General features: G+C 42.5%; 6 protein-coding genes across 15 annotated transcripts; all 6 read right to left on the bottom strand.

Annotated features, from left to right (window-relative positions):
• Window positions 1–3,307: 3,307 nt before the first annotated feature.
• LOC106605579 (zinc finger protein 135-like) lies at window positions 3,308–6,089 on the bottom strand. 2 transcript variants are annotated; one of them, XM_014201389.2, is made up of 4 exons: window positions 5,738–6,089; window positions 5,245–5,421; window positions 4,457–5,063; window positions 3,308–4,183 (listed from the first exon to the last, which is right to left on the bottom strand). In XM_014201389.2, exons 3-4 carry the CDS (start codon window positions 4,947–4,949, stop codon window positions 4,017–4,019), a joined length of 660 nt encoding a protein of 219 aa, XP_014056864.1. In that variant the 5' UTR covers window positions 4,950–5,063; window positions 5,245–5,421; window positions 5,738–6,089; the 3' UTR covers window positions 3,308–4,016. The 2 variants fall into 2 exon arrangements, with proteins under 2 accessions (XP_014056864.1, XP_045574630.1); XM_045718674.1 differs by having other exon boundaries at window positions 5,245–6,089.
• Window positions 6,090–6,411: 322 nt separating this feature from the next.
• Window positions 6,412–18,652, bottom strand: LOC106605597 (uncharacterized). Of its 5 annotated transcripts, none has more exons than XM_014201414.2 (5): window positions 18,151–18,652; window positions 12,254–12,397; window positions 11,724–11,898; window positions 11,448–11,580; window positions 6,412–11,226 (listed from the first exon to the last, which is right to left on the bottom strand). In XM_014201414.2, exons 4-5 carry the CDS (start codon window positions 11,526–11,528, stop codon window positions 7,255–7,257), a joined length of 4,053 nt encoding a protein of 1,350 aa, XP_014056889.2. In that variant the 5' UTR covers window positions 11,529–11,580; window positions 11,724–11,898; window positions 12,254–12,397; window positions 18,151–18,652; the 3' UTR covers window positions 6,412–7,254. The 5 variants fall into 5 exon arrangements, with proteins under 5 accessions (XP_014056889.2, XP_014056891.2, XP_014056890.2 ...); XM_014201416.2 differs by having other exon boundaries at window positions 12,254–12,374; XM_014201415.2 differs by lacking the exon at window positions 11,448–11,580 and having other exon boundaries at window positions 12,254–12,374.
• Window positions 18,653–18,875: 223 nt separating this feature from the next.
• LOC123723734 (zinc finger protein 135) lies at window positions 18,876–21,437 on the bottom strand. Of its 2 annotated transcripts, none has more exons than XM_014201418.2 (2): window positions 21,338–21,437; window positions 18,876–20,682 (listed from the first exon to the last, which is right to left on the bottom strand). In XM_014201418.2, the coding sequence occupies exon 2, from the start codon at window positions 20,626–20,628 to the stop codon at window positions 19,477–19,479; it is 1,152 nt and encodes a 383-aa protein (XP_014056893.1). In that variant the 5' UTR covers window positions 20,629–20,682; window positions 21,338–21,437; the 3' UTR covers window positions 18,876–19,476. The 2 variants fall into 2 exon arrangements, with proteins under 2 accessions (XP_014056893.1, XP_014056892.1); XM_014201417.2 differs by having other exon boundaries at window positions 21,167–21,379.
• A 2,159-nt stretch (window positions 21,438–23,596) lies between these two features.
• Window positions 23,597–87,993, bottom strand: LOC106605599 (zinc finger protein 1035). Of its 3 annotated transcripts, XM_014201419.2 has the most exons (3): window positions 87,702–87,993; window positions 54,940–55,005; window positions 45,459–54,727 (listed from the first exon to the last, which is right to left on the bottom strand). In XM_014201419.2, exon 3 carries the CDS (start codon window positions 54,676–54,678, stop codon window positions 46,453–46,455), a length of 8,226 nt encoding a protein of 2,741 aa, XP_014056894.2. In that variant the 5' UTR covers window positions 54,679–54,727; window positions 54,940–55,005; window positions 87,702–87,993; the 3' UTR covers window positions 45,459–46,452. The 3 variants fall into 3 exon arrangements, with proteins under 3 accessions (XP_014056898.1, XP_014056896.1, XP_014056894.2); XM_014201423.2 differs by lacking the exons at window positions 45,459–54,727; window positions 54,940–55,005 and adding an exon at window positions 23,597–27,378 and having other exon boundaries at window positions 87,702–87,927; XM_014201421.2 differs by lacking the exons at window positions 45,459–54,727; window positions 54,940–55,005; window positions 87,702–87,993 and adding exons at window positions 23,597–27,378; window positions 36,970–37,185.
• A 3,767-nt stretch (window positions 87,994–91,760) lies between these two features.
• LOC106605600 (zinc finger protein Xfin) lies at window positions 91,761–102,862 on the bottom strand. The gene is made up of 2 exons (XM_014201424.2): window positions 102,699–102,862; window positions 91,761–95,186 (listed from the first exon to the last, which is right to left on the bottom strand). Exon 2 carries the CDS (start codon window positions 95,091–95,093, stop codon window positions 93,054–93,056), a length of 2,040 nt encoding a protein of 679 aa, XP_014056899.1. The 5' UTR covers window positions 95,094–95,186; window positions 102,699–102,862; the 3' UTR covers window positions 91,761–93,053.
• A 2,946-nt stretch (window positions 102,863–105,808) lies between these two features.
• LOC106605601 (chemerin-like receptor 1) lies at window positions 105,809–109,378 on the bottom strand. 2 transcript variants are annotated; one of them, XM_014201427.2, is made up of 3 exons: window positions 109,119–109,378; window positions 108,805–108,965; window positions 105,809–107,635 (listed from the first exon to the last, which is right to left on the bottom strand). In XM_014201427.2, the coding sequence occupies exon 3, from the start codon at window positions 107,620–107,622 to the stop codon at window positions 106,477–106,479; it is 1,146 nt and encodes a 381-aa protein (XP_014056902.1). In that variant the 5' UTR covers window positions 107,623–107,635; window positions 108,805–108,965; window positions 109,119–109,378; the 3' UTR covers window positions 105,809–106,476. The 2 variants fall into 2 exon arrangements, with proteins under 2 accessions (XP_014056902.1, XP_014056900.1); XM_014201425.2 differs by having other exon boundaries at window positions 109,115–109,308.
• Between the last annotated feature and the right edge of the window lie 20,992 nt (window positions 109,379–130,370).

Genomic DNA, 130,370 nt, shown 5'->3' with positions numbered 1-130,370 from the left:
CCAGCAATGAGCAAACAGCAAAAGGCAATAAGCACAAATGTTCCCTTAGCAGGAAAGCACCATTCTCAAAAGTGACCACAAATGAAAATATGCATACAATGCTTTTATTATGAAGGTGCATTTTTTATGGTGAAAATTACCTTCCCCAAACTGGAAACTCACGCGCTGCATATGTATGCCAGTTAGGCTCTACACCCGTAGTAAAGCGGATTAATGTGCTTCATTTTAAGAAGTTATTTGGCCACTTTAGTTGTGATACAAACCTTATCAAAGCATATAGGCCAGGCTACATGAGGTGTGCAACTATGATTTGAAAAAGTTGCAAAATAAGCATGCGCTGTTTGCGTTAAACTGGGCATCATTCACAAGCGCTAAGATTTCACTCAAAAGTGATAGGCTGATATTGTCACCAATCACACTATTCTTGATTTAATCTTGTCTTTACATACAGTGGCTTCGGAAAGTATTCAGACCCCTTGACTTTTTCCACATTTTGTTACATTACAGCCTTATTTTAAAAAGGATTAAATAGTTTTTTTCCTCATCCACACACAATACCCCATAATGACAAACAAAAACAGGTTTTTAGAAATGTTTGCTAATTTATACAAAATTAAAAAACTGAAATATCACATTGACATAAGTATTCAGACCCTTTACTCAGTACTTTGTTGAAGCACCTTTGGCAGCGATTACAGCATTGATTCTTCTTGGGTATGATGCTACAAAAGCTTGGCACACCTGTATTTGGGGAGTTTCTCCCATTCTTCTCTGCAGATCCTCTTAAGCTCTGTCAGGTTGGATGGCTAGGATTGCGGCACAGCTATTTTCAGGTCTCTCCAAAGATGTTTGATCGGGTTCACGTCTGGGCTCTGGCTGGGCCATTCAAGGACATTCAGAGACTTGACCCGAAGCCACTCCTGTGTTGTCTTGCCTGTGTGCTTAGGGTCGTTGTCCTGTTGGAAGGTGAACCTTTGCCCCAGTCTGAGGTCCTGAGCGCTCTGGAGCAGGTTTTCATCAAGGATCTCTCTGTACTTTGCTCCGTTCATCTTTGCCTCGATCCTGACTAGTCTCCCAGTCTCTGCCACTGAAAAACATCCCCACAGCATGATGCAGCCACCACCATGCTTCACCGTAGGGATGGTGCCAGGTTTCCTCCAGACGTGACGCTCGGCATTCCTACCAAAGAGCTCAATCTTGGTTTCATCAGACCAGAGAATCTTGTTTCTCATGGTCTGAGAGTCTTTAGCTGCCTTTTGGAAAACTCCAAGCGGGCTGTCATGTGCCTTTTACTGGGGAGTGGCTTCTGTCTGGCCACTCTACCATAAAGGCCTGATTGGTGGAGTGCTGCAGAGATGGTTGTCCTTCTGGAAGATTCTCCGATCTCCACAGAGGAACTCTAGAGCTCTTGTCAGAGTGACCATCAGGTTCTTGGTCACCTCCCTGACCAAGGCCCTTCTCCCCCGATTGCTCAGTTTGGCCAGGTGGCCAGCTCTAGGAAGTCTTGGTGGTTCCAATCTTCCTTTTAAGAATGATAGAGGCCACTGTGTTCTTGGGGACCTTCAATGCTGCAGACATTTTTTGGTACCCTTCCCCATGTCTGTGCCTCGACACAAACCTGTCTCAATTCCTTCGACCTCATGTCTTGGTTTTTGCTCTGACATGCACTGTCAACAGTGGGACATTATAAAGACAGGTGTGTGCCTTTCAAAATCATGTCCAATCAACTGAATTGACCCCAGGTGGATTCCAAAATAAGTTGTAGAAACATCTCAAGGATGATCAATGGAAACAGGATGCACTCAAGCTCAATTTCGAGTCTCATAGCAAAGGATCTGAATACTTATGTAAATAAGGTATTTCTGTTTTTATTTTTATTACATTTGCAAAAATTCTAAAAACCTGCTTTCACTTTATCATTTTGGGGTATTCTGTGTAGATTGCTGAGGAGCATTTTTTAAAATCCATTTTAGAATAAGGTTGTAACATTACAAAATGTGGGAAAAGTCAAGGGGTCTGAATACTTTCCTGAAGGAACTGTATACTAAATAACATATGTGTGAAGTGTGTTTTGATTTATAATGGACCATTATCATGCAACTGTCTCGAAACAAGGTTTGCAGAAAAAAATACATGTCATCTATGCACTTAAATAGTGAATGGAGGACGCTTTTCTCGTGGTTCATTTTCATTCCAGCCAGATAGGCTATACTCCTGTTTTAAAGAGAAGCAATGTGCTTAATATTAGGAAAGTTGAGAAATAGATAGTAGGCCTAGCCTATTGAAAGCTGATGGGATCCTCCTCTTTTTAAGAGGCCATCACTCTGTTTTCTCAATTGCATAGCCTATAGAAATGTTGCACAACATGAGCTAATGGGCTCTCATTAAGTGTTTGATAAAATTTTTGATTACATTTGCATTGATGTCAGAGTGATAGAAGGACAATAGAGTGCCAGGCAGTTAGCAAGTTTGGTATGCTACTAATGACCATCAGCAGCATGAGAGCTTGGAGAAGCCTAATTACCATGACTAAATGGTCACGTGGAATTTGACTGCCCTCATGACACGTGACTGCCAGTGTGCCGGTAATATAGTCACCGTAACAGAACTAGTTGCAAAACTCACTACCGAGTTCCAAACTTCCTCTGGAAGCAACGTCAGCACAAGAACTGTTCATTGAGAGCTTCATGACATGGGTTTCCATGGCCGAGCAGCCGTACACAAGCCTAAGATCACAATGCACAATGCCAAGCATCAACTGGAGTGGTGTAAAGCTCGCCGCCATTGGATTTGGAGCAGTGGAAACACATTCTCTGGAGTGATGAATCACGCTTCACCATCTGGCAGTCCGATGGATGAATCTGTGTTTCGCGGATGCCAGGAGAACGCTACCTGCCCCAATGCATAGTGCCAAAGGTAAAGTTTGGTGGAGGGGGAATAATGGTTGTTCATGGTTCGGGCTAGGCCCCTTAATACAAGTGAAGGAAAATCTTAACGCTACAGCATACAATGACATTCTTGACGATTCAGTGCTTCCAACTTTGTGGCAACAGTTTGGGGAAGGCCCTTTCCTGTTTCAGCATTACAATGCCACCGTCCACAAAGCGAGGTCCATACAGAAATGGTTTGTTGAGATCGGTGTGGAAGAACTTGACAGGCCTGCATAGAGCCCTGACCTCGACCACATCGAACACTTTTAGGATGAATTGGAACTCAGACTGCGAGCCAGGCCTAATCGCCCAACATCAGTGCCCGACCTCACTAATGCTCGTGGCTGAATGGAAGTACCCACAGTAATGTTCCAACATCTAATGGAAAGCCTTCCCAAAAGAGTGGAGGCTGTTATAGCAGCAAAGGGGGGACCAATTCCATATTAATACTCATGATTTTGGAGTGAGATGTTCGATGAGCAGGTGTTCACATACTTTTGTTCATGTAGTTTACATGTCGTAGTACAGACATTATTGCTATCAAAATGATCAAAAGATGGTTTGGTCTGTTTTCATCTTTAATCATGGTACAGGAGAAACACTTTTTTTTCTGTGAATCTCTAATAAATATGGTCAGGCTTTTATTTTGAAAACTACTCCATTTTGATACCAGTATCATGGCAAGGAAACAAAACACGAAGTGGATTTAACTTCTTTGGGGAAACAGCCTTGAAGTTGGAAACAAACATTATGTTTTTATCCAGAATCACGTATTTATTTTCAAAGCTTATAGCTTGGATAATAAAAGGACCAAAGAGTCCGGTCTGCTTCATGTTTTCATTTTTGCCATGGAAAAAAATATTGCGATACTGGTATCATCACAGCCCTAGAAGAGGTATTAATTCAAAATATATTTTGTGAAGATTCTGTTGGTGTTGGAGAAAGTTGGCATAAGGGTTGACACTAAGGCCTACAATGAAATGATATTTGATTTATCCTAAGTGACACGTAATTTCTTCATTAAACAACTTTGTAAATAGTTAGTCAAGGCCCTCTTTCCTATATATATATATATATATATATATATCACTCCAACTTGCCTCTTGTCCTCTTCATCTTGGTATCTATGCTCCCAGAACCATCAGTGCAGTGTTTGGTCAGGGTGCTTTCCTGTATGAATCTCTCTCCACAGGAGGAGCAGCGATAGGGTCGTAGTTGACCCCTGGCAGGTCTAGAAGTCAGGTAGGCATTCCCTGGTGAAGTAGGTGTCGGGAAGAGAAAGCAATTAGACAGGGTCAGGAGAACCAGTGGATACACAAGTGATGTGATTTGCTGCAAAGAGGAAACATTGTCAAATACAGGTAAATACTGAGTCATTGAAAAGAGAAAATAACAAGATGCATATCATATCTAGAACAGAATAATCAGATTCAAGACACAAGTTCACAGAATTCCAAGTACCCTGCAAATGAGAGGTGAATCCATAGCCTAAACAAGAGGAAATATTAATAAAGAACCAGCCTTACCTGAAACTCTGGTTGAATCATTAGAGATTACTGCAGTGCTTCCCTCTTCTTCCTCTCTCACCGCCCTGTCCTCCTCATCCTCCCAGATCCTCTCCTCTCCGTGCTGTCTCTCCCGGTGGCTTCTGAGTGCTGTCAGGTTGCAGAAGCTCTGGCTGCAGTCATGGCACTGCTGTCGTTCAGCCACAGTCCTGCGGCGGCAGGAGTGTGAGCGCTTGTGGGAGGCCAGCTTGCGCAGGCTCTTGAGCGTCCGTCCACAGACCCCACAGACGTTCTGGGACTGGCCCATGTGTCTGCGCTTGTGCATGATGAAGGCAGTGGGGCGGAGGAAGCGGTCGCCACACACTGGGCACTGGAACTCCAGTTTGACCTTGTGGCCGTGGGCGACCCCGTCCTCCCCCGCCATGCCAGTACAACAGTGTCCCGTTAGCTGCCAGGAGGAACTGAAGCAGCGCTGACACAGTCTGCAGCACCAACTGGAGTCTGACCCAGACATCCTCAGTCTCAACAGCAGACCAGCACCTCTCCTCTGTCTTTCCCTTCCTCCTCTTTTTCTCCTCCTCTGCTTCTTCCAGGGTGTCTGTTTCCTCAGGGAGTTGGTCGTCGGGAGCTGGAGTTGAAGCGCGACCGTGATTTAGTGGGATAGCAAGAGTGAAGGAAGAGAATGTGTTGAGAATCAAGGTTGAAAATAAGATTAATATATTGTATCGTGTTGTAAAATGATCAATACTACAATTCCGTTTCTGTGCAAGTGTTGGCTTGCAGGCTCCTAAACACTTATTTGGACCCACCTGTAGTGTCTTGTTCTAGGCCCTCTTCTTGCTCCTGTTTGATGAGCGTGTCAGATGACAGTGGACCATTGGACATCTGCTCCATTTGGTCTTCTTCCTCTTGTTTAACAATGACCATCAGCATGTCACCATCCAATGTCCCTCCTTTACCACATACTGTCTTCATCCTATTGTATTCTTTGAGATTAGTAGGCACATCAATAGGGTATGATCAAAAAGAAATGGCCTGAACATTTGGTCCTTATTGCTAAGGCTTATTATAAACAGTCTGTCAGCTGTAGAACCATACTCTGGTCACCGATCAGACTACTTTTCCTGCATGGTTAAATAACATGTGTGTAATTTCTTCAGTTTATAGCCTTCGCAGTAAAGATAACATATTTTGGTCAAAACAGAACACCTTCACGCAGGACACCTCGGTGACTAATTGGTGCAAGGTTTCATGGATAGAATATGGCTGAGACCGTCAATAACCTCAAATTCTGTCGCCTACCTTGCTTGCTCCTCAATATTCAATGGGTCCTCTGTCCCTTGCGGTTTATTGCAAGGGTGTCAAATATTTCAAAGATACCGGTAAACTACATCTCTTTCTTGCAGTAGAATACACATATTTGCATTATAACTAAATGATATGCATCTTTTTCATGTTTGATGTCAACCCGTGCGCATCCGATGATAGGATTGTGAAGAACATTTTTTTCACCCCAACGCTTTGACGGTGGCGTGACTGATTTACTGCCGCCCATTTGGATCACACCCCATTGTCGTCTGTAACCGTAATAAACTATTAGCGGCGCCTCACCCTTATAATAATGCTTTGTTACAATTTTACACAATACATAAGGGCGCAAAAAAAGGAATTCCTGAATAGTAATTACATTTAGTAACAATTGAAATGAGTTAAAATGTAGTCCATAACACATCAATCTGAATTCAAAGTTAGTCTTGTTGAACCTTTCATTGACTCCCTATCATCTGGGGAAGTTAGCTTGTTCTCCAAAGTGAGCAAACTACAAAACCATTCAATAGTTCTATGAGAGTAGTGCCTTCAAAAGGGCATTCGACAACAAAATCATTCGAACCAGCAAGTGAATCCCACGACGTGTCCTGTATGCCTACATATGTACTTGTGCTAGGCTATATGTCTGCAATTAAATAAGCACAACATTAGAAAGGTGGCTTTTATTTTTGTCTGACACATTAATAACTGAGTGAAACTAGAAAGTAAAATATACAGTATGTAAACAGCTGTCAGTTCATCAGCAACAGAACAAGAACTGCTTTTCTAAACAAAATAACTTTCTGTAAACATGAGGGAATGTAGGCCTATTAGGTAAAAAGACTAGAGTACTGGCAGTGAAAATATTATTTTTGCATAAATTACAAATGAACACAACCACAGAATAAATGACTAACATGCAAAACATGAGGTTTATCATTTTCTTTTAAATAAATGGACAAAATTAAAATAGATGTTAATCACTTGTATTGGTAGGCTAAATGACATAAATCATCAGTTGAGAATCAGAGTCTGACAGGAAGAGGTTAACAATGACATTAAGAGGTATGACAATGTTCCATGATCAAGCATTGTAATTTACACTCAAACTACCATTGAAAAATATATTGCAGGCCATGATCTGTCCTCGTCTCAAAACCTGCTACAACTACTGAAATATATAAAAGCACTGACCATCTTTTCAGATTAAGGGACACCCGCCAATGAAAAATAAAATACTGTCAATTTAAAATTGATCATAGTGTAAGTAATTCAAATAACAACCAAAAGTAATCAGCTTCCCTAATGACCAACAAGCAACCAGAATAACAATCTCCATTCAACAGAATATTCACTCAAACACATCAATACAACAACCCCTTATGTGTTAAAAATGCCACTTTTGTTGGTTGACATATGAGTCATTTCTAAACTGATAGAGGTAAACCTCTGAGAAAGAGATGGGGGATAATGTGGCTTTGTGATAGAAAAAGGTCCCTCATTTTCACTTCTTACACCTCTCCCCTGGCATGCTGCAAATAATGCTCATAAAGTTGTGAGACAGCAGGAAACTGAACACCACACTCCGCACAATCCAAACCTCTCATTGTCGCCTTGTCCTCCTTGGATCTAGCTGCACGTTTAGTCGCATTCCCATAAATTCTACTCCGCTTCCTGTTTACATTCCCATCTTTTCTGTCAGGGTATGGAACGGTCTCTACCTGTGAGTACAGTGGTGATAGAGGGCTTGCGAGCGGCTGGGTGGAGGCATATGACCGGAGGCCTGGTTGGAAACCTGGGTGTTGCATTGGGGGAGGCACGGGTATAAGGGGTGACAGTGAATGTAGTAGGTCTGAATGATTGGAAAAGTAATGAAGGAGATGTGAACCTTGTGGGTGGTTTGCTTGAAGAGGCGGAGAAGGGTAGTAGGTATGGTGGAGTTCCTGATGGGAGTGTGTTACGCCACTGTTCATGTGAGGGTCAAATCCATTCATGTTGGAAGGTACATCATGTTCATGTGTCGAGGGAGAATAATCATAGCAGTCGTCCTGTATCCACATACTGTGGTCAACTGGTGAGGAATGGCAAAGCTGATGATTGAAAAGCAAATCTAGTGTCCTGAAGCTGGCGTTGCACTCCTCACATTGATAAGGCAGGCACTGCTGCTGGTCAAGTCCTTGGAGAGTTTTGTTTGGTCTCTCATCGATCCACTGGTACTCCGGGTGTTCTCGCAGCATGTGCTGCTTGTAGGGCCCAACGAAGCGGAAACCTTGGCGACACTTTGGACATGAGAACCGTCCTAGTTTCTGTCTGTGGACTCGCTGGTGAAGCCAAAGCTTTTTCCAGCTTTCCAGGGTCTTTCCACAGCAGTCACAGGTGTAGCTCTGACTGTGGGCATGAGTTAGCATGTGGGCTCGGAGTCTCCCTGTGTGTCTGAAAAGTCTTCCACAACGTGGGCATAAGTACTTCCTCGGGTCAGATTTACGATCTAGACTATTCAACTTTGATACAAGGGGGGTGAGATTATTTGTGGGTATAATGCATGTTTGGAAGGGGCGCAGAGTTGTAGCAATGGCTTTATTGGCATGTGTTTGTGAAGACTGATGCCCACTTGGTTTTTGCTGTGGGGTAGGTTCACAGTTCAGCAACGAGACAGAGGAAGCTGAACTCTGTCCAAGGTTCTGAAATGGTTGACTATCAGCAGCTGCAGGAAATACTAATTGGGTGACTGGTGAATGACTCTTGACTGGTGAATGACTCTTGACTGGTGAATGACTCTTGACACTTGGTTGCTGCGATCTTTGCTGATTAGGGGCTCTAGGTTTCCAAATCCTAACTTCAGATGTCATCTTCTCCCCCCTAACTTTGTTGCAATATTGGTGGTGCTCTTCAAATTCTGACATCACACTAAACAGCTGGTCACAGAATAAACAGCGAAAGAGCTTCACACCAGCATGGGTTTTCAGGTGGGTTTTGTAATGACGCCTCTGAACAAATCTCTCTTCGCAGATGTGGCATGTAAAAGATATGAAAGGCTTCTTCCGGCTCTCTCTGTCATTACTCTCCCTCAGACCCTTGCAGGGATGTTTTTTTGCAGATGACAACTGAGTGAAACTCTTCCCACACCGTGTGCAGTTGTAAGGCTTAATGGACCAGTGGGTCACCTCGTGAATACGAATTGATGAGCGATTACTAAAGGCTTTCCCACATACTTTACAGATATATGGTTTTTCCCCAGTGTGCATACGTATATGAACCTGCAGACCAGACCAAAAGGGAAATACTTTCCCACAAATGTGGCATTTGAGTATCCCCCCCTTTCCCCTTTTTCTCCTTTCTTTCAGAGAAACAAGGGGTGTATGATTGGCCTCATTTCTGTTATCCTTCATTTTACTCCCAGACTCAGAGTCCTGGTTCGGGTTCTGCGAGTGCCACCTGCAATGAGCAAGCAATTCCTTTGAATTACTGAACTTCATTTTGCAATAAGGACACTTCAGAGGCCGACAGCGCTTGTTATGTTTCTTGATATGACTTTTTAAGTTAGATAGCTGGGCAAAGTCTTGGTTACAATCAATGCACTTATAGGGCCTTTCGCCTGTATGAGTGCGTAGATGGACGGTATATACAGACACAAAATCAAAATGGCGACCGCAGTACTCACACGTTTTCCCTGTGCCTTTTGGTCTCCCTTTTGGTCGACCCCTAGCCTTCAGGCCACAACTGCTTGTTGGGTTATATTCAGTTTCATCGCCTACACCATCTCTCTCTTTCTTGATTTCTTTACTTGTGAATTCTTCACCTTGTACGACATCTGATTTTAAAAAGGACTCATGAGACATAGTTTCTAACATGTTTACATCAGTGATGATAGGATTTTGGTGACTTTCAGGCAAATCTTTAAATCCTTCATCTGTTGACTTACTTCCATTTGAAAAGCTGTCATTTGTGTTACCCTCATACTCCCAAGCTAACTCGCCACAGTCCATCTCCTCTCCAACATCACCATTGCCTTCATCGGCCTGCTTTGACATGGTGTCTGGATCTCCCTGTGAGGTCACACGTTGGAGTCTACCTCGATCATCAATGGACCTTTTCCTCTTTCCTTTTTTGTATTTAGTTTTTCCAAAAACAAACCGGGACCGCTTTCTAGGAGCAGTGCCAGCAGTTTCTCTGCGTTTGTCGACTTTGAGTGGCTTTTTGAACTCAGTGCCATCACAACTAGTATTACAGGGCTCAACCTTCACACTGCTGTCAGTGTGGCATTGAAAAGACATGAGACAATTTGACTGTGCCAGGGAATTAAAATCACCCAGCTCTATTTCAATATCCTCACACTTCACATTAGAGATCATGTCAGCAGTCCCACCTCTCTGAGAATCAATGCGACTAAGTGACACAGACACATGCCTTGGAATATAATCTGAACGCTCAGTCTCAATATTCTGATGTGGTGGAATGTCCTGGGAATTCACAGATGCTGTAATAGAACGTGATTTTCTCTGTGATTTTCTCTGTGCTAATGCAAACTGCCTCACGAGTGTTGTTTTCATTGGTGTTCGTCCTACTCTGTGTTTAGGCTCAACAGGAGCTTCCTCAGGCTGAGGACCAATGTTTCCTCTCTTTTCCTTTTCAGATAGCATCTCATCAGGTTCCTTTTTAATGACCATTTTTTCTTCTGTTACATGGGATTGTTGCACTGAAATAGTGTTCATGGTTTTTCCTGGTCGTTTCTTGGTCGACCCCTTTGGTCGTCCCCTTTTCCTTTTTGGTTCCAAGGGTGAGATAGCCACAGGGCTGGATTCAGCTGGTTGATGGTCTTGGGGGGACGAGTCAAGAACAGACACCACTGTATTGCTTGGTTCACAGTTTAGAGGTATTGCTTTTGTTTCAATAGCTCTGAGAGACGTGTCATCCATGTTTTCTACACAGTTTGTAGTAAAAGAAATGTCATTCGCTCTGTCAGACATTGTTTCACTCCAATCCTTTGATTCTGCAGTGCTCAGATGAGAACTCTTCTCTGTTTGTAGCACAGTATGCAGCATCTTTGCCTTCTTGTGAGGGCGACCACGTTTCCTAACAACGTCTACCGCTGCTGGCCTTGTTACACCCACCAGCTCTTTTGTGATACAGTTCAATGTTTGCTCACTCCCAGTAAGTGATAAATGCACTTCAGGATTGGCACTTTCACATTGAAAGTTAGCATGACCAGTAGCATGTGAATTAACATGCATTTTCTCCATGTTTGCCTGCATCTTTGTGTTCTTTCTTCTGTGATTAATGCCACCAGAGTTTACCTCTCCGGGATTAGGAAGGACAGGCAAAACAGGGGTACCTGGTAGTGACTGTGTATCAGAGGGTTCAGCTACCACTTTGTTCTGTTGGCTTCTACTTTCCCTCTGTAGTTGGGGTCTTTGTAAGGGCTCCTTCATAGGGCGCATGTTATGGCAGTTGTCTACCTCCTTGCTGATCTTCTCTTGAGATGGCTGTAAAATATATATATTTAAAAAGAGGATATAACACGTTAATGCTTTCATTTTGCGCCGGTCTTAGTTTTCATAATCAAATATAGAGAAACAGGCAAACACAGCACATATCACACAAATATATGGGTATATTGTATCAGATACACAGTTCTAGACATGAAAATACCCTGAAGGGGGACACATAGAACAGTAGCGTCTCCATTGCCAGTATCAGCAGTTACCGGTTTCTCGTTAGTCAGGGCAGGCAAGGGTTCAGGAGGGTTGCTATGGGCAGCAGATAATGCTGACTGTTTCCTCATCATTGACTCCTCTACTGAAGGAAATTTTACTTCCCATGTCAGTCAGTCTCTTGCTCTGTATTTTCACATAGGGAAGAGGTGAATTCTCATTAAAACTAGATTCAGGATGGAGTTTTTCTAGCCTCTGTGATACTAGTAACAAGATGCTACTATTTCCAACATACACGAGTGACTTTCTTATGCTATTTTAATACTTACTGTCTTTATTTTTAGGCAGGCTCTCTGGCAGGACTGATGAGGAAAATGTAAATGTTCAACATAGATCCTCCAATAACAGCCCAGGCAAGAACGATCATCCAGCTTTTGTTCAAACCACGCGTCTCCTCTTCCACTACAATCTAGCCAGGTAACCCCCACTACCGTCTCCAGGTACCTTAACAAAAGAAACAGTGCTTTGAGCCATGTGATTCTACATCATAACATCGAAAACTGTCTTGGTTTATCGAACTAAAAGTCATGTTATATTTTCAGATAACTTCCCCTTTGCACGCAGAAATGTTAGTCAGTCTTTCTGGGGCCCCTGGAACAATAGCCAAGAACACCCCTTCTATAGATTGGACAAGACAGGGCTGGGGCTGTGCTACTGACTTTAAATCATAAATAAAAAATGTAAATTTTGCATCTGTATTCCTCACGCCAGATTTAGCAGCCTGTGCAACATTTTATCCCCATGCTGTCATTCAAATTTTCTCACCAAAAAACAGCCCACATGCATCTCACATACTCACACACTGATGTAGTGTTGTTCTGTTGGGTTTGAATGTTCCAACTTGTGTCTTCCATGCCTTGAATCAAATTGATAGGTTGTAGGCACCACAACCCATAGAGGCTGTCTGACATCCAGATGATCTAATCGAAGTGAAAAGAACAAGCTACGAGAATTCCCAAATCTATTCCTCTTGTCACTGTAAGCAGCTAGCTACAGTGCCTTCAGAAAGTATTTATACCCCTTGACTTTCACATTTTGTACTATTAGTCAGAATTCAAAATATATTTTTTTCTCACCCTTCTACACACAATACCCCATAATGACAAAGTGAAAACATATTTATTGAAAATGAAATACTGAAATATCTAATAATTTACATAAGTATTTACACGCCTGAGTCAATACATATTAGAATCACCTTTGGAAGCGATTACAGCAGTGAGTCTTTCTGGGTAAGTCTCTGAGACATGTGACAAAGTCATTCTATGGAGGGCCAAGTGTCTGCAGGTTTTCACTCTTTCCTTGATTGATGAATTAAGGTCACAGATTTGTAAGGAGCTCCCCTCACCTGGTTGTCTAGTCTTTAACTGATAGTAAAAAACAAAAACCAGCAGGCACTTGGACCTCCATGTGAATGAGCTTGACTCACCTGCTCGAAGAACTTTGCACAGCTGGATTGTACAATATTTACATTCTTTAAAAAAAAATCTTCAAGCTCTGATAAGTTGACTGTTGATCATTGTTAGACAGTCATTTTAAAAAGTATTGCCATACATTTTGAAGCTGATATAAGTCAAAACTTTAACTAGGCCACTCAGGAACATTCAATGTCATCTTAGTAAGCAACTCCTGTGTATATTTTGCCTTGTGTTTTAGGTTATTGTCCTGCTGAAAGATTAATTTGTCTCCCAGTGTCTGTTGGAAAGCAGAGTGAACCAGGTTTTCCTCTAGAATTTTGCCTGTGCTTAGCTCTATTCCGTTTATTTTTATTAACAAAAAAAAACTATAGTCCTTGCCGGTGACAAGCATACACATAACATGATACAGTTACCGCCATGTTTGAAAATATGAACAGTGGTACTCTGTGATGTGTTGGATTTGCCCCAAACATAACACATTGTTCAGGACATAAAGTTAATTTATTTTCCAAATTTTTTGCAGTTTTACTTTAGTGTCTTATTGCAAACAGGATTCATGTTTGGAATATATTCTGTACAAGCTTCCTTCTTTTCACTGTCATTTATGTTAGTATCGTGGAGTAATTTACAATGTTGATCGATCCTCAGTTTTCTCCAATCACAGCCATTATACTCTAATTGTTTTAATGTCACCATTGGCCTCATGTTGAAATCTCTGAGCAGTTTCCTTCCTCTCTGGCAACTGAGTTAGGAAGGACACCTATATCTTTGTAGTGACTAGGTGTTTTGATACACCATCCAGTGTAATTTGTTCTGAAAGAGCGGCAAAATCTGGACACCGACAAATCAGCTGGGCTAGACAATCTGGACCCTCTCTAAAATTATCCGCCACAATTGTTGCAACCCCTATTACTAGCTTGTTCAACCTCTTTCGTATCGTCTGAGATCCCTAAAGATTGGAAAGCTGCCGCGGTCATCCCCCTCTTCAAAGGGTTTGACGCTCTAGACCCAAGCTGTTACAGACCTATATCCATCCTGCCCTGCCTTTCTAAGGTCTTCGAAAGCAAAGTTAACAAACAGATCACCGACCATTTCGAATACCACCGTACCTTCTCTGCTATGCAATCTGGTTTCCGAGCGGGTCATGGGTGCACCTCAGCCACACTCAAGGTCCTAAACGATATCATAACCGCCATCGATAAAAGACAATACTGTCCAGCAGTCTTCATTGACCTGGCCAAGGCTTTCGACTCTGTCAATCACCGCATTCTTATCAGCAGACTCAATAGCTTTGGTTTCTCAAATGACTGGCTCGCCTGGTTCACCAACTACTTCTCAGATAGAGTTCAGTGTGTCAAATCAGAGTGCCTGTTATCCGGACCTCTGGCAGTCTCTATGGGGGTTCAATTCTCGGGCCGACTCTTTTGTCTGTATACATCAATGATGTCGCTCTTGCTGCTGGTGATTCTCTGATCCTCCTCTATGCATTCTGTATACTTCTGGCCCTTCTTTGGACACTATGTTAAGAAACCTCCAGACAAGCTTCAATGCCATACAACACTCCTTCCGTGGCCTCCAACTGCTCTTAAATGCAAGTAAAACTAAATGCATGCTCTTCAACCAATCGCTGCCCGCACCTGCCCGCCCGTCTAGCATCACTACTCTGGACGGTTCTGACTTAAAATATGTGGACTAGAGGTCGACCGATTATGATTTTTCAACACCGATACCGATTATTGGAAGACCCCCCCCAAAAAAACCCGATACCGATTAATCGGCCGATTGTTTTATTTATTTATTTGTAACAATGACAATTACAACAATACTGAATGAACACTTATTTTAACTTAATATAATACATCAATAAAATCAATTTAGCCTCAAATAAATAATGAAACATGTTCAATTTGGTTTAAATAATGCAAAAACAAAGTGTTGGAGAAGAAAGTAAAAGTGCAATATGTGCCATGTAAAAAAGCTAACGTTTAAGTTCCTTGCTCAGAACATGAGAACATATGAAAGCTGGTGGTTCCTTTTAACATGAGTCTTTAATATTCCCAGGTAAGATGTTTTAGGTTGTAGTTATTATAGGACTATTTCTCTCTATACGATTTGTATTTCATATACCTTTGACTATTGGATGTTCTTATAGGCACTTCAGTATTGCCAGTGTAACAGTATAGCTTCCGTCCCTCTCCTCGCTCCTACCTGGGCTTGAACCAGGAACACATCGACAACAGCGTTACCGATGTAGAGGAAGGGGAAACAACTACTCCAAGTCTCAGAGCGAGTGACGTTTGAAACGCTATTCGCGCGCACCCGGCTAACTAGCTATCCATTCCACATCGGTTACACCAGCCTCATCTTGGGAGTTGACACGCTTGAAGTCATAAACAGCGCAATGCATTGCGAAGGACTGCTGGCAAAACGCACTAAAGTGCTATTTTGAATGAATGCTTACGAGCCTGCTGCTGCCTACCACTGCTCAGTCAGACTGCTCTATCAAATCATAGACTTAATTATAACATAATAACAAACAGAAACACAAGCCTTAGGTCATTAATATGGTCGAATCCGGAAACTATCATCTCGAAAACAAAACGTTATTCCTGTTACATTGCACAACCCTCAATGTTATGTCATAATTACATAGAATTCTGGCAAATTAGCTCGCAACGAGCCAGGCGGCCCAAACTGTTGCATATACCCTGACTGCGTGCAATGAACGCAAAATTACACAATTTCACCTGGTTAATATTGCCTGCTAACCTGGATTTCTTTTAGCTAAATATGCAGGTTTAAAAATATATACTTCTGTGTATTGATTTTAAGAAAGGCATTGATGTTTATGGTTAGGTACAGACGTGCAATGACAGACGTGCAAATGCGCTTTCGTTAAATCATCCCCTGTTTGGCGAAGTCGGCTGTCTTTGTTAGGAAGAAATAGTCTTCGCAGTTCGCAACGAGCCAGGCGGCCCAAACTGCTGCATATACCCTGACTCTGTTTGCAAGAGAAGTGACACATTTTCCCTAGTTAAAAGAAATTCATGTTAGCAGGCAATATGAACTAAATATGCAGGTTTAAAAATATATACTTGTGTATTGATTTTAAGAAAGGCATTGATGTTTATGGTTGGAGCAACGTGTACCTAAGCGATTATATGCAACACAGGGCAGGCTAGATAAACTAGTAATATCATCAACCATGTGTAGTTAACTAGTGATTATGATTGATTGATTGTTTTTTATAAGATAAGTTTAATGCTAGCTAGCAACTTACCTTGGCTTCTTACTGCATTCGCGTAACCTCGTGGAGTGCAATGTAAAGCAGGTGGTTAGAGCGTTGGACTAGTTAACCGTAAGGTTGCACGATTGAATCCCTGAGCTGACAAGGTAAAAATCTGTTGTTCTGCCCCTGAACAAGGCAGTTAACCCAACGTTCCTAGGCCGTCATTGAAAATAAGAATGTGTTCTTAACTGACTTGCCTAGTTAAATAAAGGTGTAAAAAAAAAAAATGTACAAAAGTTTTTTTAAAAACGGTCAAATCGGCAGCCAAAAATACCGATTTCCGATTGTTATAAAAACGTGAAACCGGCCCTAATTAAATCGGCCATTCCGATTAATCGGTCGACCTCTAATGTGGACAACTGCAAATACCTAGGTGTCTGGTTAGACTGCAAACTCTCCTTCCAGACTCACATTCAGCATCTCATATCCAAAATTAAATCTAGAATCGGCTTCCTATTCCGCAACAAAGCATCCTTCACTTATGCTGCCAAACATACCCTCGTAAAACTGACTATCCTACCAATCCTTGACTTCTGCGATGTCATTTACAAAATAGCCTCCAACACTCTACTCATCAAATTGGATGTAGTCTATCACAGTGCCATCTGTTTTATCACCAAAGCCCCATATACTACCCACCACTGCGACCTGTACGCTCCTGTTGGCTGGCCCTCGCTTCATATTCGTCGCCAAACCCACTGGCTTCAGGTCATCGATTAGTCTTTGCTAGGTAACTCCCAGCCTTTTCTCAGATCACTGGTCACCATAGCAGCACCCACCCGTAGCACGCGCTCCAGAAGGTATAGATCACTGGTCATCCCCAAAGCCAAGTCCTCCTTTGGCCGCCTAACTTTCCAGTTCTCTGCTGCCAATGACTGGAACGAATTGCAAAAATCCCTGAAGCTGGAGACTCATATCTCCCTCTCTAACTTTAAGCATCAGCTGTCAGAGCCGCTTACCGATCATTGCACCTGTACAAAGCCCATCTGTAAATAGCCCACCCAACTCCCTCATCCCCAAATTGTTATTTATCTTTTTGCTCCTTTGCACCCCAGTATCTCTACTTAGTCATCTTCTGCACAATCCATCACTCCAGTGTTTAATTGCTAAAGTGTAATTATTTTGCCACTATGGCCTATTTATTGCCTTACCTCCCTAATCTTACATTTGCACACACTGTATATAGATTTTTCTATTGTGTTATTGACTGTACATTAGTTTAACCCATGTGTAACTCTGTGTTGTTTGTGTTGTACTGCTTTGCTTTATCTTGGCCAGGTCACAGTTGTAAATGAGAACTTGTTCTCAACTGGCCTACCTGGTGAAATAAAATAAAAGTAATTAATAACTTCACCATGTTCTAAAGGATATTAAATGTCTGCTTTTTTATTTTTTACCCATCTACCAATAGCTGCCCTTATTTGCTTAGCATTGGAAAACCTCCCTGGTCTTTGTGGTTGAATCGGTGTTTGTAAATCACAACTCGACTGAGGGACCTTACAGATAATTTTGTGTGTGGAGTACAGATGCGGTAGTCATTCAAAAATTAAGTTAAACATTATTTCACTGGTGCCCATGCAACTTATGTGACTTAGGCACATTTTAACTCTTGAACCTATTTAGGCTTTCTATAACGAGGTTGAATACTTGACTCAAGACATTTCAGCTTTTCATTTTGAATTCATTTGTAATCATTTCTAAGAACATCATTTCACTTTGACAGTATGGGGTATTGTGCATAGGTCTGTGACAAAATCTCAATGTAATCAATTTGAAAAGTAGGCCATAACATAACAAAATGTGGGAAAAGTCAGGGGTGTGAATACTTTCTGAAGGCACTGTATGTAGCTGTGTCAACTAATGTTAGCTATAGCGAAATTCTGCAGGTAGGCCGACATGTTGGAAAACATGCTCTAACTCCAGTTAGTTAGCTAAAGAAACATGCACGCAATAGCAAGATAGGTTAATGTAAGACTCGCAGTTACTCACCCAAAAATGTCTTACTGCAAACTTGTCCTCGAACCACCAGTTAGATAGCTGTCGACATGATAAGCGCTACTAGCTAGCTAACGTCAACATACCGTGTTGTAGACCAAACCCGACAAATATCAATATTTATAAATGATGCATTGCACATAACATTTATGTTTTCGCCAACGTTCAGCTACATTGGCGAGTGCCATAATTTTAAATGTTAGCTTATTGTATTCGTGATTCAATTGTTTTTTCTTCTCACTCAACATCCGGTAGGCCGGAAATGGCGTCGCGGTGCCTGCCTACCTCATCAATGGTGGACAACCGGTGTAAAATAAAAAGTTTCCCCAAAAAATTCTCATGATAGCAAAATATTATAAAGACAACCCCTATTTTTGTGTGCTATGTGCATTCACAAGTGACAAACTATGTCTGAGAGCTATCCCAAGCAATCAGTGAATACATGATCTGCATTTCCATCAAGCTCTCTTGGCAGAAGCTATAAAACAGACCCTGAGTTGTAAAACAACTAACCAAAATCTAAAACTGTCTCTTACCTTAACCCTACCTCTAACCGTAACCCAATTTTAAGTAACTCTGGAGAAAACAATTTTTTTGCAGGTCAGGAGTGTCCATATAGGCTTTTCCAGCTATCACTTATGGCTGCAGCTATTGCTTTGGTCCCTGAAATACGAAAAACACAGATTATTACACCTTAGTTGCTACAAAGGAAAGGGAGAGAGCGGAAACAAAATATTTTATTCCAAGACCAAGGAAATGGCTAAAAAGCACCAACATGTTCTTGTGATATGGCCAATGCTGCTTATACCAAATTTTAAGTAAAGTTACTGTACAAAAAACAAACAGCATTTTCAAAAGACAAACTTTCATACAATGTTTGTGGTTATCTGAACTATACAGACTGATTTGATACTGCATATGTAACATTTCCAATATCATTTGACACACATCTGATCTTTTTTGTTGTTGAAAAAACCTAGGCTACTGACAGATTAGTTGTAAATTGAGTAGTTAGATTAGAGTTAAACTGGTACCTGACAAAAAGGACCCATACCCATAGAAGATGTTTGTCTGTTGCAAATGCAGAGGGTTCACATTGGGAATGCTTTTTGCACTGTTCATGTCTGTAGTACTGGGAGGGAAGAGGTTAATTGTTGGTATGACAGCTGACTTGGGTTTGGTGAAGGAGCTTTTATGCCGCATTCACGTACTAGTCAGAACTAGGAAACACGGACATTTCCGACTTACTAACCGGTTGTTATACATGTGCCGTGTTCAACCAGTCAGCAAGTCGGAAATTTCAGAGTTTCCTAGTTCCGACTAGCACGAAAACGCATCCTCAATCACAAAACAGTCATCATCTGAAACCTCAGTTTTTACAGAAATGGCAGACAACCCGGTGCCCCTATCCGGGCCTACTGCCTTGTGGTCGTATATAGTTACATTCGCTGAAGTTTGAATGTTGAACGCCAGGTCCTTGTCACCATTCCTTTGAGGAAAGGAGTATGGGCTGGTCCCCTCCTTCCCTTTTCTGTGACCATTGAGCTGTTTGCCAGACGTCAGACCCAGTTCCTGCGCAAAAAAGGATGCTGCCATTGTGCAACGGTGCCTCTCGAGCAGCTTGACAGTTTGGAAGGGCTCCTGACAAACTCTACACTTCAAGTATTTTGTTCCAGAAGTCCCTGGAACGGGCTGCTGTGAGACCATATGCATCCCTAGCTGCAGCTCCCCATTGAACGGGTCAGGACAGTGCTGACGCTGGACAACCTTAGCATACCCCACGGGCTGTTTCCTGTTACTCAGCACTGTGGCAGTGGTAAATCTGGTTTCAGGAGTTGCCCGATATGAGCCACACTGGTGGTGGCCAGGCTGTGGTGACTTGTTGTTGCTGAGCAGAAGAACCCCGCACCGCAGGCAGCCATGGACTTTATTTCTTGCATGAGTGTTGTGGTGCCATACGAGTAAGTCTTTTGTTGCAAAGCCCAGTTCACAGTAGGCACACCTGTAGGGCTTTGTCCTTCCAAACTTGCGCAAGGTCTCCACCAACACCACTGGCTGGAATTGGTGCCAGAGGTCCGTTGTTGGGGCACTTGGACCAGGTGGAGGCTTTGTGGCTCGTGGCATAGGGGCCGATAGCATCGGAGTCGGTCCAGGCTGAGCCCAGCTTCCCTGCCCCGCCGTCAATACCAGCCTCGAAAGCTGCTCCTTGTACTCTCTCTCCCTCTGATATTGTTCCTTCTTTATGGTGCTATAATTAATTACAGTGTGGCCTGGTTCATGTAACCCACTGTGGTCCATCATGTCAACATACATGGAGAACTCTGTTCCACAGGAGCAGATGTAACCAGCCGCAGGACAAAAGTGGTCATGAAATGAGGTTTGGTCTGGAAAGATCATTTCACAACTAAAGCAAAAAGGGGGTCCACCATCACCAAGCTCCCTTTCACCTCTCACATTGTTCTGCTTTTGCATCTTGACCGGTCCTCGATGCGATGATTCATGTAGAATAGGGTCTCTCTGGAGTGTCTGAGGTAACGAAAGGATAATCGTTTAGAAAGCCTGTTCAACTTTACTGTTCACAAATTATATATCAACAGGGAAGTATTGCATAAAAACCGGGGCACATATTTCAGCAACACAACATTAGGTAGCTGTAGGGCGTGCTAGCCTTTAGACTTAAATAACTTGTTAAGTAGTGTGATATTGATAATTTCACTATGTAGCTAGCTAACACATTGGTCGTGAATCACTATGAAACGTCGTCACCCCAAGCCCGGCGCTGGCCCACATTTGGGGGTCTTTGTTTCTTGGACCAGCGGGGTGTTCAAAAGCTTAAACCCAATTTGCAAACTAAAGCTTAATAATACATCGACACAAGTAATTTATATACCAAGCTATGTTGCTAGTTAGCTATCCAGCCTAGGAAATGTTTTTGTTAGTATAGCTAGCTAGCTAAAGTCAGCTATGCATCCCAAAACATAGCTAGCCTAGCTAACGTTAGCAGCATTACCTTACACCGGGGAGTCACTGCTGTCCACGTTCATATTACTGCCATTGATATAAAATTCGGACATTTGTAACTTTGCTATAATATTGCTACGTAGCTTTATTCATATTTCATAACCTTATAGGCTGAATTTTGGAACGCATCCGCGGCAGCGAGGTGGAAAATACAACTTACTTCGTTTCGTTGGCGGGTAAACTTCCAAATGCAATGTGACACTGCCGCCTGTCGGGTTGGAGTATGCAAGTGACTAGTTGAGTCAGAGATGAAGAGGCGAAGCGAGAGGGTTTACTCAGCCCAAAATCTGTCCACAGAACATTAATTATAAAGCAAGGGAGGAGTTTTTGTATGGGATCACTGTGTTGAATTTAGTCAAGATAAAATGAATAGCTGTTTTGATACGTGAGGTTTACTTGATCTAATAGAAGATTCGTAATGCTTAGGTTGTAAAAAGTGTAACTACATAAGTGAGAGGCACGGGACATCCCGGCAACTGTGAAGTTATCCCTAGTGAAATTTGAGACTGTCTATGTATATGAGGCCAGCATAACATCTCAATCTCCACTGAAGACAGACGGTTGACGTCAACAAATATATATATCAAAATGACGAGTTGTATCCACCAATCCAAAGAGAATAGGCGGGAGCTTGAATGCCCGCTGTTCCACTCTGTGGACAACGAATCTCATTGTTAGGGCAGAGACAAGCATCGTGTAATTATTTCCTAAATCCCCATCAAAAGTCTAGTTTAAACTTGAGATGTTTTTTTTGCATTGGATGTATCTCAATCCACCGCATCCCCCAGTGTCGCACTTCCGCATCTGCAGTGAAAGAGCTTGAGTGCCGTTTGTCAGACCATAAGACAAGTCTTCTAAAAAACTTCTGTAGAGTGAACGGTTTGACCGAAACAACTATTATGACCACTTTTTGGAAAGGGGATACTCTCACAAACACCACAAGTGTCAAGACTCGTCTGAAGTTGGTAAGGTCGACGTGTACACTCTGTATGGTAGCGTTCAAACTGTTTGGGTGCTTTTTAAGTTATGTACCAAATACATTTAACAGGTTTCCATTGCATTAACTTGTGTGGCATTTTACCAAGACATTTGCTGTTTCCATCAGGCCTGTCGTGAGTATATATCTGCATCAGGTAATTCATACACAAAATGGTTGGAAACCTGGTTAGTGACAACAATCAACTCAAATCTTTCATCTCTAAATGGGGCTTTATTAAAACAAGGAGCAACACACACTACATGCTATTTCCTATACATTTCTGTTTTGATGGAAGTGTTCAAATATATACACACAAAAGTATGTGGACAGCCCTTCAAATGAGTGGATTCAGCCATTTCAGCCACACCCGCTGCTGACAAGCGTATAAAACCAAGCACACAGCCATGCAATCTCCATAGACAAACACTGCCAGTAGAATGGCCTTACTGAACAGCTCAGTGACTCAAAGTAGTACGTCATAAGATGCCACCTTTCCAACAAGTCAGTTCGTCAAATGTCTGCCGTTAGAGCCACCCTGGTCAACTGTAAGTGCTTTTATTGTGAAGTGGAAACATCTAGCTCACAGAACGGAATTGCCAAGTGCTGAAGCGTGAAAAAATAATCTGTCCTCGGTTGCAACACTCACTACCAAGCTTCCAGAGGCAGTTTGGAACAACATCAGCACAAGAACTGTTAGTCGGGAGCTTCATGAAATGGGTTTCCATGGCCGAGCAGCCACACACAACCCTAAGATCACCATGCGCAATGCCAAGCGTCGGCTGAAGTGGTGTAAAGCTCGCCGCCATTGAAGCAGTGGAAACGCGCTCTCTGGAGTGTTGAATCACACTTCACCATCTGGCAGTCCGAAAGACAAATCGGGGTTTGGTGGATGCCAGGAGATTGCTACGTGCCCCAATGCATAGTGCCAACTGTAAAGTTTGGTGGAGGAGGAATAATGGTCTGGGGCTGTTTTTCCATGGTTGGGGTTAGGTCCCTTAGTTCCAGTGAAGGGAAATCATAATGCTACAGCATACAAAGACGTTCTAGACGATTCTGTGCTTTAACTTTGTGGCAACAGCTTGGGGAAGGCCCTTTCCTGTTTCAGCATGACAATTCCCCTGTGCACAAAGCGAGGTCCATACAGAAATGGTTTGTCAAGATCGGTGTAGAAGAACTTGACTGCACAGAGCCCTGACCTCAACCCCATCGACCACCTTTGGGATAAATGGGAACGCCGACTGCGAGCCAGGCCTCATCACCCAACATCAGTGCCCGACCTCACTAATGCTTGTGGCTGAATGGAAGCAAGTCCCCTCAGCAATGTTCCAACATCTACATGAAAGCCTTCCCAGAAGGGTGGATTCTGTTGTAGCAGCAAAGGGGGGGGACCAACTCCATATTAATGCCCATGATTTGGGAATGAGGAGTTCGACGAGCAGGTGTGCACATACTTTGTAGTGTATATTCACAAATTGTTTTCTCCAAAATGCACTGATAGCAACCACACTAAGATATAACCATCAATGTTTTTTCACAACCTAAAATAGCACTTGAACAATAAGTGGTACATTTTAATAATGGCTGAAGAGGAGTTAACAGTATACTTCAGGATTTTGGCAATGAAGCCCTTAAATTTACTTCCCAGAGTCAGATTAACATGTCGATACCATTTTTATGTCTCTGCATGCAGTTTGAAGGAAGTTGCTAACTAGCATTAGCGCAATGACGAAGTCTACGGTAACTACCTCGAACTTCCTTCATAGTGGGGATGTAGATAAAGGGCTTCATTGCCAAAATCCCAAAGTATCCCTATAAGAACAAGCTAAGAACATCATTGCATTTTACAGCACAATACAACAGTTTACAACTATGGCCATGAAAATAGTTCAAGTGAGCAAGAAAAGTCTACTGATAGACAGTGAAAATAGAATCAAAGTAGAATACTACAATAATGATTATATATGGTTACACAAGACAATTAATCCCTCAAATCAATAACAGATTTAGCTAAAACCATTGTTCATATGTTCTGTTGGATTATAATTTTCAGAGTATTCATTCTCATTGTGTAACCTGCACTGTGTCTCCAGACAAAATGCAATGGACCTTTCTGCGGTGGTCTTTCAGTGACCGTAGGCTGGGATAGAGGCGCTGGCAGATGAGGCAGCGAAACGAGTTGGTCTGGTCGTGTGTTTGCAGGTGTTTCTGGAGTCCCTCCACAGTGCCAAACCAGCGCACGCACACAGGGCAACGCATGGGCTTGAAGGCAGGCTTGCACATTCCATTTAGCTGGTGAAACTTGAGGCTGAGGCCATTGGGGAAGTCCATGCTGCAGCGGGAACAGTGGTTTGCCTTCGCTAAAACAGCTCCTTTGTCACCTTTACACCGATTCCAGGAGAGGTGCTTTAGCAGCGCGCCCCGACTGCAAAAGGTGTTGCTGCATCGTATGCACACACAGCGCGGCTGTGGCTTCCTAGGCTTCCGCAGAGGTTGTTGATTTGGCTGAGGGCGCTGTGCTGGCAGAGAGTGTTGCGGAGGCGTATGTCGCTGCTTTGGCAGGGGCTGCCGACGTTGACGTGGCTGCTGTGGAAACCTCAGCAGTAGAGGTGGAGAGCGCTGCTGTTGCATTCCCCCATACATCTGGTGCCGAGGCTGCATGTGCACTTGTAGGTGGACTTCATAGTCTGCCCAGGAACTCAGTGTCTCACCGCATGTGGGGCAGGTATAGGACTCCTGTGCATGCTTTTGCAAATGCTCTAGGAGGAGCCGTGGGGAAGTGAAGCCTGCCCCACACTCACACGTCACTCTCCTGGGAAGAACATTGGGCAATGACATAATACCCCAATTTGCCCCATTATCCTCCAGATTTTTACTACTTTGTGCCACGAGACGTTGCGGTGCCTGGGCTGCTGATATGCCCTGTTGTAAAAGCCCATTATCATTCTTGGCCACGGTTCTACTTAACTGGCACTTCTTCCTATGAATCAGCATGTTATCTTTGCGGTTAAAGCCCCTCCCACAGACATAGCAATCGAATTGGAATTGACCCTTGTTGATTTTCTGTGCTACCGCCCGGAAGGTAGATTGTGGCAGAAATGACCTATTTCCACACAACCTTTGATGCTTTTTTAATGTGCACCCTCGACTGTACGTTTTCTGACATCTATAGCAGGGAAAACGTCTAGCACCATCTTTTATGAAATAAGGCACGCCATCCTTTGTGGACTTGACATGACCCTGAGAAATAGGTTCTTGTAGCATTAAATCATCGTCGTCTTCTGCATCTACTGCCTCAATCAGCACGTCGATCTCAGAATCATCTAAAGGCATTGTCCATTCTCCATCTCTCCCTTCTTGTTTAAAACTACTTGCTGCATTGTCCCCTTCACCTACTCCATCTCCTTGCTGTAGTGTTGCAGATCCTGAATCAATTTCTCCTGGTGTTACTTGCTTGGAAACTTTGGGATAGAAGGATGAGAAGCTTTTAGGTGAACCGGACCAGAGCAAATCAGGAAACTGTGGATATGACCTTGATTCTGCAGAAATCACTTCCTCCTTTATCTGACGAGTGCTGTCAGTGCCCACACTGATGTTTTTGGAGATTAGAGGGCTCTGGTTGACGCCTGTGACAGGCTCCCTTGCTTTAATGTTTTCCCCAAATGCAGTATTTTGGTACAGGGCAGAGTTGGGGGCATGCTGAGGAGGATGGGGTGGCCCCTGACACTTGTGCACATTGAGATTATACCTACGGGCATAGCTGTGCTTGCACACTTGACAAAAGTAAGGCGTCCTAGCTTTAACACTTTGGAAGCTTCTTTGCGGTTGTTGCTTCTTTTGCTTCAGGAATGATGCAGTCTTTTTGATAGAGTAGCATTTACTCCCCACTGAGCTAAGGTGGTGGGGAGCCAGGGGACAGATGTGGTTGTCTGGAAGGGGTGGTTTTCCAATCATCAGTTGTTTACAGTGACGACAACACTTCACTATCTCTTTCCTGTGTAAGGCATGGTGCACTGTCAAGCTGTCCAAGTCCTGAAAAACACTTCGGCAGCGGCCACATTGATATCTCCCCTGTGTGGCCCTATTTCTAGAATCAATAAGCTTTTGGCGGGTCTCAAGAACTACTACAGGGCAGAAGGTCTGAGTCAAAGATATGATACCACTACTGCCAGATGGACGGGCTATTGTCTTTGCACCAGACTTTGTAAACAGGTGTCTTAACTGGCCAATAGAGGGCCCTGGTGTGGAAGCTGCTGTTTCTATGGATTGTGACGTCACCTCCACTGGTATAAGCTCTCTTTTGGGGACCACAAGTCTCTTGTGCCTTAATGGGTAGTGTTGAGCAGGTTGATAACGTTTCATGTAGGCATTTGCGATCATCTTCATTATTGTCTCATTCTTAGGTGCGCCAGCATCTTCTGAAGATGCGCCGCTCGTAACGGGACAGTCTGCATCCTCAGGAGTCTCATCCTGGACGGATTGTGGCGAGGGTTTATGTGCAGTCGAGATGTTCTCAGGTTGGTCAAGCTCATCAGGCTGTAATTCTTGCTCACTTGCGCCTGGAGGGAGGTTGTTCAGCTCTGGAGGTCTGGTTAGGGCAATAAACCCCTTATTTGTATAGACTTCAGGAACGGTGGATGTGCTATTAAGCTGTGGGAGAATTGAACTAGGAATGACAGGAGATAGTGGTGAGAGATGAGAGGGGGGACTGAGGCCCAAAATGGTTTGGCTAAGGGTTGGCTGAGGGGAGACTGGTTGGGCAGGTTCAACCAGACTGCATTCTTCTTGGCTCGAATATCTGGCATCAGTTGTCTGGGTCTGCTGCTGGGGGGTTGAGACATGAGATCTTTTATGCTCCAGCATTTCATTAAAGTTCTGAAACTCATCCCCACAATCACAGATAAAAAGAGAAGGAGCCGGAGTCTCAGGTAGTGCCTTGCAGCAGTGCTGGTCTTGGAGCTCCTTGTTTGAAAACACTTCACCACAGTGAGTGCAGAGAGGCTGCTTCTCAGAATGTGGTGGTTGCTTGTCATATTGAACTGCATGAGAAGCTTGGTGCACCAACAAGGATGCCAATCCAGTAAAGGTGGCTGAACAAGCCACACAGCGATACATTTTAGGGGATGAGGTACTTCCCTGAAGGCCAAGCATTGTGGTACAAGACAGTCACAGTACAAAGGGGGGCTCAGGTGTCCTCAACTGGCTGATCTTGGGTTGTCAGTTTCCTGAAAAATAAAGAAAACACATTTGTCAGGAATATCTGACCTAAGTATCTCCTCAAACGATGAATGTGGTAAATGAGTGAATCTCAACTCTCAACAATATAATATATATATATATATATATATATATATATATATATATATATATATATATATGTATGTATGTATATACTGCTCAAAAAAATAAAGGGAACATTTAAACACATCCTAGATCTGAATGAAAAATAATCTTATTAAATACTTCTTTCTTTACATAGTTGAATGTGCTGACAACAAAATCACACAAATAATCAATGGAAATCCAATTTATCAACCCATGGAGGTCTGGATTTGGAGTCACACTCAAAATTAAAGTGGAAAACCACACTACAGGCTGATCCAACTTTGATGTAATGTCCTTAAAACAAGTCAAAATGAGGCTCAGTAGTGTGTGTGTGGCCTCCACGTGCCTGTATGACCTCCCTACAACGCCTGGGCATGCTCCTGATGAGGTGGCGTATGGTCTCCTGAGGGATGTCCTCCCAGACCTGGACTAAAGCATCCGCCAACTCCTGGACAGTCTGTGGTGCAACGTGGCATTGGTGGATGGAGCGAGACATGATGTCCCAGATGTGCTCAATTGGATTCAGGTCTGGGGAACGGGCGGGTCAGTCAGTCCATAGCATCAATGCCTTCCTCTTGCAGGAACTGCTGACACACTCCAGCCACATGAGGTCTAGCATTGTCTTGCATTAGGAGGAACCCAGGGCCAACCGCACCAGCATATGGTCTCACAAGGGGTCTGAGGATCTCATCTCGGTACCTAATGGCAGTCAGGCTACCTCTGGCGAGCACAGAGGGCTGTGTGGCCCCCCAAAGAAATGCCACCCCACACCATGACTGACCCACTGCCAAACCGGTCATGCTGGAGGATGTTGCAGGCAGCAGAACGTTCTCCACGGCGTCTCCAGACTCTGTCACATGTACTCCGTGTGAACCTGCTTTCATCTGTGAAGAGCACAGGGCGCCAGTGGCGAATTTGCCAATCTTGGTGTTCTCTGGCAAATGCCAAACGTCCTGCACGGTGTTGGGCTGTAAGCACAACCCCCACCTGTGGACGTCGGGCCCTCAAACCACCCTCATGGAGTCTGTTTCTGACCGTTTGAGCAGACACATGCACATTTGTGGCCTGCTAGAGGTCATTTTGCAGGGCTCTGGCAGTGCTTCTCCTGCTCCTCCTTACACAAAGGCGGAGGTAGCGGTCCTGCTGCTGGGTTGTTGCCCTCCTACGGCCTCCTCCACGTCTCCTGATGTACTGGCCTGTCTCCTGGTAGCGCCTCCATGCTCTGGACACTACGCTGACAGACACAGCAAACCTTCTTGCCACAGCTCGCATTGATGTGCCATCCTGGATGAGCTGCACTACCTGAGCCACTTGTGTGGGTTGTAGACTCCGTCTCATGCTACCACTAGAGTGAAAGCACCGCCAGCATTCAAAAGTGACCAAAACATCAGCCAGGAAGCATAGGAACTGAGAAGTGGTCTGTGGTCACCACCTGCAGAACCACTCCTTAATTGGGGGTGTCTTGCTAATTGCCTATAATTTCCACCTGTTGTCTATTCCATTTGCACAACAGCATGTGAAATTTATTGTCAATCAGTGTTGCTTCCTAAGTGGACAGTTTGATTTCACAGAAGTGTGATTGACTTGGAGTTACATTGTGTTGTTTAAGTGTTCCCTTTATTTTTTTGAGCAGTATATTTTGTCAACGTTTATGATGAGTATTTTTGTAAATTGATGTGCACATTCACCGATCGTTTTGACGGGAATACATTTTCTGAACATCACACGCCAATGTAAAATGCTGTTTTTGGATATAAATATGAACTTTATCGAACAAAACATACATGTATTGTAACATAATGTCATAGGAGTGTCATCTGATGAAGATCAAAGGTCAGTGCTTCATTTAGCTGTGTTTTGGGTTTTATTGACACGTCCTTGCTTAGAAAATGGCTGTGTGATTATTTTTGTCTATGTACTCTCCTAACATAATCTAATGTTTTGCTTTCGCTGTAAAGCCTTTTTGAAATCGGACAATGTGGTTAGATTAACGAGAAGTTTCTTTAAAATGGTGTAAAATAGTTGTATGTTTGAGAAAGTTGAATGACATTTTGTTGTTTTTCAATTTGCCGCCCTGATATTTCACTGGCTGTGTCCCGCAGGTAGGACGCTAGCCCATAGACGTTAACTATACACTCATGTACATATTACCTCAATTGGGCCGACCAACCAGTGCTCCCGCACATTGGCTAACCGGGATATCTGCATTGTGTCCCACCCACCAACCCCTCTTCTACACTACTGCTACTCTCTGTTCATCATATATGCAGTCACTTTAATCATATCTACATGTACATACTACCTCAATCAGCCTGACTAACCGGTGTCTGTATGTAGCCTCGCTACTTTTATAGCCTCGCTACTGTATATAGCCTGTCTTTTTACTGTTTTAGTTCTTTACCTACCTATTGTTCACCTAATACATTTTTTGCACTATTGGTTAGAGCCTGTAAGTAAGCATTTCACTGTAAGGTGTAGACCTGTTGTATTCAGCGCACGTGACAAACTTTGATTTAATATGAGGAATTTCAAAAATATTTACACCTTTACTTTTGATACTTAAGTATATTTCAAACCAAATACTTTCAAACTTTTACTCAAGTAGGATTTTATTGGGTGACTTTTACTTGAGTCCTTTTCTATTACAGTATCTTTACTTTTCCACAATTATGACAATTGGATACTTTTTCCACCACTGGTTAAAAGATCCTGAGGCCCATTGTTGTGCCATTAATCCACCACTTTTGCCTCAAGTTTCTGCATGATAAAGTACGGCCCCATGACGCAAGGATCTGTGCACAATTCTTGGAAGCTGAAAATGTCCCAGTTCTTACATACTGATAGGGTTGCAAAGGTTCGGAAACTTTCTGGAAATTTTAATTGGCAAGTTAAGCCCGGGAATTTGTAATTTTGCTTAAATGCACCAACAACAAAAAAAGAGCTCATAACAGTGAACCTTTTTTGTGCGATACATAAGGCAATTCTAGGTCTTGTGGCATATTTGCAAACACTGTGCCAAATCATGTGAGGAATGCAACGAAGATGCAGAATCATCTGGCCAAGTGCATAAAGTTCCCTCAACTCTCACAACCTCTGACAAAAGACCCTCTACTTCTATGCGAGGTGAAAATGACGACTCGGACACCTTATCGATAGCAACAGCTCGTGGTCCTCCTGGAATCAGAAGTTTCTTTGACTCAATGGAGGAACGTAGCCTGAGAAATGCTGATGAATGTCTTGCTCGAGCTGTGTTTGCAACTGATTCACCTCTGATGCTCACAGGCAATGTGTATTGGAAGAAATTTCTGAATGTTCTTCGCCCAGCATACACCCCTCCAACCAGACATGCTTTATCTACTCATTTGCTGGATGCAGAGTTCAAGTGAAGGTCAAGCAAATCAGAGAAAGCAGACTATTGCAATCATCTGATGGGTGGTCGAATGTTCGTGGGCAAGGAATAATTCATTACATCATCTCCACCCCTCAACCAGTATTCTACAGGAGGACAGACACCAGACACACTGGTCTCTATATTGCAGATGAGCTGAAGGCAGTCATCACTGACCTTGGACGATAGAAGGTATTTGCACTGGTGACAGACAATGCTGCGAACATGAAGGCTGCTTGGTCTAAAGTGGAGGAGTCCTACCCTCACATCACACCAATTGGCTGTGCTGCTCATGGATTGAATCTACTCCTCAAGGACATCATGGCACTGAAAACAATGAATACACTCTACAAGAGAGCCAAGGAGATGTTTAGGTATGTGAAGGGTCATCAAGTTATAGCAGCAATAAACCTCACCAAGCAAAGTGAGAAGAATAAGAGCACCACATTGAAGCTGCCCAGCAATACCTGTTGGGGTGGTGTTGTCATCATGTTTGACAGTCTCCTGGAGGGAAAGGAGTCTTTCCAAGAAATGGCCATATCACAGTCTGCCGATATGGATAGCCCCATCAAGAGGATCCTCCTGGAGGATGTATTTTGGGAGAGTGGTAAGCAGCCCGAAACTCCTGAAACCTATAGCAGTAGCCATTGCACAGATTGAGGGAGACAATGCCATTCTGTCTGATGTTCAGACTCTGCTTGCAGATGTAAGAGAAGAAATCCATACTGCCCTGCCCACTTCACTGTTGCTCCAAGCAGAGGAAACTGCAGTTCTGAAATGCATCAAAAAGCATGAAGACTTCTGCCTCAACCTGTTATGGCTAGGGGGCAGTTTTTTCACGGCTGGATAAAAAAAGTACCCGATTTAATCTGGTTACTACTCCTGCCCAGTAACTAGAATATGCATATAATTATTGGCTTTGGATAGAAAACACTCCAAAGTTTCTAAAACTGTTTGAATGGTGTCTGTGAGTATAACAGAACTCAGATGGCAGGCAAAAACCTCAGAAGATTTCATGCAGGAAGTGGCCTGTCTGACAAGGTGTCGTTCTTCTTGTCTCTGTTTATTGAAGAGTGAGGATCTTAGCTGTCCCGTGACACTTCCTACGGCTGCCATAGGGTCTCAGAAGGCGGTAAAAAGCGGAATCCTGGCTTTGCAGGCTCTGGCTGAAAAAAAGTAGCGCGTTTGGGTAGTGGCTGGTTACAGTACTGTGAGACTCAGGCTCGTGCCCGCGTCGACCGAAAGCTTTGTTTACTTTCCTCTGTTTAGCTAAATGGACATTCCCGGTCGGAATATTATCGCTTATTTACGAGAAAAAATCAATTTTTATGCAATTTAAACAGCGGTTGACATGCTTCGAAGTACGGTAATGGAATATTTAGATTTTTTTTGTCACGAATTGCGCCATGCGCACGACCCTTATTTACCCTTTCAGATAGTGTCTGGAACGCACGAACAAAACGCCGCAATTTGGATATAACGATGGATTATTTTGGACCAAACCAACATTTGTTATTGAAGTAGCAGTCCTGGGAGTGCATTCTGACGAAGACAACAAAAGGTAATCAAACTTTTATAATAGTAAATCTGATATTGGTGAGTGCTAAACTTGCCGGGTGTCTAAATAGCTAGCCCTGTGATGCCGGGCTATGTACTTAGAATTTTGCAAAATGTGCTTTCACCAAAAAGCTATTTTAAAATCGGACATAGCGAGTGCATAGAGGAGTTCTGTATCTATAATTCTTAAAATAATTGTTATGCTTTTTGTGAACGTTTATCGTAAGTAATTTAGTAAATTGTTAGCAAATTCCTCCGGAAGTTTGCGGGGGGTATGCTAGTTCTGAACGTCACATGCTAATGTAAAAAGCTGTTTTTTGATATAAATATGAACTTGATTGAACAAAACATGCATGTATTGTATAACATAATGTCCTAGGTGTGTCATCTGATGAAGATCATCAAAGGTTAGTGCTGCATTTAGCTGTCTTCTGGGTTTTTGTGACATTATATGCTAGCTTGAAAAATGGGTGTCTGATTATTTCTGGCTTGGTACTCTGCTGACATAATCTAATGTTTTGCTTTCGCTGTAAAGCCTTTTTGAAATCGGACAGTGTGGTTAGATAAAGGAGAGTCTCGTCTTTAAAATGCTGTGAAATAGTCATATGTTTGAAAAATTGAAGTTTTTGTATTTTTGAGGAATTTGTAATTCGCGCCACGCCTATCATTGGATATTGGAGCAGGTGTTCCGCTAGCGGAACGTCTAGATGTAAGTTAAGCCCCAAGTATGTTAGACCCCAAGTATGCTGGCAAGAGCATCCTGTTTGGTGCAGAGATCAACAAGGCCTATGGTGTCATCACTACTGTGTCTCTCCACCTTGGCAGTCTGGCAAAGTACACTTCCAAGCAAGGGCTTTGGGATGGAGATGCAATATGGCAGTCGTGCCAACATATCTCATCAGCCACCTGGTGGAAGGGACTGTGGATCTGAGGCTCTTTCCCCTGTTGCCTCCATCACCCCCCAAATCCCACCAACATCAGCCGCCTCAGAGCGCAACTGATCTTGTTCGGGAACAGACAAAAGCAGGCAACAGGCTGACCAATACAAGGGTTGAAAACTTTGGCGGCCACCCGGGCAAATTTTGACGCTTTTTAAGCCTGACAACGAGCCATCCTCAACAAGGTTGGAAAGTGACAGTGAAGATGAGGCCTTAGAGTCTGATGTTCAAGAGGTGGACATTGAGGAGGTCCAGGGAGAAGACATGGAAGCCTGGGAGGAAGACAACTAAAGCTTAAGTTTCTAGACTATCATTTTACAGATTTGTTAAACGTTTTTGAAGATGCGATGATCATTCAAAATTCCCTTTTGTTGTTCAGTGAAATCATCCCATGTGAAGAGTCAACTAATTTAATTAAAGTTCAATTCGGAACAATTGTCTTTTATATTTCTATTGGAAGGATTTAATCATTTGCAATTATGTCTACTTATAGTAAAAGGTTTATGTTTCCGTCTCCATATGATATGGTAAATATATCCAATGCAGAAAACATCTACATTTAAACGGTATTAATATTAATTTGTATATCTGTTAATTCCCATATTCCCCACGTTAAGTTTCCACCTCTGAATATTCCCCAAAATGTGCAACCCCACACACTGACCAGACATGTCACGCATTGAGCATGTTTGGGATGTCCTGGATCGACGTGCATGACAGCATGTGCCAGTTGCCACCAATATCCAGCATTTCGCACAGCCATTGAGGAGAGGGACAGCATTCCACAATCAACAGCCTGATCAACCCTATGCCAAAGAGATGTCTCTCTGCATAAGGCACAACAGACACTGACTGGTTTTCTGATCCATGGCCTATTTTTTTTTTATTTTATCTGTGACTAACCGATGCATATCTATATTCCCAGTCATGTGAAATCCGTAGATTAGGGCGGTAGGGTCTAATGAATTTATTTCAATTGACTGATCCTTTTATATACTGCAACCCAGTAAAATCTTTGAAATTGTTGCGCTTATATTTTTGTTCAGTGTACTCTTTTTACAGTTCCACTGGATGATGTAAATATTGTTTGTTGAAACGTTAACTATCAACGTGACTTGTGTCATGTGATAGGTGGCTTATTGTTAACGGTTTCCTATATACTATTGGCTGCCTAGTGATCGCAACATTGTATAGTGAATAGTTGGCAATGATGTTTCGTTTCCAAGTGCTACTGAAAAAGCTTTAGTGAAATGCACTAATTTCGTGTGATACACATTATTACTCTACTGTAGTCTATCAATACATTCCAAATCTTTACACTATACGTAACCCTGAGGGCAGCATATGTGAGGTGGTTACTGGACAAACTAGCTATGAGTTGAACATATTTGGCTGAAAAACTAGTAGCCAGTTGTTTCCCATGGTAGAAACCAGAGGCTGGTGGGAGGAGCTATAGGAGGACAGGCTCATTGTATTGGCTGGAATGGAATTAATGGTACAGTTTCAAACATCAAACATATGGAAACCGCATGTTTGACTCCATTCCATTAATTAATTCCAGCCAATACAATGGGCCTGTTCTCCTATAGCTCCTCCCACCAGCCAACACTGGTGGAAACACATCTGACCCGCTGGCTGCTGAAGCTCCTGTCCCCATGAAGCCAACACTGGTGGAAATGCATCTGACCCGCTGGCTCCTGAAGCCCCTGTCCCCATGAAGCCAACACTGGTGGAAACGCATCTGACCCGCTGGCTCCTGAAGCCCCTGTCCCAATGAGCTCCCGAGTCTAGCTAACTGGCGTCGCAAATTAGCACTTTGCTAGCTAAACTGAGCTGTTTTAGAAGAAAACAGATGATATGAATCAAACACTGGGGCTAGCTAGCATGCCCTTCACGTTATTGGGGCGTGGGAAGGTCAGATTCCTATTTACATTTTATGCTAACATTCATTGAAATTGGTGGTTACAACTGATTTCAGATCCGCCATATTTTCTGTTTTGGTAAGAGCTCAAAGTGATGTCACGCACTGTCGATAGTCATGAATATTCATGAAATTTTCTCGCGCATCTGCAGTAACGCACCCCCACCCGTGCATCCCATTGGTTCCTGCATTCGAGAAAGACATCTTCATGCTTGTGACACTTTTGAATGTGGCTAAAAAAATGGAAATAAAAATTCCGATAATACTTTTCATTCCAGACTGCTATGTACCGGAGTCCTCCTTAATAGCTGCCCTCACCGTCGTTAAAAACATAACTGTGCCTCGGTCGTGTGCTAGGTAGCTTCCTGCTGTGTACCGGAGTCCTCCTTACTAGCTAACACAGTGTCCTTTGCTTCCGCGTGCCAAATACACGCCCTCGTTGTAGTTAACATAACTGTGGAAAAAATAGTGCCCGACAGGCGGGGTCGAAGGACACGGTCTACCGTTGTAATCCAACGTTATTATGCATTATGACCACCTACTGTACTGGAGCGCCCACCTTTCCCGCCCGTCCTATCTTAAAATGTTCCCAATATTAGTATAAAGAGGGATTCCTGCAGATAGAGAAATGCCAACATGCAGGACCTCCCCCAAGTGCGCAGCCCTTCGTGGACATTTCGCTAACGTTCCTGGCCACTTAGCTTTCATTTAAAATGAATGGGGCTCTTGTTTTATCGCCCCCAACATGCTATGTGGATTTCAGGTGTTACGGGGTTAGATGGTATAGGCTACATGGAGCAATGGTGTAGGGCAAAATCATTATTTTAGGATATTTATGCACAAGTCAAGAAAAACGCTGGGCCCTGAAAGAAAGAAATATATGCATCTGATTTACTGCACATAAACACGTTCCTTGCATAACACAATCTAGTAAAATGTATCGACTTTCCTAGATTTATGAACTTTGCACCTGACGAGCGCGCTAAAATAAAAATAAAAACATGCATGATTGCAATGACATTTGTTTTTGTAGCAAAACACCACTTCACGCCATATTGGTGGGATATCTATAGCTTTATAATAATCCATTACATGTCTAATGAAAGTTCGCAAATTAGCTAATTGTTTGAAAAAGTACATATAGTACCGAACAATCAAACTAAGCAGCTATATCGTTACTAGTTTAGAAATGCCACGAGCTTTTGGTAGCGCAATTCAATTCGACGATGGCAGACGTAACGTTAGCCACACAATCAACCATTGCATTAGCTAACTAGGTCCAGAAATGAGTGACCTAACTACTGTTTTTAAACTACAGTTAGCTAACAAAAACATACGTATGTGCCGTGTGTAGTTTAGAACAAAATTACCTAGCAAAAAAAAAAACATGCATTGATGATGTCCAAGAAAGCGTTAGTGTAGTGAACAAAAGCCAGCTAGCTTGCCAACTAGCTAGCCTTGCTAACAACACACCATAATGTGATTAGGTAACGTTAATGTTACCCGACATCTTTCAATACAATTCTTACAGATGGTTGTGAAAGTTTCGCTTATTACGCATAACAGGTCAAATTAACATATTGACAAGTTGTGGGAAAATGCTAACGTTAGAAAGCACAATTTAGGTATGTCATTCTGAAATGTCCTCGTCGTTCAATGACAAAGACAATATATTTAGTAAACTTACCATCAGTAATTTAATTTATTACAGTATGTTGTGTCATCCACTGCTACTTTCGTTCAATACCGATTAATTTGCATATTTTAGAAATATTATTTGTAGCCACGCTGCTGTTCAGGTCGTGTATTCGGTTGATGTGTGCTGCTGCACAGCTGTAGCAAAAAGGGATGCGTTCCAGGTTGTATTCATCACCAGTAGCGCGCACTTGTATGGTCTTTGTGGCTCATGGACTTGGCAAATCTGATCAACTGCGCAGCGTGGCTACGTTATAAACGGACTGGAACGTAACCAGTCGCTCTGGGGGAGTTTTTTTCCCCTTCTAAATCCTCCCAACGAACTGGGCAACAGACTGCAGAAATCTTAGAACATTCTGCTAACTATAGACTCGGAGTCAGAGGGTTAAACCCAAACTCATAATGTCATACTGACGATAACTGTAAATAATTATTCAGGCCAAAAACGTCGTTTAATGTAAGTTTCTATATTATAACTTTGTTCTGTAGCCTACTTTTTTGTACTTCAATTTGATGGCGACTCACTGCACTGACAAATGTAACACATCCCTGCACATTATACCATTGGAACTGTGGCTCTTTATATTTACTATTGAGATGTGTTTTTACTGCCATTTAAAATAGACAAAGATGTTAAGGATATTGTTCTCTGCTCAATGTAGGCCTGAATGGTTATGGCTAAAGATTGCCAACGCAATGGAAGTTGTATCCCACCTGTTAAGCAAATGGGGTCTTCTTTTCTGGTCTTTATTTGATTATGATTTACATTACATTACATTACATTTAAGTCATTTAGCAGACGCTCTTATCCAGAGCGACTTACAAATTGGTGCATTCACCTTATGATATCCAGTGGAACAACCACTTTACAATAGTGCATCTAAATCTTTTACTCTCCAGTCAGAATACATGTATACAATACAGGAATACAGTACCAGTCAAATGTTCAGACACACCTACTCATTCAAGGGGTTTTCTTTATTTTATATATTGTAGAATAATAGTGAAGACATCAAAACTATGAAATAGCCCATATGGAATCATGTAGTAACCAAGAAAATGTTTAACAAATCAAAATATATTTTATATTTGAGATTCTTCAAAGTAGCCACCCTTTGCCTTGATGACAGCTTTGCATACGATGGCATTCTCTCAACCAGCTTCATGAGGTAATGCATTTGAATTAACAGGTGTGCCTTGTTAAACCTGTTGGGGCTAGGGGGCAGTATTTTCACAGCCGGATAAAAAACGTACCCGATTTAAACTGGTTACTACTCTTGCCCAGAAATGAGAATATGCATATAATTAGTAGATTTGGATAGAAAACACTCTAAAGTTTCTAAAAGTGTTTGAATGGTGTCTGTGAGTATAATAGAACTCATATGGCAGGCCAAAACCTGAGAAGATTCCATACAGGAAGTGCCCTGTCTGACAATTTGTCGTCCTTCTGTTGCATCTCTATCGAAAATACAGCATCTGTGCTGTAACGTGACATTTTCTAAGGCTTCCATTGGCTCTCAGAAGGCGCCAGAAAGTGGAATGGGGTGTCTGCTGTCTCTGGGCGAAGAACAGCAGGAGAATTTGTGAGTGGTCAGCCTGGGGACAGTGAGACTGAGAGGCGCGTTCACGAGAATTCTAAATTTTTTTCTTTCAGCCTTTGAATGAATACAACGTCGCCCGGTTGGAATATTATCGCTATTTTACGAGAAAAATAGCATAAAAATGGATTTTAAACAGCATTTGACATGCTTCGAAGTACGGTAATGGAATATTTTGACATTTTTTGTCACGAAATGCGCCCGCGTGTCACCCTTCGGATTGTGACCTCAACGCACGAACAAAACGGAGCTATTTCAATATAACTATGGATTATTTCGAACCAAAACAACATTTGTTGTTGAAGTAGAAGTCCTGGGAGTGCATTCTGACGAAGAACAGCAAAGGTAATCCAATTTTTCTAAAGTAATTCTGAGTTTGGTGAGTCCCAAACTTGGTGGGTGTCAAAATAGCTAGCTGTGATGGCCGAGCTATGTACTCAGAATATTGCAAAATGTGCTTTCGCCGAAAAGCTATTTTAAAATCTGACACCGCGATTGCATAAAGGAGTTCTGTATCTATAATTCTTAAAATAATTGTTATGTATTTTGTGAACGTTTATCATGAGTAATTTAGTAAATTCACCGGAAGTTTTCACTGGGTTTGCTAGTTCTGAACGTCACATGCTAATGTAAAAAAGCTGGTTTTTGATATAAATATGAACTTGATTGAACAAAACATGCATGTATTCTATAACATAATGTCCTAGGAGTGTCATCTGATGAAGATCATCAAAGATTAGTGCTGCATTTAGCTGTGGTTTTGGTTTTTGTGACATATATGCTTGCTTTGAAAATGGCTGTGTGATTATTTTTGGCAGGGTACTCTCCTGACATAATCTAATATTTTGCTTTCGCTGTAAAGCCTTTTTGAAATCGGACAATGTGGTTAGATTAACGAGAGTCTTGTCTTTAAAATGGTGTAAAATAGTCATATGTTTGAGAAATTGAAGTTATAGCATTTTTGAGGTATTTGTATTTCGCGCCACGCGATTCCACTGGCTGTTGACTAGGGTGGGACCTCGCCCAGACAGGTTAAAAGTTCATTTGTGAAATTTCTTTAATTCTTAATGCGTTTGAGCCAATCAGTTGTGTTGTGACAACAAGGTAGGATTGGTATACATAAGATAGCCCTATTTGGTAAAAGACCAAGTCCATATTATGGCAAGAACAGCTGAAATAAGCAAAGAGAAACGACAGTCCATCATTACTTTAACACATGAAGGTCAGTCAATCTGGAAAATGTAAAGTACTTTGAAAGTTTCTTCAAGTGCAGTTGCAAAAACCATCAAGCGTTATGATGAAACTGGTTTGCATGAGGACCGCCACAGGAAAGGAAGACCCAGAGTTACCTCTGCTGCAGAGGATAAGTTCATTAGAGTTAACTGCACCTCAGATTGCAGCCCAAATAAATGCTTCACAGAGTTCAAGTAACAGACACATCTCAACATCAACTGTTCAGAGGAGACTACGTGAATCAGGCCTTCATGGTCAAATTGCTGCAAAGAAACCACTACTAAAGGACACCAATAAGAAGAGACTTGCTTGGGCCAAGAAACACAAGCAATGGACATTAGACCCGTGTAAATCTGTCCTTCGGTCTGATGAGTCCTTTTTTGAGATTTTTGAATCCAACCACCGTGTCTTTGTGAGACGCAGAGTAGGTGAACGGATGATCTCCTCGTGTGGTTCCCAACGTGAAGCATGGAGGAGGTGTGATGGTGCTTGCTGGTGACACGGTCAGTGATTTATTTAGAATTCAATGCACACTTAACCAGCTTGGCTACCACAGCATTCTGCAGCGGTACACCATCCCATCTGGTTTGCGCTTAGTGGGACTATCATTTGTTTTTCAACAGGACAATGACGGAAAACACACCTCCAGGCTGTGTAAGGGCTATTTGACCAAGAAAAAGAGTGATGGATTTGTTGAACACTTTTTGGGTTACTACATGATTCCATATATTATTTCATAGTTTTGATGTCTTCACTATTATTTTACAATGTAGAAAATAGTAAAAATAAAGAAAAATGCTGGAATGAGTAGGTGTCCAAACTTTTGACTGGTACTGTATATAGATAAATACTGAACAAAAATACAAATGCAACATGCAACAATTTTACAGAGTTACAGTTCATATAAGGAAATCAGTCAATTGAAATAAATAAATTAGGCCCTACCCTATAGATTTCACATGACTGGGCTGGGGCACAGCCATGGGTGGACATAGGCTCACCAACTGGGGAGCTAGGCCAAGCCAATCATAATGAGTTTTTCCCAACTAAAGGGCTTTATTACAGACAGAAATACTGTGCTCTTCAGTTTCATCAGTTGTCCGGTTGGCTGGTCTCCCACAATCCCGCAGCTGAAGAAGCCGGATGTGAAGGTCCTGGGTGGATGTGGAGGTCCAAATTTTCTATAATGATGTTGGAGGCAGCTTATGGTAGAGAAATTAACATTCAATTATCTCTGGTGGACATTCCTGCAGTCAGCAGGCCAATTGCACACTCCCTCAAAACTTGAGACATCTTTGGCATTGTGTTGTGTGACACAACTGCACATTTTAGAGAGTGGCCTTTTATTGTCCCCAGCACAAGGGGCACCTGTGTAATGATTATGCTGTTTAATCAGCTTCTTGATATACCACACCTGTCAGATGGATGGATTATCTTGGCAAAGGAGAAATGCTCACTAACAGGGATGTAAACTAATTTGTACACAAAATGAGAGAAATAACATTTCTGGGATAATTTATTTCAGCTCATGAAACACGGGACCAACATTTCACATGTTGCTTTTATATTTTTTGTTAAGTGTAAGTTGAATGGACTCACTGTGTGCAATAGTGTTTAACATGATTTTTCAATGACTACCTCATCTCTGTACCCCACACAGAATTATCTTTAAGGTATCTCAGTCGAGAAGTGAATTTCAAACACAGATTCAACCACCAAGACTATGGAGGCTTTCCATTGTCTCGCAAAAGCCACCTATTGGTAGATGGGGGAAATGCACATTGAATATCCCTTTGAGCATCGTGAAGTTATTACACTTTTGGAGGTGTATCAATTCACCCAGTCACTACAACGATACAGGCGTCCTTCCTAACTCAGTTGCCGGAGAGGAAGAAAACCGCTTAGGGATTTCACCATGAGGCCAATGGTGACGTTAAAACAGAGTTTAATGTCTGTGATCATTTTCTCCTAAGGATGGATCAACAACATTGTAGTTACTCCACTATACTAAACTTAGAGTGAAAAGAAGGAAGCCTGTACAGAATAAAAATATTCCAAAGCATGCTGGTTGCAACAAGGCACTAAAGTAATACTGCAAAAAATGTGGCAAAGCAAATTCACTTTTTGTCCCGAGTACAAAATGTTGTTTGGGATAAATCCAATAGAACACGACCAGTACGGAGAAAAAATGTATGAAATGTATGCATTCACTACTGTAAGTCGCTCTGGATAAGAGCATCTGTTAAATGACTAAAATGTAAAATGAGTACCAATCTCCATATTTTCAAACATAGTAGTGGCTGCATCATGTTATGCGTATGCTTGTAATTGTTAATAGACTGGGGAGTTTTTCCAGGATAAAAAAAATGAATTAAATAGAGCTAAGCACATGCAAAATCCTGGAGAAAAACCTGGTTCAATCTGCTTTCTACCAGACACTGGAAGATGAATTCCCCTTTCCCCGTACTGGTCCCCCGTGGGAATCGAACCCACAACCCTGGCGTTGCAAACACCATGCTCTACCAACTGAGACACACGGGACCTTAATGTCCCTGAGTGGCCTACTTACAGTGTTGACTTAAATCTACTTGAAAATCTTTGGAAAGACCTGAAAATGGTTGTCGGGCAATGATAAACAACCAATTTGACAGAGCTTAAGAATAGTGGGAAAACGTTGCACAATTTCGTTGAGTAAATCTCTTAGACATACCCAGAAAAACTCAGCGGTAATCGCTGCCAAAAGGTGCTTCTACAAAGTATTGACTCAGGGCTGTGAATACATACAGTTGAAGTCGGAAGTTTACATACATTTAGGTTGGATTCATTAAAACTCGTTTTACAACCACCACAAATTTCTTGTTAACAAACTATAGTTTGTTAAGTCTGTTAGGACATCTACTTTATGCATGACACAAGTATTTTTCCCAACAATTGTTTACAGACATATTATTTCACTTAATCACAATTCCAGTGGGTCAGAAGTTTACATACACTAAGCTGACTGTGCCTTTTAAACAACTTCGAAAATTCCAGAAAATGATGTCATGGCTTTAGAAGTTTCTGATAGGCTAATTGACATCATTTGAGTCAATTGGAGGTGTACCTGTGGATGAATTTCAAGGCCTACCTTCAAACTCAGTGCCTCTTTGCTTGACATCATGGGAAAATCAAAATAAATCAGCCAAGACCTAAAAAAAAAAAAATTGTAGACCTCCACAAGTCTGGTTCATCCTTGGGAGCAATTTCCAAACGCCTGAAGGTACCACGTTCATCTGTACAAACAATAGTACGCAAGTATAAACACCATGGGACCACGCAGCCGTCATACCGCTCAGGAAGAAGACGCGTTCTGTCTCCTAGAGATGAATGTACTTTGGTGCGAAATGCGCAAATCAATCCCAGAACAACAGCAAAGGACCTTGTGAAGATGCTGAAGGAAACGGGTACAAAAATCTATAGCCACAGTAAAACGAGTCCTATATTGACAAAATCTGAAAGGCCGCTCAGCAAGGAAAGAGCCACTGCTCCAAAACCGCCATAAAAAAGACAGACTACGGTTTGCAACTGCACATGGGGACGAAGATTGTACTTTTTGGAGAAATGTCCTCTGGTCTGATGAAACAAAAATAGAACTGTTTGGCCATAATGACCATCGTTACGTTTGGAAGAAAAAGGGGGAGGCTTGCAAGCCAGAGAACACCATCCCAACCGTGAAGCACGGGGGTGGCAGCATCATGTTGTAAGGGTGCTTTCCTGCAGGAGGGACTGGTGCACTTCACAAAATAGATGGCATCATGAGGAAAGAAAATTATGTGGATATATTGAGGTAACATCTCAAGACATCAGTTAGGAAGTTAAAGCTTGGTCGCAAATGGGTCTTCCAAATGGACAATGACCCCAAGCATACTTCCAAAGTTGTGGCAAAATGGCTTAAGGACAACAAAGTCAAGGTATTGGAGTTTCCATCACAAAGCCCTGACCTCAATCCCATAGAAAATTTGTGGGCAGAACTGAAAAAGCGTGTGCGAGCAAGGAGGCCAACAAACCTGACTCAGTTACACCAGCTCTGTCAGGAGGAATGGGCCAAAATTCACCCAACTTATTGTGGGAAGCTTGTGGAAGGCTACCTGAAAAGTTTGACCCAAGTTAAACAATTTAAAGGCAACGCTACCAAATACTAATTGAGTGTATGTAAACTTCTGACCCACTGGGAATGATGAAAGAAATAAAAGCTGAAATCATTCTCTCTACTATTATTCTGACATTTCTCATTCTTAAAATAAAGTGGTGATGCTAACTGACCTAAGACAGGGAATGTTTACTAGGATTAAATGTCAGGAATTGTGAAGAACTGAGTTTAAATGTAGTTGGCTAAGGTGTATGTAAACTTCCGACTTCAACTGTATGTAAATGAGATCTGCATTTCATTTTCAATAAATTGCCAAACATTTCTAAAAACATGTTTTCACTGTCATTATGGGTGAGAAAATGTATACATTTAATCAATTCTGAATTCAGGCTGTAACAACAAAATGTGGAATAAGTCAAGGAGTATAAATACTTTGAGGGCACTGTATCATTAATCCAAAAATGGATGTCGCAACTGCCAATTGCCCCATTAACGGTTTGAATATGTTAAACACAATCTTTGTCACAATCACTGATTAGACATGGATGGATAATAAATCTACAATGTACAAAAGATTAGGAACACCTGCTCTTTCCATGACAGACTGACCAGGTGAAAGCTATGAGCCTTTATTGATGTCACTTGTTAAATACACTTCCAATCAGTGTAGATGAAGGAGAGGAGACAGGTTAAAGGATTTTAAGCCCAGATACAATTCAGACATGGATTGTGCATGTGTGCCATTCAGAGGGTGAATGGGCAAGACAAAATATTTAAGTGCCACTGAACGGGGTATGGTAGATTTGAGTGTGTCAAGAACTGCAATGTTGCTGAGTTTTTCCACTCAACAGTTTCCTGTGTGTGTCACTCAGTCTCCCGAGTGGTGCAGCGGTCTAAGGCACTGCATCTCAGTGCAAGAGGCGTCACCTTGTTAGAATCCAGGCTGTGTCACATCCAGCTATTATTAGGATTCCCATAGGGTGGCGCACAATTGGCCCAGCATAGTCCGGGTTTGGCCAGAGTAGGCCGTCATTGTAAATAAGAATTTTTCTTAACTGACTTGCCTAGTTAAATAAAGGTTAAATTAAATAAAAAACATTTAAATGGTCCACCACCCAAAGGACATCCTGACAACTATGGGAAGAAGCATTAACAGAAACATTCGCCAGGATCCCTGTGGAACGCTTTTGACACCTTGTAGTCCATGCCCCGACAAATTGAGGCTGTTCTTAGGGCAAAGGGGTGCAACGTAATATTAGGAAGGTGTTCCTTATGGTTTTGTACACTGAGTGTATGTAGCATGGGCATGGCACAATTGATTTTACCCATTCAAATTTCCAAAAGATGTAGTGTAAAATCTTATTAAGTCAACATAAAAAAATATATATAAACAATGCATGAGCAAACATTACTTTGCTTGTGACAACTACAGTTTCAAGATCCTCTTACTTTATAATCAAAAAGACAAATCATACACTCAGTTAAAATAAAGTTATCAATAAGAATCCAACAGATGACCAGTTGACTGGTTTATTTTGTTTATTAATGTATTTTGATTGAAATACCATTCATACAAAAGTAACACCCAATAAGGAAAAAATGTCAACAAATGTTGCCCTTGAACTACTACATCCAAAACACATATTTAAGGCATTTGAATGAATGATAGAATGTTTAACACAGGGAAAATTAAAAGCTTACAACAATGGTCAGTTTCATGTCAAATACTTAAATGGTTTACGATCATGTAATATTTACATAATATACAATGCTGTGGTTTCTAGATTTGGAAAGTTTTCAAATGTTTAGAAGGGCTACATGGATCACACATGGCTAAAGGTATCCCATGTTATTATTAAAGTCTAAGTGATAATATGTTTAGAAGGTTAGGCAGAGTAATGGATTAGCAAGCAGAAGAAAAAAGAGAAGAAAAAAAACGGGTCAATATGGATTCCTAAAACTGTCAATGACAGCCCATTCCACTTCTTCAGAGTCAGGAATTTATTCCATTGTCAAAAGCTTACATTTCACTTTGTAACATGAACTGAAACTTTTGTAATTGCATTCAGGGCACATAAGACATTTAAACAACTATATACAATTGAACATGGAGGCTATTACAAATTAGTGCTCTACGGAAAGGAGCTCATCTCTAATAGTATCAATGAACTGCAGTTCTGACCAGATATAAAATGTTAAAATAGGAGGAAATCTGTAAATATAATCTAAACCTTTTCACGAACCAGGTTGTAGGCCAAACATTTCTGAGAAGACATGGGGTAAAAACACAGTTAAGCATCTTGTGAGCCAATCAAAAACTTTAAACGATTAAGATGGAACACACAATTGCTTGATGACTGCAAACAGCACCAGAAAAAAAACATTTCTATGACATTACTGAGTTCATTGGACAATTGAACACAATCAGTGAGGCAGGAGGTATTTTCTATGTCCATTGTCAAACTTGTCTTTTTACATTTAGTTAGTGTGAGGATTTTGAGGGTGGGAAAAATACTTATGGTCCAGCAGCATGAGACTTTTGATGTTCCTCTAGAAGATGTGGGAAAGCAAATGCTTTGTCACACTCTGTGCATTCATATACAACTTGTCCAACATGACTTTCTTGATGCTGCCTGAGAAGAGACAGTCGACTGAATGATTTGTAGCACATGTCACAACGGTGGTCTCCTCCAGATTCCTGTTCGGTGTGCACTTTCATATGCAATGACAGGTCGTGTGCCGAGGTTAATGTTTTGGGGCAAACTGAGCACTTGTACTGGCTCTCACTGTCCGTGGCTTTGTATGTCGGGTGGGCTCGTTCAGTGCCAAACTTATGTTGTCTTCGCTCATGGTCTCTGAGATATCTCTTCAGAGCAAAGGTCTTTCCACAAGACTGGCACTTGAATGGCCGTTCATTGTGATGCTCTTTGTTTAGATGCTGCTGGAGACTACCGCGAGAAGAGAATCGCATTAAGCAGACAGTACAATTAAAGAAGTCCTCCCCAACATCCACCTCGTCCTCCATTGACTGTCTATTAGACAGATGTGGGCGTTCATGGTCTGTAACAGCATGTTGCCGACGTGCACAGTGATGCTGGGGGAAATCACTGCCCAAGAAGCTCTGACCACACTCAGTGCACTCGTATTGTGTTGCAGCAGTCAGATGGCTCCGCTCATGTTCAGCAAGCTTGCTTTTGGTGGGAAATGTCAACTTGCAAACACTGCAATCAAACGTGTTCTCAGAGTGTATTGAAAGGTGACTTGCCAATTCTATGGCATGAGCAAACCTGTGAGGGCAAATTGGGCATTTGTAAATTGTTCTCTTCTCTGAAACAGTTTCCCAAGCATTTGTCACCGAGCCTCCTTTCAGAGCTTCTACGGCAGCCTCATCGTCACCGTGTTTATTTAAATGACTGACAAAATTGTGACGGTAGTTGAAACTCATGTGGCATTGATTGCACCGATACACGTATGATTGTGGTATTTGGTAGTGACTGAGCCCGTGCTTATTTAAGTGAGACGCTTGCAAGAAATGCTTATTACATTCATGGCATGAATAAGGTCGCTCTCTGGCAGCCATGCACCCATGCTCAGACAGTTGCTCTGGTTCTTTGAAACGTTCATTACAAACCCCACAACGATATTGAAGGTGCTTCATTGTAGAGGAAGAGGCAGTAGGAGAGGGGGATGCAGTCCTCTCTGGTGGAACATCCTCTGTCTCAGTGTGGATTTTCCGGTGCTCTGCCCGACTCATCTTGCAGGAGAATGTGCGATCACATATATCACAAGGGAAATTGTCATCGCGGTGGGTGCCCATGTGCTCTGCCAGCTGCGAGGGCCCTGTGAAGCTGAGCGGGCACTTGGAGCAACGGTGTTGACGGCTCTTTCCATGAGTATGCTTGTGTTTGCGTAAGGCAAAGAGTGAGACAAAGCCTCTGCCACATATTTGACACTGATACTCAGACTTGTGGCTCCGAAGGTGCTGTTGCAGTTGTCCTGCCTGGAAAAAACATTTGCCACATTCTGCACACTCATGGGGTTTTTCACCGAGGTGACAGCGTTGGTGATCCTCAAGGCTTTCTGATGTGGTGAACGTTTTCCCACAGACATGGCAGGGGAAGTAGTCTGCAGAGTCAGAGTCATTGTCCTCATTAGCATCATTTTCATCTTCATCATTACTTGCATTACTTCCTCCATCCACATCAACTTCCATGTCAAATTCCTCTTTCACTGCAGTCTCCTTTTCCTTCACGTGGTTAACAACATCCATGTTCTTCTGGGTTTGATGCTTCATCCTAATATGTTTAACAAGTGAACTTCTGATTGAATAGTTCTTGTTACAGACATGGCATGTATGAATTAGTTCTTTTGAATGAGCTTGGCTTTGATGGTTTTCTAAAGATTGACTGGTCCAAAACCTTTGTTGACACTCTTTGCAGACAAATGGTCTATTTGAGTCATGACAAGTTCTATGGATGTCAAGGTCAGAAGGACAGGGAAAAGTCTGTGGGCATTCTGGGCAAGAAAAGGTCTTCTCATTCCAGTGGCCTCTCATATGCCTTGCTAGGTCTGAAGGATTAGCAAACGTCTTACCACAAGGCTGGCAGAATTTCTTTTTTCTTTCTAGCTCCTCACGCCCATGGTCCTCTAAATGGCTGATGAGCAGAAGCCCATCTGTGAAACTTCTATCACACTCTGAGCACTGGTACTTGTTGCCTGGGACTTGTTGACCACTATGTCTTCTATCATTGGAAGATCTTCCTTTGCCTTGATTTCCAGAGGAATTCTGCAGTGTTAAATCCTTCAAGTCATCTTTGCAGGAGAAATTAGTCTGCAAAACCCCAGTGCCTGTTGTTTTGGAACCTTGGTTGAAGACTAGGACAGTCTCTTTAAGAGTAGGATCCAGCTCTGAAGTAATTACAGAGTCAGTGTTAACTTCTTCCTTCGTGACCTTTACAAGTCTACATTTCCTTACATGTGTCCGACATAAGTTTTTGTTCCAAAAGCCTTTATTGCATTTCTTGCAGTTGAATGGGTACTCTCCTAAATGTGTATGCATGTGTCTGGCAAATCCACCCTTATTTCCAAAGTGCAAGTTGCACTGTGGACATTTAATGGGTTTGTTCATATCATTTGGATCACTGTCTTGATCAAGCATGGGATTGTTATCACTATTCTGCCAAGTGTCACCATATCCTTCATCCATAGGCTCCTCTTTTATGTTCACCATGCCAGACAACTGCTCCTGTAGAGGTGAAGCCTGATTTGTTGGAGTGTCTCTGTGCGTGTTGAGAAAGTGTTGCTGGAGCTGTGAGAACAGCAAGAAGCGGGCACTACAATTAGCACAGGAGAACCCTTTTGGGGGACTGCAAGCAGTGGACTCAGTTCGACCACGGGCAGGTGATTTACACTTGACAACACATGTCAGTTGATGGTTCTCGAGTTCGTCTTGCGAAAATACGTCGCCACATCTGTCACAAAGCACTCTGTCAAGAGGTTCCCCTTTGCACCTGTTGAAATGGCGCTGCAGGTAGTCCCTACGGATAAATCTTTCACCACAATTAGAACATCCAAAAGGTTTCTCCCCTGTATGCAAGCGGGTGTGCACCCTCAATTGCTCACCACTTTTGAAAAGGCGAGGGCAAAAAGTACATTTGAATTTGCGTTTGTCTTTATATTGCAGCTGGATCCTCTGTAGAAGTCGGTTTGTCTCTCTAGATGGTGGGCTTGTAACATTTAGCTTTTCTGAAAGCTTTGTTTTTGCGTAAATTCTTTGACATGCACCGATGTTTATATGTCTCTTAAGTGATTTTTCATGAGTAAATGAACTGACGGTTCTTATAGCATGTGACATGGCAATATGTCGGGCCATAATGCTGTGAGAGGGGAAGATCTTTGAACATATGCTGCAGTCAAACCCTTGTTGCGTTCCTGAATCGGTAATGTTCAGGTTATTTTGCCAGCCCCTTCCAACATCTGCAAGACTAATTTTGGCAATGCGAACCTCTAAACGTTGTCTTTTCCCTTTGCAGCGACTCTGGTGCAGTTTTAGATGATCATGTCTGGAGAAACAGCTGTCACAGGCCTTACAGCGATATGGCTTGACCTCTGTGTGCGTTAGGATGTGCCGCCTTAAGTTTCGGGATTTCATGAAGATTTTTGTGCAGATATTGCACTTATATTCACCAAGGCTGATACTTGGTGGCTTTTCTCTATTAACACCATCACAGAAAGCTTCATGCTGTAAGCATCGTGACTGGATTCCATAGCTGTGACCACAGTGCATGCATGGATATGATCTTTCTCCAGTGTGTGACCCAATATGTCTCAGGAGAAAACTTCTGTACTTGAACTTGCTTGGACAGTGGGGGCATTTGTGCTGCAACTTGTCCCTGCTACTGGTCCTAATTTCTATGGTGTTTTTTTGCAAGGGCTTGGCAGAGTTGCAAGTCTTCTCATGGAAATTCCGATTATCACTCCTTGTAAAGTACTTTCCACAATTCTTGCAAGGATGCATGTTTGAGTTGCCAGAATTGCTGGTGTTTTTTTGCAAGGGCTTTACAGAGTTGCAAATCCTCTCATGGACATCTCGATTATAATCCTTTGAAAACTTCCTCCCACAATTCCTACAAGGATGCCAGATAGTGCTGACTGGCTCTATAGATTTTATGTTTGAGCCATTGCAAAGTCTTTCATGTAACTTGCGCCTTTGTCTGTAACATTTACCACATTTTGGACAGGGGGTTACTGTATTTTGCATGTGGCCATTGTGGTGGAGTAATAAACGGGGCAATTTTTCAAATTCCCGAGGACAGTATGAACATTTGTATACTTTCCTTATTCTTGTCACCAAAGATTTTGATGAGACATCTTCACTTTCTTTGATAGTGGGCAGTTCTTGCTTGCTTTGTGGACCTGGACACTTTTCTTGGTGCAACTGGAGATACTCTTTTCGACGAAAAGGTTCTCCACAACTCTGACAAGAAAATGGTTTCTCCCCTGTATGAATGCGTATATGACGCACCAAAGATGTGCGGGAAGAGAAGAGGCGTTTACAAAACGGACACTGACTTGAAGAGGACTCCGATACATGGTTTAGGCAGTGACTACTCAGTTCTGTGCCACTGTGAAAGACCTCTGGGCATATGGGGCACCCCAACTTTTCTTCCTCTTCCTGCTCTTTGACTGGTGGCAAGGACCCAAGCGGCTCAAGTTTTGAGGGGTGCCTCTGTTTTTTCTCTTTGAGTGGTTGCTCTTGCTGAAGTTTGTGATGTGATGCCATATGTCGAAGAAGATACACTGGGTACTGGAACTGCGATGGGCAGTCTGGGCACTGAAGCATGCCCTTTTTGATGTGAGATTGCCTGTGTTGAATCAAGTCCCCAATGGTAGGAAGTATCTTCTTGCAAACAGTACACTGTATCCTTCTCTGGTGCACTTTTTTGTGAGCAACAAGATGGATTTCTTTCCCAAAACGTTTTCCACATTCCAGGCAGCGATATGGTTTGTCACCCATGTGCATACTACAGATGTGTTTCTTCAGGGAATATGAAGTGTTAAACCACTTTCCACAGAAGAGACAGGAAAAGGGCTGGCTGCTGGCTTCACTGGAGAGTGGACCGTCTTTGGGCTCCTCAATACTAGCCATGGACTTGTTAGAAATGGGAATTATGCTTGAATACCTGAACTTGATCTTTTTTCCAGTGTTTTCAAACAACTTATGTTTCCTCATGTGTCTGTACTTTCCAGAAGAATGAGCAAAAACGGCCGGACAGTAGTTGCATTTGAGACCCGGATTATTTTGATTCAGTGCTGTTTTCAGTGGCGGCTTTTGTGTTTCTTTCTGGGCCACGTTTTCCTGGCGTTCAGCTTTGGTCCTTGAAGTCTCATTGTGTATATATTCCTTGAGGCACACCAGTCTTATGTGTCTATGTCGGTTAGAAGCATTAGTAAAGGTGGTGGTGCAGAAGGGGCATCGAAATTTCATGTCAACTTTCCCTGAGCTTCCATGTATAAAGTCTTTAATGCACTGCTCGCGCAAATGGCGGGATCGGTTGTAGGAATATTTGAAAAGGCGTGGGCAAAGAGGGCACTTGAATTTCTCATTCGTCTCAGCTCCTTTGCATCTTTTCTTGTGCCTGCTAAAATTGCTTGAATAATTGAATGTCATCAGGCATTTCTGACACTTATATGACCTATATGTGTTCTGACACTTAGGCCGAACGTTATATGACCTAGTTTTTGTATGGTGTACATTGTATCCGTGCTTGTAAAGTTTTGCACTGCTTGCAAAGCTTTTCCCACAAATACGACAAACATGCTCCTTGCAAATGTCCACTAGCTTCACAAAACAATCTGGAAGATTGGCATAGGGGCTGTTTGGTGGGAGGACATATGGATGTACAGTTCCCTTTTTGTAAATGCTGATACGTGGGGTTGTTTGAATCTGTTTAACAGGAACTTGTGAACTTCGACTCCGGCATTTCTTTTCACATAAATGTCTGTTCAGACTACGACATTGTGAAACGTTACAGCCACACCTATGACACTTGTGTTCAGTTCTACCCGAGTGGCTCTGCACATGCTTGCTGTAATCACACAGTCTGTAAAATGTCTGTGTGCAGTATCTACATTTGTGCAAAGCATGCCCGGTTGATTTTCTCTTCTGGGGTTTCATATTAGAAGAGAGTTGTGCATTTTCATCAATAATACCACACTGATGTTTCTTGGCTAGTGAATCACATGTCAAGTAAGTACCACAGGTCTGACAAAAATTGAATTTGTTCTCAGAGTGGTTACAATGGTGGTGCTCAATTAGATGGTCTATACTTTGTGTGGCCTGTTGGCACGCTGCACACTGATAAGCCCCATCTGTGTCATTTTTTAGTTCGGAGTTCCTGAGCAGTACAATAGGGTGCATGCATTTCCTCATATGCAGTGAGGATTTCAACTGAGCTGCTTGGTCCTCAAAATCCCTCTCGTCTTCAATGTTAGCAATAGTTGAATCTCCTCCCTCCTGGTTCAACTCAGTTGAATCAATAGACCCGGTCTCCCCCCTTTCCTGATTACCCTCGGTGTCACTCATACAATCTTCTCTTGACAATGGTTCACCGTAGCATTCACTTAGCACTGGGGGTTCTTGCTCATCATCTGCCGTGAATACCTTATGAAATGTCTCTCTTGTGTTTTCAAGACCAGCTCTCACAAGGTCTGGTGGCTCGATATGGCGCATTAGGTTCTGTTGGGATGCCTGGTCCTCTTCCAAACAAGACAATACATTTGACTCATCGATAGGTCTTAGCCACTCATTTTCAATACAGGACTTTTGTTCAATTCCAGAGTTGTTCAGACCTAAACAACGCTCCAAAAAATCAAAGCTACTGTGATCCTCTTTCCCTCCACTTCCACGAATGGAATCACTTGCACTTTCCTCATAGGTTGAGTTTGTACTTTGCGTGCCACTACTAACGATCTCCTGAAATCTAGTTGTTTTCAGCGATTGATTTCCAGGGAATTCCAAACAAGACTCAAACGTTTGATTGCTACCCCCTAGGCCTAATCCACAAATGACAGAGGAACTTTTGCCATTTTCTTGACCAGCAACCTTTAAAGAGTCATTATCCTTAACTGAATCCTGATATTCAAAGGCACAGGTATTATCATTCAGCTTGTGAGCAGAATCTTGAGCGTTGGATGCGTCGATACCCTGCGAGTCCATAGTTCCTTTGGATAATGAATGCTCTTCTTTCTCTTTAAAGCTCTCGCTTACGATGGTTCCTTCATTTTGGCCCTCTAGGCTACTGACATTTGAGTACCGATCCTCTTCCTCCATGCATCCCTCTTCTGCATTCTGTGCTTCATCATCCAGTTCCTCTTTTCTCTCATTCACTGAGGCAGTCAGACTTTCTTCGGCACCTGAGGGAGAGTCTGTGTGTTGACCATCTTGCTCCATGCAAGTCTCATCTTTCTCATGTGCTTCTCCATCCAGATGATCCTTTTCTCCCTCGTCCTCTGAAACAGATAGGCTTTCTGGAGCACCGGAGGTCTCTGAGTATTTATTCTCTTGCATCATGAATGTCTCCTTTTCCTTCTCTGGTGGTTCATCTTGATCCTCCTCTACCTCACTCTCTGAAGTAGACATGCTTTCTGGGGAACCTGTGTTGGTCTTTGGGCTCTTCCATGCACATTCATTTTCCTTCTTGTCATCTGCAACCAGTGGAGAATCATTTGAACCATGTTTTAACATTTCACAAGAAGGCCCTGTCCTGTCAACATCGGACTCTGAGCAGCTACTAACATCTGAGTAGTCCTCTGCAATGGAAGGGTTCAATAAGTCACATTCTTGTTTAAGATCATGGGGGTTTAGGTCTGCACCTGAAGTTGAGAGGCAATTACTTGAACTAGCTGCTCTAGCTGGGGAAAAGAGGCTGTTGCTTGTGTGATTAAACTGACCTTCATGTTGTACTGGTTGACCCTCATCTTGCCAAACGACGTCATCATAGTATTTCTGTTGTACAAAATCAGAACTAGTATTGGAATTTGAGAAAAAGTTTGAACTCAAGTTCATGTCCGAGGAAATGTTTTCCGGTGAAACCACGGTGTTGGAAAGGTCACTATGCTCAATGAGACTTTCAAGGTGGTGCGACAAACTATCTTCAGAATCCAAAGGCACATTCAAAGTCCTTGAATCCGACGACAATGGCGGAAGGTTCCGAAAACAAGTGTTAAATCCTTGAGCCATGCTCGACCTCCACAGGTGACCTGGGAACACTGTTTTCCAAAACCCAATCCTGAAAGAGAATAAATATACATGACATTTTGAATATTGCACACTGATACCACATACAGTTCATTAAAATACCTTGGTAGAAGTGGGTATTGGTGATCAAATGTTAGCTGTACAAGGATAGTACACCATATTAAGGCAAATGTCTACATTTGTTATGCTATATTTCTTGTCACGTTTGTCTCTGCATGCAAAACAATTGGACCAAATACTCACCACCTGCTTTAGCATGTGTGCATGGGGTCCAGGTTGATGTGGGTAAGGCTACATTTACCCATGAAGCTAGAAAATAAAACAGAAAAGGTAATCAAATTTGGTCTTCTAAATGTTTTATGTTGATAGAAAGTAACACCAAGTCAGGGTGTCATTACATTTAACCATTTCTGAATGGGCCAATGTCATTGGAACAGAGCTTGCAGAGGTTCATGAGTCGATATACAAAAGGATTTCAAATTCACAAACTCCTCTGGCTCAGTATAGGCATTGTGGTGGCTGCAAAAGGATTGTCTTGATGTTTATTTTCCCATAGTTTGCAGACATTTTCCTTGGTGGAGGTAGGGTAGTCAATTTAGAAGCATTTGTGGAGCCCTGTACCCAAGCTGTACTTTGCCGGCCTGATTATGCATCCACCATAGTTGTTGGAACTGTGCTGGAAAGGACAATGTGAAAAGAAAATATCTAAGCCAGCACAGTCTTGGTTGGCACAGTAGAGAAAGGGGTATTAGGCTACACCATCAGTCTTTACTAGAGGGATCTACCAGCTAAGAGTAGTAGTAAGATGGCAATGTCCAGAAACAACCCAAAAGCTACAGTGCATTCGGAAAGTATTCAGACACTCATTTTGTTACATTACAGCCTTATTCTAAAATGGATTAAATCAACCCCCCCCCCTTAAATCTACACACAATACCCCATAATGACAAAACAAAAAAGGTTGTAATTTTTTTTATGTATATTTTATATAAAATATATATATGGTATATATATATATATACCCTATTTACATAAGTATTCAGACCCTTTGCTATGAGACTCAAAATTGAGCTCAGGTGCATCCTGTTTCCATTGAATATCCTTGAGATGTTTCTACAACTTGGAGTGCACCTGTGGTAAATTCAATTAATTGGACATGATTTGGAAAGGCACACACCTGTTTATATAAAGGTCCTACAGTTGACAGTGCATGTCAGAGCAAAAACCAAGCCATGAGGTCGAAGGAATTGTCCATAGGGCTCTAAGACAGGATTGTATCTAAGCACAGCATTGAAGGTCTCCAAGAAAATAATTGAGAAGAATGGCGCCAGAAAAGGTGGCTGCCATTTTACGGTCCCCTAACCAATTGTACTACTGTGTGTGTTTTTTTGCGTTATTTGTAACTTATTTTGTACAAAATGTTTCTGCCACCCTCTCTTATGAACAAAGAGTTTTCAGATATCAGGACAGCGATTACTCACCCCGTAGTGGAAGAAGATTGTTTCTTTAACCTCTCTTGGGTAGGGGGCAGTATTTTCACGTCCGGATGAAAAGCGTGCCCAAAGTAAACTGCCTGTTACTCAGGCCCAGAAGCTAGGATATGCATATAATTCGATAGAAAACTCTAAAGTTTCTAAAACTTAACATTATGTCTGTGAGTATAACAGAACTGATATGGCAGTTAAAACCCTGAGGACAAACCATCCCCCCCAAAACAAATTCAGCCTACCACTGTTTTCAATGGCTGTCACTTTTATTATAAGGCGAAATCCTCTCAGATTGCAGTTCTCAGGGCTTCCACTAGATGTCAGTCTTTAGAAAGAGTTCCCTGCTGTTTTTTGGAAAAATTAACCAGAAATTGTAGTTTTTCTAGGTGGCTCCCATTTTGGCTGTAGTGTTTCCAATCTAGTGGAAGAGAGCGTGTTCTTTGGTATTTTTCTCCAGTAAAGACAATAACGATTCTCCGTCTTAAATGTTATCGTTTATTTACGTATTAAGGGACCTAAGGTTTGATTATAAACGTTGTTTGGAAAAGTTTATTAGTAACGTTTGGGATTAATTTTGTATGCATTTTGATGGAGGGAAACTGGGTGGATTATTGACTGAAGCGTGCCAGCTAAACTGAGTTTTTATGGATATAAAGAAGGACATTATCGAACAAAAAGACCATTTGATGTATCTGGGACCTTTTGGAGTGCCAACAGAAGAAGATCAAAGGTAAGGCATTTATTTTATCGCTATTTCTGACTTTCGTGGCGCACCTCCCTGGTTGAAATATGTTTTTCATGCTTTTGTATGCGGGGCGCTGTCCTCAGATAATCGCATGGTGTCCTTTCGCCGTAAAGCCTTTTTGAAATCTGACACAGCGGCTGGATTAACAAGAAGTTAAGCTTTATTTTGATGTATTACACTTGTGATTTTATGAAAGTTAAATATTTATAATTCTGTAAGTTTGAATTTCACGCTCTGCAATTTCACCGGATGTTGGCCAGGTGGGACGCTACCGTCCCACCTGCCCATAAGAAGTTAACGAGTTGGACGCGAAGGATTTACTTCAGACGCCCGACAAGGCCCTTATCCCCGTCATTCGCAGGAGAAAGATGGAGATATCGGAGAAGTAGGTCTGGGTGCCTTGTAACGATACGACGGCGAATGGGTAATCTGCCTTTACCACCATTCCTATTAGCCAACGTACAATCATTGGATAATAAAATAGACTAACTACGATCACGTATATCCTACCAACGGGACATTAAAAAAAACTTTCATCGAGTCGTAGCAGAACGACGACATGAATAACATACAGCTGCCGGGTTTTATGCTTTTTCGGCAGGATAGAACAGCTGCCTCTGGTAAGACAAGGGGTGGCGGTCTGTGTAGATTTGTAAACAACAGCTGGTGGATAAAGTCTAAGGAAGTCTCAAGGTTTTGCTCGCCCAAGGTAGAATATCTTATGATGAGCTGTAGACCACACTATTTACCAAGAGTTTTTCATCTATATTCTTTGTAGCTGTCTATTTACCGCATCAAACCGATGCTGGGACTAGGACCACACTAAATGAGCTGTATACCACCATAAGCAAAAAGGATAACCCTCATCCAGAGGTGTAACTCCTAGTGGCCGGGGACTTTAATGCAGGCAAATTCAAATCTGTTTTACCAAATTTCTCCCAGCATGTTAAATGTGCAACCAGAGGGGGATTTTATTTAATTTTTTAATAAAAAATTTTTAAAAAACTCTAGACCACGTTTACTCCACACACAGAGACGCATACAAAGCTCTCCCTCACCCTCCATTTGGCAAATCTTACCATAATTCTATCCTCCTGATTCCGGCTTACAAGCAAAAACTAAAGCAGGAAGGACCGTGACTCAGTCAATAAGAAACTGGTCAGATGAAGCAGATGCTAAGCTACAGGACTGTTTTTCTAGACCAGACTGGAATATGTTCCGGGATTCTTCCGATGGCATTGAGTACACCACATCAGTCACTGGCTTCATCAATAAGTGCGTCGATGACGTCGTCCCCACACCGACTGTACGTACATACCCCAACCAGACGCCATGGATTATAGGCAACATTCGCACTGAGTTAAAAGGTAGAGGTGCCACTTTCAAGGAACGGGACTCTAACCCGGAAGCTTATAAGAAATCCCGCTATGACCTCCTACGAACCAAACAGGCAAAGCATCAATACATGACTAAGATTGAATCGTACTACACCGGCTCCGAGGCTCGTCGGACGTGGCAGGGCTTGCAAACTATTACAGACTACAAATGGAAACACAGCCGCGAGCTGCCCAGTGACACAAGCCTACCAGACGAGCTAAATTACTTATATGCTTGCTTCGAGGCAAGTAACACTGAAACATGCATGAGCGCATGAGCTGTTCCGGACGACTGTTTGGTCACGCTCTCCATAGCCAATGTGAGTAAGACCTTTAGAACTGGTCAACATTCAAAAAGCTGCAGGGCCAGATCGATTACCAGGACGTACTCGGAGCATTTGCGGACCAACTGGCAAATGTCTTTCTTGACATTTTCAACCTGTCGCTGACAGTCTAATACCAACATGTTTGAAGCAGACCACCATAGTCCCTGTGACCACGAATACGAAGTTAACCTGCCTAAATAACGACCGACCCGTAGCACTCACATCTGTAGCCATGAAGTGCCTTGAAAGGCTGGTCATGGCTCATATCAACACCAATTAATCTTGATGGTTGTACAGTCGTCTCAAATAAAACTGAAGGACCTCGGCATTACTCTGGACCCTGATCTCTCTTTTGACGAACATACAGTGGGGAGAACAAGTATTTGATAACATGCAAAATCGGCAGTGTTTCGTACTTACAAAGCAAGTAGAGGTCTGCAATTTATATCATAGGTACACTTCAACTGTGAGAGACGGAATCTAAAACAAAAATCCAGAAAATCACATTGTATGATTTCTAAGTAATTCATTTGCATTTTATTCCATGACATAAGTATTTGATACATCAGAAAAGCAGAACTTAATATTTGGTACAGAAACCTTTATTTGCAATTAGAGATCATACGTTTCCTGTAGTTCTTGACCAGGTTTGCACACACTGCCGCAGGGATTTTGGCCCACTCCTCCATACAGACCTTCTCCAGATCCTTCAGGTTTCGGGGCTGTCGCTGGGCAATACGGACTTCCAGCTCCCTCCGAAGATTTCCATTGGGTTCAGGTCTGGAGACTGGCTAGGCCACTCCAGGACCTTGAGATGCTTCTTACGGAGCCACTCCTTAGTTGCCCTGGCTGTGTGTTTCGAGTTGTTGTCATGCTGGAAGACCCAGCCACGACCCATCTTCAATGCTCTTACTGAGGGAAGGAGGTTGTTGGCCAAGATCTCGCAAAACATGGCCCCATCCATCCTCCCCTCAATACGGTGCAGTCGTCCTGTCCCCTTTGCAGAAAAGCATCCCCAAAGAATGATGTTTCCACCTCCATGCTTCACGGTTGGGATGGTGTCCTGGGGTTGTACTCATCCTTCTTCTTCCTCCAAACACGGCGAGTGGACTTTAGACCAAAAAGCTCTATTTTTGTCTCATCAGACCACATGACCTTCTCCCATTCCTCCTCTGGATCATCCAGATGGTCATTGGCAAACTTCAGACGGGCCTGGACATGCACTGGCTTGAGCAGGGGGACCTTGCGTGCGCTGCAGGATTTTAATCCATGACGGCGTAGTGTTACTAATGGTTCTTTGAGACGGTGGTCCCAGCTCTCTTCAGGTCATTGACCAGGTCTTGCCGTGTAGTTCTGGGCTGATCCCTCACCTTCCTCATGATCATTGATGCCCCACGAGGTGAGATCTTGCATGGAGCCCCAGACCGAGGGTGATTGACCATCATCTTGAACTTCTTCCATTTTTTAATAATTGCACCAAGTTGTTGCTTTCTCACCAAGCTGCTTGCCTATTGTCCTGTAGCCCATCCCAGCCTTGTGCAAGTCTACAATTTTATTCCTGATGTCCTTACACAGCTCTCTGGTCTTGGCCATTGTGGAGAGTTTGGAGTCTGTTTGATTGAGTGTGTGGACAGGTGTCTTTTATACAGGTAACGAGTTCAAACAGGTGCAGTTAATACAGGTAATGAGTGGAGAACAGGAGGGCTTCTTAACCTCTATGGGCTAGGTGGGACGCTTGCCAGTTGAATCCTGTGGCGCGTTATTCAAATCCTTAGATATGCTATTACTTCAATTTTTCAAAAATATGACTATTTTACACCATTTTAAAGATAAGACTATCGTTAATCTAACCACACTGTCCGATTTCAAAAAGGCTTTACAACGAAAGCAAAACATTAGATTATGTCAGCAGAGTACCGAGCCAGAAATAATCAGACACCCATTTTTCAAGCTAGCATATAATGTCACATAAACCCAAACCACAGCTAAATGTAGCACTAACCTTTGATGATCTTCATCAGATGACAACCCTAGGACATTATGTTATACAATACATGCATGTTTTGTTCAATCAAGTTCATATTTATATAAAAAAACCAGCTTTTTACATTAGCATGTGACGTTCAATTTTACACCACCCCGCAAACTTCCGGTGAATTTACTAAATTACTCACGATAAACGTTCACAAAAAACATAACAATTATTTTAAGAATTATAGATACAGAACTCCTCTATGCACTCGCTATGTCCGATTTTAAAATAGCTTTTCGGTGAAAGCACATTTTGCAATATTCTAAGTAGATAGCCCGGCATCACAGGGCTAGCTATTTACACACCCACCAAGTTTAGCCCTCACCAAAGTCAGATTTACTATAAGAAAAATGTTATTACCTTTGCTGTTCTTCGTCAGAATACACTCCCAGGACTTCTACTTCAATAACAAATGTTGGTTTGGTCCCAAATAATTCATAGTTATATCCAAATAGCGGCGTTTTGTTCGTGCGTTACAAGACACTATCCGAAAGGGTAAATAAGGATTACGCGCCCGACGCGTTTCGTGACAGAAAATGTCTAAATATTCCATTACCGTACTTCGAAGCATGTCAACCGCTGTTTAAAATCCATTTTTATGCCATTTTTCTCGTAAAAAAGCGATAATATTCTGACCGGGAAAGCGTGTTTACGTTCAAAGAGAGAGAAAATAAAAACATGGGATCCCCTCGTGCACGAGCCTCAGTCTGATGGTCCTCTGATCGGCCACTTACCCAAGGCGCTAAAGTTTTTCAGCCAGCGGCTGGAATTACATCATTCAGCTTTTTCCCGGGTTCTGAGAGCCTATGGGAGCCGTAGGAAGTGTCACGTTACAGCAAAGATCCTAAATTTTTAATAAACAGAGCCAAGAAGCCCAAGGAATGGTCAGAGAGGGTACTTCCCGTACAGAATCTTCTCAGGTTTTTGCCTGCCATATGAGTTCTGTTATACTCACAGACACCATTCAAACAGTTTTAGAAACTTTAGGGTGTTTTCTATCCAAAGCCAATAATTATATGCATATTCTAGTTTCTGGGCAGTAGTAATAACCAGATTAAATCGGGTACGTTTTTTATCAGGCCGTGTAAATACTGCCCCCGAGCCCTAACAGGTTAATTATTTGATACTTTTATTGATCCATTTTTTACTTAAGCAACAATGCAGTTTTAATAAAAATAAGTGTTAAGGGCTTGTAAGTAACCATTTCACTGTAAGGTCTTCAGATATTGTATTCGGCGCATGTGACAAATAACATTTGATTTGAATAATACAGTGGCCTCCATCATTCTTAAAATGGAAGAAGATTGGAACCACCAAGAGTCTTCCGAGAGTTGGTTGCCTGGCCAAACTGAGCAATCGGGGGAGAAGGGCTTTGGTCAGGGAGGTGACCAAGAAACCGATGGTCACTCTGACAGAGCTTCAGAGTTCCTCTGCGGAGATGGGAGAACCTTCCTGAAGGACAACTCTCTCTGCAGCACTCCACCAATCAGGCCTTTATGGTAGAGTGGCCAGAGGGAAGCCACTCCTCAGTAAAAGGCACATGACAGCCCACTTAGTTTGCCAAAAGGCACCTAAAGGACTCTCAGACCATGAGAAACAAGATTATCTGGTCTGATGAAACCAAGATTGAACTCTTTGGCCTGAATGTGATATTTTTCAGAAGCAGGGACTGGGAGATTGGTCAGGATTAAGGATAAGATGAATAGAGCAAAGTACAGAGAGATCCTTGACGAAAACCTGCTCCAGAGTGCTCCGGACCTCAGACTGGGGCGAAGGTTCACCTTCCAACAGGACAACAACCCTAAGCACACAGCCAAGACAACGCAGGAGTGGCTTCGGGACAAGTCTCTGAATGTCCTTGAGTGGCCCAGCCAGAGCCCGGACTTGAACCTGATCTAATATCTCTGGAAAGACCTGAAAATTGCTGTGCAGCAACGCTCCTTATCCAACCTGACAGAGCTTGAGAGGATCTGCAGAGAAAAATGGGAGAATCTCCACAAATACAGGTGTGCCAAGCCTGTAGCATCATACCCAAGACGGCTCGAGGCTGTTATCACTGCAAAAGGTGCTTCCACAAATTACTGAGTAAAGGTTCTGAATACTTGTGTAAATGTATCAAGGGGTCTGAATACTTTCCGAATGTACCATTCATCTCTCCTTCCTCCCAATGTGTGCAGTTGTTCACTTCCCTGATTTGAAAGGAAATTACTGGTATACTAGCCCATGTCTCCACCAATTCAATGGGGGCACACCCTCTACCCCTAGAGCTTAGGCACTTCTGAAGGTTAAGGATGGGTGTAATTGATGTTTCCCTTTGATAAGCTAGGCAGCTCTCAGACCTAGGGGGTAGGTAGAGGGTTGTTTCTGGACAGGGTCATAGTCTTCTTCTTGGGTAGACTCCGTAATATGACAGAGGTAGTGTTTCCAAAACCTCTCCCAGCTATTCCCCTTATCTGGTCTATTCCAGTACTAGCTGACCAGATTCAACTAATCAAGGGCTTGATGATTAGTTGACCAGTTGTGCTACTGGAATTGATCAAAGTGTTAGGTAGATAAAATAGCCCAAGTGAAATGTTTGAAAGAAGGCCTACTCGAAGTTGAGTTTGGGAAACACTGCCCTGACGCACAATGACATTTTACATTTGTAACTGAACTTCCATCAGGTGAGAATTAAAATGTAGATAATCTATTTACACAACTCAAAGACAAAACCCACACTAAGGCTATGGTTGATTACCACTGGAGGAGGGTTAAGTAGAGCAGTTAGTTAAACTAGGACAGTTGTGAAACAGAACTACGGTCACTCTCTTATACAGTAAAGCGTGTGTTTTTACTGCAGTCCTTCAGATGTTTTATCACTGAAGAGGTGGATTGTATACACAGCATCTTTTCATATGGCTAATTACACTAACTAATGTCTCAGTTAGCAAAGCCAATCTTAAATTTAGCCATTATCATGCACAGTGTGACATCCTGCTTAGAGTTGAAACCTGCCAATAATTTCTCTTCCCAATTTCTATTACTTTATTTCAAACAGGGAGTCACCATTAAGACCAGTGTCGCATTTACAAGGGAGCCCTGCATATACAATTTCATAATATTTTTTTTTAATCCAAATAAAATACAGCACAATACATATGCACAAAACAGTCAACTAAAAAACATTCTGTTCGCTGTCAAACATGTGGAGCAAGAAAACCAAAGGCTGACTTACCGAACTCTGTCGACACCAGAGGAATCTCAAGAGTTAACCAACCCTGTGAACGGGTTTGATAACTTGTCATGTTTTATTTTTATTGTGAAGTTAGTTAAGTTGAGAGCTTGTGGAGCAAGGCTCTGTAAAGAAAATGAGCTTAATGATGTGATCTATGGGACTTCAAAAGAAGTCCAGACAATCTTTGGGTAAAGAATACAGTGATGAACAATACAAATGTCTCCTGTAAAAAAACAACAGGCGCTATGAAAGACAGCATCCAGGGGTTTAACAAGCACAATGTGTACCTAACCATAAACATCAATGCCTTTCTTTAAAATCAATACACAAGTATATATTTTTAAACCTGCATATTTAGTTAATATTGCCTGCTAACATGAATTTCCTCTAACTAGGGAAATTGTGTCACATCTCTTGCTTTCCGTGCAAACAGAGTTGGGGTATATGCGAACTATGTGAAGACCATTTCTTCCTAACATAGACCGTAATTAATTTGCCAGAATTGTACATAATTATGACATAACACTGAAGGTTGTGCAATTTAACAGCAATATTTAGACTTAGGGATGCCACCCATTAGATAAAATACAGAACGGTTACGTATTTCACTGAAAGAATAAACGTTTTGTTTTAGAAATGATATTTTCTGGATTTGACCATATTAATGACCTAAGGCTCGTATTTCTGTGTGTTATTATGTTATAATTAAGTCTATGATTTGATATAGCAGTCTGACTGAGCGATGGTAGGCAGCTGCAGGCTCGTAAGCATTCATTCAAACAGCACCTTCGTGCGTTTTGCCAGCAGCTCTTCACAATTCTTCAAGCATTGCGCTGTTTATGACTTCAAGCCTATCAACCCCCGAGATTAGGCTGGTGGAACCCATGTGAAATGGCTAGCTAGTTAGCGGGGTGCGCACTAATAGCGTTTCAAATCGGTGACGTCACTTGCTCTGAGACCTTGAAGTAGTTGTTTCACTTGATCTGCAAGGGCCGCGGCTTTTGTGGAGCGATGGGTAACGATGCTTCAAGGGTGGCTGTTGTCGATGTGTCCCTGGTTCGAGCCCAGGTAGGGGAGAGGGACGGAAGCTATACTGTTACACTGGCAATACTATAGTGCCTATAAGAACATCCAATGGTCAAAGGTATATGAAATACAAATGGTATAGAGAGAAATAGTCCTATAATTCCTAAAAACTTCTTACCTGGGAATATTAAAGACTCATGTTAAAAGGAACCACCAGCTTTCATATGTTCTCATGTTCTGAGCAAGGAACTTAAGCCTTAGCTTTTTTACATGGCACATATTGCGCTTTTACTTTCTCCTCCAACACTTTGTTTTTGCATTATTTAAACCAAATTGAACATGTCTCATTATTTAGTTGAGGCTAAATTGATTTTATTGATGTATTATATTAAGTTAAAATAAGTGTTGTTGTAATTGTCATTGTTGTAATTGTCATTATTACAAATAAATAGGCAGATTTAATCAGTATCGGCTTTTTTTGATCCTCCAATAAATCGGTATCGGCGTTGAAAAATCATAATCAGTCGACCTCTAATATTTAAGGTAATCCCCTCTCCCCACAATTTGACGTTTGCGCTGCACCCGATCCTATAGCTGTACACTAGCCAATCTGTTGCAAATTAACAATCTTTTCGCTAGCTCACCTGACCTAAATTGACAGTTTGCTGGTCCAATCAGTGGGACGTGTGTGCGCTTCACTAGCCAATCTGTTGCACGTATTTTTGCAAAGGCGATACTCCGGCTACGTGTAGAGTAATCCACAAAGACTGACACAAAATGAGTGACAAAACCTGGCCAGATAATTTCAATTCATCAGTCTCAAGTCAAAGTCGAGTCTCCAAGTCAAGTAATTTTCTATCAAGTCGAGTCTCAACTCAAACACAAGTCCAAGTCGTATGACTTCAGTCCACAAATCTGCCTCTTAGTAATGAGGGTTAGATGTATGCATTTTCACATCTGACAATGATAACTGGACAATGGTCACTAAAATCCAGTGGGAAAACCCCACTAGCAACATATTTATCTGGATTATTTGTCAAAATAAGCCGAGTCAGGTTTAGCTCAGAGCAATTATCTTTCAGTGTATTTGTCACTGGCATCCTCCAATTAATAATAAAAATAAATAAATTCAGCCATAGGCCTCTCGAGTGGCGCAGCGGTCTAAGGCATCGCAGTGCTTGAGGCGTCACTACAGACCCGGGTTCGATCCCAGGCTGTGTTACAGCCGGCCATGACTGGGAGACCCATGAGGCAGCACCCAATTGGCCCAGCGTCGTCCAGGTTAGGGGAGGGTTTGGCTGGGACTTCCTTGTCCCATCGCTCTCTAGCGACTCCTTGTGGCGGGCCGGGCGCCTGCAAACTGACTCTCGGTCACCAGTTGGACGGTGTTTCGTCCGACACATTGGTGCGGCTGGCTTTTGGGTTAAGCGAGCAGTGTCAAGAAGCAGTGCGGCTTGGCAGGGTCGTGTTTCCGAGGACACATAGCTCTCGACCTTCACCTCTCCCGAGTCCGTAGACTAACTACCAATTTGATGTCACGAATTTGGGGAGAAAAATGGGTAAAAGTACAATAATTTTTTATTAAATACAAAATCAGCCCATAATTAATAGTCACCATACTTAGATAGCAATTCAGATCCAACAAATCCACAGATAACGCAATCTCAATCGCACTCCACACTGCCCTTTCCCACCTGAAAAAAGGAACACCTATGTGAGAATGCTTTTCATTGACTACAAGTGTTCAACACCATAGTGCCCACAAAGCTCATCACTAAGCTAAGGACCATGGGACTAAACACCCCCCTCTGTAACTGGATCCTGGACTTCCTGATGGGTCGCCCCAGGTGGTGAGGGTAGGCAACAACACATCTGCCATGCTGATCCTCAACACTGGGGCCCCTGTGGTGCATGCTTTGTACTCTCCTGTACTCCCTGTTCACCCACAACTGCGTGGCCAAGCACGACTCCAATACCATCATTAAGTTTTGCTGACGACACAACAGTGGTAGGCCTGATCACCGACAACGATGAGACAGCCTATAGCAGAGGTGCACAATTGGCGGACCTTGGTGCGGACCAAGTGAAGGTTCTATCTGGACCTCGACACATCTCATAAATAATTGATAAATTAAACACTGATGAAGCAAAGCTTTTTTTCAACATACACATATTGTGCGATACAGAAAAATCGAGCTTTCAAAGAGGAGTGGACAGACAAATATGCCTTTATCCTTCCCGTTCGAGTGTAAAACCACACTGCCTGATATGTTCAGAGACCGTGGCTCTAATAAAAAGTGCCAACGTGAAGCGCCACTACAAGACAAAGCACAGATCTTTTGAGCAAACATATCCACAGCAGTCTGAGGTGAGGGCATGCAAAATAAACAAACTCAAAGCCCAGTATGATTGGTCCACCAGAGTCCTCTCCCATGCATTCACTGCCCAACAACGTGCAAACGAATGTTCAATAAAAAGAGCTTCGATTTTGGGTCAACACCAAAAGCCATTTACTGGTCGGGAGAGTGATGGAGTGCATGAATGCTGTTGCTGAAACTTTACTTGACGGTAAACAAAAAGACGAGCTGTGTGAAAAGATCAAGCAAATCCCAATGTCACGTACAACAACAGCAAGAAAGAGTGAAGTACTAACAGAGGATGTATTATTGCAGCTTGATGAAGCTATTTGGAGTGAACCATGCATAGCATTAGCTGTTGATGAATCTTCTGATGTGAGTGATAATGCTCAGCTTCTGGTGTATGTAAGATTTTACCACACAGAGAAGAAGGAATTCTGTGAAGACTTGTTAGGTGTAACACCACTTGAGACACATACAAGTGGAAAGGACATATACATGGCCATAAAGGAGATGCTGAGAAAGAGGATAGATCTAAAACAAGTGATCTCTATCACCTCCGACGGGGCCCCTGCCATGATAGGAAGAGAGAGGAGCTGTGGCACGGCTGAATGAGGACAACCCTGTTCTCACAGCTTACCACTGCATCATTCACCAGTCTGTCCTGTGAGCCAATCTGTCAGAAGAGTATGCTGAAGTGATGAATACAATGAAACTCAAACTTCATCAGGGCATCCTCATCTCATCAACGTCGCCTGCTCAGAGAGTTCCTGAAAGAAGTTGAGGCAAATTACCTACTGCTACACAACAATGTAAGATGGCTCAGTAAAGGCAGGGTGTTGGAACGCTTTTGGTTCATTTAAACCTCTTAGGGCTAGGGGGCAGTGTTCGGAAGTTTGGATAAATGACGTGCCCAAAGTAAACTGCCTGTTACTCAAGCCCAGAAGCTAGGATATGCATACAATTGGTAGCATTGGATAGAAAACACTCTGAAGTTTCTAAAACTGTTAAAATGATGTCTGAGTGTAACAGAAGTGATATTGCAGGCGAAAACCCGAGGAAAATCCACCCATAATTTTTTTTTTTAGGTCACTGTCCATTTCAACACTTGTCTGTAGGATATGCTGGATCTCCACAGATGGAACTGATTGGTCTGCAAGCAAATGTTGCACTAAGAGAGCACTTTCAACTAACTGATCATGACACTTTCTGGCTGCAGGCTGTGTCTGAGTCTTTTCGCTGGTCTAACCAAAGCAGCACTACAACACCTTGACCATGTGTGGCTCCACATACAGTTGTGAGTCTTCTTTCTCCAATATGAACATCATTAAAAATAAGTACCGTTCTAGACTCACCAATGTGCACCTACATATGTGCATGAGAATGGCAAACTCCATTCCAGCCAAGGTTCAAATCACTGGCAGAAAAGGCCATTTCTCTCACTATAGAAGAAAGATGGAGAAGTGTAGTGGGAGAGAGTAGGAAAGATACATATTAAACCTGTGGTTTCTTATTTGTTCAAAACTCAACTAACTTTTCAGAAACAGGCACTTTTGTAATTTTTTTTGTGAAGATGCAGTATTGTTTTGCTTGAAAACATTTGTGATAGGAATACTTTTATTTATGACTAAGCTGCATATTTATTTTACCTCATGTTTAATGTGTCTGCATTGAAAATGTGAAATAAATATTGTTGAAATGTAGTACTTTGTTTATTACTTAACCTCTCTAGGGTAGGGGGCAGTATTTTCACGGCCGGATAAAAAACGTACCCGATTTAATCTGGTTATTACTACTGCCCAGAAACTAGAATATGCATAGAATTATTGGCTTTGGATAGAAAACACCCTAAAGTTTCTAAAACTGTTTGAATGATGTCTGTGAGTATAACAGAACTCATATGGCAGGCAAAAACCTGAGAAGATTCCTTACAGGAAGTGCCCTCTCTGACCATTTCTTGGGCTTCTACACTCTATTGAAAACTGAGGATCTCTGCTGTAACGTGACACTTCCTACGGCTCCCATAGGCTCTCAGAAGGCGGCAAAACGCTGAATGATGTATTTGCAGGCCCTGGCTGAAAAACAGTAGCGCATTTGGATAATGGTCGATCAGAGAACAATGAGACTGAGGCGGGTGCACGAGGCGACACCATGTTTTAATTTTTTCGTCTTTGAACGTAAACAGGGTTTCCCGGTCGGAATATTATCTCTTTTTTACGAGAAAAAACGCATAAAAATTGATTTTAAACAGCGGTTGACATGCTTCGAAGTACGGTAATGAAATATTTAGAATTTTTTTGTCACGAAACGCTTTCGGGCGCGTAACTTTTCGGGTAGTGTCTTGAACGCACAAACAAAACAGAGGATATTTGAACATAACTATGGATTATTTTGAACCAAACCAACATTTGTTATTGAAGTAGAAGTCCTGGGAGTGCATGCTGACGAAGAACAGCAAAGGTAATGACATTTTTCTAATAGTAAATCGGAGTTTGGTGAGAGCCAAACTTGGTGGGTGTCAAATTAGCTAGCCCGTGATGGCTGGGCTATCTACTCAGAATATTGCAAAATGTGCTTTTGCCGAAAAGCTATTTTAAAAATCGGACATAGCGATTGCATAAAGGAGTTCTGTATCTATAATTCTTAAAATAATTGTTATGTTTTTTGTGAACGTTTATCGTGAGTAATTTAGTAAATTCACCGGATGTTTGCGGTGGGTATGCTAGTTCTGAACGTCACATGCTAATGTAAAAAGCTGGTTTTTGATATAAATATGAACTTGATTGAACAAAACATGCATGTATTGTATAACATAATGTCCTAGAAGTGTCATCTGATGAAGATCAAAGGTTAGTGCTGCATTTAGCTGTGGTTTGGGTTTATGTGACATTATATGCTAGCTTGAAAAATGGGTGTCTGATTATTTCTGGCTGGGTACTCTGCTGACATAATCTAATGTTTTGCTTTCGTTGTAAAGCCTTTTTGAAATCGGACAGTGTGGTTAGATTAACGAGAGTCTTGTCTTTAAAATGGTGTAAAATAGTCATATGTTTGAGAAATTGAAGTAATAGCATTTCTAAGGTATTTGAATAACGCGCCACGGGATTCCACTGGCTGTTGAGTAGGTGGGACGATTTCGTCCCACATACCCTAGAGAGGCTATACAAGAACCACATATGCCCACAAATCATAGCGCACGTTAGACATTTTAATGTTTTGGACCTTTGGGGGGAGAAAATGTTAGTCACTGGACCTCTTTGAATTCTAATTGTGCACCCCTGGCCTATAGGGAGATCAGACATGTCAGTGTGGTGCCAGTATAACAACCTCTCCCTCAATGTGAGCAAGACAAAGCAGCTGATCGTGGACTATAGGAAAAGGAGGGCCGAACAGGCCCCCATTAACGTCAACAGGGCTGAAGTGGAGCGGGTCGAGAGTTAAAAGTTCCTTGGTGGCCACATCACCAACAAACTATCATAGTCCAAACACACCAAGACAGTTGTGAAGAGGGCATGACAACACCTTTTCCCCCTCAGGAGACTGAAAAGATTTGGCATGGGTCCCCAGATCCTCAAAAAGTTCTACAGCTGCACCATCGAGAGCATCCTAACTGGTTGCATCACCGCCTGGTATGGCAGCTGCTCGGCATCTGACCGCAAGGCGCTACAGATGGAAGTGCGTACAGCCTAGTATTTCACTGGGGCCAAGCTTCCTGACATCCAGGATCTATATACTAGGCAGTGTCAGAGGAAGGCCCCCGAAAACAGGTCAAAGACTCCAGTCACCCTAGTCATAGACTGTTCTCTCTGCTACCGCACGGCAAGCGGTACCGGAGCATCAAGTCTAGGACCAAAAGACTCCTTAACAGCTTCTACCCCCAAGCCATAAGACTGCTGAACAATTAATCAAAATGGCCACCCAGACTATTTACATTGAACCCCCCCCCCCCATTGTTTTTTACACTGCTGCTACTCCCTATTTATTATCTATCATAGTCACTTTACAAATTACCTCAACTAACCTGTACTGCCGTATACTGACTCGGTACCCGTACCCCCTGTATATAGCCTTGTTATTGTTATGCAATTTTCTTGTGTTACTTTTTGATTAAAAAAAAATCAATTTAGTTTATTTAGTAAATATTTTAACTCCATTTCTTGAACTGCATTGTTTGTTAAGGGCTTGTAAGTAAGCATTTCACAGTAAGGTCTACACCTTGTATTCGGTGCATGTGACAAATAAAATGTGATTTGAGATACATTAAGAGCATGAGGGAGGGCGGTACACTCCTACTAGTGTCATCTGGTTATAATGACCAAGGCCCATATTAAGAACGAGATAATCAAACGGCTTAGGGACAGAGGTAACAAGAGACAGAAACAATTAAATTGTACTTTGTAAACACCCCCACTTGTTGCAAAGGGTCGAAAACTTTCCGGTAAATTTCACAAAATATTCCATGGGAAGTTAAGTGCGAGAATTATGCTTAAATTATTATTTTTTTTAAATGTAGCTTATAACAGTGAACCATTTTTATTGGATACACATGGGAATTCTAGGTCTTGTGGAATATTTTGGTCAAACTATGCCCAATTGCAACCCTCTGCATGCACAGTGCATTCTTCCATCACATGTGCAGTGCACTCGTCCATCACATGTAGGGATGCACGATATATCAGTAAACATATTGGAATCGGACGATATTAGCCAAAAATGCCAACATCGGTATCAGCCCGATGTCTAGTTTTAACGGCGATGTTAAAAACCAATGTCAAAGCTACCGTGCATACCTATAACGTAGGTAGAGGATGTAATGACGCCAAGTTAAATTTTGCGCTACACGTGCAACACAGCATTCCTAACCTATCCCACGTCTTGGATCGAGCAGTCATTTGAAAGAGTAAGAAAATTTCAGCGAGACAACGCAAAGACGAAATCCATTAAAGCCAAGATAATGGATTTCATTGCCCTTGACAATCAACCGTTCTCTGTCGTGGGTGATGTTGGCTTTTGCTGACTGGTCGAGCACCGGTATACACTACCAAGTGAGCTATTTTTCAGATGTTGCCCTCACGGAGTTACACAACAATAGCATCACTGCTATTAGCTTCACGTCATACAAACTATGGAACACCGTTTGGGTCTCTGCGTGTCAAAAAAGATAGCACTGTCAAAGCTGTACAAAAAAAAGTCTGCAAACAAGCAAACACCGGCCATGAACGATGTGTTTACAATACCGCGTTGGTAATAAAGCATAATTTGTTCGACCGCAACTTCTAGGGTAGCTAGCTTTAGCTTGGTACCTAGCTAGAAACTGCAGTCATTTTCATTATTCTTAGCAATGATTTAGGAATCCTTGTGAGTAACTATTAGCTAGGTTGCCACTTGTTTGCCTATTGAAATTGAACTTCAGTTCATGAAAATAAGTAGCTAGCCAGCTACGTAACCCTGTTGCCCAAAATTAACATTATAAGCAGCCAGCTAGCTACATCTGGCAAGTGAGGCTTGACCGGACCGGGTTATGTATTATGAAGCTAGCCACAATAATGGCACTTGCGGTTTGCCTTCAAAAGAAAAGTGTCATTGACAGTGATGCAAATGAATACAAAAAGTATAATTATGCCATACTTTATTTTTAAGGCTAACCACAAAGTCCACTATTGTGGCTAATCCTTATTGTAGCTAGCTTCACAGAGATGGGTCCGACCACCATTAATCAAATAAGAACTGTCTTATAAATTAGGGTTATTTTAGATGACACCTGGCTATATAGTTAGCAAAACATATTGTTAGCAAAACAACAATCTGTTTCGGTAGCTATGTTTTTGGGGAAGAACTACATTGTTTGCATCCATGAGCTAGCTAGCTTTTTTATTTTATGACCAGCACTGTAGGTGCGCGAGACAACTTTACCAGCATCATAGCATGGGTATCAACAAATCGTTGTGACATATGAAATACGAGTGATAGTGTAATCAATGTGTAATAACTACATTATAAAATGTATTTGACAGGAAGTCATATTCAGGTCCTGATTGGTCAAATAGTGTTATTTGACGTGTATGTGAACAACGAAACAGCACAGGGAGTAAGTGAAAGAAATACATTTACATTTTAGTCATTTAGCAGACGCTCTTATCCAGAGCGACTTACAGTAGTGAATACATACATTTCATATTTTTTTTTGTCCTGCCCCCCCCGTGGGAATCGAACCTACATGGTGTTGCAAACACCATGCTCTACCAACTGAGCCACACGGGTTTTGATTATGTTTTACTGGTAATGGGGACATACGTAAATGCCAACAAAATAACTTTTTGGTCAGTGTGTGTGTGTCTGACGATGCTGGGCCAATTGTGCTCCCCCCTATGGGATTCCCAATCACGGCCGGATGTGATAGAGCCTGGATTCAAACCAGGGACTGTAGTGACGCCTCTTGCACTGAGATGCAGTGCCTTAGACCGCTGCGTCCATGTGTGTGTTAACTATTTAACTGTACTAGAATGCTTAAAAAGGCCGCTAAAATTATAAAAATCGGTATCTTTTTTTTTTTTTTTGGCAAGGAAAATATCGGATATCGCTATCAGCCAAAAATGTCATATCGGTGCATCACTAGTCGCACGCACAGCTGATTCTCAAGATCTTGCACACTAATGAGACGCTATTGAGCCCACACTACCTGATCCAATGACTACATGCTTTATGGTTTTGATTAGAGGTCGACCGATCATGATTTTTCAACGCCGATACCGATTATTGGAGGACCCCCCCCCCCCCAAAAACCGATACCGATTATTGGAGGACAAAAAAAGCCGATACCGATTAAATCAGAGTATTTTTTTTTTAAATGTCTTTATTTGTAATAATGACAATTACAACAATACTGAATGAACACTTATTTTAACTTAATATAATACATCAATAAAATCAATTTAGCCTCAAATAAATAATGAAACATGTTCAATTTGGTTTAAATAATGCAAAACAAAGTGCTGGAGAAGAAAGTAAAAGTGCAATATGTGCCATGTAAGAAAGCTAACGTTTAAGTGCCTTGCTCAGAACATGGGAACATATGAAAGCTGGTGGTTCCTTTTAACATGAGTCTTCAATATTCCCAGGTAAGATGTTTTAGGTTGTAGTTATAGGAATTATAGGACTATTTCTCTCTATACAATTTGTATTTCATATACCTTTGACTATTGGATGTTCTTATAGGCACTGTAGTATTGCCAGTGTAACAGTATAGCTTCCGTCCCTCTCCTCGGCCATACCTGGGCTCGAACCAGGAACACATCGACAACAGCCACCCTCGAAGCAGCGTTACCCATGCAGAGCAAGGGGAAAAACTACTCCAAGTCTCAGAGCGAGTGACGTTTGAAACGCTATTAGCGCACACCCGGCTAACTAGCTAGCCATTTCACATCGGTTACACCAGCCTAATCTTGGGAGTTGACAGGTTTGAAGGGGTGGGTATAATTTGTGGAATGTTCCAACAGGAATCTGTTTCAAAAAACGTAAAGTAAAAGGTTGCCAACCAACAACGCATACAAAGTAGCAACGCATACAAACCTAGCTAACGAATAGGAATCAACTCACCACGTAGCTTATTCTTAATGTTTGTCCATAGGCAACCAGAGTGAGGACAGACATTTTTTGGAATAAACGTGATGAGTGAAAAACGCAATGAAATAGACCACTCCCTACCCGGTATCTTATTCTGCCGCTATACAACTTTGTATGCGTTGTTTTTTGGCAACCTTGTTATTTACGAAGTTTTTGGAATAGATTCCTGTTGGAACGTTCCACAAATTATACCTACCCGGCTTGAAGTCATATACAGCTTGAAGCACAGCGAAGAGCTGCTGGCAAAACGCACGAAAGTGCTGTTTGAATGAACGCTTACGAGCCTGCTGGTGCCTACCACCGCTCAGTCAGACTGCTCTATCAAATCATAGACTTAATTATAACATAATAACACACAGAAATACGAGCCTTAAGTCATTAATATGGTAGAATCTGGAAACTCTCTCGAAAACAAACGTTTTTTTCTTTCAGTGAAATACGGAACTGTTCCGTATTTTATCTAAGGGTGGCATCCCTAAGTCTAAATATTCCTGTTACATTGCACAACCTTCAATGTTACGTCATAATTACGTAAAATTCGGGCAAATTAGTTCGCAACGAGCCAGGCGGCCCAAACCGTTGCATATACCCTGACTGCGTGCAATGAACGCAAGATAAGTGACAATTTCATGTTAGCAGGCAATATTAACTAAATATGCAAGTTTAAAAATATATACTTGTGTATTGGTTTTAAAGAAAGGCATTGATGTTTATAGTTAGGTACATTGGTGCAAAGACAGTGCTTTTTTCGCAAATGCGCTTGTTAAATCATCACCCGTTTGTCAAAGTAGGCTGTGATTCGATGAGAAATTAACAGGCACCGCATCGATTATATGCAACGCACGACACGTTAGATAAACTAGTAATATCATCAACCATGTATAGTTAACTAGTGATTATGTTAAGATTTATAGTTATGATAGGTTTAATGCTAGCTAGCAACTTACCTTGGCTTCTTGCTGCCCTCACGTAACAGGTAGTCAGCCTGCCATGCAGGCTCCTCGTGGAGTGCAATGTAAGGCAGGTGGTTAGAGCGTTGGACTAGTAACCGGAAGGTTGCAAAAACGAATCCCCCCTGAACAAGGCAGTTAACCTGTTAGGGCTAGGGGGCAGTATTGACACGGCTGGATAAAAAACATACCCGATTTAATCTGGTTACCACTCCTACCCAGTAACTAGAATATGCATATACTTATTACACATGGATAGAAAACACCCTAAATTTTCTAAAACTGTTTGAATGGTGTCTGTGAGTATAACAGAACTCAAATGGCAGGTCAAAACCTGAGAGATTCCTTTACAGGAAGTGGCCTGTCTGACCATTTCTTGAACTTCTTTTCCATCTCTATCTTTTACTAAGGATCTCCGCTCTAACGTGACACTTCCTACGTCGTCCATAGGCGCTCAGAGCCCGGGAAAAAACAGAATGTCGTCATCCCAGCCCCAGGCTGAAACACATTATCGCCTTTCTCAAGTGGCCGATCAAGGGACTCTAGGCTTAGGCGCGTGACCCGACCGCCCCCGCCTTTGGGATTTTTTCCTCTGTTTGCCGAAAAGGAGATTCCCTGTCGGAATATTATCGCTTTTCTACGAGAAAAATTGCGTAAAAATTGATTTTAAACAGCGGTTGACATGCTTCGAAGTACGGTAATGGAATATTTAGAATTTTTTTGTCACGAATTGCGCCATGCGCGCGACCCTTCTTTACCAGTTCAGATAGTGTCTGGAACGCACGAACAAAACGCCGCTATTCGGATATAACGATGGATTATTTTGGACCAAACCAACATTTGTTATTGAAGTAGCAGTCCTGGGAGTGCATTCTGACGAAGACAACAAAAGGTAATCAAACTTTTATAATAGTAAATCTGATATTGGTGAGTGCTAAACTTGCCGGGTGTCTAAATAGCTAGCCCGTGATGCCTGGGCTATGTACTTAGAATATTGCAAAATGTGCTTTCACCAAAAAGCTATTTTAAAATCGGACATATCGAGTGCATAGAGGAGGTCTGTATCTATAATTCTTAAAATAATTGTTATGCTTTTTGTGAACGTTTATCGTGAGTAATTTAGTAAAATGTTAGCGAATTCCCCGGAAGTTTGCGGGGGGTATGCTAGTTCTGAACGTCACATGCTAATGTAAAAAGCTGGTTTTTGATATAAATATGAACTTGATTGAACAAAACATGCATGTATTGTATAACAATGTCCTAGGGTTGTCATCTGATGAAGATCATCAAAGGTGAGTGCTGCATTTAGCTGTCTTCCTGGTTTTGGTGACATTATATGCTAGCTTGAAAAATGGGTGTCTGATTATTTCTGGCTTGGTACTCTGCTGACATAATCTAATGTTTTGCTTTCGTTGTAAAGCCTTTTTGAAATCGGACAGTGTGGTTAGATTAACGAGAGTCTTGTCTTTAAATAGCTGTAAAATAGTCATGTTTGAGAAATTGAAGTAATAGGATTTTTAAGGTTTTGAAAATCGTGCCACAGGCTTCAAGTGGCTGTTACGTAGGTGGGACGAATTCGTCCCGCTAGCCCATAGAGGTTAACCCCCGTTCCTAGGCCGTCATTGAAAATAAGAATGTGTTCTTAATCTGACTTGCCTAGTTAACCTCTTACATCTAGACGTTCCGCTAGCGGAACACCTGCTCCAATATCCAATGATAGGCGTGGCGCGAATTACAAATTCCTCAAAAATACAAAAACTTCAATTTTACAAACATATGACTATTTCACAGCATTTTAAAGACAAGACTCTCCTTTATCTAACCACACTGTCCGATTTCAAAAAGGCTTTACAGCGAAAGCAAAACATTAGATTATGTCAGCAGAGTACCCAGCCAGAAATAATCAGACACCCATTTTTCAAGCTAGCATATAATGTCACAAAAAACAAAACCACAGCTAAATGCAGCACTAACCTTTGATGATCTTCATCAGATGACACACCTAGGACATTATGTTATACAATACATGCATGTTTTGTTCAATCAAGTTCATATTTCTATCAAAAAACTGCTTTTTACATTAGCATGTGACGTTCAGAACTAGCATACCCACCGCAAACCTCTGGTGAATTTACTAAATTACTCACGATAAACGTTCACAAAAAACATAACAATTATTTTAAGAATTATAGATACAGAACTTCTTTGTGCAATCGAGGTGTCCGATTTTAAAATAGCTTTTCGGTGAAAGCACATTTTGCAATATTCTGAGTAGATAGCCCGGCCATCACGGCTAGCTATTTAGACACCCACCAAGTTTAGCCCTGACCAAACTCCGATTTACTATTAGAAAAGTTTGATTACCTTTGGTGTTCTTCGTCAGAATGCACTCCCAGGACTGCTACTTCAATAACAAATGTTGGTTTGGTTCAAAATAATCCATTGTTATATCCAAATAGCGGCGTTTTGTTTGTGCGTTCAAGACACTATCCGAAGTGTAAATAAGGGTCACGCGCACGACGCATTTCGTGACAAAAGAATTCTAAATATTCCATTACCGTACTTCGAAGCATGTCAACCGCTGTTTAAAATCAATTTTTATGCCATTTTTCTCATAAAAAAAGCGATAATATTCCGACCGGGAAAGCGTGTTTAGGTACAAAAGAGAGAGAAAATAAAAGTATGGGATCCCCTCGTGCACGAGCCTGAGTCTCATAGTACTGTGACTGGCCACTATCCAAACGCGCTAATATTTTTCAGCCAGGGGCTGCCTCGATATCATTCAGCTTTTTGCCGCCTTCTGAGAGCCCATGGGAGCCGTAGGAAGTGTCACGTAACAGCAGAGATCCTCTGTAATGGATAGAGATAATCAAGAAGGGCAAGAAATTGTCAGACAGGGCACTTCCTGCATGGAATCTTCTCAGGTTTTGGCCTGCCAAATGAGTTCTGTTATACTCACAGACACCATTCAAACAGTTTTAGAAACTTTGGAGTGTTTTCTATCCAAAGCTAATAATTATATGCATATTCTAGTTTCTGGGCAGGAGTAATAATCAGATTAAATCGGGTACGTTTTTTTATCCGGCTGTGAAAATACTGCCCCGTAGCCATAACAGGTTAAGCTAACTGCTCAAATATTTATCTGTACATGGAATTTTATTTGTTTGTTTTTTTACTCTTTGTTCCCCCTGATCTTTATAGGAAAATGCTACGGGCACTATCTGATGTGTGGAGACATTTCACTTCAGCTAATGTAGAAGGAAAAGCTCTGTACATTTGCAAATACTGTGCCAAATCATATGTGAGGAATGCAACAAAGATGCAGAATCACCAAGTGCATAAAGTTCCCTCAGCGCTCACAACAAGCAAACTCTGGCAAAAGTCCCTCTACTTCTATTCGAGGTGAAAAGACACCTTATCGATAGCAACAGCTCATGGTCCTCCTGGAATCAATAGTTTCTTTGACTCAATTGAGCAATGTAGTCAGAGAAATGCTGATTAGTGTCTTGCTCGAGCTGTGTTTGCAACTGATTCACCTCTGATGCTCACAGGCAATGTGTATTGGAAGAGATTTCTGAATGTTCTTCGCCCAGCATACACCCCTCCAACCAGACATGCTTTATCTACTAATTTGCTGGATGCAGAGTTCAAGTGAAGGTCAAGCAAATCATAGAGAAAGCAGACTATTGCAATCATCTCTAATGGGTGGTCGACTGTTCGTGGGCAGGAAATAATTATTTACATAATCTCCACCCCTCAACCAGTATTCTACAAGAGCACAGACACAACAGACACACTGGTGTCTATATTGCAGATGAGCTGAAGGCAGTCATCACTGACCTTGGACGACAGAAGGTATTTGCACTGGTGACAGACAATGCTGCAAACATGAAGGCTGCTTGGTCTAAAGTGGAGGAGTCCTACTCTAACATCACACCAATTGGCTGTGCTGCTCATGGATTGAATCTGCTCCTCAAGGACATCATGGCACTGAAAACAATGGATACACTCTACAAGAGAGCAAGGAAATGGTAAGGTATGTGAAGCGGCAATAACCCTCACCAAGTGAGAAGAATAAAAGCACCACATTGAAGCTGCCCAGCAACACCAGTTGGGGTGGTGTTGTCATCATGTTTGACAGTCTCCTGGAAGGGAAGGAGTCTCTCCAAGAAATGGCCATATCACAGTCTGCCGATATGGATAGCCCCATCAAGAGGATCCTCCTGGAGGATGTATTTTGGGAGACTGGTAAGCAGCCTGAAACCTGCATGGATTGAGGGAGACAATGCCATTCTGTCTGATGTTCAGACTCTGCTTGCAGATGTAAGAGAAGAAATCTGTACTGCCCTGCCCTTTTCACTGTTGCTAAAAGCAGAGGAAACTGCAGTTCTGAAATGCATCAAAAAGTGTGAAGACTTCTGCCTGAAGCCCCAAGTATGCTGGACCCCAAGTATGCTGGCAAGAGCATCCTGTCTGGTGCAGAAATCAACAAAACCTATGGTGTCATCACTACCGTGTCTCGTCACCTTGGCCTGGATGAGGGCAAGGTTCTTGGCAGTCTGGCAAAGTACACTTCCAAGCAAGGGCTTTGGGATGGAGATGCAATATGGCAGTCGTGCCAACATATCTCATCAGCCACCTGGTGGAAGGGACTGTGGATCTGCGGCTCTTTCCCCTGTTGCCTCCATCACCCCCCAAATCCCACCAACATCAGCCGCCTCAGAGCGCAACTGGTCTTGTTTGGGAACAGGCAAAAGCAGGCAACAGGCTGACTAATACAAGGGTTGAAAACATTGGTGGCCACCCGGGCAAATTTGAGGCTTTTTGAGCCTGACAATGAGCTATCCTCAACAACGTTGGAAAGTGACAGTGAAGATGAGGCCTCAGAGTCTGATGTTCAAGAGGTGGACATTGAGGAGGTCCAGGGAGAAGACATGGAAGCCTGAGAGAAAGACAACTAAAGCTTTAGTTTCTAGACTATCATTTTACAGATGCATGTTGAAAATGATTTTGGGAGATGCGATGGATCATTGGGGATCATTCAATATTCCCTTTTGTTGTTCAGTGAAATCATCCCATGTGAAGAGTCAACTCATTTAATTAAAGTTCAATTCGTAAATAGTTTTTATTTCTATTGGAAGGATTTAACAATTTGCAATGATGTCTACTTATAAAAGGTTTCCGTTTCTGTTTCCATATGCTATGGTAAATATATCAAAACGCAAAAAACATCTACATTTAAATGATATTAATATTAATTTGCATATATTCCTGTTAATTCCCACGGAAAGTTTCCACCTCTGAATATTCCCTAAAATTTGCGTGCCTAACCTCCACCGCTGCCAATTCTGTCCGATCTGTAAACATTAAAACCAGACAAAGACCAGCACAAAATTATTCAACCAAGTTTCAGAAATTACCAGAATGTCCACATTGGATTGAGTAGCCAGATTTTTTTTTAAATCAACCTTCTGGTATTTACATGAACTAATTCAAAACAGCATACAAGTATGCTATGATCAGTAGGTTACCGCTTATTTTAAAAATACCATAGGATTGGTTTGAATTGGTATAGGTACAAGATTGTCTTGAACTGAAGAATTGGATCTATGCCTCAAGCGAGGACGTGGGTTAAAACAAGAGTCAATGACGGTTCCCTGTTGCGGGACTGCAGTATGATAAATCAGTATTGTTATGGTAGGGATTACCTGAGTGGGACTTGGAGTGATTAGTCAATGTCTTTGCGTATCCTTGAAATGTGAGGACAGGGTCCAGGCACCAAGATCATTTGGATAGACCCCATCCTCACTGTAGAGCATATTCTGTTCCCGAAAGGTGTTAACCTCTCTGGGCTAGGTGGGACTTTGCGTCCCACCCTAGTCAACAGCCAGTGGAATCCTGTGGCGCGATATTCAAATACCTTAGAAATGCTATTACTTCAATTTCTCAAACATATGACTATTTTACACCATTTTAAAGACAAGACTCTCGTTAATATAACCACACTGTCCGATTTCAAAAAGGCTTTACAACGAAAGCGAAACATTAGATTATGTCAGCAGAGTACCCAGCCAGAAATAATCAGACACCCATTTTTCAAGCTAGCATATAATGTCACAAAAACCAAAACAACAGCTAAATGCAGCACTAAGCTTTGATGATCTTCATCAGAACCCTAGGACATTGTTATACAATACATGCATGTTTTGTTCAATCAAGTTCATATTTATATCAAAAAACAGCTTTTTACATTAGCATGTGACTAGCATTCCCACCGAATACTTCCGGTGAATTTACTAAATTACTCACGATAAACGTTCACAAAAAACATAATTATTTGAAGAATTATAGATACAGAACTCCTTTATGCAATCGCGGTGTCCGATTATAAAATAGCTTGGTACTCACCAAACTCAGATTTACTATAAGAAAAATTGGATTACCTTTGCTGTTCTTCGTCAGAATGCATTCCCAGGACTTCTACTTCAACAACAAATGTTGGTTTGCTTCCAAATAATCCATAGTTATATCCAAATAGCTGTGGTTTGTTCTTGCGTTCAAGACACTATCCGAAGGGTGACGCGCCGGCGTGTATCGTGACAAAACATTTCAAAATATTCCATTACCGTACTTCGAAGCATGTCAAACACTGTTTAAAATCAATTTTTATGCGATTTTTCTCGTAAAACAGCGATAATATTCCGACCGGGAGACCTTGTTTCGTTCAAACACTGAAAATAGAAAATGGAGTCTTCACATGCACGCGTGCACCAGTGTCATTGTACTCAGATTGACCACTTTCCAAAACCCCTACTGTTTTTCGCCCAGGGACTGCAGAGTTATCATTCCCCGTTCTGGCGCCTTCTGAGAGCCTATGGGAGCCTTAGAAAATGTCAATTTACAGCAGAGATCCTATATTTTTGATAAAGAGGCTATAGAAGGACAAGAAATGGTCAGACAGGGCACTTCCCATATAGAATCTTCTCAGGTTTTGGCCTGCCATATGAGTTCTGTTATACTCACAGACAAAATTCAAACAGTTTTAGAAACTGTAGGGTGTTTTCTATCCAAATAAAATAATGCATATTCTAGTTTATATGCATATTCTAGTTTCTGGGCAGGAGTAATAACCAGATTAAATCGGGTACGTTTTTTATCCGGCCGTGAAAATACTGCCCCCTATCCTAAACAGGTTAAACAACACAATGTAACTCCATGTCAATCACACTTCTGTGAAATCAAACTGTCCACTTAGGAAGCAACACTGATTGACAATACATTTCACATGCTGTTGTGCAAATGGAATGGACAACAGGTGGAAATTATAGGCAATTAGCAAGACACCCCCAATTAAGGAGTGGTTCTGCAGGTGGTGACCACAGACCACTTCTCAGTTCCTATGCTTCCTGGCTGATGTTTTGGTCACTTTTGAATGCTGGCGGTGCTTTCACTCTAGTGGTAGCATGAGACGGAGTCTACAACCCACACAAGTGGCTCAGGTAGTGCAGCTCATCCAGGATGGCACATCAATGTGAGCTGTGGCAAGGTTTGCTGTGTCTGTCAGTGTAGTGTCTAGAGCATGGAGGCGCTACCAGGAGACAGGCTAGCACATCAGGAGACGTGGAGGAGGCCGTAGGAGGGCAACAACCCAGCAGCAGGACCGCTACCGCCGCCTTTGTGCAAGGAGGAGCAGGAGGAGCACTGCCAAAGCCCTGCAAAATGACCTCCAGCAGGCCACAAATGTGCATGTGTCTGCTCAAACTGTCAGAAACAGAGTCCATGAGGGTGGTTTGAGGGCCCGACGTCCACGGGTGGGGGTTGTGCTTATAGCCCAACACCGTGCAGGACGTTTGGCATTTGCCAGAGAACACCAAGATTGGCGAATTTGCCACTGGCGCCCTGTGCTCTTCACAGATGAAAGCAGGTTCACACTGAGCACATGTGACAGACGTGACAGAGTCTGGAGACGCCGTGGAGAACGTTCTGCTGCCTGCAACATCCTCCAGCATGACCGGTTTGGCGGTGGGTCAGTCATGGTGTGGGGTGGCATTTCTTTGGGGGGGGCCGTGCTCGCCAGAGATAGCCTGACTGCCATTAGGTACCGAGATGAGATCCTCAGACCCCTTGTGAGACCATATGCTGGTGCGGTTGGCCCTGGGTTCCTCCTAATGCAAGACAATGCTAGACCTCATGTGGCTGGAGTGTGTCAGCAGTTCCTGCAAGAGGAAGGCATTGATGCTATGGAGTGACTGACCCGCCCGTTCCCCAGACCTGAATCCAATTGAGCACATCATGTCTCGCTCCATCCACCAACGCCACGTTGCACCACAGACTGTCCAGGAGTTGGCGGGTGCGTTAGTCCAGGTCTGGGAGGACATCCCTCAGGAGACCATACGCCACCTCATCAGGAGCATGCCCAGGCGTTGTAGGGAGGTCATACAGGCACGTGGAGGCCACACACACACTACTGAGCCTCATTTTGACTTGTTTTAAGGATATTACATCAAAGTTGGATCAGCCTGTAGTGTGGTTTTCCACTTTAATTTTGAGTGTGACTCCAAATCCAGACCTCCATGGGTTAATAAATTGGATTTCCATTGATTATTTGTGTGATTTTGTTGTCAGCACATTCAACTATGTAAAGAACAAAGTATTTAATAAGATTATTTCATTCATTCAGATCTAGGATGTGTTATTTTAGTGTTCCCTTTATTTTTTTTGAGCAGTGTATTTGCCCTCAAATTTGTGTACTCGCTCTCGTGCACTCGCTCTCATGCACTCGTAGGGGCGTCTGCCAGATGGAACTGCAACCTGCAACTGAACCCTACTTTGAGGCATGCATAGACTGCATTTCAAACACGTAAAAGACACACCCTCTCCCCTCACACTTCTGATGACATATCATGACGTATGATGAGTTGACACTTGCAGGGCAAGGGAAGAATGAATGAATTTTAAGTGGACCACCCATGCCCGGAAATGTGTCACTATTTCGTCCCACGGTTGTTTCAGTCATGGTGGTACCACCGGTAGTTGTTGTGTGTGCTTTATATGCACAACAGTCAATTATGACTGCATTTCATATCTTTGCTAGAATCTAATGCTAGCCATCTGACGATATCAGGTAAAAGAAAAATTACAAAATGTACAAGTGTGATGTCAGGGAAAGTTGTACGCACTAGCTAACGTTTCCAAAAGCTAACCAAACAAAAACATTACTTTCACGATATGTGTTTGTACCGTCATGTGCATTAGTAGCACAATTTCTAACCTACTTACATGTCTAAGTAAAAATGAATGCATGTTGGCTTCTTTATATTTATTTTAAGTTTGGGCTGACATTTCTAGTGGATGTACAATCATCGCAAATTGAATTATGGGGCGTTTTAGGCCCCGGAGTGAACAGAATTGTACATTGGCTAACTCCATCACAAACGAGGGCTGAGGGGCTTACGTTGCCAACTTCCCTTGCTTGGCTAATTGTTTTGACTGATGGCAAAGATGGTCGTATCGGTGCTCATCGGCCTTCGGACATAAATCTTACACAACAAGTTAGAAATCACTAATTCAACAATGAGCGGTTTGTAAGGAATGAGTGGCTAACTGCAATCATTGCAAAGCAATCACTAGCCTGCTATTCAGGGGAGTGGGTGTGTGGTTCAAGTCCCGGTATAAGGGTCTCCTTTCCAAACTTAAAGGGATAAACATTCAACATTGGCCATGCTGTCAATCCAGCATGACTTCTGCTATGTTCAAAACAACGGGAAATGCGGAACTGGGAAATCTCAGACTTCAATGAGTTCAAGACAACGGGAACTCGAAAAAAAAGAACGTGCTACGACTGGGAAAATACGTTTTGAACGGTCATCCAACTTGGAATGCAAGTCGGGTCTCTTTCTAGAGCTCCAACCTGAAGATCACTAACGTCATAATTCAACCTTGTCGCCCCTTGGTTAAGCAAGTCAGCCATATTAGCTATGTTTTTTTAAAGGCTGAATGAACTGTATCGCTGATAGACAAGGCTCCGCTGATAGCCAGGTGTAGCAGTGGTAAGGTGTTGGGCCAGCTTTCTGTGCAATTAATGTATTGTTTAGTGTTGTAGTGGCTTTGCTGGCATGCATTGAAAAAAAATATGTGTACCCCACCAAGATTTACATGCTAAATTCACCACTGCGTATAAGATGGAAATTCCCCGGTTGAACGGGCAAGACAAAAGAGTTAAGTGCCTTTGAACTGGGTATGGTAGTAGGTGCCAGGCGCACCGGTTTGAGTGGGTCAAGAACTGCAACGCGGCTAGGTTTTCACGCTCAACATGCTCCCGTGTGTATCAATTATGGTCTACCACCCAAAGGACATCCAGCCAACTAGGAGTCAACATGGGCCTGCATGCCAGTGGAACACTTGACACCTTGTAGAGTCCTTGCCCCGACGAATTGAGGCTGTTCTTAGGGCAAAAGGGGCTGCAACTCAATATAAGGAAGGTGTTCCTAATCTTTTGTACACTCAGTGTATATTGTCAGTGTCACCCAAGCACTGGTGGTGCATTTCCAATGAGGATTTACCCCAGTGTTTTACCCAAAAGGCTCAGACTTGTTTCCATCTACGCAGGTTGGCACCCGTGTCTCACTAGGCCATGGCTCCGACAGACCTGCTCTGACATGGAGCCAAGGTTAGGCCACTGGTACATTTCAGCTGTCATTTACATAACAATGGCTGTGAACCCCTTCGATGGTTAACATCTTACAAAGCATCAGTCTTGATCATGCAGAGGTTGTTAATTCTGCTCTTCACAAGTCCCCACGGTCAGCCCTAGTTATGGAAACAATTTACCTAGTATAACATCAAGGTGTATACAACTAGTTTAACACTGGTAACAACAGAAAGGCAGCCTGAAAGTATCTGCACTATTTATCAAGTGAGTTAAGTTGCATACTCAGAAACACAATTTTATAATGGCAAGGGTGTTTGATTTCCTTACATTAGCATCATTACATCAATAACGCCAATAAATATGACATAATGCCATACTTATATTAGTAACTAGGCCTACCCTGTGTGGTGACAACAAAACGATGTTTCAGCTTTCCACATGCAGAAATAAAATATAATTTGCCTAGAATCAGTTGAGGTTGTTTACTGAAAAAAATTTATGCAATTTACGACAATAATCCACGTGTAGCAGTATTTCCATCACACACCTACCTACAGTTCAACATGTACCCATGCCTATCTCTACCTCCCAAACATTGAGGAAACGTGAAACTAGATCTAAGTAAATTGATTTAGCTATTCTCTGGTTAACAATACACAAAACGTCTTGCAACGGAAACAGTTTACCGTTTAAGAACCAAACGGAACGAAACGGGCCAACTGAAGGTGAAAAATGTTGAGTTGGAGTGAACGGTTTCAAACGTTTTGCAACATTATCGTCGTAATTAATATACCCCAGGTAGGTTTGTATTGAATTGCTAATACACTTTTACTAGCAACTACAACAACGTTAGACCGTACCCACTGCCACTGGGCACACACCAGTTAAATCAACGTTTTTTTCCACGTAATTTCAATGAAATTACATTCAACCAACGTGGAATATACGCTGAATTGACGTATGGTCTGTGCCCAGTGTGTAGGGGTGAAGCCCCAGCCAGATCGTAAGAAAGCAGAGAACGTCTGAAGAAGCATGCATTTAACTAACCACTCAATAAACAAAATAACTCGAAATGTTGGGATCCCTTGCAATGCTTAAAATGTGCTTGTGTTCTCTTGACAATTGTCATCTACTGCCTCCGGGCTGGCTAGCTAACTAGCTACCACCATACAAACTACAATGGTTCTAATCTAGAACTCAATTCAGAACCGCACTCACCAGGCAATGCAGTTTTGCGTGCCGCCGTCCGGACTCCTGTTGTTGTCCACGGTCCCACGATGCTTTAGGTAACTACCTAGCTAGACATTTCCGTGAACAAAACAACCATATTGATAATTTTGTCGTTTTACAGAAATGTCTTTTTTTTCTTGTTTTTCTCTTTATCGAATCACACAATGTGCCCGAACCCCGGGAACATTTATGACTCTATGCTATTAGAACCAATGAAAAGGAAAGAGAACCTTGTAAGTACCCGCCCTACACGTTCTATGGCTGCGCAGTAGGTCTTCTGCGCACATCCTGCCGCGTGCATCAAGGCTGAGTGATCGCTATGCGTGCGGGACGACCGCTGCTACTGCGGAGTACCATGACTCCGTTCATTCAAAAGCAGGCAGTGCAGGCGACGACTCTGCTGTCCTGTGTTGCTCTGCTCACTTGTGTTGTTATGAACCAATGTGGAAACCCATCTCAATTTCAGAGCAGCCCTTTAGGTTGGTCTACATAGCAAAACAACAATCAGCCTGCTTTAGGTCTGCCCTGGATTGCTTCTGCCTAGTGGCCACCATCTTGGTTGCAAGAATCAAGAAGGACTGGAGGACAAAATGGTGGCTATTTTTTTATGGGCTCCAGCAACGGCACCACTTTACATCATACCCGTGAAGTAAAATACCAAAATGACGTGCCATGTCCTGGTAAGGACAGTATTTCAAGCCTATAGTTGAATTTGTACAAAAAAGAAAGGGAAACCACTCGTGTCTTCTATGAGCAAGTCTGGGCCCCATGTAAGTGCCTTACTATAGACCAGTTACTGCTATTCACTGTCTTTTGGGGTATGTTTATTCCAAAACCAACTGCAAAGCCACGATATTTAACCAAGCAATAGGTTGGAATGGTGCTATTGATAAGAAAAAGTCTACATTAAGGGTTGAGAACATCATGGGTTGTCAAGGACCTGTACACACCACTCTTTAACCAACAACTAAGCTACCCTAATTTAAAGCATTCTTCTGTCAAATCAATCCAGTTAAGAACTAAGCCTATTGGGTTTGGCCACTAAGATACAAATTGAGGGCCAATATGGCATAAACAATAGGAATTGTGTAATACTATATGTAACTCCAATGAAACTTGATAGCCAGTGGTATGACCTGAGATGGTTTGGACTGCATGGTTCTGCAAACCAATATGCCATTTACGGGTGATTTAAGAAGAAACAAATCGAGTCACTCTATCCTTAGAAGCTGGTTTGACAAGGCCACAAATTGGACATTTTCATGAACAAGGCGGGATCTGTAAGAGGTTCAATGACGAATGTGTCTTTTGGACAAATAACACAAGGCAGGTAAGATGTGAGGAGCTAATGTCATGGTCAATACAAGTAACAAATGCACTTTTCACACTAATCATAGAATGCACAGTGCATCACGTCACCAGTAGGTGGCCATCGTGCTGCAGAACTGCTATCCACATTTGTTTTTTGCTCAAACCCTGAGGTCAGCATGTCCCTTGGGTGTGGACATCATGAGGAACAATGACCCAAATAAATGTAACATCAGTAAAAAAACTGTTTTAAAAAGAGACAGGCCTGCAAGCAAACTGTCACCTTCATATGGATGAAACAGCTTGATTGAATTTGGGTACAGTAACTTAAAGTGGGTGCGTCCATGATGATCAGCGTAGCTTCTTGGAATGAAGTGTGCTTTTGACTGATCATGTGGAGAAAACCCAAGGCATTCTTGACTCATTACTGATTGGTTATCGGTGTAAAGACAGGTCTCAAAGTTCGTACAAGCTAACCAATGATTGTAGAGAAGGTTACTCAGCCTTGAGATCCGTACCCTTAAAACAAATTTCTTTAAGTCTCCCATTGGCGTTAATGAATGATTGATGTGAAAGTCTAATTTGTGGATTTAGGGGGTGTGTGAAACTTACTCCTCAGCCGGATCTGTCCCCACTTGCGCCAGCGAATAGCTAGCTTTTTGCATGGCACCAACTGGTAAGACACTTCAGGAGGGCGGTCACGTGTGCTAGCAAGGTAGATATCCTGGGTTTGAGCCTCGTGTGAGCCAAATCAGGCGAAAGTGGTACTTGCTAAGCAAGCAGCGTGAAATCCTTTACAATGGTTCCGTGACCCAGATCTATAGTTGCACTGGGGTCACTATTGAGTAAGTTGGATGGGTGAGCGTAGCACTTGGGCATGTGTGAAAATTACTCCTCAGCCTGAAGTGTCCCCACTTCTGCCTGCAAATAGCTCGTTTTTTGTATGGCGCCAACTGGTAAGACACTTCAGGAGGGCTAGTAAGTGTCCTAGTAAGGCAAAGGTCTGAGCCTCAGAGCAAGCCTAATCAGGAGGAATTGGTACTCACTTAGCAAGCAGAATGACGTCCTTTACATGGACACTTATGTAGCCGATGTGGAATCACTAGCTAGTTGGTGGTGCGCTAGTAGAGTCTATCATGCAAGTGTTGTGGTTGTTGTTTCCCTTGCTTTGCAAGGGACATTGCTTTTGTGGAGCAATAGGTAATGCTCCAGGTCTGTATTTCATCCGGTATGTAAATGAGTCATGTGCGTGGACCTTCGCGGCTGTGGAAACAATGGCCGTGTTCCTCTGCTCAGAATGGAATGGTTCCAAAAGTGCATACTCAGTCAACAGGGAACACGAGCAATAAATTGAGCTTGAATGCACTCACTTAAGCTGAGCACCCCCTGTTGACTGAGTATGCACTTTTGGAACCATTCCATTTGGTGTAAAGTGTGAATTCCACCCATCCAGCGAGCTAAATCATGTGCACATTGTCCCAATCCCAAATCGACCCCAGAACCTACGCACTTGTGGGGATTTGACAGGTGTAAGCAATATGGCAATAGCTCCACTTGCTCACCGATGGGCTAGTTTGAAGTTTCACAATGTTGCCAACACCTGTCAAATCCCCAAAAGTGCATAGGAGGTAGGGTCTAGGGGTTGATTTTGGATTGGGCCATTGGATCCACTTGCTCACCGATGGGCTAGGTGGAAGTTTCACAATGTTGCCAACACCTGTCAAATCCCCAAAAGTGCATAGGTGGTAGGGTCTAGGGGTTGATTTTGGATTGGGCCATTGGATACAATCCGATCCTCCACCTTTCTCACCAAAGTGTGCACTTGCTCATGCTCCCTCAAGGCATTGGATTAGTGTATGCATTAGTTTCCATTGTATAGACGGCAGTGCCCACTTCCGGGAGAAGGGTCAGGAATCGGGAAGCAGCCCTAGGGAGACCTACCAGGTGAAGGACAGGCACAATAGGAGTGACCAGTGCAAAGGACAGTGACGCTTGTCATAACCTTGTCCCCAGGCTAATGCGCACAGTGCATCTAAGCCTTGGATATGAACGATTTAAAGTTGGCCTTAGTGGGAGTGACCGTAACATTCTGGAATAGTGACTTGAGTAAAGTATTTGTCATTTAATTTGAGCGAATCACACGACTGCAAGGTTATGGGGAAGTGTTTGTGGGAGATGATTGTTTGGTAGATTAAGCAGATTGAACCAATGCCTATGCACCCGGAGTTTCTCCCGGTCTTTCTGTATTGGCTAACAAAGGCCAAGTTTGACTTGTTGATCCACCAGACTCTGAGCATTTGGGCAGAAGTTTCTGGGAACAAGATCACGTTTGTCATAGAGACAATTTTCCTTTTCCCCCGAAAGATACCTCTGTCCTGGCTACATGATTCTGAACAAGTCTGATCTACTGAATTTCTTGTGTTCAACACTTGGGACACAGATTCATTTAAAAGTCTGAACCCGCCATGATGTTTCTTTATAGTCGAAACTACATCCTATCTTACATATAATTGATATAAACCATCATCCTATGGATCCCAGACATGGTGCTTCTATAACTTCTGTAGGAGGAATATTCCAGTGTAGGCAACACAAAGTACTGGCAGAAAAAGATCTAGCCTACCACGAGTTGGAAAGTCACAAAACTGACATTTCCACCTTATCACATTCATCATTAGTTGAAAACCATGACTGGATGGGTCATTTAAATAGGTCAATCATTAGATTTTTAGGAAAATATACATTTCTTTCAACTTTAATGGCACAAAATCAACATAGAATCAGGGCCAATGCATGTGTTCTCGTTTGGTAGGCAATAAAGGAAGCAACAGTACCATTTGAAAAGGCTAGTTTACATCACAATGCTACGTGTGGCTTACATTGGAATCACTGGACTTTGTCGTGCCTTATGGAAAAACATGCTGATCATGTTAACAGATCAGTGGCCACCCGGAGGACTGGCAGCAGAAATCATCTAGAGCAGTGGTTCCCAATCTTTTTCGGTTACTGTACCACCAACTGAATTTTGCTCTGCCCAGACAACCCCTGAAGTAGTCCCTCGTGCATTTTACCAGTAGACCTATGGTCTCATGAGTCTTCTCAATTAGCCCCTGTGGATAGGCTAAGTACCCCCAGGGGTTCCTAGTACCCCTCGTTGGAAACCACTGATCTAGATAACAGAACCATTAAGTGAATTGAGAGACATGACCACAATATAGTGAAAAGATGATACATGAGAAAGCCTTTCAAAATGATACCAACATTCCTGGTCTGGTAGTTTGGGAACATTTCACCTTGACAGGTTTTTTTGATCTTGAGAAAGACACCATGGTTGTAAAGACTTGGAAATTGCAAATAAATAATATCTTAAATTGTTTTAAAGCAAAATCCCAATGGAACTGCACTTGCAAAAAACGTTTCTAATTACTTTACAAAATGGACAGTCATTGTTACCTCAGACCATCTTAACGCTTTGCATGGGTCCAAATCTATCTGCAAAAACGTTATTGCCACTTGGTCTTTAGCAAATTGTGCTCGACTACTAGCTTCAATAATGCTCTCAGAGCATATTAAGGCATTATTCCCACACCATGGCCTTTCCAGGGGTAATGTCAAAGGTTTAACTGGAAGTAACCAAAACAATCTAAAACATTGATACAAAACGGACCTCAAATTCACATGATCGTAGAAAATACATTTTAAAAAATGTCAGTAATTCCCAGTCACCATCTCGATCTATGCAGTGCTACATCAAAGTCATCCTTCTCCGGTTCAGAATGAATGACCCACCCACCACAAGAACCATACTGGTTGTAGTTCCTCAATTCATAGTAAAAAAAACAAACAAACAAAAAACACTTGTTAACTGCTCCATCATCAAAGGAAAGAATCCTAACTTGAGACGTGCACGTAACTCGGACTTCAGTAAATCATGAATTGAGGTCTGCATAACAGTGCAACAATTTGGTATGTGCATCGATCTCAAATTAGGGTTCGTACCTCAGGATATAAATACCATGCATATAGTTTCCATTATCCAAGGTTATCGGACCCATGAGAACTCTGGTGCTTCAGAAACTTCTGCAAGGAGGAAAAAGTCTCTGTACACTCAGTGCATTCGTACAGCACCTCTGCTGGACCAATTTTTTCACCATTCCCACCCTTGACATCGTCAATGTCCCCATGACCCACTAAATCCTTTGCATTGTCTTGGTCAGAGTCCATTTCTGGATTGGAGTCAGCAGTGGGAGATGCCCGTCCTTCCATGTCCGTTTCCCCGCTTGACTGACTTGGGTGAATCTCAAGATGGCGCCCTAGAGCAGAAGAACTCCGGAAGCGACTTGGGCAGCGAGGGCACTTAACCATTTCACTACCCGGTTCCCTTTTGTGGTACCGCAAATGCCGTTGGTACACACACAGCAGCCCAAACTTTTTCCCACATTGGTCACACTTGTAGTTCCTCCGTGCCTTAGGAGCAGCAGACACTTCTCCAGTCGATGTGGTTTGTTGATCGTCACCATTGTCACTGTCCAATTCTGCTACAACACTGTCTAAAGACTTCTTGGATTTTCCTTCAGATGACGCATTCTGTTCCAACACATCAGAATTCAATTGGGAACCACCATCTGGTTTAGAATGCAATGCCAAGTACTTAAGACTTGGCTTCTTCTCTAATTCAGGTTTGTGATACATGGCTATATGCCTCCGGACATCACAGCGTTGTGGAAAATGTTTCCCACAGAGAACACAAGTGTGAAGAGTCCCCTTGTGGGATCTATTGTGCCGAGAAAGACTACTAGAGTGACTGAATACACGGTGGCAGTGCTTGCATGGATGTAATTTTGTCCCAGAGCCTTTTTTATAAAGTGGGGGCCTTCCTCCCTTCCTTGCAGGTGCTTTTGTTACGATGCACTCAATGCCAGTATACCTTCGCCGCCTTTTTACAATTCTTTGTGACTCTGAATCCTTATTTAACTTGTCAATTTCTTCTTGTGTTTGATGGGTAAGATGATGCTCCTTCAAGTCTGTTAACTGCTGGAAGCGATCTCCACACAAACCACAGCGGTATGGTCTGAAAGAGGATGGTGTTTTGGAATCAGATTTTCCATTGTGGGTCTTCACATCAACAATTGCGTCACTGCTGTACTGTTTGGTCACATCGGTAGTAGGGGTGCCGCTGCTGTACTGTTTAGTCACATCGGTAGGGGTGCTGTCGCTGTACTCGATGGTATGTGATAGCTCATCTTTCTGAGACTGCTGCTCGATTTTGGATGAAGAGTTCACAGATAATGGTTTGTCTTTGGAATGACTGAGTAAGTGGCTCTGCAAGTCGGAGAGCCAGAAAAAACACAGATTACACTTCTTACAGGGATATGTTTTCTGTATTATGTTCTCTTGACCATTGTCTGACTTCCCCATTTGTTTGAGCTCCAGCGATCCATGCTGCTCTTTTTGATGAGCATACAGGGTCTCTTGTTTCAGAAAGCGTTTTCCACACTGACAACAGCAGTAAAATATTTCATGGGCATGTTCTTGGAGATGTTCCCTTAGCCTCTCTTTATCTGTGAAGATCTTGCAACACAAGGTGCACTTATAACCTTGCTCTAAATTACGATACTGTTGATGTCGTTGTAAACTCAGCTGGTTGTTAAACAATTTTCCACATGTTTCGCATCGGTGCTGTTTTAAAGGAGAGACACTGCGGCACTGGGAATGAGATGCTGTGTTGACACGTAGATCAGTTTTTGCTGGCTTAGTTGTGAGTACAATGGTCTTTGAATTCTGATAAGGTGAAGGAGTTGAAGATGGCTGTTTGACAGAAGAAGGGTTGTTTGATGGTCCAGATCTGTCAACCACTATAAAAGTTCCATTTTCATGGAGAGCATACTCACGGGGAACTTGAAACCCATTGGGCAAACTGTCAAGGGAAAATGAATCTGTTCGTTCATGAGTCCTGAGTCGTTCATGAACAGTAATGTGTTTAACCAAGTCAAGGTAGCGCCTGAAGCCATCCCCACATTCTGTGCAGATGAAGGCATCAACATCTGGTTCAGCGGAGCTTACGTAATCCATTAGGGTGTGTTCAATGATCAAAGTTAAACATGGTTAGTTCCATTCTTCATGAGCACCTTGTTTTGTAGAACTCTTCCTTTGTCTGGTCAACAACTGTGAAAAAGAGAAAAAATAAGTTACTAGTTTACCAAACATATGGCGCAGGTGCTGGTCCTGACAAACTATAACAGTTTAATTACAACACCATGAGTTGGAACAAAAATTATTGGATTCTACAAATTGCCAAACCTCGCCTGCGCTGCCAAGCCTCTCCTATATCAGCTTTCAATTCTGTTAGAAAGGCTGGCACTTTTTGAAACAAAGGAATTCAGTCTCATTCAAATTAGATGGAGACAATTGACACACCTGTATTGTCCGGATACTAGCTCCTCCTATTATCAAAATGGCCTAAAAAAGAGCAAACGGTAACCTTGATCGAAACCTTCGTTAGCTTTCAATACCCTCAGGTCAACCATTTTTAGAAAGTTTCACCACACCTAGTAAGGATTGATGAGTGATCAAGTTTGATGTGACAGTAACTATCTAACACATTTCAGAGATAGGTAGGAAATGGACGTGCTAATGATTAAAATTATGCGTCAAACTGGGTTAACCTGTTATGGCTAGGGGGCAGTATTTTCACGGCTGGATAAAAAACGTGCCCGATTTAATCTGGTTACCACTCCTACCCAGTAACTAGAATATGCATATACTTATTACATATGGATAGAAAACACCCTAAAGTTTCTAAAACTGTTTGAATGGTGTCTGTGAGTATAACAGAACTCATTTGGCAGGCAAAAACCTGACAAGGTTTCAGGCAGGAAGTGGCCTGTCTGACAAGGTGTCGTTCTTCTTGTCTCTGTTTATTGAAGAGTGAGGATCTTAGCTGTCCCGTGACACTTCCTACGGCTGCCATAGGGTCTCAGAAGGCAGTAAAAAGCTGAATCGTGGCTTTGCAGGCTCTGGCTGAAACAAAGTAGCGTGTTTGGGTAGTGGCTGGTTACAGTACTGTGAGACTCAGGCGCATGCCCGCGTCGACCGAATGCTTTGTTTTCTTTCCTCTGTTTAGCTAAAAGGAGATTCCCGGTCGGAATATTATCGCTTTTTTACGAGAAAAATGGCATAAAAATGGATTTTAAACAGCGGTTGACATGCTTCGAAGTACGGTAATGGAATATTTCATTTTTTTTTGTCACGAATTGCGCCACGCGCGCGACCCTGATTTACCATTTCAGATAGTGTCTGGGACGCACGAACAAAACGCCGCTATTCGGATATAACGATGGATTATTTTGGACCAAACCAACATTTGTTATTGAAGTAGCAGTCCTGGGAGTGCATTCTGACGAAGACAACAAAAGGTAATTAAACTTTTATAATAGTAAAGCTGATATTGGTGAGTGCTAAACTTGCCGGGTGTCTAAATAGCTAGCCCGTGATGCCTGGGCTATGTACTTAGAATATTGCAAAATGTGCTTTCACCAAAAGCTATTTTAAAATCGGACATATCGAGTGCATAGAGGAGGTCTGTATCTATAATTCTTAAAATAATTGTTATGCTTTTTGTGAACGTTTATCGTGAGTAATTTAGTAAAATGTTAGCGAATTCCCCGGAAGTTTGCGGGGGGTATGCTAGTTCTGAACGTCACATGCTAATGTAAAAAGCTGGTTTTTGATATAAATATGAACTTGATTGAACAAAACATGCATGTATTGTATAACATAATGTCCTAGGGTTGTCATCTGATGAAGATCATCAAAGGTTAGTGTTGCATTTAGCTGTCTTCTAGGTTTTTGTGACATTATATGCTAGCTTGAAAAATGGGTGTCTGATTATTTCTGGCTTGGTACTCTGCTGACATAATCTAATGTTTTGCTTTCGTTGTAAAGCCTTTTTGAAATCGGACAGTGTGGTTAGATAAAGGAGTCTCTTATCTTTAAAATGCTGTGAAATAGTCATATGTTTGAAAAATGGAAGTTTTTGTATTTTAGAGGAGTTTGTATTTCGCGCCACGCCCATCATTGGATAATGGAGCAGGTGTTCCGCTAGCGGAACGTCTAGATGTAAGAGGTTAAAAAGAAGCAAAACATGCAAGTCCACTTTTTGTAGTAAAAAAAGTTGTCGTTCAACGGGTTTCCCCACAACAAAAGTGGAATGGTATGCGCACCCTCAAAATCTTCAAGGCATTTAGACTTGTGCTTTACAGCGCCTTCAAGGCGGCTTTACACAGCGAGGTAAACGAGACACTTACGGCGTACACAGAGTAAAAAAATTCAGCAGGTCCATGACAACATTTGTGTCCCTTGAGTGTGGCAAATGCACGCATTCATTTTGGCTGCATGTCACGTTACTTCTATCGTTCACGTCGGGATATTTCCATAGACTCTCACACTACATAGCTAGGAGCTTGGTGGCTGGCTGTTTTTTACAAAAAATATATGTTACATTGTTAAAGTTCCACAAATGACCTAGCTAGACTATTAGAGGAGCGCAGCAACATGCAGTTTCCAGACATTAGGCTACGATTAAATTGTTGGGCTTCATTGCATACAAGTACAATCATTTAACATCAACCTTAGCTTAGTACCCACTCTAGGAATAATGTAGATCATATTTTTACAGATGGAAGATATTAGCAATGACAGATTACCAATGCATATACAGTGGCTACTCTGAGGAAAATGCAGCTTCCCATAGGCCTGTGTGTGTGTCTTAGAGAAATATCCAAATTAGCTAGCCAACTAAATTTCGCAAAAATCACTTGACAAAAGTGAGAAGAACCATGGAGTACATTTACATGCACACTAATAATTAGTGCTATCGTGTCAGCCCTATCGCAATATTTTTTTCCATGGCAAAAATGAAAACACGAAGCAGACCAAACTCTTTGGTCCTTTAACCTCTCTAGGGTAGGGGGCAGTATTTGCACGGCCGGATAAAAAACGTACCCGATTTAATCTGGTTATTACTACTGCCCAGAAACTAGAATATGCATAGAATTATTGGCTTTGGATAGAAAACACCCTAAAGTTTCTAAAACTGTTTGAATGGTGTCTGTGAGTATAACAGAACTCATATGGCAGGCAAAAACCTGAGAAGATTCCTTACAGGAAGTGCCCTCTCTGACCATTTCTTGGGCTTCTACACTCTCTTTATTGAAAACTGAGGATCTCTGCTGTAACGTGACACTTCCTACGGCTCCCATAGGCTCTCAGAAGGCGGCAAAACGCTGAATGATGTCTTTGCAGGCCCTGGTTGAAAAACAGTAGCGCATTTGGATAATGGTCGATCAGAGAACAATGAGACTGAGGCGCGTGCATGAGGCGACACCATGTTTTTTTATTTTTTCGTCTTTTAACGTAAACAGGGTTTCCCGGTCGGAATATTATCGATTTTTTACGAGAAAAATTGCATAAAAATTGATTTTAAACAGCGGTTGACATGCTTCGAAGTACGGTAATGGAATATTTAGAAATGTTTTGTCACGAAACGCGTCGGGCGCGTCACCCTTCGGATAGTGTCTTGAACGCACGAACAAAACAGAGGATATTTGAACATAACTATGGATTATTTTGAACCAAACCAACATTTGTTATTGAAGTAGAAGTCCTGGGAGTGCATTCTGACAAAGAACAGCAAAGGTAATCACATTTTTCTAATAGTAAATCGGAGTTTGGTGAGGGCCAAACTTGGTGGGTGTCAAATTAGCTAGCCCGTGATGGCTGGGCTATCTACTCAGAATATTGCAAAATGTGCTTTTGCCGAAAAGCTATTTTAAAATCGGACATAGCGATTGCACAAAGGAGTTCTGTATCTATAATTCTTAAAATAATTTATGTTTTTTGTGAACGTTTATCGTGAGTAATTTAGTAAATTCATCGGAAGTTTGCGGTGGGTATGCTAGTTCTGAACGTCACATGCTAATGTAAAAAGCTGGTTTTTTATATAAATATGAACTTGATTGAACAAAACATGCATGTATTGTATAACATAAATGTCCTAGAAGTGTCATCTGATGAAGATCATCAAAGGTTAGTGCTGCATTTAGCTGTGGTTTGGGTTTATGTGACATTATATGCTACCTTGAAAAAATGGGTGTCTGATTATTTCTGGCTGGGTACTCTGCTGACATAATCTAATGTTTTGCTTTCGTTGTAAAGCCTTTTTGAAATCGGACAGTGTGGTTAGATTAACGAGAGTCTTGTCTTTAAAATGGTGTAAAATAGTCATATGTTTGAGAAATTGAAGTAATAGCATTTCTAAGGTATTTGAATAACGCGCCACGGGATTCCACTGGCTGTTGAGTAGGTGGGACAATATCACCCAACACAACTAAACCAGTCAGAGAGGACAGTGAACTACTGTGAACAAACTTACTGTGTCTACGGTTGAGTGCTGAATAGATAGAAGCTTGCCAGCTCAGTAAAGGGCCAAAATGCACACCGGCAATATACTGTTACAGGAAGTGCCATGGAAGGTTGTTGGGTGTCGTGACAAACAATGGATGTAAAGCAAGTGCCGTTCTGAGAACGTTAAACTCTGTGGTAACCTTACAGCCCTTTAGTGAAGCCCATGAAAATATGTCTGTTATATCTTGCATTCGGAAAGTATTAAGCCCCCTTGACTTTTTCCACATTTTGTTAAGTTACAGACTTATTCAAAAATGTCTTACATTATTTTTTCCCACTCAATCTACACACAATACTGCCTAAATACAAAGCAAAAACTAATTTAGAAATGTTTGCAAATATATAAAAACTGAAATATCACATTTACATAAGTATTCAGACCCCTTAATCAGTACTTTGTTGAATCACCTTTGGCAGCGTTTACAACCTCAAGTCTTCTTGAGTATGATGCCTCAAGCTTGGCACACCAGTATTTGGGGATTTTTGCCAGTCCCTGTCCCTGCCGCTGAAAAACATCCCCACAGCCTGATGCTGCCACCATCATGCTTCACCATAGGGATGGTGCCAGGTTTCCTCCAGACGTGACACTTGGCATTCAGGGCAAAGAGTTCAATCTTGGTTTCATCAGACCAGAGAACCTTGATTCTCATGGTCTGAGTCCTTTAAGTGCCTTTTGGCAAACTCCAAGCGGGCCGTCATGTGCCTTTTACTGAGGAGTGGCTCCCGTCTGGCTACTCTACCACAAAGGCCTAATTGATGGAGTGCTGCAGAGATGGTTGTCTTCTGGAAGCTTCTCCCATCTCCACAGAGGAACTCTGGAGCTCGGTCAGTGACCATCGGGTTCTTGGTCACCTCCCTGACCAAGGCCCTTCTCCCCCGATTGCTCAGTTTGGCTGGGCGGCCAGCTCTAGGAAGAGTCTTGGTGGTTCCAAAATTCTTCCATTTAAGAATGATAGAGGCCACTGTGTTCTTGGGGACTGTCAGTGCTACTGGGTACCCTTCTCCAGATCTGTGCCTCGACACAATCCTATCTTGGCGCTCTACATACAATTCCTTCGACCTCATGGCTTTGTTTTTGCTCTGACATGCACTGTCAACTGTGGGACCTTATATAGATGTGTGCCTTTCTAAATCGTGTCCAATCAATTAAATTTACCACAGGTGGACTCCAATCAGGTTGTAGAAACATCAAGGATGATCAATGGAAACAGGATACACCGGAGCTCAATTTCGAGTCTCATAGCAAAGGGTCTGAATACTTGTGTAAAGGTTTTGTATATCTCTTTTGAATTTTTTATTAATTTGCTGACATTTTTAAAAACCTGTTTTCCCTTTGTCATTATGGGGTATTGTGTGTAGATTTTTATTTTAATCCATTTTAGAACAAGGTCGTAACGTAACAAAATATGGAAAAAGCGAAGGGGTCTAAATACTTTCTGAATGCACTGTATTTCATCTTTGCAAAGGGTATTCCTCATGCTCTGTCATCCAAATGTTTTCATAGGCACAAACGATATAGCATGTTACAAAGTAGCGCTTCATAGCTATGTTTTAATGTATGGGTTGTCACTTGTCAGGGACCGATCCATATTCATGTTTCGCCACCCCCATTTCCACGACGAGTGCTAGTCAGCTAACTAGCTGTGTCAGAGTACTTGACACCGTTCACAAAGGATTAGTGCTACCTGGTATCCTTGGGACATCCCTACGCTAAACCCTACCCATAACCCTGACCTAACTTGAAACGTATCTGCTTATCTTAATTGGCGTACAGTCAAAATCAAAGTAAGCATTCACCAATTAAAACACCTGGTTTTCTGAGCAATCTTTCGATTTATTCGGACATGTAAACAGCTTAAAATCGGCGTTCCAGCTGTGTATTTGATCCGAATCAAATAGGCTTTGCAAAAATATCACTGTCACGGTGAACGTTTACTTTTATTAGCTATTTTCTGCATTTATTTGAGTCTCATCAGGTAGCCTGATTTCAGTGTCCATGTAAACAGGATGAGAAATGTATTGTTTTAAAACAAACTATTATATTAATCTGACTAGCCACAATAATCGTATTGTGTGCATGTAACTGTGCTCATTTAAGTTTTTCCTTTCAAGTGACAACTACCAGAATTCAGTGTCTACAGCCCTACAATCAATGCCTACGTCCGGTGTTTTCCAACTGGTGAGCATGAGGCAGCACAGTCTTGAGACACATTTTTCGCTGGAATCTCTGCAGTTTATCCTCCTTTCCCTAGAATAACAGCCCCCCCCCCCAAAAAAACAAGTATTTCTGGTGCTCCTAAATGTTATGTGGTGCTTACATTAATGTTCTTTCCTCGCAATTTATGAAATCAGCTTTATGAGTACCTTTGTAGAGCTGTTTTAAGCACAATCCATACAGAATGTAATTACATTTTTTTATTCCAGCTATAATAATAGTTGGCAGATGTATTGGTTATTGTGAACATTTCCATTCTAAAATCAGATCCAAGAATGCCATATCGGTTGGGTTCTACCAAATAGTTAATTTTACAGCTCATGAGGACTTTTATACAGTTAAGAAAAATAAGTAATTAACATTTGAAAACGCTGGAGATGTTAGAGATTTTAAAATATGTAGCTACCTAAATCAGCTAGCTAGCTATCCATACACAAAAATACACTAGAAGTGTCCATTTTGAATAAGTTGGCTAGCTAGCTAGCGTAGATACATGAACTGTATTATTATCTAAACGGGGTTAGCTAGCTAGCTACCTTTCACAACCCTGTATGCCCAACTATATTTCTGGATATATAAAATAATTTCACTAGATTACCATTATGACAGTTTGGCCAATGGCCATAGTCAGTTAGCTATTCTCTGCATGTGTAGAGCCAGAGTTAAAGCATCGTGACAGCTGTCTTGATACCAACAAAATGTCGGGCTCCTGCCTGCCTCCAACTCTGCAAAAGCTATTTAGCTAGCTAGTTAGAGAGAAAAAAAGTATGCATTTAAACGAAATGCGGACATGTGTGCGTGAAATGCCTTGTAAGGAGACAACCGGATGACAGCAGCAAGACAGCTAGCTCAATTCTTCGCTTTTGTTTGCGCAACAATGATGCCACAGCGACTACGTTAGGCCTCGCGCAATCTACGCTAGCTATCTGACCGTTCATAAAGCTAGCTAGCAAGGTTAGGTACCACTTGTATCTGATCGAACTCTATAATGTACTTACCACATTTCTAAAGTCCGATTAGTATAGACATTCTCTGCCCATTCTTTATATTGCGAATCGTGTTGTATCCACCCGGTTCCCCGCTATTTAGTCCCATTTTTTCTACATAGTAATTACAAGAATCAGGGGCGGAGACCATCGGCCAGTCTTCTTCTTCTTCGGTATTAAGGCTGTCCGCAAACAAATATTATAGGTGAATGCCGCCACCTACTGTATTGTCTGTGTACCACCCTACTATTGTGTAGTATGAATTTATTACACTTAGGGAAAATTTGCCCTACCAACTAACCCTGCACCCATTAAAACCTCAGCACTACTCCACTACCTGGCCCTATCTGATCCTACATAGGGCCCAGCAGCCTGGGAGGAGAGGACACTATCGCTCAAAACATCTCTAACTCTTCTGCAGTAAAATCTCGTACATCCAAGTGCTTCTCAGCAGCTGCCACCAGAACATCTATACTCTGTAATTTATGTTCCATTCCTGCAAAAATCAACCTTACTGAAGCACATGTTATTCCTATCACTATCTGTTCGTCTCAGCCTACTCACAGGGATCCATCTTCCTCAGCATACAACACCTTCACTACTCTGATGCTGGCAATCTCAAACTGCCTTTCTCTCACCGGGCACCTCTGATCTCCAGCACCATTGGTACCTCTACAGTTTACACACACAACTTTTTCCACCGATACCACAGATTCCTTTGTCTCATGACCTCCTGCACACTTCGCACATCGAGGAATCTCCCTCCTACACAATGCTGCCACATGATCATAAGCTTGACACATAAAACACCGTAATGGATTTGGGACAAAAGCTAACATGGGATAACTGACACATCCTAACTCTGCATCAAAACTCAGTAGTACAGACAGTGTCTTCTTCGTTTCACCACGTTCTCCACCGGTTCTGCGTCGCACCAAGTGAATCTTCAACTTCAGTTGATCCACTTAATACTTAACGCCACTCCAGTTATCTCTCCTTTTAACGGCGCCCTGTTCCAGAGAGGAAAACAAGTCACAGTTCTTGTCCCCAGTCATGTAGTGCGGAGCACACTCTCCCTCTGGACGGCAAGAATGCAAAAAATGTGCACGATTCCACTTCGAGTCACTTTAACCAACCCAACATTCCCCAACCTCTTTACCACCCAACCTGATACCACATATGGATCTGCTAGAAGGCAAGGATCCATTCTCTCCAAATCTCACTCCACTGGGCCAGAATCGTCTTTGTCATAATCACCATGAGGATCAAATTCTGCGTTCTTCACCGCATCTGCCAATTTCCTTCTGTAGCTCTTCCAAAATGTCTGTGTGATCCACCTTTCCATGTTCATTCAAAACATGTTCCACTTTTCTCCTTTTTTCTCCTATCCGCCATATTCTCCTTCATCGATCTTCCAGATGGCTTGTGCATGACCCCATTCCATATTTACGTACAATACACTATATATACAGAAGTCTGTGGACACTCCTTGAAATTAGTAGATTCGGCTATTTCAGCCACACCCGTTGCTGAAAGGTGTATTAAATCAAGCACACAGTCATGCAATCTCAATAGACAAACATTGGCAGTAGAATGGCCTTACTGAAGAGCTCAGTGACTTTCCACATGGCACCGTCATAGGATACCACCTTTCCAACAAGTCAGTTTGTCAAATTTCTGCCCTGCTAGAACTGCCCCGGTCAACTGTAAGTGCTGTTATTGTGAAGTGGAAACGTCTAGGAGCAACAACGGCATAGCCGCGATGTGGTAGGCCACACAAGCTCACAGAACGGGACTGCTGAGTGCTTGGCAGATGCCAGGAGAACGCTACCTGCCTAAACACATAGTGCCAACTGTAAAGTTTGGTGGTGGAGAAATAATGGTCTGGGCTGTTTTTCATGGTTTGGGCTAGGCCCCTTAGTTCCAATGAAGGGAAATCTTAACGCTACAGCATACAGACATTTTAGACGATTCTGTGCTTCCAACTTTTTGGCAACAGTTTGGGGAAGGCCCTTTTCTGTTTCAGCATAACAATATCCCAGTGCACAAAGCGAGATCCATACAGAAATGGTTTGTCTAGATCGGTGTGGAAGAACAAAGACTGGCCTGCACAGAGCCCTGACCTCAGCCCCTTCGAAAACACTTTTGGGATGATTTGGAACGCCGACTGCAAGCCAGGCCTAATCCCCAACATCAGTGCCCGATTTAACTAATGCTCTTATGGCTGAATGGAAGAAAGTCCCTGCAGCAATGTTTCAACATCTAGTGGAAAGCCTTCCCAGAAGAGTGGAGGCTGTTTAAGCAGCAAAGGGGACCAACTCCATAATAATGCCCATGATTTTGGAATGAGATGTTTGACAAGCAGGTGTCCACATACTTTTGTAGTGTATGTTCCACTTTTCAAAATGTTTTCCTGTCCCCCATCTAACTCCCACCTCATGACCACTCCATAAGCTATTATTTTACCAGTCTCAGTCTTGTAGACTCGTACACTGTGGCTGGGCTGACCACTATTCTTGTGATACATTGTGGCCAAAATATCAGTTATAGCCTTCACCATACTGAAGCAGAAATATAGCTAGTTTGACTGAAGTTGTAAAAACAGGCTACCTTGAAGGACACCATCATATTTTGCCTGTAGCAAGTTGAACTTCTACAAAATGTGAAAGGATTAAAGAGTTGATAAAATCAAGTTAAATTATGATTAAGGTGTTGATGGTGGTGGTGATGATCATCATCATCATGAAAATATTTATTGTTCTAAAGCTGCAAATGCATGAAGTTCAATTGGCAGAGAAATGGTTGAAAAAAAACATTTAAACCCAGTCGGAATGAGAGGGGGAATCAAATTGTTAATTGCTTCCTCCCTCATTGATCTAATAACATTGGACAGGTCAAAGCAATACAGTATGAATTGATATCCAATCTGTAATTTAAAAAACATGACAGGGATAATCCTAAATAGATAGGGATGTATTTTTGACACGAGCCAAAGGTGATTTATTTACAACATTACGTTTCTATTTATTCTGTCTAACTATGACTGAGCTTTGCTGCCACCATGTGGCAGAGATGGTGTTGCCTTTGGAGATTTCTGGAAAATAGAAATGAATAAGTAGTCATCTATTCAATCATTTAATAACATCATACAAACATAAAAAAGTATACAAATACAAACATACACATCAAAGTATTAAGGAAAAACAACATTCCTTCAATAAAACAATACATGTTTAAATTACAGATAATAGTCCCTTTGTTAAATATTAGCCTCATTTTTACAAAAACAAGTATGCACAAAAAGTGGCTTTGAATGAAAAGACAGACAATTTATATCTTCAGCTTGAACAATGACATGTGTGTATCATACAAATTGTTCTTATCTTATCCAGTATTCTCTATTAACAGTCTACCCCACTTTCAACATTCTCATTAGTAACTGTATTGCCCATACAAAAACAGTGTTGAAATGTGTTCACAGACCCCATCATTTTCTGTGTCACAAAAGGTTATTGAAATCAAACATGTTGATTTGAATTCAGTCCTGGAGATGTACCGTATTAACACTGAGTACATGCTCAGTTCTCAAATTCTGAAATCCTGCCTTAAACTTTCCCTTATACTAAGTCTCGAGCTGTTAGAAAACATTATTGAATTACCTTGATGATAAGGTGCTTCTAATGTTTGTATTTTCTTTGCTTTAAAGGATGTCAATCATGTTGTCGTAAAGCCAAAGTCAAATTTCCACATTGTGTGGTCAATAACATTTTTCTCATTATAATATAAGACCCTATACCTCAGCATCAGAATAGGACTTCTCCTTGCTACGGCTTGTGAGTCCAGAGGTTGTGTAGGTGTGGTTGGACCTTGACACTTCCTCGGTGAAGGCACTCTCCAGAACCGTCAGAATGGACTTGCGCAGCTTATCCTTGAAGTCCTGGCCCATGAACACGTACAGCAGGGGGTTCAGACAGCTGTTGAGGAAGGCCAGGCTGGTGGCTATGGGGATCCCGATGGTGGTGACGTGGTCTAACGTGTAGCTGAACTCAGCGGCCGCGTTGTTCACCATCTCGATCAGGGCCATGATGTGGTAGGGGGCCCAGCACAGGAAGAAAGCTGTGATGACAGCGGCGATGATCTTGAATGGCCGCCCGGAGTGGCTGGCCAGGTTGCGGTTCCTCTTGAGCCGGTGGATGATGACGGCGTAGCAAGTGACGATGATGGCGAAGGGCACCACGAAGCCCAGCAGGAAGCGGGTGATGACCATGGCCTGATGGCGGAACACTTGCAGCTCTGCCACCTCCTTTGTGTCATAGTCATCGGAGAAAGCAAATTTGTAGAAGCAGTTGATGATTTCTTTGTTCTTGTAGGACGCCCCGATGTCCCGGAAGACAAAGTAGGGGGAGCTGAGGACCAGGGCCCACAGCCAGACACCCAGACTGATACAGGATGCCTTGCGTATGTTCCGGTGGTTCTGGGCCCAGACAGGGTGCACCACGGACACACACCTGTCCATGCTGATGACCACCAGGATGTAGACGCTGGCGAACATGTTGAAGAAGCTGATCGTGGAGTTGAGCTTGCACATGAACTTGCCGAAAGGCCAGTGAAAGTCCATGGCTGTGTAGGATATGCTCAGAGGCAGGAACGCTGTGAAAAGGAAGTCGGCCACAGCCAAGTTGAGGAACCACACCGTGTTGACCGTCTTCTTCATCTTAAATCCCGTCACCCAGATGACAAGTCCATTTCCCAGAACCCCCAGCACAAAAGCCAGGCAGTAAACGATGAGGGACATGATGTTGAGGGACTGCCGGAGCTCTGCATGCTCGTCAGCGTAGTCCTCATAGTCGTCTGTCGAGTTGCCTGGCGATGAGTCATTGTGAGACAGCTCTGTCCAGATGTCAGGATACAAAGGAGTTGTGGTTAAGGCCATCATTGTGTTTGAGAACCTGAGAGGGTAAAGAAAAAATGAGGTTTATTTTCAGGGAAGATGACAGTTTGATAATATGCAGTAAATTAGTTATGCGCAAAGTTGTCTAATCTGCATAAACCATTTAATATTTTCATATTTAGTATGTTGTTCTATTGTTTGGATAAATGACCTTCACCACTCTTCAGGCATGCTGCCTTACAATTTATTCCCCCCCACTACTTGCTGTTCTTATTTACATCCCCTAGAGTTCACTGACACACTTTAAATGCGCTGAGAATGCATGAATTTAACAAAAAATGTGTTGTCCAATAATGTGAAATTTTACTCTACATTAAAATATTGAGAGAATGTTGTTCTCAACAAAAATACCTATTATGTGCAAAGCTGGTTGCCCAATCCCCATATATACCGGTAAGTGAGATTATTTATTTCACAGTGTAACCTGTCCACCTTTGTAGTGGAATCCATCACAGAACAAAGTACTTGTAGAATGAATGCAAGTTTTGCAACACTGGGGATGCTGACAAGTAGCCCAATGTAATGAAGCAGACAGACAGTCATAATTAAGGTATTTCTCCTTAACTTACCCTCACATGCCACAAAGGTAGAACATTTTGGAAACCCCAAGATCATTATAAAAGTCAGGAATGTGCACTCTATAATTCGTTTTTTTGGGGAGTAATTAAGGAGAACGATTTGTTCAGAGTTTCACAGTACAGTAGCCTATCTTCTATACTATGGAATAGAACAGTGGAATGAGGAAGGAAGGTTTTTCATATAGAATGAAAAATAAAATGTAATTCAGTTGATATTTGTCATCTAGTTGGATAATGCTAATATGCACTGTTTAAGTTACCTATTTATTCTGTATTTGTTAGAAGGAATTATGGATTAATTCAGTTTTTTTTAAATTACAGTTCATACCGTTATTATAGCATTTCTTCCCAATTATTTATTATTGATAAGTTAATGTTACCCTCAACTGGTATATCATGATCATAAGACACATACAAATGATATGAATGTAACTTTTGCTCGGGTTGGCTGTTTATTCGCAAAGTTTTTAAAAGGGATGGTACAGAATTTCTATTGTTCTATTCGTTCATCAACTATTGACGTATAAGCCTACAAATACCAATGTAATCTGATTACTCCAATGAATGGTGAAAAATGTTATAGACATACCTTGAAAAACGTGTATATTCAAATCAGAACAGGCGTACGGAGTTGTCTTCAGCTTGAAGGACGTTGTCTGGCACGAAACCGCTACGACTACACTGCTGTAGTCAGGAGCGCAGATTGTGTAGTATCTTGAAGTGTGTGACGTCAGTTCTTCATATGTTCAGCTGGAAGACAAAGTTGTAAGATCCACTTCACATTAAATGCTTTTCGAAGGAAAATATCAACATTCTGTGCAAGGAACACGTAACAAATATACATTTTTACACAATGTTTGTTGGCTTAGTGTTTGTGTGTAGAGCAACGCATGGATTACCCACAATGACAAAATTCATGAAAATGTTGACACAGGCATCAAGCTATATAGCCTAACTACACAATTCTCCAAATTAGAATAATTATCATTCAATGGAATTGCGACTGAGTAGCAACAGTGGTGTCCACGCTTAAAAACCGTGGGTACAATGTTCTCATTATGGAGAAGTCATCACCACCACCACCACTTGTGGCATTCATGATGACTCGTCGACGTTGATAGATGCCGCGTTCAAAAGCTATTCGCAACCAGGAAACTGATTCGTTGTACACTGTACGTGTATGTCTACAACTATATAGCAAGTCGTACGTTTCAAAGTGTCCTAGTTCCGACTAGCAAATGAACGCAGCACAAAACCAAGGAACGTCCGCTTTTCCCTGCGGTGGAGGAGAAATAGCGAAATGTGGTTTGGAATCTGTAACCAAAGAAAATTCTGCCATTTCCTTTGAGGGTAGAAAGGGTCTTTATATAGCTAAGTGACTATGCTGCAATATTACCTCATTAACTACAATCTATCCACTTATTATGGTTGAAAGCCAAATGGGTGTTCCTATGGGTACATTGAAACTTGAATAGCCTACTGGGAGTATCTATAGATTTGTTGGTGATTTTCAGCATAGTTTGTAGAGATGTTTTAGGTTGCAATTAGTCCTATCAACAATATACACTAAGTATACCAAACATTAGGAACACCTTCCAAATATTGAGTTGCATCAATTCTTCTGGGATGGACTACAAGGTGTTGAAAGCATTCCACAGAGATGCTGGCCCATGTTGACTCCAATGCTTCCCGCAGTTGTGTCAAGGTGGCTGGATGTCCATTGGGTGATGGACCATTCTTGATCACACAGGAAACTGTTGAGGGTGAAAAGCCCAGTAGCGTTGCAGTTCTTGACACAAACCGGTGCGCAAGGCACCTACTTCCAAACCCCATTCAAAAGCACTTAAATATTTTGTCTTGCCCATTCACCATCTGAATGGCACACATACACAATCCGTGTCTCAATTGTTTTTTTTTTTTACCTGTCTCCTAACCTTCATCTACACTGATTGAAGTGGATTTAACAAGTGACATCAATAAAGGATCATAGCTTTCACTTGAATTCACCTGGTCAGTCTATGTCATGGAGAGAGCAAGTGTTCTTAATGTTTTGTACACTCAGTGTAGCTCTATGTGCGTGAATTAGCCTATGTTCTGTTGCTGCCTGGCCAGGTGTCCAGGAACAATGTCATGCACCTTGATGCTAAAGCCTGTTACCATTTATGCGGTTTTGTATTGCAATGACAACAATATTCAGAATAGATGGCTAAAGCCCTACAGACCGTGAGCCAGACTACCTATAAAGGCCACCGACTCCTAAACCCATCCCTGAAAAGGGTGGCTGTGGCCTACCAATGTGTTTCGCTTTTTGTGGGGTGAGCTCATGTTTGCTTGAGGTTCAGTGTAATAACTCTGTGTTGACTGTTTGAATCAACATCTGGACATATACACTACCGTTCAAAAGTTTGTGGTCACTTTGAAATTTGCTTGTTTTATAAAAAGCACCTTTTTTTGTCCATTAAAATAACAAGAAATTGATCAGAAATACAGTGGAGACATTGTGAATTTTGTAAATTACTATTGTAGCTGGAAACAGCTGATTTTTTATGGAATATCTACATAGGCGTACAGAGGCCCATTATCAGCAACCATCACTCCTGTATTCCAATGGCACGTTGTGTTAGCTAATCCAAGTTTATCATTTTAAAAAGCTAATTGATCATTATAAAACCCTTTTGCAATTATGTTAGCACAGCTGAAAACTGTTGTGCAGATTAAAAAGCAATAATACTGGCCTTCTTTAGACTCGTTGAGTATCTGGAGCATCGGCATTTGTGGGTTCCATTACAGGCTCAAAATGGCCAGAAACAAAGACCTTTCTTCTGAAACTCGTCAGTCTATTCTTGTTCTGAGAAATGAAGGCTAATTCATGTGAGAAATTGCCAAGAAACTGAAGATCTCATACAACGCTGTGTACTACTCCCTTCACAGAACAGCGCAAACTTTCTCTAATCAGAATAGAAAGAGGAGTGGGAGGCCCCGGTGCACAACTGAGCAAGAGGACAAGTACATTAGAGTGTCAAGTTTGAGAAACAGACACCTCACAAGTCCTCAACTGGAAGCTTCATTAAATAGTACCTTCACTAAATAGTACCTTCACTAAATAGTTTCTTGGCAATTTCTCGCATGGAATAGCATTCATTTCTCAGAACAAGAATAGACTGACGAGTTTCAGAAGAAAGTTATTTGTTTCTGGCCATTTTGAGCCTGTAATTGAACCCACAAATGCTGATGCTCCAGATACTCAACGAGTCTAAAGAAGGCCTGTTTTATTGCTTCTTTAATTAGCACAACAGTTTTCAGCTGTGCGGACATAATTGCAAAAGGGTTTCTAAAGATCATTTAGTCTTTTAAAATGATAAACTTGGATTAGCTAACATAACGTGCCATTGGAACACAGGAGTGATGGTTGCTGATAATGGGCCTCTGTATGCCTATGTAGATATTCCATAAAAAATCAGCCGTTTCCAGCTACAATAGTCATTTACAACATTACCAATGTCTACACTGTATTTCAGATCAATTTGATGTTATTTTAATGGACAATTTTTTAAATTTTCTTTCAAAAACAAAGACATTTCTAAGTGACCCCAAACTTTTGAACGGTAGTGTGCATGTTTTTATATTCCTTTCTGCACTGCCGAGCATGTGACAAGCAACTCACAGCATCTGTCAGTAATTTGGTGCGGCCACCACAGTTCTCTCAAATGGCAGGTTACTCCCTCCATTGCTGTGTCCACTGAAGTCCTGAGCTGGACATTATGGGCATAATGTTGCCTCTGCATTTTAGAAATGAAACCAGAAGCTCTGGTGACACAGATTAAGCCTGTTGTCTGGATCCATCACAACATGGCCATACTTTATGTAGTCTTTGTTTTTAATGTGTATATTTGCTAAATATATAGTGCTACATTCAGGCACAATTACCAAGAAACTCCAGTATCAAGTTGACCCCATTCTCAGCATTTACTCAGTAACTGTCAAGGGCCTGTTTTACTGTCAAGGGCCTGTTTTACTGTTTTACATCCTTCTATAGAATCTATTGTGTCACATACAATAATACGGATGTGTGATATAAAATATAATGGGACTAAGAGTTTATGCAAACAGCAAAGGTCACTTTCTTATGAGCAACTTCCTCTTTTATCGTTACTTTGATTTTGAACACCCAGACCTACGTCATACACAGGTTATTTTATCTTAGTTGCTTGGTGAGATGAGTGAATTACACAAGTGCACAAGTTAAATGTTAATATCAAGTTACAATAGAAAAGCGCATATTTTATGACCTTGTCTGCTCTGTGTGATTAAAATCTTAATATCTAGGCCAGCTGCGAATGCGTAATTTTGTCATTCACCTTTTCCTGATTAGTGTGGACTTTGTGGTGTTTTATAATGTTTGTAGAATATTGCTTCCGCTGACCTTTTGACACTTTCTTTAGCAGTTTTGCATATTGGATGTCTGCCCTTAAACACGTTGTAAAAGAATGTCCAAAAGTGACCTACCAGCAGTCATTCATTGACAGGAACCTTAATGAACTACTTCTTCTATAGTAAAATTTGATGTGTTCATTGACCATCACAGCATATTACACTCACTTACATCCTGAAGAAAGATGGTGCCGTATTGGATGTCCTCTGTTTTACAAGCATTGACCCAACTTAGCTATTTTGTGATTATTTTGTCGTTTTGAACATCAGATCAGCAGTTACTTATCCCAATTCTAGATTCAACTTCGATTCATCTGCCCTTGTTCAGTCTCTCGGTCCCAGCTTTGATGCACCTGTACTGACTTTGCCTTCTGAATGATAACGGGGTGAACAGGCAGTGGCTCGGGTAGTTGTTGTCCTTGATGATCTTTTTGGCCTTCCTGTGACATCGGGTGCTGTAGGTGTCATGGAGAGCAGGTCGTTTTCCCCCGGTGATGTGTTGTGCAGACTGCACTACCCTCTGGAGAGCCTTGTGGTTGTGGGCGGAGCAGTTGCCATACCAGGCGGTGATACAGCCCGACAGGATGCTCTCAATTGTGCATCTGTAAAAGTTTGTGAGTGTTTTAGGTGACAAGCCAAATTCAATCAGCCTCCTGAGGTTGAAGAGGAGCTGTTGCGCCTTCTTTACCATGCTGTCTGTGTGGGTGAACCATTTCAGTTTGTCCGTGATGTGTACGCCGATAACTTAAAACTTTCCACCTTCTTCACTGCTGTCCCTTCGATGTGGATAGGGGGATGCTCCCTCTGCTGTTTCCTGAAGTCCACGATCATCTCCTTTGTTTTCTTGACGTTGAGTGAGAGGTTATTTTCCTGACACCACACTCCGAGGGCCCTCACCTCCTCCCTGTAGGCAGTCTCGTCGTGGTTGGTAATCAGGCCTACCACTGTAGTGTCGTCTTCAAACTTGATGATTGAGTTGGAGGCGTGCATGGCCACGCAGTCATTGGTGAACAGGGAGTACAGGAGAGGGCTGAGAACGCAACCTTGTGGGGCCCTAGTGTTGAGGATCAGCGGGGTGGAGATGTTGTTTCCTACCCTCACCACCGGTTGGCGGGACGTCCGAACATCCAGGATCCAGTTGCACAGGGCAGGGTCGTGACCCAGGGTCTCACTAGCGAGATGGCGCTGACAATTGAGGGGGGGGGGGGGGATTTTGCCTCTATAATCAACACTAACTGATGTGCTAACTCCAGAGTGGTGGAAGTGTTGACCCACTGTTCACCCGTCTTGGAATACCTGATTGTCAAATGCCGACCCTTCTGTCTCCCGAGGGAGTTTTCAGCTGTTATCGTGACTGTTGTGTACATTCCACCTCAAGACAAGATAAATAACAAACCGGCCTTTAACACACTGTACAAGGCTATAAACAAGCAAGAAAACCTACAAACAGAGGCTGCTTTTCTGGTTACCGGTGATTTTATTTCCACGTCACTAAAACACGTGATGCCCAACTTCCATCAACACATCTCCAACGCCACGAGGGGCGATAATGACCACTGCTATTCTACCCACTAGCAAGCATACAAGGCCTTCCCTCGTCCGCCATTCGCCAAATCAGACCATAAGTCCGTACTCCTGCTTCCTGTTTACAAGCAGAAACTCAAACAGGAAGTACCCGTGACTTGCTCCGTTGAGAAATGTTCACCAGAATCAAAGATTATGCTACAGGACTGCTTTGCTATCGCTGATTGTAATATGTTTTGAGACTCCACCGATAACATTGACGAGCTAACCACCTCAAAAGCACTGGATTAACATGAAGTTGGCACTAAACTAAACACAGAGCTATCGTAGACAACCCTGAGTCTATGGCCGAGGACAGGAATAAGTACAAGAAGTCCCGCTATGACCTCCACAGAGTCATAAAACGAGTACAACGACAACATAGGAATAATGTGAAATCATTTTGCACAGTCTCCGACGACCACATGTGGTAGGGGCTACAGTCCATTATGGATTATAAAGGAAGACCCAACCGTGATCTGCCCAACGATTCCTCTATACCAGACGAACACAATGCATTTTATGCACGCTTTGACAACAACATCGTGCCGGGTGTGAGGGCCGTCACCAACCCAGAGGATTGAGTGATCTCGCTCTGCGAAGCCGACGCGAGAAAGGTCTTTAATCAGGTCAACACCTGCAAGGCCGCGAGGCCCAACGGTATTCCAGAGCGCGTTCTCAGAGCATGTGCATAACAGCTGGCAAGCATATTCACAGTAATTTTCACCCTCACCTAGTCCCAGTCTGCAATCCTCCTAATGTTTTAAGATGACCACCATCATTCCTGTCCCCAAGAACTCTAAGGCTTCATGCCACAATGATTACTGCCCTGTAGCACTCACTTTTGTAATCATGAAGTGCTTTGAGAGGCTGGCACACATTAATTCCACCATCCCAGACACTCTAGACCCACTCCAATTTGCATACTGCCCCAACAGATCCATAGGTGACGCAATCTCAATTGGTCTCCATACTGCCCTCACCCACCTAGATAAGAGGAATACCTATGTGAGAATGCTGTTCACTGACTACAGTTCAGTGTTTAACACCATTGTCCCCTCCAAGCTTGTCACCAAGCTTAGGACTCTGGGTTTGAACACCTCCCTCTGCAACTGGATCCTGGACTTCCTGATGGGCCAACCCCAGGTGGTGAGGGTAGGCAACATCACCTCTGCTACACTGACCCTCAACACAGGGGTGTGTACTTAGTCCCCTCCTGTACTCCCTGTTCTCCCTTGACTGTGTGGCCACACACGACTCCATCACCATCATCAAGTTTGCTGATGACACGACGGTGGTAGGCCTGATCACCTGGGACAATGAGTCAGCCTACAGGGAGGAGGTCAGTGACCTGGCAGTGTGGTGCCAGAGCAACAACCTCTCTCTCAATGTCCAAGGAGCTGATTTTGCACTACAGCAAATGAGGGGGTGAGCACGCCCCCATCCACATCGACGGGGCTGCAGTGGAGCAGGTCGAGAGCTTCAAGTTCCTCGTTGTCCAAATTACTAAATACTTAAAATGGTCCAAACACACTCGCACAGTTGTGAAGAAGGCACGAAAGTGCTTCTTCCCCTCAGGAGATTGAAAAAGTGTGGCCTGGATTGTGGCCTGGTTTTAGTGGGCCCTAAAATCCTCAAAAAGATCTACAGCTGTGCAATTGTGAGCATCTTGACTGGCTGCATCACTGCCTGGTATGGCAATAGCACCGTCCTCGATTGCATGGAACTGCAGAGGGTGGTGTGGACAGCCCATCTGCCATCCAGGACATCTATATCAGGAGGTGGGGGTGTGGAAGGAAGGCCTGGAAAATTGTTAAAGACTCCAACCACCCAAGCCATAGAATATTCTCTCTGCTTCCTCACGGCAAGAGGTAGCGGTGCATCAAGTCTAACACCAACATGCTCTTGAACAGCTTCTATACCTTCACACTAAGACTGATAAATAGCTAACAAATTAGTTACATTGACTATCTGAGTTAACCTTGTTTCTTTATTGACCTTTTATTTGTATATTTGCACTGTCTCTATGCACACTCACAGGGCCCTACACACTCCCACACACACTCACTCCATCATCTGCTCACTCACACATAATATGTACATACAGTGCATTCGGAAAGTATTCAGACACCTTCCCCTTTTCCACATTTTGTTTTACATTACAGCGTTATTCTAAAATTGATTTAAAAAATCCTTATCAATCTACACACAATACCACATAATGACAAAGTGAAAACAGGTTTTAAGAAATGTTTGCAGATTTATAAAATATTAAAACAGAAATACCTTATTTACATAAGTATTCAGACCCTTTGCTATGAGACTCGAAATTGAGCTCAGGTGCATCCTGTTTCCATTGATCATCCTTGAGATGTTTCTACAACTTGATTGGAGTCCACCTGTGGTAACTTCAATTGATTGGACATGATTTGTAAATGCACACACCTGTCTATATAAGGTCCCACAGTTGACAGTGCATGTCGGAGAAAAAACCAAGCCATGAGTTTGAAGGAATTGTCTATAGAGCTCCGAGACAGGATTGTGTTGAGGCAAAGATCTGGGGAAGGGTTCCAAAACATTTCTGCAGCATTGAAGGTCCCCAAGAACACAGTGGTCTCCATCATTCTTAAATGGAAGATGTTTGGAACCACCAAGACTCTTCCTAGAGCTGGCCTCCTGGCCAAACTGAACTATCAGGGTAGAAGGGCCTTGGTCAGGGAGGTGACCAAGAACCCATGGTCACTCTGACAGAGCTCCAAAGTTCCTCTGCGGAGATGGGAGAACCTTTCAGAAGGACCACCATCTCTGCAGCACTCCATCAATTAGGCCTTTATGGTAGAGTGGCCAGATGGAAGCCACTCCTCAGTAAAAGGCACATGACAGCCTGCTTGGAGTTTGTCAAACGGCACCTAAAGGACTCTCAGACCATGAGAAACAAGATTATCTGATTTGATGAAACCAAGATTGAACTCTTTGGCCTGAATGCCAAGTGTCACGTCTGGAGGAAACCTGGCACCATCCTATTGGTGAAGCATGGTGATAGCAGCATCATGCTGTGGGGATGTTTTTCAGAGGCAGGGACTGAAAGATTAGTCAGGATCGAGGGAAAGATGAACGGAGCAAAGTACAGAGAGATCCTTGACGAAAACCTGCTCCAGAGCGCTCCGGACCTCAGACTGGGGCGAAGGTTCACCTTTCAACAGGACAACGTCCCTAAGCACACACCCAAGACCACACAGGAGTGGCTTCGGGACAAATCTCTGAATGTCCTTGAGTGGCCCAACCAGAGCCCGGACTTTAACCTGATTGAACATCTCTGGAGAGACTGGAAAATAGCTATGCAGCGAATTTCCCCATCCGACCTGACAGAGCTTGAGAGGATCTGCAGGAAAGAATGGGAGAAACTCTCCAAATACAGGTGTACCAAGCTTGTAGCGTCAACCCAAGAAGACTCGAGGCTGTGTTCGCTGCCAAAGGTGCTTCAACAAAGTACTGAGTAAAGGGTCTGAATACTTATGTAAATGTGATATTTCAGTTTTACATTTTTAATACATTTGCAAACATTTCTAAAAAACTGTTTTTGCTTTGTCATTATGCGGTATTGTAATGTGGATTGATGAAGGGAAAAAACTATTTAATCCATTCTAAAATAGAGCTGTAACGTAACAAATGTGGAAAAAGTCAAGGGATCTGAATACTTTCCGAGTGCACTGTACATTTATACTGACTCTACACACGCACACCCACTCACATACAAGCTGCTGCTACTCTGTTTATCTTATATCCTATTGCCTAGCCTCCTTACCCATATACATACCTCCATCACTCCAGTCTCCCTGCACAAACATGGTATTGGAACTGACCCTGTACAGTCGTGGCCAAAAGTTTTGGGAATGACACAAATATGAATTTTCACAAAGTCTGCTGCCTCAGTTTGTTTGATGGCAATTTGCATATACTCCAGAATGTTATGAAGAGTGATCAGATGAATTTCAATTAATTGCAAAGTCCCTCTTTGCCATGCAAATGAACTGAATCCCCAAAAAACATTTCCACTGCATTTCAGCCCTGCCACAAAAGGACCAGCTGACATCATGTCAGTGATTCTCTCGTTAACACAGGTGTGAGTGTTGACGAGGACAAGGCTGGAGATCACTCTGATCATGATGATTGAGTTCGAATAACAGACTGGAAGCTTCAAAAGGAGGGTTGTGCTTGGAATCATTGTTCTTCCTCTGTCAATCATGGTTACCTGCAAGAAAACACGTGCCGTCATCATTGCTTTGCACAAAAAGGGCTTCACAGGCAAGGATATTGCTGCCAGTAAGATTGCACCTAAATCAACTATTTCTCAGATCATCAAGAACTTCAAGGAGAGTGGTTCAATTGTTGTGAAGAAGGCTTCAGGGCACCCAAGAAAGTCCAGCAAGCGCCAGGACCGTCTCCTAAAGTTGATTCAGCTGCGGGATCGGGGCACCACCAGTACAGAGCTTGCTCAGGAATGGCAGCAGGCAGGTGTGAGTGCATCTGCATGCACAGTGAGGCAAAGACTTTTGGAGGATGGCCTGGTGTCAAGAAGGGCAGCAAAAAAGCCACTTCTCTCCAGGAAAAACATCAGGGACACACTGATATTCTGCAAAAGGTACAGGGATTGGACTGCTAACGACTGGGGTAAAGTCATTTTCTCTGATGAATCCCCTTTCCGATTGTTTGGGGCATACGGAAAAAAGCTTGTCCGGAGAAGACAAGGTGAGCGCTACCATCAGTCCTGTGTCATGCCAACAGTAAAGCATCCTGAGACCATTCATGTGTGGGGTTACTTCTCAACCAAGGGAGTGGGCTCACTCACAATTTTGCCTAAGAACACAGCCATTACATTTTACATTTTAGTCATTTAGCAGACGCTCTTATCCAGAGCGACTTTCAGTAGTGAATGCATACATTTCATACATTTTTTTCCCATACTGGTCCCCCATGGGAATCAAACCCACAACCCTGGCGTTGCAAACACCATGCTCTACCAACTGAGCCACACGGGCGCCATGAATAAAGATTGGTACCAACACGTCCTCCGAGAGCAACTTCTCCCTACCATCCAGGAACTGTTTGGTGACGAACAAGGCCTTTTCCAGCATGATGGAGCACCTTGCCATTAGGCAAAAGTGATAACTAAGTGGCTCGGGGAACAAAACATCGATATTTTGGGTCCATGGCCAGGAAACTCCCCAGACCTTAATCCCATTGAGAACTTGTGGTGAATCCTTAAGAGGCGGGTGGACAAACAAAAACCCACAAATTCTGACAAACTCCAAGCATTGATTATGCAAGAATGGGCTGCCATCAGTCAGGATGTGGCCCAGAAGTTAATTGACAGCATGCTAGGGCAGATTGCAGAGGTCTTGAAAAAGAAGGGTCAACACTGCAAATATTGACTCTTTGCATCAACTTCATGTAATTGTCAATAAAAGGCTTTGACACTTATGAAATGCTTGTAATTATACTTCAGTGTTCCATAGTAACATCTGACAAAAATAATTACAGACACTGAAGCAGCAAACTTTGTGGAAATTAATATTTGTGTCATTCTCAAAACTTTTGTTCACGACTGTATATAGTATGCTTATTTACTTACTTATTGTGTTCTTCATATTTCATATTATTTCTCATATTTTTTTCTAGTATTAAATTGTTATTGATTATTGCATTGTTGGGTTTCGAGTTTGCAAGAAAGGCATTTCACTGTAAAAAAAAACGTGAAACTTGATTCATGTTAATGTTTAAGCCTTTACACCTGACTCGCTATTTTTAAGTTTGAACATTACAGTGCAGAACAGCACAACACGAATTCTCACTGAGAATTAAGGCTAACCTTGACATGAACCCTATTTGCATGCATATTATTTCTGAGGAAAGACACAATTCTTTGACATAAAGTATGCTGACGTACTGTAGATAAAATGAGATAAAATAAGAAATACTTTATTCATCCCAGAGGGGAAACTGAGACATGTCCAATGTGTTCATCCAATCTGTATGGATAGCTTGTGTACATAGATATATTTGTGCTGGTCAAGTGAGGGTGAAATTCAGCTGGTGGCTGGTCACTCTGAATATTATGATCTCTCTCTTTCACAACCGCTTGGAATGATGAGACAGAAACTACAAGTTTTTTTCCTTAAAACAACAGAAATGGGGTAAATCACACTTAAGATTTATCAGTGCACACATCCATAGACCCACCCACACATAGCCCAGACCAGGCCAGGGAGGGGAGATCAGCCCTGAAGTACTGTGTGTAGCTTACATGTCTCCTCCTCCGCTCAACAAACCACCTGAACTAAACCGTAGGGGAGAGGAACATGGGAATATCATAATCAGTCCAAGCTGTAGACATGGAGGTGGGTGAGTGCTGAATGCTGAGATTACAGATTCCGCCTCCGTCTCTTCTTCCCAAGGAACTGTGAGCCGAGCCCTGCCACAAACACACACAGTCCAAAGGAGAGGAAGTACGGAACTTTGGATCAACATCCAATTCGGCTCATTTCCTCCCACTTGTCCCCCCTCACCGTTCATTTTACACCCACACCACACAGACAAGCATACATCTGTGGGGGAGGGCGGTTGTGAATTTTGGCCGATGCTTTGTGGACCTTTCTCCATCTCCACTGAAAGTTGTCCAAAGTGTTTAAACAAGTGCTGGCAGACAGTATGATGTTGGACTTGGGTCATGGCCTACAGTTTGGGAACAAGAATGTGTTTATGCTGATCCTTTAAGGAGGCTGAACTTGATTTCAGTTTCAATTCTCCTCATTAGGAAATGCAACTGAGATTGAGACTTGGGTCTTGGAGGTGTGCTTTGATGTGGGTGTCTCTTGTGTGTGTGTTCAAACGAGGGAAGAGTTTGGACTTTCACTCTGCCAAAACAGTACACAGTTACAGTCTAACCAGGTTCTTGGACATTTTTCCATGGCACACATACACACTCTGACTCGGCACAATACTGCTGGGTGCTTGTCGTCATTGACTATCCAAAGCATTTGCATTCCAGACACTTGTCTGCACATTCCTTGAACGCAATCAAACCCAAAAGCTTGGAGCAATCAGATTTTTTTCACAGGGTGAGAGGCTAGCGTTTACCCAACCCAAAACTGGATGCCCAGCCAGTGAACATACCACGCAGGAACTCTGCACACTACCAAAGAGCGGGAAGAGAATGAAGGCCCCTGGTGTGTGTGTGTGTGTGTGTGTGTGTGTGTGTGTGTGTGTGTGTGTGTGTGTGTGTGTGTGTGTGTGTGTGTGTGTGTGTGTGTGTGTGTGTGTGTGTGTGTGTGTGTGCGTGTGCATGTGGGTGTGTGTGCGCATGTGCTGGTGTGCGTGTGTGCACACGTGTGTGTCAACCTCTGCTTTGACTCAGAGCAACACCCTCATTTGTATGTGTGGGAGAACTCATGTCTCTTGTATCACTGGCTTTTTTCACTCATGCATAAGTATTCAGCGTCTGCATATTTTGCCACAGGAGGGCTATCTGACACTGGGACATAAACAATTACTTCCGAACTGCGGGGGACAGTTCAAAGCAATAAGGGAAATTATTCTCTGTTGATTTATCCTCAAGGAATGCACTGTTAAATCTGTGCCTATCTAATCTTGAGGTGGTCCAGATGTTACACTTCTGGTGAATTTCTTTGTACTGATGTCCAGACCGGATGAAATACTGTATTTAAGTAATATATTTTGCCTTTAAAATAACAGCTTATCTCTCTGGTTATTATTGTTGGAAGTATTATTCTAATTGATTGTTCTCCAGTCATTCTGTGCAGCTCTATAGCAAGTGGTTCAAAACGACAGTGTCTGGAGTGGATATTAATAGCTATCCCTAAGCTATAGTTTGAGGGAAGCTTTCGCAGACCATGTTTCGCCATACTTCTTGATTCACCAACCAAACTTGTAATTAAGCCGGGCTGCACAAATACCAATTTGGGCGTGTAAAACAACCAGTGGGAGTTTGAGGGGAACTCAGATTTTTTGGGTAGAGGTTGGGGGAGGGTGGTGAAATGTGGGGGAGGCTGGTGGGACTGGGGTTGGGGTTTTTATTATTCACAACAGCTGTATTGAGAGGGTGTGGCATCAACAAGAGAGAGCCAAGCTAAATTCACGGTGTTATTGCCTAGCCCAAGGGTAGTGAAAAACGAATGACATAGATCCACCCTGTGTGTTCGTAGCTGTCGAGGGGGGAAAATGTGGGCTCATTGCTTTTCTACATCTCCCAAATCTGTTTGTTGAGGGATTGAAAGCCTTACGGTGTCGCAGAGAGCTGCTGGAGCTCTCATAACATTCCAGTTGTCTTGAAGACAGAGAGCCAACACACAATGGGAATCTTCTGGTCCTATAACCGCCAAAGTTTGTTGATCTAGTTGCGGTGCTGACTGGAAATCAGGCTGTAGTGTCGTGTGGAGAGGTCAGGAATTTTGTTTTAGAGTCAAAATGACTGCCAAACTTCCCCTCACCGCACAAACCCGCTACGTTTTCCCCCCAAATTTCACCACACAAATGAAGAAAGAGCTGATCGTCACCACCCCAAACCACTTCCTTATATACAGTATGTCCCTACTTCCAACCACAATGCCAGCCCCACTGGGCAGACCTAAGGGACACAGAATGATCAAACATGGCAGAAATTGACATCATACAAGATGACGGGGACATGTGCCATACAGATCTGTGGCAGAGGACCATCTGACAGTCTGTGTCCCAGCAAATCTGGGAGAAAGGGGGGAGGGAGGGATGGATGGGTAGGGAGGGATGGATGGATGGGTAGGGAGGGTTGGGAGGGTGAAACAGGAGGAGGAGGAGGAGCGAGCCCCAAATGGTGAAGATGAAGAGAAGGATAAGGGTTGTTGTCCCTCGTTGGACTAAAAGGGCTGTGGAAAAAATGTGAGCAGCGGTGCTGGCCCACTGTCAAGGTCAATAGCCTCCTCGGGCCGCATAAGAGAGGACTGTGACATATTTCTTGCTGCTTTTTCCCTGCCTGTTGACCACATCCAGTGAGCTCTGCTTTGCAGAGCCTCAAGAAAGCGGGCATCTGGGTGACACATGGTACAGTGTGTACACCACTGTGTGCACTCCCATGTCGGGTGAATAAGTAAGACTTTTTACACAGATTTTCACCTTTGTTATCAGAAGAGGAAAGCACTACTTCCTGCTTATTGCAAAATTGTGTAATTTTGCAGGTGCTGCGGTTATTGCTGGTTGAATCTGGTGAAAGGTGATCCACCCAACCCAACTGTTGACAGAAACATGTTGTAATCTAAAGGTTGATAGAGCTATTTGACTGGCCCGAACAATATGCAGCTGTAGTTTTTCAGCTGTAGTTATATATATATATATATATTTTATTCTGTAGCGAAAATAATCCAGTTGAGAAACCATCCATCAATGTCAACATAGTCAAGGAGGAGAGGTCACAAAATACATTTCAATATACACAAAGAATGAATGAGGCATTATTCTCCTAGACATAAGATATGCGACAAACAGCAAATGAAGAGAACAACTTGCCTGTGCTGGATGGGAGTGTGTTATATTTAAACCATAAGTGCATATAATCACAGGGTATGGCGAAATGCACCCTGTTAAGTGCTGATAAACACCTTGGCACACACTGTAGTAGAAGTTTTGTCTACCTCTTACTTTCCTGAAGTAATTGACTCAGGAAAGATATTTTAGATATGTTAATAATACTATTTCAGAGGCATGTAAAGTGAGCTGGACTATATTCATGCAGTCTATTTTCTGTATCATCTCCAGCAAGCTTTAAAAATGTACATCTAAGGTTAGTTTGTTGTTGTATTTTCTTCTATAGTCTGTGATCATAAACCATCAACAAATAATGTGATTACATGTCAATAACATGTAATTGAATGTTAATTTGTGTTTGATCTCTGAAACGTTCAGGAAACCACCTTGTGAAATCACATTGTGTCATGAAACGGAAAAACTGTCCCTCCAAAAGAAGATCTTGTGTTTGTTTCTGTACCTCAACATGTCACTTATCTAAAATGAATGACGACTGCGGGAAGTCACAATGGAAAATTGCCAATTCACTAATCTCTCCCCTGAGGATTGAGCAACACTGTCCTGCACAGCATACACTCAAGGGATGGAAAGGTGCAATACAATCACCATCATCAATAACATTATCATTCCACATACCACAGAGTTAACCCAAATGCTGTTTCATGATGATTGTTTGATTTCATTCCGATTAGCAACGCGCTGCAGTTGAACATTATTGTTGTGGTAATGGAAATAGTATTGTAATATTGTTGTTTATTAGTCATCTCCTGCTCCACTCACAAGATAACATAATTTGACTGCTGTAAAAAAATCTATATATCGCTTGTCATATTCACATTGCAGTTTGTTACTCATTTCCAACTATTCGGTGACACTGAATGATGTACACTATCGTTCAAAAGTTTGGGGTCACTTAGAAATGTCCTTGTTTTTGAAAGAAAAGCACATTTTTATCCATTAAAATAACATCAAATTTATCAGAAATACAGTGTAGACATTGGTAATGTTGTAAATGACTATTGTAGCTGGAAACGGCTGATTTTTTATGGAATATCTACATAGGCATACAGAGGCCCATTATCAGCAACCATCACTCCTGTGTTCCAATAGCACGTTGTGTTAGCTAATCCAAGTTTATCATTTTAAAAGGCTAATTGATCTTTAGAAAACCCTTTTGCAGTTATGTTAGCACAGCTGAAAACTATTGTTCTGATTAAAGAAGCAATACAACTGGCCTTCTTTAGACTCGTTGAGTATCTGGAGCATCAGCATTTGTGGGTTCCATTACAAGCTCAAAATGACTAGAAACAAAGAACTTTCTAATGAAACTCATCAGTCTATTCTTGTTTTGAGAAATGAAGGCTATTTCATGCGAGAAATTGCCAAGAAACTGAAGATCTCATACAACGCTGTGTACTACTCCCTTCACAGAACAGCGCAAACTTTCTCTAACCAGAATACAAAGAGGAGTGGGAGGTCCCGGTGCACAACTGAGCAAGAGGACAATTACATTAGAGTGTCTAGTTTGAGAAACAGACGCCTCACAAGTCCTCAACTGGCAGCTTCATTAAATAGTACCCGCAAAACACCAGTCTCAACGTCAACAGTGAGGAGGCGATTCCAGGTTGCTGGCCTTCTAGGCAGAGTTGCAAAGAAAAAGCCAGACAGTGCCTTGTAAAAGTATTCACCCTGTTTGGCGTTTTTCCTATTTTGTTGCATTACAACCTGTAATTTAAGTAGATTTTTATTTGGATTTCATGTAATGGACATAGACAAAATAGTCCAAATTGCTGAAGTGAAAAAAATAAAACTTGTTTCAAAAAATTCAAAAAATATAAAAAACTGAAAAGTGGTGCCTGCATATGTATTCACCCCCTTTGCTATGAAGCCCCTAAATAAGATCTTGTGCAACCAATTACCTTCAGAAGTCACATAATTAGATTGCACACAGGTGGACTTTATTTAACTAAGTGTCACATGATCTGTCACATAATCTCAGTATATATACACCTGTTTTGAAAGGCCCCAGAGTCTGCAACACCACGAAGCAAGGGGCACCACCAAGCAAGCAGCACCATGAAGACAAAGGAGCTCTTCAAACAGGTCAGGGACAAAGTTGTGGAGAAGTACAGATCAGGGTTGGCTTACAAAAAAATATCAAAAATTTTGAACATCCCACAGAGCACCATTAAATCCATTATTAAAAGATGGAAAGAACAACAAACCTGCCAAGAGTGGGCCGCCCACCAAAACTCACGGACCAGGCAAAGAGGGCATTAATCAGAGAGGCAACAAAGAGGCCAAAGATAACCCTGAAGAAGCTGCAAAGCTCCACAGAGGAGATTGGAGTATCTGTCCATGGGACCACTATAAGCCGTACACTCCACAGAGCTGGGCTTTACGGAAGAGTGGCCATAAAAAAATAAGCAAACATGTTTGGTGTTCGCCAAAAGGCATGTCGGAGACTCCCCAAACAAATGGAAGAAGGTACTCTGGTCAGATGAGACTAAAGTTTAGCTTTTTGGCCATCAAGGAAAACGCTATGTCGGGCGCAAACCCAACCCCTCTCATCACCCTGAGAATACCATCCCCACAGGGAAGCATGGTGGTGGCAGCATCCTACTGTGGGGATGTTCTTCATCAGCAGGGACAGGGAAACTGGTCAGAATTGAAGGAATGATGCAACACTCAAGTGGTTTAAGGCGAAACATTTAAATGTCTTGGAATGGCCTCGTCAAAGCCCAGACCTCAATCCAATTGAGAATCTGTGGTATGACTTAAAGATTGCTGTACACCAGTGGAACCCATCCAACTTGAAGGAGCTGGAGCAGTTTTGCCTTGTAGAATAGGCAAAAATTCCAGTGGCTAGATGGGATAGAGACATACCCCAAGAAACATGCAGCTGTAATTGCTGCAAAAGGTGTCTCTACAAAGTATTGACTTTGGGGGGTTGAATAGTTATGCACGCTCAAGTTTTCTGTTTTTTGTTTTATTTCTTGGTTGTTTCACAATAAAAAATATTTTGCATCTTCAAAGTGGTAGGTATGTTGTGTCAATCAAATGATACAAACCCCCCCAAAATCAATTTTAATTCCAGGTTGTAAGGCAACATAATGGGAAAAATGCCAAGGGGGGTGAATACTTTGGCAAGCCACTGTATCTCAGACTGGCCAATAAAAATAAAAGCTTAAGATGGGCAAAAGAACACAGACACTGGACAGAGGAACTCCGCCTAGAAGGCCAGCATCCCGGAGTCACCGTTGACGTTGACGTTGTTTTGCGGGTACTATTTAATGAAGCTGCCAGTTGAGGACTTGTGAGGTGTCTGTTTCTCAAACTAGACACTCTAATGTACTTGTCCTCTTGCTCAGTTGTGCACCGGGGCCTCCCACTCCTCTTTCTATTCTGGATAGAGACAGTTCGCGCTGTTCTGTGAAGGGAGTAGTACACAGCGTTGTACGAGATCTTGGCAATTTCTCGCATGGAATAGCCTTCATTTCTCAGACCAAGAATAGACGGATGAGTTTCATTAGAAAGTTGTTTCTAGCCATTTTGAGCCTGTAATCAAACCCATAAATGCTGATGCTCCAGATACTCAACAAGTCTAAAGAAAGACAGTTGTATTTCTTTTTAATCAGCACAACAGTTTTCAGCTGTGCTACCATTATTTTTTTTATTTTTTTTTATTTTATTAACACAACAAATACAAAAAACAGAAATATACAAACAACAGTACATAAACCTAACAGACAGGGGTATTTCATATCAAGATTCATTTTCAATTTGTTAAATACTTTTATGGTGCGTATTGCTTTTTTGTTTTTACATTTACTGATCATTTGAAAATAATATTTCAATTCTATCTTAAATAATGTGAAGAGGGGTTTGTTCTGCGCCCTCTTCATTTTATGGACGAAGAATCTTCCATGAAAGATAAACAAATTGACAATGAAAGTTAAATCAGGGTCCATATAATGTGGTCTTTCAAATTAACATTAATAGTTGTTTCTTTTAAAATAAAATCTTCTAACTCACACCAAAATCTTCTGACATAAGAGCAGTCCCAAAATAAATGGTCAAGAGTCTCTGGGTCACAATCACAAAATACACATTTGTTATCAATAGCTATTTAAAATCTGTGTATAATAAAGGTCTTTACAGGGCAGATTTTATGAATGAGTTTGTATGATACTTCTTTCACCTTATTAGATATACAATATTTACCAGATAACAACGGAAATTTGTTCCAGTTCACTTGTCCTAGGGCTGCATTCCAGTACATTTTAGCAGAGGGAATAGTAGCATATTGACATAGTTTCCTTATATACATGTTATTACATTTATAGTTTAAAATGTCAATTCCTTCTAATTGTATTGAGGCTACAAAATCCTCAACAGTTGCACTTGGAGTATTGTTATATTCTCCTAAAAGAAGAATAGCACCTTTAGGGACAGCTCTAACAACAATTTGATACTCCTCAGGAGTGAATGTAACATTGTGTGTTCTAATAAATTCTGGATAATCACATATTATTCAATAATTGTTTAACCCAAATAATGTTGTTGTCAAACCAGTTCTGGAAAAACAAAGACTTGTTTTTGTATTTTATGTCTTTATTATTGTCACGACTTCCGCCGAAGTTGGTCCCTCTCCTTGTTCGGGTGGCGTTCGGCGGTCGAAGTCACCAACCTTCTAGCCATCCCTGATCCTATTTTCATTTTCCTTTGGTTTTGTCTTTTCTTACCCGCTACCGCTCATAGCCACAGCAATTGAGTCAATACACGGGGCGCGCTTCTTCTCCAAACTAGATCTCAGGTGCGCTTACAACCTGGTCCGTATCCGGGAGGGAGATGAGTGGAAGACGGCTTTCAGTACCACCTCAGGGCACTATGAGTACCTCGTCATGCCGTACGGGTTGATGGATGCGCCATCAGTCTTCCAAGCCTTTGTAGACAAGTTTTTCAGGGACCTGCACGGGCAGGGTGTGGTGGTGTATATTGATGACATTTTGATATACTCCGCTACACGCGCTGAGCATGTGTCCCTGGTGCGCAGGGTGCTTGGTCGCCTGTTGGAGCATGACCTGTACGTCAAGGCTGAGAAGTGCCTGTTCTTCCAACGGTCTGTCTCCTTCCTAGGGTATCGCATTTCCACCTCAGGGGTGGAGATGTAGAGTGACCGCATTTCAGCCGTGCGTAATTGGCTGACTCCCACCACGGTAAAGGAGATGCAGCGGTTCTTAGGGTTTGCCAACTACTACCGGAGGTTTACCCGGGGTTTTGGTCAGGTAGCGGCTTCCATTACCACACTGCTGAAGGGGGGCCCGGTACGCTTGCAGTGGTCAGCTGAGGCGGACAGGGCCTTTAGTCACCTGAGGGCTCTGTTTACCTCAGCTCCCGTGCTGGCCCATCCGGATCCCTCGTTGGCGTTCATAGTGGAGGTGGACACGTTCGAGGCTGGGATAGGAGCTGTGCTCTCTCAGGGCTCGGGTACGACATCGAAGCTCCGCCCCTGTGCCTTCTTCTTGAAGAAGCTCAGCCCGGCGGAGCGAAACTATGATGTGGGGGACCGGGAGCTGTTGACTGTCGTCAAGGCCTTGAAGGCGTGGAGACATTGGCTTGATGGGGCTAGACACCCTTTTCTCATCCGGACTGACCACCGCAATCTGGAGTACATCCGGGCAGCGAGGAGACTGAACCCTCGCCAGGCAAGGTGGGCCATGTTTTTCACCCGTTTTGTGTTTACCTTTTCCTACAGGCCAGGCTCCCAGAACGTTAAGGCAGACGCATTGTCCCGGCTGTATGACACAGAGGAGCGGCCCATGGATCCCACTCCCATACTCCCCGCCTCCTGCCTGGTGGCGCCGATAGTGTGGGAGCTGGACACGGATATTGAGCAGGCGTTACGTGCAGAGCCCGCTCCCGTCCAGTGTCCCGCTGGGCGTCTGTACGTGTCGTCTGTTTTTCGTGACCGGTTGATCTATTGGGCCCACACGTCACCCTCCTCTGGTCATCCTGGGATCGGTCGGACAGTGCGCTGTTTGAGCGGGAGGTACTGGTGGCCTACCTTGGCTAAGGACGTGAGGGTTTATGTTTCCTCCTGCTCGGTTTGCACCCAGCGTAAAGCTCTGAGGCACCTACCCAGAGGTAAGCTACACCCCTTACCCGTTCCACAGCGGCTTTGGTCACACCTGTCGGTGGATTTTCTGACTGATCTTCCACTCTCACAGGGAAACACAGTGATCCTGGTTGTTGTGGATCTAAGTCCTGTCATCTCCTCCCTCTGCCCGGTCTCCCTACGGCCCTACAGACTGCAGAGGCCTTGTTTACACACGTCTTCCGGCACTACGGGGTGCCTGAGGGTATAGTGTCTGATTGGGGTCCCCAGTTCACGTCTAGGGTCTGGAAGGTGTTCATGGAACATCTGGGGGTCTCGATCAGTCTTACGTCAGGGTTTCACCCCGAGAGTAATGGGCAGGTGGAGAGAGTGAACCAGGATGTGGGTAGGTTTCTGCGGTCCTATTGCCAGGACCGGCTGGGGGAGTGGGCGGCGTTCGTGACCTGGGCCGAGCAGGCACAGAACTC

The sequence above is a fragment of the Salmo salar genome, chromosome ssa05 (assembly GCF_905237065.1).
Source record: "Salmo salar chromosome ssa05, Ssal_v3.1, whole genome shotgun sequence".
Taxonomy (NCBI): Eukaryota; Metazoa; Chordata; class Actinopteri; order Salmoniformes; family Salmonidae; genus Salmo; species Salmo salar.
This window is presented reverse-complemented; position numbering and strand designations above follow the sequence as displayed.

Bases quoted from the DNA above. Each gene is read 5' to 3' on its own strand.
- LOC106605601 (XM_014201427.2), bottom strand. From the start codon at position 107,622: ATGATGGCCTTAACCACAACTCCTTTGTATCCTGACATCTGGACAGAG.
- LOC106605579 (XM_045718674.1), bottom strand. From the start codon at position 4,949: ATGTCTGGGTCAGACTCCAGTTGGTGCTGCAGACTGTGTCAGCGCTGC. The intron at 4,184-4,456 runs GTAAGGCTGGTT...CTACTTCACCAG, and splicing joins TGATTCAACCAGAGTTTCAG to GGAATGCCTACCTGACTTCT.
- LOC106605597 (XM_014201414.2), bottom strand. From the start codon at position 11,528: ATGATGAGGAAACAGTCAGCATTATCTGCTGCCCATAGCAACCCTCCT. The intron at 11,227-11,447 runs GTAACTGCTGAT...TATATTTTACAG, and splicing joins CCCTGACTAACGAGAAACCG to CCATCTCAAGAGAAGATCAG.
- LOC123723734 (XM_014201418.2), bottom strand. From the start codon at position 20,628: ATGCAAAAGCAGAACAATGTGAGAGGTGAAAGGGAGCTTGGTGATGGT.
- LOC106605599 (XM_014201419.2), bottom strand. From the start codon at position 54,678: ATGGCTCAAGGATTTAACACTTGTTTTCGGAACCTTCCGCCATTGTCG.
- LOC106605600 (XM_014201424.2), bottom strand. From the start codon at position 95,093: ATGGATTACGTAAGCTCCGCTGAACCAGATGTTGATGCCTTCATCTGC.